This window comes from Giraffa tippelskirchi, chromosome 6 (genome assembly GCF_054371585.1).
Source record: "Giraffa tippelskirchi isolate mGirTip1 chromosome 6, T2T-mGirTip1v1.2.pri, whole genome shotgun sequence".
NCBI classification, from domain to species: domain Eukaryota; kingdom Metazoa; phylum Chordata; class Mammalia; order Artiodactyla; family Giraffidae; genus Giraffa; species Giraffa tippelskirchi.
This window is the reverse complement of record NC_137280.1, coordinates 53,092,990-53,237,168: the sequence shown is the minus strand read 5'-3', so window position 1 is coordinate 53,237,168 and position 144,179 is coordinate 53,092,990. Positions and strand designations below refer to the sequence as shown.

At 40.8% G+C, this 144,179-nt stretch overlaps 2 protein-coding genes and 1 non-coding gene across 9 annotated transcripts; 1 reads left to right on the top strand and 2 right to left on the bottom strand.

The window, feature by feature from the left end:
* Positions 1-66,467: 66,467 nt before the first annotated feature.
* UBXN2B (UBX domain protein 2B) lies at positions 66,468-137,332 on the top strand. Of its 7 annotated transcripts, none has more exons than XR_014057805.1 (16): positions 66,468-66,574; positions 73,315-73,418; positions 81,716-81,866; positions 82,665-82,748; positions 83,472-83,581; positions 89,038-89,175; positions 92,351-92,512; positions 93,632-93,828; positions 103,812-103,931; positions 114,215-114,406; positions 117,754-117,828; positions 123,130-123,195; positions 124,623-124,688; positions 128,569-128,747; positions 134,231-134,354; positions 136,303-137,332. XR_014057805.1 is itself a non-coding variant. In XM_081504374.1 (8 exons), the coding sequence occupies exons 1-8, from the start codon at positions 66,491-66,493 to the stop codon at positions 93,792-93,794; spliced, it is 996 nt and encodes a 331-aa protein (XP_081360500.1). In that variant the 5' UTR covers positions 66,468-66,490; the 3' UTR covers positions 93,795-97,513. The 7 variants fall into 7 exon arrangements, 3 of the variants coding, with proteins under 3 accessions (XP_081360500.1, XP_081360499.1, XP_081360501.1); XR_014057807.1 differs by lacking the exons at positions 103,812-103,931; positions 136,303-137,332 and adding exons at positions 113,425-113,636; positions 135,774-136,132; XR_014057806.1 differs by lacking the exons at positions 103,812-103,931; positions 123,130-123,195; positions 136,303-137,332 and adding exons at positions 129,794-129,908; positions 135,774-136,285 and having other exon boundaries at positions 113,425-114,406.
* On the bottom strand, positions 134,419-143,468 carry CYP7A1 (cytochrome P450 family 7 subfamily A member 1). The gene is made up of 6 exons (XM_081502979.1): positions 143,389-143,468; positions 141,042-141,282; positions 138,974-139,551; positions 137,181-137,311; positions 135,692-135,867; positions 134,419-134,718 (listed from the first exon to the last, which is right to left on the bottom strand). Exons 1-6 carry the CDS (start codon positions 143,466-143,468, stop codon positions 134,419-134,421), a joined length of 1,506 nt encoding a protein of 501 aa, XP_081359105.1.
* Positions 140,087-140,159, bottom strand: TRNAG-CCC (transfer RNA glycine (anticodon CCC)). The gene has a single exon. It is a non-coding gene; the product is annotated as a tRNA-Gly (tRNA).
* Positions 143,469-144,179: the final 711 nt, after the last annotated feature.

Sequence of the window (144,179 nt, the reverse complement as noted above, 5' to 3'; positions counted from 1 at the left end):
AAAATGAGGGCCATGGGATTCAAAGAGCTAATTGAGACCGGGGAACAGAGGTCAGCCAAGGCCAACTGACAAACTTTTGGATGACACTGTCATGTGCATATCAGATTGGAATTTACAACCCTGGAGGCTGGATCTTGCGTGGCTCTGGCCTATCCCCTTCCATTCTCTGTAGTAATAAATCACAGACTGCTCTCATGTCAGGATAGGGCAAAAACAATCTCTCTTATAAACACATCCCCTATTTGTAGTGTATTATTCATTTAAATTGAGTCACTTTTTTTTCAGTTTTTCCCCTCTAATTCACACCTTTATAATTACACATGCCCCTTATCAAAGACAGTCTACTAGAAATGGGCTTGGTGGCAGTGAGTCACGCCAGCAGCAGATGGGCACGTAAGGCTTATCAGAGCATAAAAGAAAGCATGCATGTGTACACGCTCAGCCATGTCCGACTCTTTTCGATCCCATGGACTATAGCCCGCCAGGTTCCTCTGCCCATGGGATTCTCCAGGCAAAAATACTGGAGTGGGTTGCCATTTCCTCCTCCAGCGGGTCTTCCTGATTGAACCCCTATCTCCTGAGTCTCCTGCAATGGCAGGCAGATTCTTTACCACTGAGCCACCTGGGAAGCCCAAAAGAAAGTATACAAGAGTATATTCAGAGATATAGTACATATATACAATGGAATATCACTCAGTCATTAAAAGGACTGAAACTGGGTCATTTGTAGTGATGTGAATGGATCCAGAGTCTGTCATAGAGTGAAATAAGTCAGAAAGAAAAACAAACATTGTATATTAACTCCTATATAAGAAATCTAAAAAGATATAGATGAGCCTGTTGGCAGGGCAGGAATAGAGATGCAGACATAGAGAATGGACATGCGGACAAAGGAGTTGAGGGGAAGTGGAGGATGGGATGAATTGGGATAGCAGCACTGACATACAAACACCATCATGTGTAACATGGGCTTCCCTCGTGGCTCAGTAGTGAAGAATCCGCCTGTCAATGCAGGAGACACAGGAGACCTGGTTCGATCCCTGGGTTGGGAAGATCCCCTAGAGAAGGAAATGGCTACCCACCTCAATATTCTTGTCTGGAGAATCCCATGGACCGAGGAGCCTGGTGGGCTACAGTCCATGGGGTTGCAAAGAGTCGAACATGACTGAGCACTCACATGAATGGACGGATGTATAAAACAGATAGCTAGTGAGAAGCTTCTGCACAGCACAGGGAGCTCAGCCTGGTGCTCTGTGATGACCTAGAGGGGTGAGATTGGGGGGTGGGATGGAGGTCCAAGAGGGAGGGGATATATGTATACACATAGCTGATTCACTTTGTTGTACAGCAGAAGCTAACAAAACACTGTAAAGCAATTGTACTACAATAAAAAATAATAAAAATAAAAACTTAAGTAGCAAAAACAAGAAAATATTCAGAAACATACAACTATCTGTTAATTCAATTTTTGAGGTGTGGTTTGCCCACCTGAACTTTGTTTTTCGCTTAAGTTCATTCATGGACTTTCAAGAGGCATTTAAGGCACTCTAAGTCCATCCTTGACCCAAGAGACAAGGTGAGTTTCCACTTCCAGGGCACCCAGTTCCCTTTGTGACTCAGAAGCACCTGGAGACCTTAGCTGGTCATGCGAGGGCATGATGAGGGGACATCTCTGCACATCCCAGAATGTTCCTGCCAGGAGGAGGGGTCACCGTGGGTCAGGCTCAGGCAGGGGTAGAGAATAGAATCTGAGCAACAGTGAAAAGTCGAGTCCTGGCTTTTGGCCAAAGACAAGAATGAGCCTGATTATATTACATATTTAAGATTCTCTTTCAAAATGAGGAGGCAAGAACTTCTCCTTGTCATAAGAAATCAATTTCTTACCCACCGTTTCATCTCAGCACAAATATTCCCCTGCTAGGTCCCTTAAAATGCCATTTGTTAGAGCGATTACAGAATGAATTCCAGTCCCTATTTAATTCTTTCAAAAATCATCTTTCGCTTTTAAAGGATATAAAAAAGCATATGGATGAGCATATTAATCACAGCTCCTATTTCCAGGGCCTGAGTGAATAGAAGCATTTATGTTAATGGTGTATGTGGCTGAGCATATAAGTCTGGGAATAGCCCCGATTACCAAAATTATCTCTTCTACTGCAACAAGAAGATGACTGAAAGAATAAATTACTGTCATAGCACACCCCATCCAGGCTACCTTGTGGAGGTTAAATTGCTACTCTTTGAATTGAGGTTACAGAATTTATATTCTGTAACACTGCCAGTCACAACACGTAAGCCATGACAGAGTCAGCCAAATGTTGAGCCACCTTCTTTGGCTCTGGTTCTGAATTAATTCAGAAAGTCCCAATTGCATCCACTGGGGCCCCCTGGAGAATCAAACCTTATAAAATTATCCCTTATTTACTTACACTGAAATCTCTTGCAATCAGTTCCTTAGTGGAAAATTGGCACCGGTTATTCACAGGACAACACACATCTCTCACAACATGGGCCACCAAGACACTGGATGTGAACACTGAGCAGATGTAAATATAACAAATCATGTTGGGGAGGGGGAGAGCTACTGCACACTTCAGTGGCCTGGGTCCTTGAAGACTATTTTAGAGCTAAAGGAGGGGAAGCCATCTTGGGACTGACAAACTAGTCAGTGTTATGTATCAATGTATCAAAGTCACATTCATCAGGACAAGAACAACTGTCTCCAATTTCTTGTCTACTGTTTTTCCTTCCATGAGGTAGGACAGACTCTTTCCATCATAAGCAAAAAGGATGCTCAGATCTGCATACCATTTCCAGAGAGGAAGAAAGTCCCATTCCAGAGAGGAAGAAACTCTGAACTACCACCACGAAAACAACCAATTTTTTTAAGCCAGTTTTAAAAACACTGTGAACAACTCATTTGTTTTTTCTACCAGTAAAAAAATAAACAAACTAATACCTGATTGGGCTTTCCTGGTGGCTCAGACAGTAAAGAAGCTGCCTGCAATGCAGGAGACCTGGGTTTGATCCCTGAGTTGGGAATACTCCCTGGAGAAGAGAATGGCGACTCACTCCAGTATTCCTCCCTGGAGAATCCCACAGACAGAGGAACCTGGCAGGCTACAGTCCATGGGATCACAAAAGTCAGACATGACTGAGCATGCACACACAAAATACCTAATCATCTATGGATGCCAGATCAGGACCATGAGAACCTAAAAGTGAACAGAACCTGGACAACAGTTTCTGCCAGGTTTTTATCTGAGGAACAAGAGTTAGGAAAGGCTTCTGAGATGAGAAGGGTAGCCTGTAACATGGGGAGCTGAGGTCTCACCACTTTATGGCATATTTCTTCAACTTATCAGAACAAAATGGTAGTAAGCACAGAGACCCCAATACAACATATTAAATTGCTAAATGGGGCTTTTTTTTATAATAGGAAATTCTTTTCTAAAATGTCTGGGATTTGGTAGCATACCATCGAAATAAGTTGTCTTTTTTTGCAACCTTGAGACAACACCCATCCCTTCTAATCTGCAGTAGATTGACTCTGCTCAGCACAGACACATGTTTAACCAGATGAGAAGAAAGAGAACCCGCTTCACATGAAAGGTTGAAGATGACAAGCAATGGGGACCTGTGTCCCTGAAAACTCCTTCATGACCCCAAGTTCATTCAGACTCGTGGAGAAAAGGAAAAGGGGTGATGATTTCATACATGAAGGTTTTCTCAGTTGAGAGACTCCACAGATTCTTCCCTTTCCCCTCAGGGTCTGAATACAAAGAAATGAGCTTGCATTAAAACCAGACAGATTTCCACTGAATATAAGGAAGAACTTTTCACCCATTATGATGATGAAACACTAGAATAAAGTTCTCTGTGAAGTGTTCAAGATAAATCTATTTCCCAGAAATATTAAAGAAGAAAATAAAAACTATCCATCATGAATGATTTAGACATCCCTCTGGATGAAAACAGTAATTTCTCAGAGCCCTTCCATGGCCCAAATCTCCTATGTGCCTTAGTCATCCTTCCCTCCTCCTAGCTACAGAGGGAAATGCCTTCCAAGGACAGTGGAAGTAACAAGGGCATTATTAACAAGTGTTCACATTTATGCCTTTTGTCTCTGCAACACTACAAGGTAAGCATCATTATTTCTAGTTTATAGGTTCTGAGGCTCAGGGAAGTCAAGAAGCTTATCAAAGATCACACAGAAAATAAATAACAGTCAGCATCCTAACCCAGGGGCTTCACTTACAGGCAAATCTCTTGCAATCAGTTCCTTGGTGGAAAATTGGCACCAGTTATTAATAAAACAATACACATCACACACTTGGGGTACCAAGGCACTAGATGCCGAATACTGAGCAGATGTAAATATAATAAGGGGCTTCCCAGGTGGCTCAGTGGTAAACAATCCACCTGCCGATGCAGGAGATACTAGAGACCTGGGTTCAATCCCTGGGTCTGGAAGATTCCCTGGAGTAGGGCATGGCAACCCACTCCAGTATTCTTGCCTGGAAAATTCCATAGACAGAAGAGCCTGGCAGGCTACAGTCCACAGGGCTGAAAAGAGTTGGACACAGCTGAGTGACTGAGCACACAGACACATCCTAACCCAGGGCTATCTATGAACAAGTCTGCATGACCCCATGGATAAGCCATGCCTTACTCTTCCAGCATGCTGCCTCATAGTAACCACTGGAGGCTGACCCCACCACCCATGAAAACTCTCCAGGACACCCTCCGAATGTGCCACTTCTAATCCATACAATATAACACAGCATGCCTGGAAAACTAGCAAACAAGTATAAGACCACAAATGAAAAGAGAAAGATAACTGATAAAGACAGATAAAAAAAAAAAAAAGAAGTGAAAGATCAATGAACACACACTATACCACATCCTCCACTACCCAAGATCTCATGAAGTCACAAAGAATTCACTAGGTTCACAAACTAATGTGAAAGGAGAAATAAATGGTACAGTCCTAGCAAAGCCTGAGAAAATTGCCCCGTGATTTCTGCAAGGGGAACGTGTGAAAACTGAACAACTGTGCTAGGGCATTGTTTTATTCCTTCCGCTCAAAGAGACAGGGCCCTCCAAAGATACAGTCCCATCTGTTTCTCTGAGACATTGGGTTACCGGGGCTTGATAACTCAAGATTCTTTCTCACTCCCTGTCGTTAACCATTTGCATTTGAGGCCACAGAAGGAGGGAGCAGATCCCTTTAACAAGGATGCCCCACAGGAATAATCCCACCTGTTGTGAGCATTAACTAAGCGTGGGCTTGGTAACTTTCCCAAGAAACATGGCTCCCTGACACCTCCCCAGATGCACCAGCTGGCCAGCCCCGAATCCCTACTTCTCCCTCTGGCCAGGTGGCCTCAGACTGGAAGTTACTTGTGAGAACTCTTCATGAAATGCATCCCCCAAACACTCTTTATTTGCCTTGGAAGATGTTTACAAAACACTCCTAAAATGCTCAGCCAGCAAAACACCATTTCTGTCCCATACCTCTTTCAACATTAAAGTGAACAATCATGTGTTGAGAATTTGATGCAAAGGCTAATGAAAGACTCACTCTGCCTTCCTGGAGTTCACAGAGTAAAATGGAAGATCAAAGTGACCATAACCACAGAATGATATGGGGCTCTGATGACAGGATCCAGAAGCTGCAGCGAGTGGAGGAAAGGCACCTAGCCCAGATCACACTCTCTGGGAATGAAGATGGAGCAGAGCTTTCCGTATCAGTCCACTCGGGCTGCCATAAAAATCACCATCAACCTCTGCTTACACAATAGACATTGATTTTCTCACAATTGTTGAGGCTGAAAGTCAGAGATCAGGGTGCCAATAGAAATGGTTTCTGGTGGGAGCTCTCTTCCTGGTTTTCAGATGGCTGCCTTCTCACTGCATCCCTGTCACAAAGCAGGGACAGAGGGAGAGCTCTCTGGGGTCTCTTCTTATAAGGACACTAATCCTATGGGATCAGGGCCCCAAACTTATGACCTCATTACTTCCTAAAGGCCCCACCTCCAAATATAGTCACATTGGCAGGTTATGCTTCAAAGTAGGAATTTGGGGAGGTCACAACAGGGCTTCCCAGGTGGCACTAGTGGTAAAGAATTCACCTGATAATACAGGACATGTGAGTTCAATCCCTGGATGTGGAAGATCCCCTGGAGTAGGAAATGGCAACCTACTCCAGTATTCTTGCCTGGAGAATCCCATGGACATGGCAGGCTACAGTCCGTAGGGTTGCAAAGAATCAGACACGACTGAGTGACTGAACAATTCAGTCTAGAGCACCTTCAGAATGATAGGAGAGTCCAGGTCATGGGCAGTCCAGGCAAGGAGAGCTTCCCAGGCAAATATGCCTGTGAGCACAGGCTGAAAGCCTCAGGTATCAACACACATAAAGGATGTTCACCCACCCAACATGGCTGACATAGAGGAGGATGTGGTGAGAGACAGCACAGAGAATATTCTCTAAGCAGTGTGCATTTTATCATGTGGGCAGTCAGGATTTTTGCAGGACTCCTCATTAAAAAGTTGAACAGATTTGTATTTTAGGAGAAAAACAGTTGATTCACATTTTAAGAATAAGCAGGAGGACAAAGAGAACTGGAATCATGGACCCAGGCCATGGACACTGCAACAATTCTGGGAAAGATACTAAAGGGTTTTGCCAATATAGTAGCAATAGACAGGAGGATAAAGTGAACATTTGAGAGTCATTAGGAAGAAGAATGGCAGGAATGGATGGCTAGTGGAGAGAGTATGGAAGGGAAGGGTAGAGAAGAATCCTAGGTCTCTGGAAGGGATGCCCGAGTGATATTCATGTCTTTATTTTATCATTATCATCAAGGTCAAACCACATCCTTTGCTTTTCTGTGGTTGCCGTTGTTCCATTCACGGGTGATAAACTTCATTTGACACACTAGTGGGTCTAGCATGTGGATCAAGGAGTAAAGATGATACAAATCACAATCAGTATAAAATTTGGGGTTTAATACTTAATGATAGTAGAAAATTTAATAAAAAAAAATAACAAGATCACAATTGGAAGCCCCATATGTGCAAATATTTTGTACATTACACTAAACAATGGGTAATTATAGGAGTTTATACTTACTAAATTAACCTGACATCCCCCAAATATTGTTTCCCACATAACTGAAGTGAACATTATTTAACATAAGTTAAGTGAAATTCGCTCAGTTGTGTCTGACTCTTTGCAACCCCATGGACTGTAGCCTACCAGGCTCCTTTGTCCATGGAATCCTCCAGGCCAGAATACTGGATAGCCATTCCCTTCTCCAGGGGATCTTCCCAACCCCTGGGATCAAACCCAGGTCTCCTGCATTGCAGGCGGATTCTTTATCATCTGAGCCACTAAATAAATGTATTAATCAAATATTTCACTTTTCAATTACTTTGTCATTGAAATCCAATTCATATTTTTTACCTATACCTCAACTCAACTGAGTTAAGTTACATTTCAAGTACTCAATAGTCATGCGTTGTTAGTGGGTTCCATATTGGACAACAGCATTCAAGAAAAGTTCTTGATGCAAGCATTAAATATCAATATTAAGCTATTAGTTGTTAATCAAAAAGTCAAAGTAATCGTTTATTGTACAAAATATGAAACACTGAGTGTTGTTTTAAAGAACAAATAATTATTTTGAATTCTAGCTTCCCAAATCTATGTAACAAGCCAAAGATTAATGCTTCTGATTTGTAAGTGAATTTTCTGATGCATTGCTTATAATGCCATCTGACAACATGTGAGTGCCCAATACTTGACTAGACTGTTTACCTTGTCGAAGAAAGAAACAAGACATCCTCTGCCTTCAGAGACTAGTGAGGACTTTAGGGGATAAGAAGACATCTACTATCATTACATGCATAATCTTGTTAATGAGAAGAGCACGGGAGAGTTGTAAAGCTCCGTGGATATCAGATGAGGCAGTGAATGTAAATTAGCTTCATTTACCAATATTTATTTGTCACAAGTATGATAAACTGGCTCAAAACAAATTTGACAGTAATCCTGGGATTATTACTAACACCACGTTAAATCTTTTTCAACTCAAATGATTTTAGGTAGAAGAGAGTTTTGAACAATGTTGACTTCATGATGAAACACATGATTAAATACGTGTTCAAATTTTTCTCTTGGTGTAAAGAAAGCAGTGAATTGCAATCTTCCAATCTTTTTTCTGGCCATTTGTCACTGCTCATGAGTCCTGGTATATATTATAACCTATACCTGTAAACCATCTAAAGAAAAGGCAGCTTCTCATTCCATGCAAAGCAGAAACCAGAGGCCTTACTGTATATTCATCCCAGGAGGATGTTTTCTCACCATGGCCTTTCAACGTCATTCCTGAGTACAGGTCAATACAGCCACCATCCATATTTACCTAACACCTACATCTTGACCCAATCCAACCAGGAACCAAGCTTGGACTTTTTCCTTCTCCATCATCTGCTCCTAAGGGATCCCTCATTGGACAGCAAATAGAGTCTAGGGAGCATGATGGTACAGCCAGCATTGATGACATGGCATCTGGGCTGCATGTTCAGCTTCCAGGAACACAGCCAATTGTAGTCCAAGGTCAAGTACTCTGTCTCAAACAGGGTCCAGTAGCTTCCCCGGAGCTGTTTATCAAAAGGTATGTATGGTCTGATTGCCATCTATATGTCTTCCTTGGAAATCAGATCTTATGCCTATTTTGTACAAAATTTGGGATTTTGCTATTGTATGCTTTCTTTATATATTTTGTATATTAGTCTCTTATTAGATAAATAATTTGAAAATATTTTCTCCCATGAAATGCCTTTTCATTTTGTTGATGGTTTCCTTTGCTGTGCAGAAATTTTTAGTTTAGTATGGTCCCACATGTTTATTTTTGCCTTAGTTGTGTTTGTTTTTGGGTTCAAGAAAATCATCACCAAGAGCTATGTTAAGAATATTATCACATATACTTTCTTCTAGGAGTTTTATGGTTTCAGGTCTTACATATAAATCTTTAATCCATTTTGAGTTAAATTTGTGTATGATGTAAGATAGTGGTCCAGTTTCATTCTTTACACATGGCTGCCCAGTTTACCCAACACCATTTACTAAAGAGACTGTTCTTTCCCCATTGTATGCTCTTGGCTCCTTTGTCATAAATAAATTGCTCACATACATGTGGGTTTATTTCTGGGCTCTCTATTCCATTCTATTGATCTATATGTCTGTTTTTATGCCAATAACATATTATTTTAATTGCTGTAGCTTTGTAATATAGTTGACATCAGGGAACATGTTGTCTCAACTTTTTTCTTCTTTCACAAGATTGTTTTTGCAATTCAGCATCTTATATGATTCTGTATAATTTTTAAGGTTTAAGAAGAATGGGTAGGATTGGCACTATCCTATCACTTATAAAGGGTTATTAAACATCTCTGATAACTAAGAGATCATAATACTGGTAGCAGAAAAAAAAAATACACAGGAGAAAACAGAAAGTTCTTCAAAACTGACACCCAAAACCAAAATTTAAATGTATAACTGACAGAAGATGGAGTCTAAAGCGAAGACCCGATGATTTTGATTACCTATTTCCCAGATAACAGTTTTAACATTAATAAAACAGGGAAAAGGCATGGAAAGCAGACAAAACCCCATTAGTAGTGGCAAACATTATTCAAGAGAAGAATTGAACAAAGAAAGGCTTCCTGTGATCTTGGAAAGGAGGAAATCAACTAAAGACATGAATTCTCTCTAAGGTCATGTGAACATTTAATGTGATATTGACAAGTTACTAAAAGATTTCTTCTTATTACATAAACTCATTCAGAAGTCCACATGAAGATATAAACAAGGGTTAATATCCATAGACTGGAAGATTATGAAAAAGAAAACTACAGAGGGGAAACTAGCCTTACTAAATATATTACATATGAATAGTGAGGTTAAGGTAAAAGAATAGCAAATCCAGTAATATAACTAAATTCACATGGCTATTTAGTACACAAACAAGGTTATATTTCACACTAATGGTGAAAAGATAAGCTAGTCAATAAAAGAAAAAAAAAATTAGACTGGTACCTAAAAACTTACTTGAATCTATAACTCACACATTATACCCCAAAAAAATTCAGATTAAAAATTCTTGTGAAAAAATTTAAGTTTATTCAAATATTAGAAAAATACTATGAAAGAAGATTTTTGTTTTTACTTGCTTGTTTGTGTATCTCTTTTGTTTTTGGCAACTTTAGAGTTAGGAAAGCCTGTCTAGATGACATGAAGGCCAGATGCCACAAAATCCACAATTAATTAAGTCAATTCTATAAAAAATTTTTAAAATGCGTTCAAAGGAAAGCCACTGCAAACTCAAAAGATAACAAACTGATAACAAACTTATTTACTATAAGAATTCAATTTTATCAAGAAGAAAAGTGTAAACCCCCCCCCAAATAATGAATTTATAGTAACATTTTTCTCTTAACAGACTGGCAGTAATCAAAGTGTTCACCTAGCATTTTGGTAATGATATGGGGAACATTCACATCCTCTCCCAGTGGAAATGGAAACTGGTACAACTTCTGTAGAAACTTGGTAACAGCCACTGAATTTTAAAATGTCAATGACCTCTGATCCAGAATTTTAACTCTGGAAAGTTGTTCTTCAGATACATAGGACATGTATAAAGTTGTTCAGTGATGAATTATCTGTGATAGTAGAGAGTTATTGAAATATTTTTATAGCAATAAAATAGACTAACAGCTTAAAAGAACAAAATCGCTGTACATATTTGGTAATGAAACCAGGCCCAAATCGTTAAGTAAAAAAACAAGTGCAGACCATTTGTGTAAGGTTGGAAGAATACATACGTAAATGCTTGTATAAGCATTAAATATCTCTGAATGATATAAAAGAAGCTGAGAACCATGAATGTATCAAGAGAGAGGTCCTAGTGGCTGGGGGTATGAGGAAGTCTTTCATTTTTACATTGTGAATGTTTAACGTTTGTACCATGAACATGTTGATAAGTGTGTTGGTGTAAGAAAAGACCACTTATCTCAGTGGTAATAACCACAGTTGCTATGGTAACTAGTCTTGGTTCATCCAAGTGGAAAACAGCTGAAAAAAAAATCACTTAAACTGTGGGAGATAAAATTAAACCTTCCATGGGACTAATTTTATGCAAATTTATAGTCATTTTTACTTTTTGAATATAGTTTTTGGACTCTCCTGCCAAATGTATGAAACAAAAATATATCAAGAAATCTAATATCCAAAATCATTGCAAATGTTATGGTGTTACCAAACAGTTAATATAATTTTTAAAAATGTTAAAGTAACTACTCAATATTCCACTGCTAATGCATACTAGGCTTCCCTTGTGGCTCAGCTGGTAAAGAACCCACCTGCAATGTGGGAGACCTGGGTTCGATCCCTGAGTTGGGAAGATCTCCTGGAGAAGGGAAAGGCTACCCATTCCAATATTCTGGCCTGGAGAATTCCATGGACTGCATAGTCCATGGGATCACAAAGAGTCGGACACGACTGAATGACTTTCACTTTCACTTAGGAAAACGCAATCTGTTTGAGTCTATGGCATAAAGTTAATGAGTCTGCATCATTACAATTTAGGCTTTTACTAAAATTTCACGTACCATCATCTTCTGCTCAGTTTGTGAAATTTACAGTGTCATGTGCTAGGTAAATGCTAACCCCCAAAACCTGGAGCCTCAGAGTGGAAAAAGTGAGATAGGAAGAAAAATAAATAATCAGACATGTTAATTATTAATATCTTGTTTGGGAAACAAGAGATGAATCACATATAAGAATATTCAGTTATAAAACTCGAACCGTGTGTAAACTACTTCTTCCCTGAGTCCTCCAACAGCAGTGTCTGTAACAGCACACCACTCACAGCTAGACCTTGGTGTTCTTCCTTTGAACATAAACAATTTCACAGAACATCAACATCAGACAAGGTCACTCTGTGAGCATGAGAAAGCAGTCAAAAAACAAGGCCACTTTATCATCTTATCTAAGGACAGACAACAGCAAGGTCACTGTGAAAACCACGAACTACTCAACACCCCCTCTTCCGACTGATGTCAGTGACTGATAATTCTTTACTAACTATAGCTTTGACTGCACTTACAGTCTTCCTATGAAGATTTATTAAGATAGCTAATTATCCCTGCTTCCAGAGATCTTCCACTCCAGAACAAAGATCTGGTTCCTGAAACTTCCCCCCAAATTATAGAACACCTTGCTGATAGACCCAGTGCTCCCCATACTGTACGGTCTCCCTCACTGTAATGAGCTACAAGCCCAACTTGCTCGACTAGAGTGTAATTCTGGTGGTTTTGGCTGGAAAGACAAAAGAGCCATCTACACTCAACAATGTACATTCTCCTTCAATGCATGTCAATCAGGCTCTCATCCATATTGAGCCCGTGAAACCCTCTTGTCAATGGCACCAGTGATTCTTATATGATATTCGAAGGTCAACTCCCAGTCCTCCAACACTTGACCAATCTGTTGTTGCTCAGTCGCTCAGTCATGTCCAACTCTTTGTGACCCCATGGACTGCTATATGCCAGGCTTCCCTATACTTCACTGTCTCCCCAATCTACTGATCTGCATTTGCTGCCAATCACACCCTCCTACAGACATTAGTTCGTCATTTGACTTTCACAACATGTAATTTTCCCCTTTCCCTGCCAGTCCCTCCCCAGTTCTTTTATGGATTCTGCCTTATCTCCCTAACTTCTAAACATTATGTACCCAAAGGCTTAAGTCTCTGACTAAGACATCCACCATCCCACCACGAGCATCTGTGAATGAGCTTACGGTAACATATTTTCTGGTTAAAACAGGGTGGATTTGATCCTTGCTGATGAAGAATGAGTTTTTAGTTGGGACATTCAGTAGATAACAAGCTGGTGGGCATTTTTTAATGTTTGAGAGGAACTGCCATTTTAGATAGCTTTGAAAAGTGTGCTGAGTGTTAGATTTATGTTTTTATAAGAAATTACATTTAGAAAGTAATTTTACTCCTAGCTAAAATATTTTATTTCCATAATATAGATATTTAGAATAAGCTTGGGGAATCATTCCAAATGAAATGATAAAAGTTTATTTCAACAGTTTAAAATATTGTCAACATGCTTAGTCTATCCTACTAAACTTGGGCCTGAGGCTTGCAAATCATTCGGTTGTCATCTGTCCAAAATAAAATCTTATCTTTTGAGACATCTGCGTAAGAAGTTAAGATGCTGAAGGACATACAATTATTCATTGTTATTGTTCTCAGTTTGAATAGAAAAGTAGAAGCAAAATAGCCTTATTTAAGATCATCAGGTAAAGGCTGATTATGTACTGTACAATTTATGCTAAGAGCTGGGGTTTTCTTTTTTTTCACATTTTCCGTGGATCACTCATTTTAACTTAGATTCTGACTCATTTAAGAGCAAAGATTATATTTTCATTTGAAAGTTTCACAGTAATTCCCTAGTTATACCAAGAATCCTAGTTTAAATTTATTGCCCAGCACTGCTCTTGAAAAACTCTTAACTACTAACGATTTTCATCTACCTGAAGCGAAAGTGAAAGTCACTCAGTTGTGTCCGACTCTTTGCGACCTCATGGTCTGTAGCCTGCCATGGGATTCTCCAGGCAAGAATACTGCAGGGGCTTGCCATTCCTTTCTCCAGGGGATCTTCCTGACCCAGGGATTGAACCTGGGTCTCATGCATTGCAAGTGGATTCTTTACCGTCTGAGCCACCAGGGAAGCCAAAATTATCTACCTACCAGTGTATATTTTGGAAAGCATTGATAATACCACTTCTCTGGGTTCCTCTGGGAATTTTCATACCTAATAAAAATGCCACGGATGAATTGTGAGAGACTCGAGACACTGGACCTTTCTAGACCGTGTATTTATGGGATAAGAGATGGAAAACCAAGAAAGGGCTAGTAGACCCGTCAGATACAACCTTTGCCTTCTAACTCTAGGAAGCTAAATGGGGCCACAGCACAGTGTCAGCATCCTCTGGTTTATATCACCCGCAACCTGGAAGCAGTACGGAAGCTATTTAAGATTCATAGGGAGAAACTGCAACACTCTATTTCTTCTTTCTATATTCCTGCTCTTGAGTGGGCAGGGCAATTCAGGGGAGTCGACTGATGTGACTGGCAGGAATGTGCTTTCCTCATTTCTTGTTTCTCCTTCCACAGGCTTGACACTGACGGGTGTGATAACCCTGGGGGCCACGTCCTGGAGATGGGGTTTCAATACCACCACCGACAAGGAATCAGCAACACCCATTTTGAAATCTGAGTAAGAAATTAACTTTTGTTGTGTTTGAGCCATTACACTTTTTCAAGCTATTTGTTATAGCTAATAATGCACCCTAATAATAGAAGTGTATAGGACTGTAACTGTAGTTCTATGACAGGCATCGCTACAAGAAAATGGTTACAGATATGCAAAAAAAATTCATGTGCAAGGACGTTATTACAGCATTATTTATGATGGTAAAGCAACCTGGAAACAAACTCAAGGTCAGACAGAAGGTGGTTAGGTAAGTAAACATTTATAAGAAAATAGTTCTAAGCATTTAAGATAGATTTTAAGTCAAAAGACGTAACAATAATTTTAAAAGCAGCTGATTAACACTTGCAAAGTAGTTGCCACATTGCAGGAAGTCTTCTTTCTAACCACTTTAATCTTCACAACAACCCTGTTACCTCAGTTTTATGGAAAGAAAACTGAAGCACAGAGGTTAAATAACTGACCTAAGGTCACACAGCCAATAAATGGCAGAGCTAAGAAATGAACAGGTAATAGATATGTGAACATATCTATTAGATATGAAGATTAAAAGGCAGAGAGCAAAGCACATTTACATTCTTATCTTTACTATTTTGTGTAAGTGGGTTGGGTCAATTGTGGGTCACTCACTCATTCAGAAATATTTACTGAGGGCTCACTACACGTGAGTGCTGCTTTGGAGCAGTAAACAAGACTGACTTCACAAGCTTCCCATACAAGCAAGAGGAACAAAAGAAATAAATAACATGTAATACAATGTCATTCGAGAAGTGCTATGAAGTAAAGCCAGATGAAGAGGTAGAAGCTGATGTGGGGGCAGGGGGCACCCCCTTAGGAAGGACCATCAGAGAAGCTCTCTAAGGGGGGATTGTTTGGACAGAGACAAGGAAGTGGGTCATGCAGAGGTTTGGGCGAGGATTCTGTTCTGGGCAGAGGGCAGTGCAAAATACCAGGAGGTGGGAACAAACCTGGAGTGTCTGAGGGATGGCAGGAGAACCAAGGTGGCTCTAATGAAACGCGTAGAGAAGAGAGGGAGGGACAGGAGGCTGGTGACAGGTAGGCCCAGTTTGCACAGGATCATAATAGAGAGGAGCTTGGCTTTGTTCTAAATGTGATGAGGGACTCCCCTGGTGGTCTAGGGGTTAAGCCCACTGCAGGGGGTGCAGGTTTGATCTCTGGTCAGGGAACAAGATGCTGCATGCAAAAAAAAAATTTTTTTTAATAAAATATATATGATGGGAGGTACTGCAGGTTGAGTTCCATAGGATAGACTCCAAGGTGGAAATGTATAGGCGGGAAGTTTTAGGAAAGTGGTTTCAGGCATCTATAGCTACAAAGGGTGGGGCTTTTCTGATGGCTCAGTGGGTAAAGAATCTGCATGCAATGCAAGAGACACAGGAGACTTGGGTTCAGTCCCTGGGCCGAGAAGATCCCCTGGAGGAGTAAATGGCAACTCACTCCAGTATTCTTGCCTGGGAAATCTCACTGACAGAGGAGCCTGACAGGCTACAGTCCATGGGGTCACAAAGAGTCAAACACGACTTAGTGACTAAGCACACACAGAGTGTGAAAGAAGCAGGATTTGGCAGATGGAAAAGGGGAACTGTGATGCAGTGCACCCCTCTGGGAGCTCTGGAGTTAAAACAGCCAATACAACTCAGTCTTTATACCCCCACACCAACCATCAGGGGATTCAGGCTGCCATGAAGGTGACCTTGGCTGAGGTGACTCTCTTCAACAGAGCAATTCCTAAAGAGTGACTCGGCTGAGGGCTGTTAGCTGCCAACTGTCCCACCATCTGGGGAAATCAGTGCTTCAGTCCTGGAGTGGGGTATCTGGGCAACACACCAGAGCATCCACTACAGGAAGCCATTGGAGGGTTTTGAGTGAGGAGTGACATGTTTTTAAGGATCACTGGCTGCTGTGTTGAGAAATGGTTGAATAATCAAAAGTAGAAGCAAGGAGACCAGTGAGAAGGTGAGTGGCTTGGCAAGTATCCAAACAACTTCTTGGCTAGTGATAGCAGAGAATCAGAACATCCATTGGAGAATTACATTTATTCTTTTAACATGAGCAAGAATGTCTGCAGAAAGTTATACAGATCCCTGAAGGCATCATCAATCCCCATTCAGACAGAGACAATGCCAGGATCGCATACTGCAATTATAATAAAAATTGGTCCAGAAAACTGAAAATCTTAAAAAGAAGGACCTGAACCATAAGGATGACTTTGCTGTATCCCATTAAGGAAGTTAAGAAATGATATAGCTGTTCACTGAAATTAATGACACAGACAAAAGAGGAAGTGCCAATTTTTCCACATTGAGAAGAAACCATGTTTGGTCCAGGCTACAGAAAACTTTTCTACAATAAGCACAGCAACAAGCATCAATGCAAAATCCTAGACCAAAAATTTAACACTAAGTCATCTAGTGCATGAACTCGTTGGGCTTCACTGGTGGCTCAGTGGTAAGAACCTGTTTGCCAATGCAGGGGATGTGTGTTCCATCCCTGAGTCAGGGAAGATCCCCTGAAGAAGGAAATGGCAACACACTCCAGTATTCTTGTCTGACGGGCTACAGTCCATGGGGTTGCAAAGAGTTGGACAAGCCTTGGCCACTAAACAACAACAACAACATGAATTCATCATAGATTAAATCAGTAAATATTTTGCCAGTTTGGATCTTAAAATAGCTCCCCTCAAGAAAGTGGTTCTGAAACTTTTCTGTGTGTGAGACCCACCCTGGATGCTTGTTGAAAGAAGTTCCAGGCTTCATCCTCAGACATGACACAGGTCTGCGTGTGGTTCAAGCAACCAGTATGATTACGAGGGAGAGGGCTGATAGACAATCCTTGAGAAACACCATCTCAGGAAACAGTCACCACTGCCAGGAGGCAACCTGCATTCTAATGTGGCCGACCAGTTATCTTGGCAAGTAGAGCCATGACGTGCAATTGTGAATGAATCTGTGGTTGCTGTCACCATAGACAGCCTCTGCCCAAAACAGCTGCATGTCATCCTTCAACATGCCTGGTTTAAAGTACCCCTCAGTCACAAAGTCCAGCCCCCAGTTCATCACATGAGCGCCAGAAAAGAACTCAGCTGAAAGTGACTAGCTGAAGGAAGTGCTGCAGATGAAATCACAGGAAGACAGGTAATCACTTGGACTTATCGCCACATCTGTTACACTGTATAAGAAAGTTTGGTTTCACACCCAAAGTGAAAGAAAAACTTGAAATCCCATAAATAATACATTGGAGAGAGAAAAATTGTTCTAATGCAGTGTCCAGAGAGGCCCTGCTAAGACAAAAGATTCTGTTCAGTGTTTATCTTGCTGGAGAGAACAAGCTAGCCAGTGAGGCAGAGTTGTAATTGACCCAAAAGCACATCTGAGAAATGAACCAAGGAAACCATGGATTTAAAAGTCTCAAAAGAGAGTTAGGTAGCAGCAGGGTAAAAGTCCAGCCAATCTGCAATTCAAGTGACATGAAAACATGTTTGATTCAATATACTGCTGTACTGAATTTGTACCACATTCAACCTTTTGGTCCAGTGTATTTGGCAAGGCGCAAAAATAAATTTGAGGTTAAAGCTTTAGCATCTTGTCTCTCTAAGACACACAAAAGGATACAGTTAAACACAACAGCTGGTTAAAAGCTTTATTGGAACCTCTAGGAAGCCAATAAATTCTACCACTAAGACCAGAAGCTGAAATCTACACTAAATATTGAATTTGTAATCCAAGATTCCTATTAATTCTGTTCAACTTCAAGTCCAGTCTTCTTATAGGACTATACAACTAATGTTAGAACATCTGTTTGATGGTTATGTGAGCAGACATTTAACACTGCCTTCTGTCCGAAGTTCTATTATGAACATAAAAAGAAGAGAGAAAAAGACTGTCATTAGACAAAAGGCTAGTCTAGAAAATTATATTTAGTATAAGATAGTCAACTCTTAATCATCTATAAGAATCAAGAAATAAGGCAGAAGAAAAATAGTTGATATTTGACTTTGATATAATATTGGTTTATCTTACAAACTATTTTCCCTTAAAAAGTACATTTAAGCTATTTTTGACTCATTTATCCTAAGCACAACTATAAGGAATAGAGATTGGCCCAGAAAAGATGGTGTCAGGATAAATCATGTTGGGAATTACTGCTTACCCTTGATAACTGGATAAGAAAATGAAAGTTGAATATAGACCCTCCACTTCACTTCTATCCTTGATAGACCAATTCGGAGATTTGCCTACTCACCACAAACAACCACGTGTGTGCATGCTCAATTGTGTCTGACTCTTTATGGCCCCATGGACTATAGCCCAGCAGGCCCCTCCTCTGACCATGGGATTTCCCAGGCAAGAATACCCTCTCAAAAGCAGAGAAGAAAATGTATAAGGCAACTGCTTTCACCCATTGGAAAAAAAAAAAAACAAAAACACAGAACTGAGTTCTAGACTTCTAATAAGGCCTCTTCTGCCAAACTCAGCCACAAGTGACCACCCAAAGGATGCAGAATTACAATCCTTAAGAAAAAGAAGCCACACAAAATAAGCTCCACAATAACCCCGATTTCTGCCTTCTGTGACTAGGAGGGGAAGCCCATTGGACACAGCAGTCTCAATGAATTTAGATGAACAGAACCAAGTTCTAGACTGCTGAGGCAGCTGGAATTTGCAGAGCAAGATATTAGAGAAGTGGGAAAAGCACAGAGGCTCCCTACAAATCTGCATGTGGATTTCCCATGTGGTCCAGTAGATAAGAATCCACCTGCCAATATGGGGGACACGGGTTCAATCTTCAATCTCCGGTCTGGGAAGATCTCACATACCATGGGGCAACTAAGCCAGTGCACCACAACTAGAGAGTAGCTCCCACTTGCCACAACTAGAACAAGCCTGTGTGCAGCAATGAAGACCCAATGCAGCCAAACATTAATAAATAAGTAAATAATAAATCTGCACACACTTTGAGTCCTAGGTCAAGGACTGTGCTAGGCATCTGCAGGGTGTATCTGCAAGTGTGCTAACTCTTTGCAGCCCATAGACTGTAGCCCTCCAGGCTTCTCTGTCCATGGAATTTCCCAGGCAAGAATACTGGAGTGGGTTGCCATTTCCTTCTCCAGGGGATCTTCCCATCTAGGGATCAAACCCACGTCTCTTTCGTCTCCTGCATTGGCAGGCAGATTCTTTATCATTAGTGCCACCTGGGAAGCCCGGAAAAAACTCTAAAAAGCCAACAAAGATTGTGAGCCTTATCGCTGAGACCTTCATGGTGATACCAGAGGTTACAGGGTACTGAGAGATATTGGACGTCCCGTTTAATTGGTATCATCTGCTCATTAAGAAGCCGCATCCTGGAGTAAGAGCCATGCCCTAGGACCAAGTTCATTATAGTACATTATACTTTCTTACTTTCCCTCACTTCCCTCTTTCCTCTTTGGATGGGGTTCCTATGAATATGACCAGCCAAAACAAGCAGACTGTGAAACTAACCAGTTAGGTTTCAGTGAAAAGGGAAACGACCTTCACTTGGTGATTGAAATCAGGCTAAACAGTAGACTATGGAAGCGCCTGTGCATCCTTCTAGTAAGGCTTCTTCTGCCAAACTCAGCCACAAGTGACCACCCAAAAGGAGGCAGAAATAGAATCTGTGAAGCTACAGAACACCAGTTTTGGCACTTTGACCTCTAATGTGAGCTCTGTGTATCAAAAGAGTGAATTCACTGTAACAGAAGTGTTTTCTGTCACTTGTGTGCTGGTTGAGAGTCCATCAATCCCGCTTGCCGACAGAAAGCCTCTGACAAGGTCATCAAGAAAGTCGCCCTTAAGTGACCGGCTGCAGATGATTATTATGTAAGCACTTGGGGCTGGCTGTGAAGTGCTGAAGGCCGGTGGACACTAAACAGTCCTAGAGATGGGAATTTCATACTTAGAAATGGAAAATAATACTGCATTTGTCCTTTTGAACAATCATTTGCCAACAGAATACAGTTTATCACCAGCAGAATGCAGAATCTGCTTGCAGAAGACAAGGACTGCATTATAATTTCTTGCTACTGACTAGACTTTGATGTTTCTGTCCTAGGGACTCAAACGAATGATCACACAACTGTGCTCTGAATTAATTCAGGTACAAAATAATCACATTTCCTTTAGAGTTACATGATCACTATGCAGGCAACTAAAGCAAAGATACGCCATGTAATTAGTTTGTAAATGTGTGACTCAAGTCTAAGAATGTTATTTGCTCATCATAAGATAATTTAAACTCTCTGAACAAAAATAATCACTTGAATTATATCACTACTCACATTGCAAGTTGGAGAGGTACAATGACATGGAAGTTTCCTATTATTTCATCAGAGTGGACTGTGAGTAACTTGTAGGAAAAACTTAGCTATGTGACAAATACCAGCTTTGAAAGTTCACTTTAGGGGAGAGAAATGATCTTTTGGGATGCATCAGGTGCCATTTTCCCAGCTTACTGACTTCTGTTACTCAAGAGAATCCAGTGTCTATTTATTCTTGGAGAGATTTAAGAGGAGTCTCAGAGTAAATAACTTATGTTTTTCTTCTTCCTATTGTTCTCCAAATCTGGCTTTCCTAAAAAAGCCGGGTGAAACACTGGTGATTACTTATTAAACTGGCACTATAAGAAAACATTTCCAAAAAAGAATTATTATTGGACTTTCACAGCTTCATTGGGGAAATAATTTACATACCACAAAATTCATTCATTGTTAAGTGTATAATTCAATTATTTTTAGTAAATGTGAAGAACTGTGCAACCGTCACCACAACCCAATTTTAGAACATTTCTATTGCACCAAAAACTTCCCTCCTTCTCATTTATAATCTCCACTCCCACCCCCTCAGTCCCATGCAACCACTGATGTGCTTTCTCTGTATTCTCTTATCTCCTCTGGGAAATTCATAAAAATGAGGTCAACACTGTATAGTCTTCTGTGTCTAGATTCTTTTACCTGGTATAATGTTTTTGACATTCATTCATGTCGCAGCATGGGTAAGTAGCTCTTTCCATCTTATTGGTAAATAATATTCCACTGGAAGAAGATACTACATTTTGGTTATCTAGTGAGTGACAGATATCTGGATTGTTTCCAGCTTGAGGCTATTATGAATAGTGGTGTTATGAACACTGGCACAAGTCTTTACGTGGACACCAGTCTTTAATTCTGTTCAGTAGACACCTAGAAATGGAATCAGTTGTTGGGTTGTGTCATAAATTTATGTTTAATTTTTGAGGAATATGCCGAACAGTTTTCCAGTGTGGTTCTACAATTTTCCATGCCCATCAACAATGTACGAAAGTTCTATATGTTCACATTTTCATCAGTTGTTGGCCTTGTTGGTCTTTTTTTATTATAGCCATGTGCATGGGTATGTGGTAGCATCACACTGTGCTTTAAAAGTGCATCTTCCCTAATGATGACAGTGAGCATCTCCTCCTGTGCTTTTCTGCCATTCCTATCCTCTGTTGGAAAGTATCTATTCACATATTTTTTCCCTTTTTAAAATTAGGTTCTATTTTTGAAATGGTGAGCATGAATATATTTTTCTCTATATATCTGGATACAAATCCTTTATCCGAAAATCAGAGGATGAGATGGTTAGACAGCATCACCCACTCAATGGACATGAAAGAAAAGTGAAGTCGCTCAGTCGTGTCCGACTCTTTGCGATCCCATCGACTGTAGTCTACCAGGCTTCTCTGTCCATGGGATTTTCCAGGCAAGAGTACTGGAGTGGGTTGCCGTTTCCTTCTCCAGGGGATCTTCCTGACCCAGGGATCGAACCCAGGTCTCCTACATTGCAGGCAGACGCTTTACCCTCTGAATCAATTTGAGCAAACTCTGGGAGATAGTGGAGGACAGAGGAGCCTGGGGAGCTGCAGTCAATGAAGTCACAAAGAGTCGGACACAACTTAGCAACTGAAAAACATTTATCCAAAATATGATAGGCAAATATTTTCTCCCCATCTGAGGCTTGTCTTTTCATTTTCTTCATGAACCCTTTATTCTTGTTTTTAAAAAATCTTATTGAAGTATAACAGACCTACAACACTACATTAGTTCCAGGTACACAACATAGTAGTTCAACATTTCTTTTTTTTTTTTAATTAGTTTATTTTCTATTTTTTAACTTTACAATATTGTATTTTTTTTGCCATACATTGACATGAATCCACCATGGGTGCACATGTTTTCCCCTTCCAGAACCCCTCTTCCAACTCCCTCCCCATCCCATCCCTCCGGGTCATCCCGGTGCACCAGCCCCGAGCACCCTGTATCATGTGTCGAACCTGGACTGGCAATTCCTTTCACACATGACAATTTCCATGCTTCAGTGACATTCTCCCATATCATCCCACCCTTGACCTCTCCCATAGAGTCCATAATACTGTTCTATTTATCTGTGTCTCTTTTGATGTCTCGCATACAGGGTTATCTTTTACCAACTGACTAACTACCAGATATATGTGTTAGTATACTGTACTGGTGTTTTTCTTTTTGGCTTACTTCACTCTGTATAATAGGCTCCCGTTTCATTCACCTCATTAGAACTGATTCGAATGTATTCTTTTCAATGGCTGAGTAATATTCCATTGTGTATATGTACCACAGCTTCCTTATCCATTCATCTGCTGATGGGCATCTAGGCTGCTTCCATGTCCTGGCTATTGTAAACAGTGCTGCGATGTCAACATCTCTATACATTTCAAAATGATCATCACAATAAGTCAAGGTATCATCTGTCACCATGCAAAGTTATTACAATATTATTGTGTATATTTTCCTTACTGTATTCATGGGGCTTTTTAAAGAGCAAAAGTTTTTACTGTTGCTGAAGTCCGAAAACTATTTTCTTACTTATGAACTGTGCCTTTCATACCATAAGCTGGATGTCTTTGTCTAGCCTAAAGCCACAAAGATTTTCTCTTATACTTTGTCTGGAAGTTTCTTTGTGTTGGGTCTTCCATTTAGACCTGGATTTCATTTTGAGTTAATTTTTGCATACAATGACCAGAGTCTAAGTTCATTTTTTCTGCATATATATATGTATCTAATTGTCCCAGATTAGGTTGCTGAAAATGCTATATTTAACTCATTGAAACGTCTTTGCATATTTCTCAAAAATCAGTGGACCAGTCCTAGAATAGCTAAAAGAAACTTGAAAATAAAAAAAAAAGAATGAAATGGGAGGAATAAAACTATTCGTCATTAGGACAATATACAGGCTATAGTAATTAAAACAATGTATATTAGAAGAGCTACTAAAGAAATGGAAAACAAAACAATGAGATATCACTACATACTTTCAGAGTGGATACATAAAAAAATGATGACAACACACTGGAAAGGATGAAGAGAAATTGGATAATTTGTACTTTGCTGTTGGGTCTGTAAAATGGTACAGCAACTCTGGAAAAGTTTACTGGTTTCTTAAAAAATTAAACATGTAACAACCATAAACCCATCAATTTCACTTGGGCATTCATCCCAAGAAATGAAAACATGTTCACTCAAAAAACCTGTACACAACTGTTCTTAGCAAACCTTTTTGTAATAATCAAAAAATGAAAACGACCAAAGTGTCCTTCAATAGGTGACTGGCTAAACAAATTGTTGGTACATTCATTCCATTGAATGCTACTCAGCAATACAAAGGAAAAACTCTTGATACATTTAGCAACTTGGATGAACCTCCACAGAATTATGCTGAGTGAAAAAATCCAATTCCAAAATGTCACCTGCATATGACTTCATGTATTATTTATACAATGTATGTATGTAACATTCTTGAAAAGACAAAATCATACAAATGGAGAACAGATTGGTCATTGCCAGAGGTCAAGAATGGAGAGAAGACAAGTGGATGTAGCTATAAAAGGGCAAAAAGAGGGATCTTTGTGGTGATGGATGTGCTGTACATATTGACTGTATCAATGCCAGTATCCTAGCCGTGACATTCTGCTGAGTTCCCATAAGATGTCACCTTTGGGGAAAACTGAGTGAAGGCTGCCCAGCATCTCCCTGTATTACTCATTACAACTACATGTGAATCTATAATTATCCCAAAGCAAAAATTTTTAATTTTAAATAATTAACTATTAGTGTATTGTTTAAGAACTCTGAATTCTGCCTTGTTGATTTACATATTTATCTTCATGCAAATTTCACTCTTGATTATTGTGTCTTTATAAGAAGTTTTAAAATTTAACAGTATAACTGCTCTGACTTTGCTCTTACCCTTTAAAATTGTTGTTACAATACTAGTTCCTTTGCATTTCCATGTAAATTTTAGGATCATCTTATCAATTTCTACAAAAAAGGTCTCCTGGCATTTTTGATAAGAGATTCTGAATCTACAATTTGAGGAGAATTGAAATCTTAACTCTCTCTTCCAGTCCATAAACATGGGATATTGTTTTATTTATTTACCTCTTTTAAAATTTCTCTCAGTAATATTTTTTAGCTTCCATTGTGAAAGTCATATTCTTTTTATTGTTTATCCTTAAATACTTATTCCTTTGGATGCTTTTTTGAATGAAATTGATTTCTTTATGTTTGCAATGTTCTCTGCTAGTATTTCAAATCTGATTTTGGTATATTAATTTTGTATCTTACAAACTTGCTATACTTATTTATTAGTTTTTCTTGTCTTTGTTGCTTCCTTAGGATTCTCTACATACAAGATAGTTTCATCTCATCTGAAATTTAAAAATGAAACGAGTTCTTTCAAATCTAGATGCCCTTCTTTCCAACCTCTCCTCCCCTCCTTCTCGTCCCTTTCTTTCCTCTTTCCTTCCATCTTTCCCCCTCCCTCTTTTCCTTCTCTTTCTCTCTTTTCTTTCTCTTCTTTTCTCCTGCTGTTCTTCCTTTCTTTTTCATTACTACATGTCCTAAAGCCTCCAAAACTACTGAATAAAAACACCAACAGTTGAAATCAATGTCTTGGGTCCTGATCCTTGGAGAAAAACAGTAATTTCATAATGAAATGTAATGTTAGTTACAGGGTTTTCATAGATGCCATCTATCAAGTTAAGGAAGTTCACTTCTGTTCCTACTATTTGTTGAACTCTTTGCTGCTGCTGCTGCTGCTAAGTCACTTCAGTCGTGTCCGACCCTGTGCAACCCTACAGACGGCAGCCCACCAGGCTCCCCTGTCCCTGGGATTCTCCAGGCAAGAACACTGGAGTGGGTTGCCATTTCCCTCTCCAATGCATGAAGTGAAAAGTGAAAGTGAAGTCGCTCAGTCGTGTTCGACTCTTTGTGACCCCATGGACTGCAGCCTACCATGCTCCTCCGTCCATGGGATTTTCCAGGCAAAAGTATTGGAGTGGGGTATTATTGCCTTCTCCGTGAATTTGTCACCAAATTTGGGATGTTTTGGCCATTATTTCTTCAAATATTTTCTCTGTCTCTTTCTCCCCTCCCTCTGAGACTCCCATTATGCATATTTTAGTAAACTGGATGTTGTCCTGCATATCACTGAAAGTTTGTTCATTTCTCTTAGGCCTTTTTCTCTGTGTTATTTAAATTGGATAAATTTGATTAGCGTATCAAAAGACTGATGATCCTTTCTCCTGCCATTTTAATTTTATTGTTGAATATATTTAGTGCATTTTTCACTTCAATTAATATCTTTTAATTATAGAATTTCTATGTGTTTCTTTTCTAAAGTTTCTATTTTTATTGCTATTTTCTATTTGTTGAGTCAATGTCATATTTTCCTTTATTTCTTTAAATATGGTTTCCTTTAGTTCTTTGAACTTATTTATAATAGCTGCTTTGACATCTTGGTCTGCTAAATACAACATCTGGGGTTACTCACAGATAATTTATAATGTTGGCTTTCTTCCCTGAGTGTGGGTTATATTTTCCTGCTTCTCTGCATGACTCGGCATAATATTTTGTTGAATATGAGCATTTTGGCAGTATATTGTATTAGATCTGGGTTCTGATTTGTGTGTGTGAGAGGGAACTGTAGTTGCTGGATTTTTTTGTTGGTTTGGTTTTAGCAGTTTTCTCAGTACTAAATTTGCCATCTCTCTCTCCCCCCAGGCAGATGAAAAAGCAGAAGTCTAAGGAATAAGATGAAAAAGATTCAGACTCTAGATACAGACCAAAGATTGGATCATGAAGCAGGGGCCTTCATAATTGGGTGGTCTCTTAACTGGTCTCTCTGGAAGAGAAAGGAAAGGAGAGAACAGCAAGGATTGGGCCAGTGTGATGTAAGTTGTGCCACATAAGGTAAAGGGGCTGGATGGGGAAATATCAGAGTTGCAAGTCATGTAGCCCAGTGCTACCTAACTGGCCTGATGTTAGGAGTCATCTATATAGCTAAGTGAAATTACAGATTCCCTGACCCAGCCATCTTCTACCAAAAACTTCCAAAGACGGACTCAGAAACGAACACTGTACCAAGTTCCTCTTTTGAGTCTCATGATCAGGTGACTTTCATCAAAAAACATCTAAAGCTGAATCTACTAAGGTTCCAAAAATCACAGAAGGGGAAATGAGTGAGCAGATAGGAAGAAAAAGAAGAGGGAACTGGGGAGTAGCTAATGGGGCATCAGGGAAAGATTTAAGGGAGAGGAGAAGGAGCTAAAAAGGTAGTAGCAATGGAAATGCTGGAGATGGGGGTGTTACAATGGGGACACAAGCAAGGCCAGGAGCTCGATGAGGACAGGGACCAATCTGCCTGTTCACGTCGGTCCTCAGCTCTCTAACAGATGCCTGGCACATCTTAGGCTCTTGATTAATAATTCATGCATAAATAATTTAGGTGTGGGATCCAGCTAAAAGTGAGATAGATTAACATTAAAAAGGAAGATGATGGTATCTTACTCTGGAGATACAGGGCAGGATGAAAGGATGTATATATAGTTTAAGGGCCTGGAACAAAGAGAAGATGATATTCAATTGAAAAGACTTTCAGTTCAGTTCAGTTCAGTCACTCAGTCTTGTCTGACTCTTTGCGACCCCATGAGCTGCAGCACACCAGGCCTTCCTGTCCATCACCAACTCCCGGAGTTTACCCAAACCCATGTCCATCGAGTTGGTGATGCCATCCAACCATCTCATCCTCTGTCGTCCCCTTCTCCTCCTGCCCTCAATCTTACCCAGCATCACGGTCTTTTCCAATGAGTCAACTCTTCTCATCAGGTGGCCAAAGTATTGGAGTTTCAACTTCAACATCAGACCTTCCAATGAACACTCAGGACTGATATTCTTTAGGATGGACTGGTTGAATCACTTTGCAATCCAAGGGACTCTCAAGAGTCTTCTCCAACACCACAATTCAAAAGCATCAGTTCTTTGGTGCTCAGTTTTCTTTATAGTCCAACTCTTACATCCATACACGATTACTGGAAAAACCATAGCCTTGACTAGACGGACCTTTGTCAGCAAAGTAATATCTCTGCTTTTCAATATGCTGTCTAGGTTGGTCATAACTTTCCTTCCAAGGAGTAAGTGTCTTTTAATTTCATTGCTGCAGTCACCAACTCCAGTGATTTTGGAGCCCCCCAAAATAAAGTCTGTCACTGTTTCCACTGTTTCCCATCTATTTCCCATGAAGTGATGGGACCAGATGCCATGATCTTAGTTTTCTGAATGTTGAGCTTTAAGCCAACTTTTTCACTCTCCTCTTTCACTTTCATCAAGAGGCTCTTTAGTTCATCTTCACTTTCAGCCATAAGAGTGGTGTCATCTGCATATCTGAGGGTATTGATATTTCTCCCGGCAATTTTGACTCCTGCTTTTGCTTCCTCCAGCCCAGCATTTCTCATGATGTACTCTGCATATAAGTTAAATAAGCAAGGTGACAATATACAGCCTTGACGTACTCCTTTTCCTATTTGGAACCAGTCTGTTGTTCCATGTCCAGTTCTAACTGTTGCTTCCTGACCTGCATACAGGTTTTTCAAGAGGCAGGTCAAGCGGTCTGGTATTCCCATCTCCTTCAGAATTTTCCACAGTTTATTGTGATCCACACAGTCAAAGGCTTTGGCATAGTCAATGAAGCAGAAATAGATGTTTTTCTGGAACTCTCTTGCTTTTTCGATGATCCAGCAGATGTTGGCAATTTGATCTCTAGTTCCCCTGCCTTTTCTAAAACCAGCTTGAACACCTGGAAATTCATGGTTCACATACTGCTGAAGCCTGGCTTGGAGAATTTTGAGCATTACTTTTCTAGCGTGTGAGATGAGTGCAATTGTGTGGTAGTTTGAGCATTCTTTGGCATTGCCTTTCTTTGGGATTGGAATGAAAACTGACCTTTTCCAGTCCTGTGGCCACTGCTGAGTTTTCCAAATTTGCTGGCATATTGAGTGTAGCACTTTCACAGCATCATCTTTTAGGATTTGAAACAGCTCAACTGGAATTCCATCACCTCCACTAGCTTTGTTCGTAGTGATGCTTCCTAAGGACCACTTGACTTCACATTCCAGGATGTCTGGCTCTAGGTGAGTGATCACACCATCGTGATTATCTGGGTCATGAAGATCTTTTTTGTACATTTCTTCTGTGTATTCTTGCCACCTCTTCTTAATATCTTCTGTTTCTGTTAGGTCCATACCATTTCTGTCCTTTATTGAGCCCATCTTTGCATGAAATGTTCCCTTGGTATCTCTAATTTTCTTGAAGAGGTCTCTAGTCTTTCCCATTCTATTTTTTTCCTCTATTTCTCTGCATTGATCACTGAGAAAGGCTTTCTTATCTCTCCTTGCTATTCTTTGGAACTCTGCATCCAAATGGGAATATCTTTCCTTTTCTCCTTTGCTTTTCGCTTCTCATATTTTCACAGATATTTGTAAGGTCTCTTCAGACAGCCATTTTGCTTTTTTGCATTTATTTTTCCTGGGGATGGTCTTGATCCATCTCCTGTACAACGTCACAAACCTCTGTCCATAGTTCATCAGGCACTCTGTCTATCAGGTCTAGTCCCTTAAATCTATTTCTCACTTCCACTGTATAATCATAAGGGATGTGATTTAGGTCATACGTGAATGGTTTAGTGGTTTTCCCCACTTTCTTCAATTTAAGTTTAAATTTGGCAAATAAGGAGTTCATGATCTGAGCCACAGTCAGCTCCCAGTCTTGTTTTTGCTGCCTGTATAGAGCTTCTCCGTCTTTGGCTGCAAAGAAAAGACTTTACAGTTAGCTAAAAAGGAGGTTCAGGCATTGAGAGAGACTTGTAGAGAAATCGTGATGATACAACTGTACAGAAATGTATACACTTAAACTCTTTTAAAGGTAGCTGCGCCCTCTTGTTGTTGCTGTTCAGTTGTTAAGTCATGTCCAACTCTTTGCGACCCCATGGACTATAGCACGCCAGGCTTCCCTGTCCTTTATCTCCAGAGTTTGCTGAAACTCATGTCCACTGTGTCAATGTTGCCATCCAATCATCTCATCTTCTGTTGCCCGCTTCTCCTCTTGCCCTCAATCTTTCCCAGCATCAAGGTCTTTTCCAGTGAGTCAGCTCTTCACATCAGGTAGACAAAGCATTGGAGTTTCAGCTTCAGCATCAGTCCTTCCAATGAATATTCATTACTGATATCCTTTAGGATTGACTGGTTTGATCTCCTTGCAGTCCAAGGGACTCTCAAGAGTCTTTTCCAACACCACAGTTTGAAAGCATCAATTCTTCAGTGCTCAGCCTTCTTTATGGTCCAACTCTCTCATCCATACACGACTACTGGAAAAATCACAGCTTTGACTATACAGACCTTTGTCGGCAAAGTGATGTCTCTGCTTTTTAATACACTGTCTAGGTTATATTTATAAATGGTAACTCTATATTTTAAGTGGTAACTCTTGTACAAACAAAAGCTTTGTCCAATCAGTAAAGGATTTAAAAGTTACAAATCAAAGATCAAGACATTCTAACCAATGGTTTCCCTTGAAAGAGGGAAGGAGTAACACCAATTTGACTGAAAGCAATAGCATCAGCTGAGTCCTACAGAAACAGAAGTAAATTCTGGCAGTGATTAGGGGAAATTGTTATGGAGTTAGATCAGGTTCGCCACATCCCCTTTGCTTAGTAAAAAGGAAAACCTAAAGGAAATTCCCCTGGTCTTCACCAGCTATAGGACGAACAGAAGGTGATACTGATATAGTAGCTATCTAATGACAGGCTGGAGGTGGCACTTGACTCAAGATGTGATGCCCACTGGGAATAGGAACAACTGCAGGGTTTCATGAGAGATTGAGCAAATCTAGAAGGAGAGTAGTGCTAACAACTCAGGCTTCTAGAAGTAAGTTACACAGCTAGAGGACACCTACTGGCTCAGCTGTGAATATACCTGTGGCTACCACGACACCAAAGTGTACACCCGGAAGTGGTCAGTGCTCAGACTCTAGGTCCTTGCCCCAGCTTTACTATCTCACAGGGCTGGCCCAATCTGGGAGAAGAGAGACAGGAAAAATCAGAGCACACTGGGAAGTACTGATACATTAGAAATTCAGCCTCAAGGGTAGATAGGCTGCAATGTGAGACAGGTGCTTTCTGTACCTAGATTACACATTTATTACCAGGTCAAACATTAATAGATAATGCACCTGATGTTAGCTTATATGGCTATATTCTGCCATCAAATCCTTTTATTTACTTATGAATACATCAGAGTCCCTTTCCTGAGATGAGAAACGAGTCACTATTGACTCACCTTCCGAGAAAGAACACCAGGGATTCCAGAAAACTGAAAAGGCTCAAGAGAAAAACAGTAATGTGCATTCTAAATATGTCATTCATAAGCACTTCCAGATAGTGTCAGACAATACTACATTTTAGTTGTGTGGTGATTAAGAATCTTCTGGGAGAGTGTACACCCATGACATCACCAAAGGATAGTCAACCATTTTGCCAGAATATAATAAAAGAAGACAAGTTTGGCAAAAACAGTGGACTGATCAGTATAGACCTTCCCCTGTTGCTCTGTAAACAGCAAAGAATATGCTATTTTGATTGTGGATCATCTTTTTATAGGTAAAGACAGTTTATTCTAATTATTTATCCCCAAACTTTTAAACTACTGGATATAATTTTCCACTTCATCCCAGAAGTTTCCATTTGAGATGAGAGAGAAGAAAACTCAGTTATTCTACAATAAAAAATAGCCAAACATTCTATTTAGTGTAATATAGATTTAGCTACACTCTATATGGCAAAGCAGACATCATTTACCACTGAACCTAAATAATAACAATAATACTTTTTGAAGAATGCTATAATAGAAATGTACTGTTTCATTTATGAAGGGTGATCCCTAGAAAAAGAACTTGAAGTGAGAGGTATGGGAAAGTGGTGAATATATAGTTAAGACACTTCAGAACAAATAATTGTCAACTACAGGGATGTGAGAATCTCACAACACAAATCTATTATCTTCAGAAAGTCATACAGGTACTAAAAACAATTAAAAAGAGGAATAAGATTGTGAATGGAGTAGGGATAACTTGGAGTGAATTGGCAGATTTCAAAATCCAAATATGCTTGTCATGGATTTTCCCCAAACAGGAAGAAGTTCTTCCTTTCTGCTCTAGTGGGCAAGTCAGTCCTAGGCAGGTCCTGAAACAAGTCAGTGCCCGGCCCCAGCCATCTTGAGAGGAGAGGAGGCTGCCTCAGGGTTCTTCTCGTTTCTGGAGGACTCAGCCACTGGGGGCCTTGCTCCCACCCTGTTCCTACACCTTAGGGCCACAGTGCCTGCTCCTACAGCTCACCCCTCACTTAGACCCTTTTCCTGTGGTTACATTACTAACATGTAATATTTTCTGACACTATCTTGAAAGTGCTTATGAGTGACATATTTAGAATATACATTACTATTTTTCTCCTGAGTCTTTTCAGTTTTCTGGAATCCCTGGTGTTCTGGCTTCCTTGGAAGGTGAGTCGACAGTGACTCACTTCTCCTCTCAGGACTGGGACTCTGGTGCACTCATAGGCAGACAAAAGGATTTGATGGTAAAATATAGCTATACAAGCTAACTTCTAGTGCATTACCCTCTGGACAGGTAGGGGCTTAGGACCCAGTTACCACTGGGACAGCCACTCAGCTTGGCATGTACTTGGTGCTCAACAAACTTCTGAGAAATGAATGAGTTCTATCAATGTCTGGGTGGGTTTCTCCTAGTAGGATTCTTTTCTCCATGCCTTCTTTCAAAAGTTCAAAAGACTTTCTGTTTGTTCTATCAATTTTTTTTTTCAAATATAAGGAAAAGATCAAACAGAACAAGAATAAAAGCACTTTATTCTAGCAGAGTTAGAAGATGACATCATGGGAAGCAATCAATAGTCATTTATTTTAATGGGACTTACTACACTGTTGACTTTACATTGGAACCAAAGATCCAACAGTGGACAGACAAGCTCGAGGTGGGGGTGGGGGGCACTTGAAGAGATACGATGGAGGACAAGGTTTGAAGTTTTCTTGCTTCCTGATAGAAAATAGGCAAAGTTTTCCAAATGTAATTCCACAAGCAAAATGGCCAAACTCCTTAAACTATTCCATGCTTTCTAAAGCAGAAAGAGGAGGTTGGTGGCAGAAACACAATCCAATCTCTGTATAGAGCTCACTGCCACTGAGGCTCGACTTCTGGGGACCTTGACATCTGGGAACAAATGTCTACATCAACATATGTCCTTTCCTCCTCACACCATCATGTGAGGATGAGAGGCTACTAAATGTGTATTATTTATAAGCTAGTGTGATGCTTTTCTTACAAAATACACTAATTTGGTTATTTTATTATGGTTACCAGCTGGTTGGATGGCATCACCGACTCAGTGGACATGAATCTGAGAAAACTCCAGAAGAGGGCGAAGGACAGGGAAGCCTGGCGTGCTGGAGTCCGTGGGGTTGCAAAGGGTTGGACACGACTGAGCGACTGAACAAAAACAAATAACCGAAATTGAGAAATGAAACACAGTTTATCTCTTCTAGTTTTTCCAACCCTGCCTCCAAATTAAAGTCAACAGAGTCTTCTTAAAAACCACATGTGCCAGGGCTCTGTTCCAGGGATTCTTGTTAACTATTCAGGGGTAGGGCTTCCCAAAGTTTCATGGTTTTCAGACCTTTAATAAACCATTTAGTTGGTGTTTTTTTTAAAAAAATAAAATTAAAAAAGAAAAACATGATCCCATTGCTGAAATCCTTCTTAAAATGTAATGATCAGAATTGGATGCAGTGCAACACACAAGGGGTGATCTTACGCGACCCTCCTGAGGGTGCAGCAGTTAAGACTTTGCCTTCCAAGGCAGGGGGTAGGGGTTTGATCCCTACTCAGGGAGCTAAGATTCCACATGCCTCGTGGCCAAAACCAAAAAAAAACATAAAAGAGAAGCAATACTGCAACAAATTCAATAAAGACTTTAAGAATGGTCCCACATTAAAAAAAAAGATGTGATCTTACAGGGCAGACCACGGCAGAAATAGTCCCTCTATTGCTGTCTAGAATCATCTCACACAGGAAACTTCGGGTAAAGCTACCTCTTATTTTTTACTAACTAATCATCATCACAGTGAATCTGCAGTTATCTAAACCCCCAAAGTGGTAACCAGAACTGCAGTGCTGGAGAACTCTTGAGAGTCCCTTGGACAGCAAGGAGATGAAACCAATCAATCCTAGAGGAAATCAGCCCTGAATATTTATTGGAAGGACAGATGCTGAAGCTGAAGCTCCAACACTTTGGGCAGTTGATGCAAACAGCTGACTCGCTGGAAAAGACCCTGATGCTGGGAAAGACGGAGGGCAGGAGGAGAAGCACGGACAGAGGATGAGATGGTTGCATGGCATCACCAGTTCAATGGACATGAACTTGGGCAAACTCCGGGGGAGAGTGAGGGACAGGGAAGCCTAGTGGGCTACAGTCCATTGGGTCGCAAAGAGTCAGACACAACTTAGCAACTGAATGACAACAACAAACCCCTCCCAGAGTAAATCTCACTTGTGCTGATACTTAGCCTTATCTGCCACGACCACTGTTTTGGCAGAGTTTTCACTTCCATGAAGGTGAAAATAGCTAGTTTTTTTTTTAATGGTCAGAAGTACATTAAGATCCTGACTGCATAACCCCAAACATGCAGGTACTCACTATCTTCTATTCACCAACCATATGTCCTCAACCCTTCAAGTCTCTGCTGCTCCCAGAGAACTACAAAGGCCCTCAACACATCTACCTGCCTTCCCAGCCTTGAATTCTTGACCATGGCCTTGGTCGTGACAAAGTGCTTCTCATATTAAACGACCCTATTCACCTATCAGCTTCTCCCCGAAACTCTGAAGGCTCCCCAAAACTCTCCCTCCCAAGGCTCTGCTGAGGTCTGCAAAGTCCTCTGTCACTGCACCAGCCACAGCTGTCATCAATTGCAAGTATTTTAATTGTGTGTATTCCCTCCTACTTATCAAAGACTCAAACTAAATATGTCTCTAAACCCCTCAGCTTAGTTCTGTAGATACTTGGCACTCAGTGAATGTTTTATGAACAAATGCATAAAACGTGAATTCTCACAGCTTTCCAAAAGTGCAAAAGTAAATTGAAAATAGCGTATTGTGTGAGTAATTTCCATCTTGTGTCTTCTAAAATGACCTAGTATTGGCTAGGAGGGTGGGGGGAGAGTTGTTTGTTTTTTTCCTGTATTAGAATACAAAGCTGTCAGTTAACATAATATACTAATCCCTAGTAAGGTTTAAGATTATTTAACAAAAGAAAGACTTGAAAGACAAGATGTAAAAGAAGAAAGAGCAGTGACAGACTGGCACGGCAATACTGTCTTCTCATAATGGTGTCTGCTTTCTCCTGTCATTTGGACACAGAGAATGTCATGATTAGATCTTTATGCACAGCAGGTCCACCCTGAATGTGTGTAACTTTCTTTGACAACATCCAGTTCCCAGTGGCTTCAAACACAAACAGCATCTCTCTGAAAGGATGGAGTGGATGTGATAACACATGGTAACAGTGTATCAAGGAATGGCTTCTGTGGAGCAGCAAGTACACTTTCAACTGCATAAAAATGCTACAATTTTGTAGAGAAGACATGGCAGTGACATATAATGAAGATTAAATAAATCTTCCATCCTGTCAGCAACTTCAGATACTCCTTTGGAGTTTTAGTCAGTCAGTTCAGTCAGTTCGATTAGTTCAGTCGCTCAGTCATGTCCGACTCTTTGCGACCCCTTGGACTGCAGCACACCGGGCTTCCCTGTCCATCACTAACTCCTGGAGTTTGCTCAAACTCATGTCCATTGAGTTGGTGATACCCTTCATCTCATTGTCTGTCATCCCCTGCTCCTCCCACCTTCAATCTTTCCCAGCATCAGGATCTTTCCCAATGAGTCAGTTCTTCACATCAAGCAGTCAAAGTATTGGAGTTTCAGCTTCAGCATTAGTCCTTCCAATGAGTATTCAGGACTGATTTCCTTTAGGATTGACTGGTTTGATCTCCTTGCAGTCCAAGGGATTCTCAAGAGTCTTCTCCAACACCACAGTTGAAAAGCATCAATTCTTCAGTGCTCAGCTTTCTGTATGGTCCAACTCTCACATCCATACATGTCTAATGGAAAAATCATAGGTTTGACTAGACAGACCTTTGTTGGCAAAGTAATGTCTCTGCTTTTTAATATGCTGTCTAGCTTGGTCACAGCTTTTCTTCCAAGAAGCAAGCGTCCTTTAATTTCATGTCTGCGGTCACTATCTGCAGTGATTCTGGAGCCCAAGAAAATTGTCTGTCACTGTTTCCATTGTTTCTCTATCTATTTGCCATGAAGTGATGGGACTGCATGCCATGATCTTAGTTTTCTGAATATTGAGTTTTAAGCCAGCTTTCTTTTTCACTCTCCTCTCTCACTTTCAGCAAGAGGCTCTTTAGCTCCTCTTTGCTTTCTGCATAAGGGTGATATCATCTGCATATCTGAGATAATCGATATTTCTCCCGGCAATCTTGATACCAGCTTGTGCTTCATCCATCCCAGCATTTCCCATGATGTACACTACATATAAGTTAAATAAGCAAGATGACAATATACCTCCTTGACGTACTCCTTTCCCAATTTGGAAACGGTCCATTGATCCATGTCTGGTTCTAACTGTTGCTTCTTGACCTGCATACAGATTTCTCAGAAGGCAGGTAAGGTGGTTTGGTATTCCCATCTCTTGAAGAATTTTCAGAAGTTTGTTGTGATCCACACAATCAAAGGCTTTGGAGTAGTCAATAAAGCAGAAGTAGATGTTTCTCTGGAACTCTCTTGCTTTTCCTATGATCCAATGGATGTTGGCAACCTCTGGAGTTTCAATTGCTATCTTAAACATTTCTAATGTGGGGACTTCCCTGGTGGTCAGTGGTTAAGACTCTGCACAATGCAGAGGGCCCACGTTTGACCCCTGGTCCAGGAACTAGATTCCACATGCAGCAAATAAGAGTTCACATGCACAACTAAAGATCCCACGTGCTGCAACTAAGACCTGGGAGAGCAAAATAAATATGTTTAAAATTTTTTTTAAGTTAAAATATTACTAAAGTGGACACAATTTGCCATAACCAGCAGGAACCTAGCATTAGAAAAGAAGTGTTTAAATGACAAATGAGATGTGCTGATATAAATGTACAGAGAAAACATATATAGAGATTCTCTGTGTCTAGTTTTCTAGTTTCAGTTTTATAACTGATCAAACTTATCTCAATTTTGAAAAAACTTATCTTTATCCATCAACCCTAACTTGCAGATGAGTTCTTAAGAATATGCATTTGCAACAACACGTATGGACCTTGAAGGTGTTATGTTGCTGCTGCTGTTGCTGCTAAGTCGCTTTAGTCGTGTCCGACTCTGTGCGATCCCATAGACGGCAGCCCACCAGGCTCCGCCGTCCCTGGGATTCTCCAGGCAAGAATACTAGAGTGGATGCCAGTGCATCCCTTTCTCCAGTGCATGAAAGGGAAAAGTGAAAGTGAAGTCGTTCAGTCGTATCCGATTCTTAGCGATCCCATGGACTGTAGCCTACCAGGCTCCTCCGTCCATGGGATTTTCCAGGCAAGAGTACTGGAGTGGGATGCCATTGCCTTCTCCGGGTGTTAGGTTAAGTGAAGTAAATTCAGACAGAAAAAGAAAAATACTGTATACTCTCACTTACATGTGAAATCTAAAACAAATACAAAACAAAAAACAATTGAGAAACCATGCCAATTCTGAAAGAGATGGGAATACCAGACCATCTGACCTGTCTCTTGAGAAACCTGTATGCAGGTCAGGAAGCAACAGTTAGAACTGGACATGGAACAACAGACTGGTTCCAAATAGGAAAAGGAGTACGTCAAGGCTGTATATTGTCACCCTGCTTATTTAATTTATATGCAGAGTACGTCATGAGAAACGCTGGGCTGGAAGAAACACAAGCTGGAATCAAGATTGCCGGGAGAAATATCAATAACTTCAGATATGCGGATGACACCACCCTTATGGCAGAAAGTGAAGAAGAACTAAAGAGCCTCTTGATGAAAGTGAAAGAGGAGAGTGAAAAAGTTGGCTTAAAGCTCAACATTCAGAAAACTAAGATCATGGCATCTGGTCCCATCACTTCATGGGAAATAGATGGGGAAACAGTGGAAACAGTGTCAGACTTTATTTTTGGGGGCTCCAAAATCATTGCTGATGGTGACTGCAGCCATGAAATTAAAAGACACTTACTCCTTGGGAGGAAGGTTATGGCCAACCTAGACAGTATATTTAAAAGCAGAGACATTACTTTGCCAACAAAAGTCCATCTAGTCAAGGCTATGGTTTTTCCAGTGGTCATGTATGGATGTGAGAGTTGGACAGTGAAGAAAGCTGAGCGCTGAAGAATTGATGCTTTTGAACTGTGGTGTTGGAGAAGACTCTTGAGAGTCCCTTGGACTGCAAGGAGATCCAATCAATCCATCCTAAAAGAGATCAATCCTGAGTGTTCATTGGAAGGTCTGATGTTGAAGCTGAAACTCCAATACTTTGGCCACCCCATGCGAAGGGTTGACTCATTGGAAAAGACCCTAATGCTGGGTAGGATTGGGGGCGGGAGGAGAAGGGGACAACAGAGGATGAGATGGTTGGATGGCATCACCGACTCGATGGACATGGGTTTGGGTAGACTCCGGGAGTTGGTGATGGACAGAGAGGCCTGGCGTGCTGCAATTCATGGGGTCGCAAAGAGTCGGACACAACTGAGCAACTGAACTGAACTGAGGAGAAAAGGAATTGGATAAAGTGTTCAAAAGGGACAAACTTCCAGTTATAAGACAACTAAGTTCTAAGGATGTAATGTACAGCATTAACAGTGTTGTATGGTATATATAAAGCTGTTAAAAGAGGAGAGCCTAAGAGTTCTCATCACAGGGAAAAAATTTTTTTCTTTTCTTTTTATTGTATCTATACAAAATGATGACTGTTAACTAAACCTACTGTAATCATTTCACAATATATGTCAATTAAGCCATTACGCTGTATACCTTAAACATATACAGTAATGTATGTCAATTACTTCTCAATAAAACTAGGAAAAAAGAAGAAAACAAGGAAAAAACTAGAAAAAAAAAGGAATATGAATTGATATCTACTACCATTAAGAGAAAGCACACACCAAACCAGAACTTTCAGCCCTTCTGCAGAGGCCTGGTGTTATTAGGACAAGAAAGGGGGGTTAAGGGTTTCAGCGCCTCGAACCTTTCAGTATAGCAAGCCTGGTTTTACCTGTTTTACACATTGATCATCTATAAAACAGGCTTCCCTGGTGGCTCAGTGGTAGAGAACCTGCCCTCCAATGCTGGAGACATGCGTATGATCCCTGAGTCAGGAAGATCCCTTGGAGAAGGAAACAGCAACCCACTACAGTATTCTTGCCTGGGAAATCCCATGGACAGCGGAGCCTGGCAGGCTACAGTCCATGCGGGTCACAAAGAGTCAAACACATCTTAGTGACTAAACAGCAACAACATCCATAAAACAGATTTAATGACTTCAGAAAGCTTGAAAATCATGATACCAAAGAAGTTAGAAGTCCCAGGGCAGCAGAATCCTATGGAACAGATTAGGCCACCCAGCATCCAACCTGGACTCAGCACCAACCAGACATGTAATGTGGAACGAGCCACAGAAACCTTCTGGGCCTCAATTTCCTCATCTGAAAACTGAAGCATTTAATGGATAGGAATCCATAGTCCGTTCCACCCCCAAATCCAGAAATGAAAATAAAATCTTTTGAACAATATTAATAATCATTCCTGTATAGGGAAGCGCAATCTCTGCTTCAGATGTTGTGAAGGGAATTTTGTTTCTTAATGAGATGACATTCTGTATAACGAATGTAATGTGTGGGAGTCATCTGTCTTTACATCATGCTTCTCATTATTGGTGCCTCATCTCAACACTTTCCTTGGAATTCTGTCCCTGTAGTTTTGGGTTCCCTGATTGGAAGCAGCAAAGGTTTGAACCAGAGTGCCTATTCAGTTTTCCTCAAATTATTAATTATTTAAATTATGTGGTTCGATTAAACTAAAATGGGGATACCTAGTGTCCCAAAGTGATTAAGAGAATATAAGCCCTAATCTATAATTCAAAAATTATAAAGATATAGATGAAATATGCTTGCTCAGAACCTCAAGGCTCTTCCACAAGTCAAGTGAGTCTTCATGCCACTAATATCAAGCACACATGCCACTAAAATCTCGAGCACACTGCTAAGTAATAATATACTTGACTTTCTTGGCTATGTTATACATAAGTCAGATAAGCAAATATTCAAAACCAATATACACAAAATTTTCAGACACAGTATCTAATTTTCACAGTTCTGTGAAATGGGTGGGTGTGTTTGTGTGTGTGCATGTATAGGCATGTGTGTGTGTGCATAATCAGGAAATTATCAAAAACGTTAATTACACTGCCCAAGGTCACATGTAATAGTGGTCAGAGACCTAGAATTAATGGGAAAATCCCCTGGAGAAGGAAATGCAACCTACTCCAGGATTCTTGCCTGGGAAATCCCACGGACAGAGGAGCTTCGTGGGCTACAGTCAATGGGGTCACAAAGAGTCCAAACATATCTGAGCGACTGAGCACTCATGCACACAAGATGAAAATCATTTGGAAAAAAAGTAGCAGCTTCAAAAAATGTAGCATCACTTGTTTAGAAAATGCCTCCTTCTCAGAAGGACTTAGGACAGCACAGAAAATGTATAAACTCTCTTTTAAATATATCAATGTCTCATTTCCCTAGCATTTTCAAAGAGTGTTCCACATGAAGCCAAGACTTTAAAAAATATGCCTGAATCTTGCATGTCTGAGCATATTGAAAAAAAAAAAAAAAGTTTGTGCATTTTCTTGATGATTCCAGGGCAACATTAAAAATACTGGTTATTGTACTCTGTTCCACCAAACTAGCAAACAAGAAACAAATGCACTGCACTAAACATGTTTATGCTTTTGAGAGCTCCTAGGGCCATTGCAACACAGAGAATGGCTTGCCTTGTCTTAAGTGACCCCAGCTGCTGGGCCGCTGTCATTTATTATCGAGACTTCGGACCATGATGTTCCACACCTCCAGTAGTTTACATGCAATTTTACTGCAAAAGGCACGTATCTTATGACAAAGCACCAGGGATTTTGCCACTCAGAGGCATGTTTCTTTACTTTTGCACTGCAGCCTATGTTCCAAATCGTTAAGAATGTTAGGTTCTTAGGGCTCTGTTAAATACCTTCATGTCATTCACAAATCCTGTGTACATACAATACATTTAAGAATCACAGATATTTATTTCAAATGGTGGTTACTATACTTCCAGATACATTAAAAACTACTGTACTATTTTATAAACCCGATATCTATTATCAAAAAGTAATGAAATTTTATGTCTGACTGCTGCTAAACCATCCCAGTCAGCTAAATTATCATATTCCTTCATCCTGAGTGCACCTGAATAAACATTTTAATGTTTCTGAAGAAAAGCTGTGACAAACCTAGACAGCGTATTAAAAAGCAGAGACATCAACTTGCCAACAAAGGTCTGTCTAGTCAAAGCTATGGTTTTTCCAGTAGTCATGTACAGATGTGAGAGTTGGACCATAAAGAAGGCTGAGTGCCAAAGAATTGATGCTTTTGAACTGTGGTGTTGGAGAAGACTCTTGAGAGTCCCTTGACAGCAAGAAGATCAAACCAGTCAATCCTAAAGGAAATCAACTCTGAATATTCATTGGAAGGACTGATGCTGAAGCCGAAGCTCTAATACTTTGGCCACTTGATGCAAAGAGCTGATGGTGGAGAAAGACCCTGATGCTGGGAAAGACCGAGAGCAGGAGAAGGGGGCAGCAGAGGATGAGGTGATAGATGGCATCACTGACACAATGGACATGAGCTTGAGCAAGCTCCAGGAGATAAAGGACAGGGAAGCCTGGAGTGCTGCGATCCATCGGGTCGTAAAGAGTCGGACATGACTGAGTGACTGAACAACAGCATGGTGCAGACGTATGCTGGTTCGTGTGTAAGCACCAAAATGATGCTTTCCACTACTCCCACCCCTTCTGGCTCCTAAACAGTCATTTCGGCTTGACAAAATAAATGGATGTAGTTTTTACATATGTACAAAGTGACTCCATTTCAACAAAGTCCAGACCTTTTGCTTCTTTTGTGCAAGATTTCCACTGGTGCCAATGAGAGCTTAGTAAGAGAAAGCATGAAGGCATTGGTCCATTGTTGGAGGATGGAGAGGAAGGGGCATTTTAGGAAAGTGGGATCATTTTGTAAAGTCACCCTCCAAACATGGTCTTGAAAGAATCTATTTCTTTGCGACATTGTGGTAAGTTCTTCCAGAATGTCAAAAACCTTGCTGAATAATTCAATAGATTTTTTTTTAAAAGCAAACAGATCTTCATCTTTAAATAACAGTGGCTAAAAACTCCCTAGAAATATAACCCTACCCTGAATGCTTATGGGGCTGTGCAGTGACCCTGTAAAGTTTTCCTCTGTTGTGAAGTTACTTGTTCAATCATAACCCTGGTTTATCATCTTAACTGTGTATTTTTGCTGCTATCACTGGACTGAGCAGTTTCCGTCAGTCAGTGCAACAAAAGCCAAATTTGTCTTTTGTTCCTGAAGTTTCATTTATGCTGCAACCTCAAAAACCAAACAACGAATTTCACTTTACCCCTGTTACTGAGCTAGTGGTTGGCAATTTCTAACAACTTAAAAAGAGCTTGAAACCCATGGTTTCAAATTCAGATTAATATATGGTTATTTAAGCCACAAAGGAAATAACGCCATCTAATCAGGATATTCTTGCAGTCAGGAGAGAGCTTGCTTCCAATCAGTGATCCTGCACGCCAAAACACTTTCTGAGAAGTACATTTATAGATGTATTTTTGAACTTCCTGTGTGTCTTGCTATGAGAAGAAAACCATCCCTAAAAGTATAATTCTGCAAAACAGAGAAAGACAAGAGAGCTGTAAAGCTGACACATGCTGTGCAAGACCCTCTGAGACCCTCTTCTAGGTAGAAGTGAGCAATACTGTGTCACACCTGATCTGGCAAACTGGGAGTCACAAAATCTGATGTGTCGGCAAAGATCCCTGATGAGAAAACAAAAAAGATGTGTCTGTGTGTGTGAACATAATGAAAGAAACTACAGCTTTCTAATGGGCTTCCCAGGTGGCGCTAGTGGTAAAGAACCTGCCTGCCAATGCAGGAGACATAAGAGATGTGGGTTCGATCCCTGGGTCAGGAAGATCACCTGGAGAAGGGCATGGCAACCCACTCCAGTATTCTTGCCTGAAGAATCCCATGAACAGAGGAGTCTGCAGGCAACAGTCCATAGGGTCACAAAGACTCAGACACAACTGAAGCAACTTAACACACACACACACACACACACACATACACATACATATGGAAAAGTTTAACCCTACAATTCACCACTTCCATTTTTCTTTTTTAAAATTTATTTTATGCCTTGTATGCATATTATTTGCTTCTTAATGTTTACTGCCATTAAAGTTCAGTTCAGTTCAGTTCAGTTGCTCAGTCGTGTCCGACTCTTTGCGACTCCATGAATTGCAGCACGCCAGGCCTCTCTGTCCTCATAGTAAAAAAGAAAAATAATCTTATCATACTAATTGAATGCTTCTTCCATCTTAACCAAGCACTCCTCCACACTGTGGCCGTAACTTCTGCAGCAGGAGGCACGACAGCAAAACTAGCACAAATTCCTTTCTCCTTCTTCACGATTTCATGGATAGATCTATTCTTATCATAGATCTTAGCCATCTCAGTATACAATTTTTTTTCTTTTCTTATAAGTCGAGAACTTTCACCTTTTCACTCAAAGGAAGCACTTTACAGCATCTCTTTGTCGTATTTGAACCGCCAGCCTCAATGCTCTTGCACTGTGTGGCCATTATTAAGTAAAATCAGGGTCACTAGAACACAAGCCCTGAGGCACTTCGACCGTCGATCTGATAACCCCAACAGCGGGCAGGAGACACCCGACAAAGGGATGACGCAGGACCGTGGTGGCACGAAATTTCATCAAGCTACTCAGAACGGCATGTGATTTCAAGCTTATGAATTGTTTATATCTGGAATCTTCCATTTAATATTTCTGGATCGTGGTTGGCCGTGTGCAACTGAAACTATGGAAAATGAAACTCCAGATGAGGGGGGAGAACTGTAAGCACAACCAACTTGACTGCCAGATGATGACTTGAGCAGATGGTGGCAGACAGAGAGAGGAAAATGAGGGCAATTCAGTTGCTACATAATGGAGATACTGGGGGAAACGGAGTCACCAGCACGAAAACAGTACTCCAGGAAGAAAAGTTCAACTGTGTAGAAAGAGAATCCCAGGATAGATATTATTGACAAACCACCAATTCTACGAGAATAGTGCAGGCTTTGAGAGGACAAATGACATGACCAATTAACTGGACATAATTCTAAAAATGAACAAATAAAACAAGGCCAATGAGGGGAAAATTACTGGCAACGAAATGTCTGGAGTACTGGATGTCGGTACAAAGAAAGAATAAATTAGATCCAAATGTCACATCATACACCATAATAAACTCTAAATGAGTTAAAGTGTAAAACACACATTAAAACTGTCAGAAAAAATAGAAAGATACACGTGTAAAATGACACAGATAAATGTTTTAAAAAGAAAGCAATGAAATTCCCAAACTGACAACATAACTAATAAAAGTTTAACGTTCTGAATATATAAAGAACTGATACAAATAATGTCAGTGCTCACATTTTCTTGGAGGCAGGAAAGAAACACAAATCAAATAAATTTCAGTTACCATGGACACAGCTGTAAAACCAAGCACAGTAAACACAAATAACAAGAATCAAAGTTAAAGACAAAAACTCTACAGGAAAGGAAAGATATTCACAGTAAACCACTTGACTTAATGTCAGACAATATTTACAAAGTCATGATAACACGTAGTGTCTACCCACACGACCACTGGTGAATGTGGAGGCGGTTGTGAGAGGTGGGAAAAGATTAAGTGAGTGCAGTAGTAAAATTTACTACTAGGGACTTTCCTGGAAGTTCAGTGGTTAAGACTTCACCTTCCAATACAGGGGGTTTGGGTGTGATCCTTTGTCACAGAGCTAAGATCCCACATACATCACAGCCAAAAAAATCAGAACATAAAACAGAAGCAATATTGTAACAAATTCATTAAAACTTTAAAATTGTTGTTGTTTAGTTGCTAAGTCATGTCTGACTCTTTGCAACCCCATGGACTGAAGCCCGCCATGCCCCTCTGTCCATGGGATTTCCCAGGCAAGAATACTGGAGTGGGTTGCCATTTCCTCTTCCAGGGGCTCTTCCCAATCCAGGGATCAAACCCGCATCTCCTGCATAGCAGGTGGATTCTTTACCACTGAGTCACCAGAGAAGCCTACATCAAAAAATCTGAAAATTTACTACTGAAGAAATAGCAATTTAAGCACTTTGAAAAAAATAAAATAGACCTAATTACCTAAAGAAAGAGACAAAAAGTGTGGAAAGTCATGGTTCTGGAGGCTGGACTTAAGAGAGTGGACAGGGTAGAACAGAAGAATGCTGTTTTCTATAAGTCTTCTAATACTACAGCTCCTTTGGTTAAATGCTAGCTTTGAAAATCACATTTTTTCTAGCACAATTAGTTATTTAACTTGTGAACAGTTTGAGCATAATTGAGATTTCCCATTTCCTTATGTGTGATTTTGTCTGCAGGAAGCACTAGAAATACTGCATCAGATAAACTGAGTGGTCATTTTTCTTTAGTCAGTAAGTCTTGTTTGACTCTTTGCAGCCCCATAAACTGTAACCCACCAGGCTCCTCTTGTCCATGGGATTTCCCAGGCAAGAATACTGGAGTGGGTTGACATTTCCTTCTCCAGGGTATCTTCCCTGACCTAGGGATTGAACCTGTATCTCCTGCATTGGCAGGTGGATTCTTTACCACGGAGCCACCAAGGAAGCCCATTAAATTTGGTAGGAAAACACAAAACACACACACTCTCATCAGTTATCTACCAACTACCTCTATGCATCAAGTGTACAAGCCACACCCACCCACATCTCTAATTATGAATATACATTAGTCATGGAGATGAACAGCAATAAATAAGTACAGCTGTTTGTAACACCAACATTGATAATTTAGTATTTTGAATATTTTGCTCTTAACAAAAAGATTTTTAAAATATTATTTCTTTTTCTCTGGTTAATCACTAGTAGTTTGTGTTTTATTCTTTTATAAATAACAGCATTATTTTTTCTATAGTAAGCTATAAAAACAATACTTCAATGATCTATAACACTATTACTCAGATTTTTAAAAATATAATAAATGTAAAATATTGAAATACAATAAATATTAATAGAGTACTCATATTGGGATTCCCAGGTGGCTCAGTGGTAAAGAATCTGCCTGCCAATGCAGAAGATGCAAGAGACATGGGTTTCATCACTGGGTAGGGAAGATCCCCTAGAGAAGGAAATGTCAATTCACTCCAGTATTGTTGCCTGGAAAATAATATGGACAGAAAAGCCTGGCAGGCTATTGTCCACGGGTCACAAAAGAGTCAGACACAACTGAGCAGCTGAGCACAAACACACAGACACACAGGAGAGGTAAAACAATGCCTGGAATTGGCTTTTAATATTATTTTAAAATTATTAGCTGTCAAAGTCATGTATGTCATTCATAAAATATTTGAGTATCATGCCCCTAATCCCATTTTTGCCCTGTGGTATTTATTTGTTGTTTTGTTTGCTCATTTTTTTAATTGATTCGACTTTACTTTTTAGAGCAATTTTACATTTACAGAAAAACTGAGCAAAAAGCACAGCGTTCCCAAACACATAGCTGCCCTATTATTAGCACCTTGCATTAAGTGTGGTACCTCATTACATCTGATGAGCCAGCACTGGTACATTATTGTTATTATTAACTGAAATCCACAGTTCACTCTGTGTGTTGTACATTCTCTGGGTTCTGACAAGTGTATAATGACATATATTCACCATCATAGTGTCATTCAGAGTAGTTTCATTGCTCCAAAAATCCCCTGTGCTCCGCTGATTCATCCTGGCCTCCCCCTGAGCCCTTAGCAACCACTAATCCCTTTACTGTCTCCAGAGCTTTGCCATTTACAGAAAGCTACACAGTTGGATTCACACAGTGTGTGGCTTTTTCAGACTGTATACTTTCACTTAGCATATAAGATTCTGCCATGTATTTCTGTGGCTTGAGAGCTCATTTCATTTCATTGCTGAATGATATTCCATGGCATGAATGTACCACAGTTTGATACAATCACTTACTGAAGGACACTCTTGATGGCTTTCAAGTTAGGGTAGTTATGAGAAAACCTGCTATAAACATTTGCATGCAGGTTTTTAAGTTTTAATTTAAATTTTTTTAGTTGGAGTATAATTACTTTACTATGTTGTATTAGTTTCTGCTGTATAGCAGCGTGAATCACCTATGCTGTGCTTAGTTGCTCAGTCGTGTCTGATTCTTAACCACTCCATGGACTGTAACCTTCCAGGCTCCTCTGTCCATGAGGATTCTCCAGGCAGGAATACTGGAGTGGGTTGCCATGTCTTCCTCCAAGGGATCTTCCTGACCCAGGAATTGAACCAGGGTCTTCTGCATTGCAGGCGGATTCTGTACCAGCTGAGCTACCAGGGAAGCCTGAATCACCTATATGTATATATAAATCCCCTCCCTGTTGAGTGTGTGCAGGTTTTTCTGTGCATGGACATAAGTTTTCAATTCATTTGAGTGCAATTAAGTTTTCAACTCAACGCACACGCCTGCTGGATCACATGGTAAGAGCACATTTAGTTTTGTAAGAAATGGCCAGACTGTCTTCCAAAGTGGCTATAACACTTTGCTTTCCCATAAGAAGTAAAGGAGAGTTCGTGTTGCTCCACACTTTCACCCACAATGGGTGCGATCAGTGTTTTGGATTTTAGGCATCTAATTGATATGTAGCAGTAGCTTGTTATAATTCAAATTCTCTAATAATATATGATGATGAGCATCTTCTCATACACTCATTTGCCATCTGTGTATTTTCTTTGGTGAGGGATCTGTTCACACCTTTTGCCCATTTTTTAAACTGGGTTGCTTCGTATCGTTGAGCTTTAAGAACTCTTTATATATTTTTGCAAAATCTGACTTATCTTTCCATTCTTTAAACAGAATCTTTCACAGAGTAGAAGTTTTAGTCAAGTTCAACTTATTATTTTTTTCCTTAGTGGGTCATGTTTTTTATCACTCAGTTTTGCACAATGCAGTAATTTTTTAGGAACTCACAGAGTGTGTGATAGCCACTGACCACGTTTATCCTTTCCAACCATTCATTTATTTGACCACATCACTCATTTTGAATAAAGCCCCAAAATAATTGGTATAGAAGTACTGAGAAGCATAACTTATGGTGAAAAATTGGAAACTTAATGACAAACAGTTGAGTTTGAAAAGTAATACAAGAGAATATTACCAATATGAAATAGGAATATGGTGTTAAAGATGGTTAGCATGTTAACATTGTTTACATATGAAAGTGTTGTTGTTATTGCTGTTGTTCAGTCACTAAGTCGTATCCAACTCTTTGCAACCCCACAGATTGCAGCCTACCAGCCTCATCTGTCCTCCACTATCTCCCAGAGTTCATTCAAATTCATGCCTACTGAGTCAGTGATGCGATCTAACCATCTCATCCTCTGCCACCACCTTCTCCTTTTGCCTTCAATCTTTCCTAGCCTCAGGGTCTTTTCCAATGAGTCAGCTCTTCACATCAGGTGGCCAAAATATTGGAGCTCCAGATTCAGCAATAGACCTTCCAATATATATTTAGGGTTGATTTCCTTTAGGATTTATTGACTGGTTTGATCTCCTTGCCATCCAAGGGACTCTCAAGAGTCTTCTCCAGCACCACAATTCGAAAGAATCAATTCTTTAGCACTCAACCTTTTTTATGGCCCAACTCTCACATCTGTACACGACTACCAGAAAAACCATAGCGTTGATTACACAGATCTTTGTCAGCAAAATGATGTCTCTGCTTTTTAATACACTGTCTAGGTTTGTCATAGCTTTTTTCCAAGGACCAAGCGTCTTTTAATTTCATGGCTGCATTCACCATCCACGGTGATTTTGGAGCTCAAGGAAAATATAATCTGTCACTGCTTCACTTCTTCCCCTTCTGTAGTGATGAGACCAGATGCCATGATTTTAGATTTTTTTTTAATGTTGAGTTTCAAGCCAGCTTTTTCATTCTCCTCTTTCACCTTCATCAAAAGGCTCTTTAGTTCTTCTTTACTTTCTACCATTAGAGTAGTATCATCTGCATATTTGAGACTATTGATATTTCTCCAGACAATCTTGATTTCAGCTTATAATTCATCCAGCCTGGCATTTCACATGATGTACTCTGCATAGAAGTTAAATAAGCAATGTGACAATATACAGCCTTGTTGTACTCCTTTCCCAATTTTGAACCAGTCCATTGTTCCATGCCTGGTTCTGCTTGTTGATTCACATACAGGTGGTCTGGTACTCCTAACTCTTTAAAGAATTTTCCAAATATGCCAACGCTTGAATCATGGATTTCTAGCCTCTAGAGTTGTGAGAAAATAAATTTCTGTTGTTTAAACCACAAAAAAAATTTTCCACAGTTTGTTGTGATCCACAGAGTCAAAGGCTTTAGCATAGTCAAAGAAGCAGAAGTAGATGTTTTTCTGAAACTCCCTTGCTTTCTCCATGATCCAACAAATGTTGGCAATTAGACCTGTGGTTCCACTGCCTCTTTGAAACCCAGCTTGTACATCTGCAAGTTCTCGTTTCACAAACTGCTGAAGCCTGGCTTGAAGGATTTTAAGCATAACCTTGCCTGCATGTGAAATGAGTGCAATTGTATGGTAGTTTGAACATTCTTTGGCATTTCCCTTCTTTGGGATTGGAATGAAAACTGACCTTTATCAGTCCTATGGCCACTGTTGAGTTTTCCAAATTTGCTGGCATATTGAGAGCAGCACCTTAACAGCATCATCTTTTAGGATTTTAAATAGTTCAGCTCGAATTCTGTCACCTCCACTAGTATGTCAACATTCTTTACATATGAAGGTAAGTTCATGGAAATTTCTTAAGTGAAGAAAATAACATGTAAAATATCAATCATATATTAATTTCAACTAAAAAATGTAATCTGACAGAAATAAAAATTCAGTAACATATATTAGTTAGAATAAGTAGCACTCGTTGTAAAACGAATTCCAAACTTTCACAAGAAAAGTTCGTTTTTCATTTGTGCAAAGTTGAACACAAATATTCCAGGTAAGCATCAGCTAAATGACCAGTCTCCTTCCAATTATGGCTTTACCATCCCCTAGGTTACAGCACCCTTGGCCAATTACTTGGCCGATGGGTGGAGAAAGCAGGTGAGGATCATACAGGAGGTTTTTTCAGGCTGGCTTGAAAGGTTGAACTCACTCACACCCACGTGACCCTCAAAGCAGGTTAGGAGGAGTGGCCCAACTTTGTGCTCAGGACAGAGGATCACCTTTGTGCCTGCATGCACCTCTCTGCATTTAACAAAATTAGACTTTGGTTTTCTTAGGCTCCTTTCTCCTTTCAATTTTGCCCAAATCTGTAATAGTATGTAAGTATCCCTTATTATCTTTATCTATTTAGTTCCAGATTATGAGGATTTAAACACATTTATCCAAATCTGTTAGGCTCCTTTGTTCAAATAGGAAGGGTTTTGATAGCTAGGATTTATTCATTCTTTAAAAAAGAAAACCTAAATTTACAGCCTCTCTAGCCCTTATTTCAGATAATAATCACCTAAATCAACTAAGAGCACTGTCCAACCTACTTAAAAACTTTACAGTAAGATTATGTCTTGCTAAAGAAACATCATGCAACAATTTATTCCCTGATTCCTTATTCTCAACCCAAGTCTCTCTCTTTTTTTAAGACAAAGCAAAGTTTCAAAGATTTCTTTCCCAAGTAGCACAAAATGACTCTAGGTCTTCTAACCTACATATTAAGAATTAGTGTTGGTTATACATCAGTGGCATTCATCAGGGTCAATCTTTGTAGAAGTGTCTTGTATTAAGACAGATATTTTTATATGATATAAGGAGCTGTGCGTGCATGCCTACTAAGTCACTTCAATCATGTCTGACTCTGTGTAACCCTATGGATTGCAGCATGCCAGGCTTCCCTGTCCATCACCAACTCCCGAAGTTTGCTCAAACTCATGTCCATCGACCATCTCATCCATCTTGTCCTCTGTTATCCCCTTCTCCTCCTGCCTTCAATCTTTCCCAGGTTATGTCTTTTCCAATGAGTCAGTTTCTCGCATCAGGTGGCCCAAGTAATGAAGTTTCAGCCTCAGTATCGGTTGTTCCAATGGATATTCAGGACTGATCTCCTTTAGGATGGGCTGATTTGATCTCTTTGCAGTCCAACGGACTCTCAAGAGTCTTCTCCAACACCACAATTCAAAAGCATCAATCCTTCGGCACTTAGCTTTCTTTATGGTCCAACTCTCACATTCATACGTGACTACTGAAAAACCCATAGCTTTGACTAGATGGACCTTTGTCGGCAAAGCAATGTCTCTGCTTTTTAATATGCTGTCTAGCTTGGTCATTGGAGAAGGAAATGGCAACCCACTCCAGTATTCTTGCTTTGAGAATCCCATGGACAGAAGAGCCTGGCAGGCTACAGTCCATGGGATCACAAGAGTCGGACACAACTTAGTGACTAAACCACCACCACCAGGTTAGTCATAGCTTTTCTTCCAAGGAGCAATCGTCTTTTAATTTCATGGCTGCAGTCACCATTTACAGTGATTTTGGAGCCCAAGAAAATAAAGTCTGTCACTGTTTCCATTGTTTCCCCATCTATTTTATGAAGTCTTATTACTATGATCTTTAAAAAATTATTTTATGCACTTGCTTGATGATTTTTCTGAAAGATTTTTACTGCTAACTTGTCAAGTTGTATAAAATGTTCCATACAGGCTCTTAATAAATATTTACATTTAGTTTACCTTAAATGGTACTTTCATGTTTACTACTTTTAATCTCTGAAATTATGAGTGTCTTCCTTTATTTTTCCTAATAAGACTTTATTATAGTTTTTTAATATGTCATACGTTAAAAGATAAATGACTATCCATTTATGCAAAGCTTTTCTTTCTATGTTATTAAATGACATTTTATTTTCTAACTGTCATTACTGCATATATGAAATTTATTTTTTGAAAATTACACAACTTAAAGTTAAAATCTTGTAACTTCGGTGAACTTTCAATGTCCTTGGTTTTCTGTATACAGTTAGTAAAAGATGACTTTCTAAAAAGATATCCAAGGACCTTATTTGAGGCTCTCCTTCAAATAACTTCCTATACAGATTTTTACAGTTTTAGTAGGATAAACAAAGTTCAATCTGTATTCAGTCTTAGTCTTCTAATTCAACAAGTTGATTAATTAAAACTGAAAATATTTATAAAATTAATTGAATTAAAGAAATTATAACAGATTGGAAATCATGTCTGAAGTAATTAGATTTGGAGTCTGATTTTATAGACATTAAAAGAACAAATTAACTATCAATTGATATCATAGGTGAATATATTGGGCTTCCCAGGTGGCTCAGTGGTAAAGAATCTACCTGCAATGCAGGACACTTGGGTTTAATCCCTGGGTCAGGAAGATCCCCTGGAGAAGGAAACAGCAACCCACTCCAGTAATCTTGCCTGGGAAATCCCATGGATAGAGGGGCCTGACAGAGCTACAGTCCATGGGGTCGTAAAAGAGTCAGACAGGACTAAACAACTAAAGTGAATATATTAAATGCAACATAATAAATTTAAAAATGCACTCTTTGTATATAACATTAAAATTTTACTACAATGGCAAAGAATATTTCTAAATATGAAATATTGACTCCTACGGGGAGAACGGCAGTTACTAGGTTAGCAACTATTTTGAATGTTATAATATCACCACCTACTGGCAAATTAAGGTAGGAACAATTTCTCATCTTGGAAATCCTCATCAATAACAATATTTACTGAATTTAGACGTTTCTAAATTCACATTTTTTAAGGTGTTGAGGTCCTAACCCTGTACATTATACTCATGAGGAAAGAGACACATAGTTTAATGATTTGCCCCAATAACACTACTAATTTTACAAAAGATGATGATATGAGGTCAAATTTTTATATATATGTAACTATTCTCCAGGTCTCCTAGTTCTCAGTTCCATGATCTGAGTTCTGTTACTTGCTCTTGCAGTGATAGACACCATGTTCATTGTCAGCGTCCATTACAATAATGGCTAAAACACCCCTGAAGTGAAAGCAAAGTTGGTTTTCCTATCAAACGTATTTATAATTCCCCCCTCTCCCCATTTTTTACTGACTTATAGAACAATTAAGAGCTAAATCTCTAAAACGTTCTTACGTTATCTCCAATGGGTGACTGTTTACTGAATTATTTATTATGAGCAATCTAATTTCTCATTTCTCCCTTTTATTTTCTCACCTATAATTAAAGAAAGAAAGGAGATAGCACTTTTCATCTCTTGGATCAACAATTTGAAAGGCTGCTGGAAACTGGGTGGTAAAACAGGCTCCCTCTTAACTGTGAGAGAATAAACTGATGCCAAAGTTTACTGGTTATTTCATAGTGCAGCCAACCCTCGCCTCCCCCCCATCTGTGCTTTCTCTTTCCAGTTGAACTGCAGTCCAAAATTACTAAATGGAAAATTCCAGAAATAAACAATTTATTAGATTTAAACTGAAAACTGTTTTGAGCAACATGATGAAATCTCATGCTCAGTCCCACCCAGGAGACCCAATGATCAATACTGTCTACACCTGACATCCGACCACCGGCATTACCACGGGTCAGCAATCCAGGATCAACCCAAGCAGCTGATCCTCTTGATGTATCATTATCAGAAGGTCAGCAGTGGTCCAACACTGTGTCACAATACCCACGTCATCCATGTCACCTCACCATGTAGGCATTTTATGATCTCATATCACCTCAAGAAGAAGGATGAGTACAATACAAGATATTTTGAGAGAAACCACATTCACATAATTTTTATTACAATATATTGTTATAATTGTTCTACTTACTGTTGTGCTAAGTGCTAATTTGCTTCAGTCGAGTCCAACTGTTTGTGACCCTAGGGACTGTAGCCCTCCAGGCTCCTCTGCCCATGGGGTTTTCCAGGCAAGAATACTGGAGTGGGTCGCCAGGCCCTTCTCCAGGGGATCTTCTCGACACAAGTATAGAACCCGAGTCTCTATGTCTCCTGCATTGGCAGACGGGTTCTTTACCACTAGCGCCACTTGGGAAGCCCTACTTATTATTACTTACGTTAATCCTTTACTGTGCCTAATTTATAAACTAAACTTTATCATCAGGGTGTATGTATAGGAAAAAACATAGTATATCCAGGGATCTGTATTATCTGTGGTTTCAGAACGTCTTGCAACACATCCGCTGTGTATACCTGTACACAGGACTGTAAGGGGGACTCCTGTATCCATAAAAAATTTAAGCCACATATACTTTGATGCCACAATTCCAATCTTATGAATTTATTCTACTGAGATTTCTACATAAATAATTATTGAAGCATTATTGGTAATAGCAAAAGTGAAATAAATTTGGAAATAACCTAAGTGTTATTAATAGGAGACTGATAAAACATAGGGCATTTATGACAGCTATACCATATGGAACACTGTGCAGTCGTTTTTCAAAATAACAGAGTTTTAAGCATACTTATAAGAAAAGAACTAAACTTTCTGTTTAAAGAAAAAGGACCAGTTTTTGCATTATATGTGTACTATCAATCCACTTGCATAAACATATAGACTTTTATAAATGCTTACAATTTAAAAAACATTAATGTATGGTTTTACATAAATATAATCTTATAAATATATGTGATAAATGTGTGTATATATGTATGTGTGTGCTAAGTATATATATGTGTATATATACATATATATACATTAATAAATACATGCATTTGCTTAGGCATAGAAACTTCTTAGGTGATTTGTTACATTATTACATCTTTTTCACGTTCTGACTCACATAGCAAAAACAGTGTCCTATACTCTAAGAAAAACAAGAGAGGATTTAGAAGCATCTATGTGGAACTTGATTTTAAAAATTCATGATTTTTTTTATAGTACAAAATTATTATAAAATCCATATAGTATATGGAACACTTTTAAATACTAAATTTAAGCTTCAAATATAATTTTTGAGTATTTAATGTATTTCTAAGTTTTTTCTAATATAACTTTTTAAAATATGACTTTATACTTGAAATGTCTACATGCAATCCCTGATCAAGACCTTTAAAAATGACTAAAGCTACTTCTTGATGACCACCATTGATGAAAAACTTATTTGCCCTAATATACAACAAAAAAATTTTATTACAACTGTGCAAAAATTTTAACATAAATGAAAGTCTATTTTCAATTTTAATGTCTTTTCTTTCATTGATAAGTGTGATGAAAAAATTTCTTTAGTGACATGAATGGATTTCCAACGATCAAACATTTCTATAACAAGTATTTCACCACCTAAATCTCGAATTTGCAAAAAGGTGTGTGTCTTGTTAAAGCAAGGATCCTCAAAGTGATCTGGATGCCCCTAAGAGGGCATATCAACCCCAAGCACACAGAATTATTGTGCATGAGGTATACTGGGTGAATAATGTCCCCCCAAAATTTACATCCACCCAGAACCCCAGAATATGACTTTATTAGGAATAAGGGTCTTTGCAGATGTAGTTAACATGAGGTTCAAATCACCTTGGATTCGAGTGGTCCCGAAATCCAGTGAAAGTATCCTCAGAAGAGACAGAAGAGGAGAGACACTGGGACTCGGAGAAGAAGGTGATGCGAGTTCAGTGGCAGGGACTGGAGTGATAGGATCTACAAGCCCAGAAGGACCGAGGGCCCTGCAGGATGCTGGGAGCGAGGCAGGGAGTGCATTCTCCATCAGGACCAATGGAAGGAATCACTCTGGGGACACTGATGTCAGACTTCCAGCCTCCAGAATGACGAGAATACATTTCTGTTACTGTAGGCCATTCCATTTGCAGAAACTTGTCATGGCAACCCTGGGCGTGGATGTACATGGACGCCCACCCAGCACCCCCACTGGGGTGGGATGGCGCCTGGCCAGGCTGCTCCCAGCTCTCTGCGCTCTGGGGGTGATGGGATGCAGAGAGCAGCAGCCTGGATGAGAGACAGCTGGACTCCCCATGGGCTGGGGCTGTGGAGCAGGAAGCTCCCTTTCCTTGAGGTGAGCCTCAAGACTGCAAACCATGATGGAAGGTCTATGGCACCTAGGTGTGACTCAGCACCACACAACCCTAAGCCGATCCACTGGCCCCACACCAGGAGTTCAGAAGACACGCTGCCACCACATTGGAAATCAACTACACTCCAGCAACATGCATAAATAATAAATAAGTGAACAGGGAAAAGAGAAAACACCATGTGAGTGAACACCATGAGGACCACTGAGGAAAACAAGGTCAGCCCTTCATTCCAGCTACAGTGGGGTAAAACGTCTTAGCCTCAAGAGGGAAGAAAACAATCAGACCTTTTCAGAGAAATCAGTATCTTCAACAGAGAAAAGTGTGAATTTCAGGAAAATGTTAAGCACAGTGCATTTGAAGAATGGACATATTTGAAAAATACCTTCAAGCGTATCAGTGCATGAGGATCTCAGTCACTTCAAACTGGGTCAGGCTGCAGTCTCCAATACTTGTGTGAGAATCTTCCCCAGCGAGGACTAATTCATGAAGAAGTGGAGATGCTGGTACATCATGAGTTGCAGTCGAGTATTCTGAGAAAGTAAGAAACTCAGCCTTTCCTACCTGATAGACCCTTTCAGGTTAGATGATAAACTGCTACATTATAGCAGAAATGAAAATGGAGGTATAGGTGCTTAACTCATAATTTTTTCTCAAGAAGACCTTTGACAAAGGCAATTTGATTTAAAGATACTTATATATTTTATGGAACTTCCCTGTCAGTCCAGTGGTTAAGACTTCACTTTCAAATGCAAGGGGTATAGGTTTGATCCCTGGTTGGGGAGCTAAGAACTGGCATGCCTCGTAGCCAAAAAACCAAAACATAAAACAACAGAAGTAATATTATAACAAATTCAATGAAGACTTTTGAAATGGTCCACATCAAAAAAGATCTAAAAAAATAAAGATACTTACAGATTTTAAATGGAAGATATAAACCTGGGGCTTAGAAAAAAGTATCAGTAAAGGGCACTCTTATATAACTAGGTTATAAAGTGAAATTTTGGTATTTGGAGTGAATTTGAAAGTGAAGTGAAAGTGTTAGTCACTCAGCTGTGTCTGACTTTTTGTGAGTCCATGGACTGTAGCTCTGGAGAAGGCAATGGCAACCCACTCTAGTACTCTTGCCTGGAAAATCCCATGGACGGAGGAGCCTGGTGGGCTGCAGTCCATGGGGTGGCTCAGAGTCGGACACGACTGAGCGACTTCACTCTCACTTTTCACTTTCATGCATTGGAGAAGGAAATGGCAACTCACTCCAGTGTTCTTGCCTGGAGAATCCCAGGGACGGGGGAGCCTGGTGGGCTGCCATCTATGGGGTCGCAGAGTCGGACACGACTGAAGTGACTTAGCGTCGGGACTGCAGCCCGCCAGTCTTCTCTGTCCATGGAATTCTCCAGACAAGAATACTGGAGTGGGTGGCCATTCCCTTCTCTAGGGGATCTCTCCAACCCAGGGATCGAACCCAGGTTTCCCACATTGCAGGCAGACTTTTTACCATCTTGTCTCCCTCAAAATTGATAAAGAAATGTAGGGGGAAATTATGTGTTAAAAAATAATTTGGAAAACTCTGGAAGTCATTTTTCATAGGTTGTTTTGTTCTTGCAATAAAAAGTTGTATGTTAAATGTTAAAAAATAGTCCAATCTGGTGAATATCTAAACCTAAACTGGTCCACACGAGTCTGCCTTTCTCCTATTTCCATCTGGATGGTTTAGCAGGTAAATAAACTTCTCTGTCCAAAACTATAGTAGTTGTAGTAGAAGTAGTAGTAACAGTAATAATAATCTACATGGAGACTAAATTTGGGGCCACAGCACCAGCCAGAGGCCTTCCCCACCCCTGCTCTCCACCCTGCCGTCTTGCATCATCTCCTTTAGAAACAACGGTTGCAAATTTCACATCAACAGTTCTCCTTTTCTTTTACTAAATTCAATTTTACACTCTACATAAAAAATAACCACAAAAATATGTTTAACCCTCTCTCAGTGTGTGTTTTATGTAACACTAATCCTGAGAATTTCACCTTCTTTTGTTCAATAAAAATGGAGAGGAAGCTGGAGCCAGAAATCGCAATTTAGAGCTGAAATCTGTGGGCTGGTGCTCCCTCTGATGGACGTTTTTCACATTACACATGCTTTTTTATTGTTTGGGGTATTTTTGTTGTTTTGTTTTTTAAACGCAGGAGCACTTCATTCACAGGAAAGAAACATCTCCTAAAGCCAAGAACAATCAAGAAGTCATCTCAAATGACGTCTGAATGATCCAAAATGCATGAGTCTTATTTAGCTGATTGTCTTCACCAGAATTCTTGTCAGGGAACTTGTTTAAAAGGGGTGGCTTGGGACTTTCCCTTCCAATTTAAGGGACATGGGTTCGATCCCTGGTTGAGGAACTAAGATCCCACATGTTGCTCGGTTGGGCCAAAAAAATACATAAATACAATTTTTAAAAAATGAGGTGGCTTGATAACAGCTCAGAGTGGCAGCTAAAACTGCAAAGGACTGATCAGCAGTAATTGATTTTTTTTATTTTTTAATGTTTGTCCTGCTTGATAAAGGATGGGGAGCTTGCCTCTGGGAATTGGAAAGAGAGAAATTTCACCCTCACCCTGGGGACAGGGTAGCATGGAAGAACAGAGGCCACAGAAAATATGTGCTAAATAAAGAGAGTTCACTTTGAACAACCTAAGATGCTAAGCCCTTCTCGGGACCCTTCAAATCTTCAGCATAGAGGAATCTGTCCATCTGTTGTCAAAAACAGTAAAGAAGCTGAATTCTGTGACCTGGGTGATCTGGGGGGGCTTAGGGGGGCAAAGGGCTGTGAAACACAGATGCAGAATCTGAAGGGACAGCTGAATGCAGAAGCCCAGTGTTATTAGGAGAGGCACCGTGGTCCTTCACTGGAGCAATGTGTCAATTCGTAAAGCCCGGACACCTCTGAGTCAACACCACAGCACACAGTTGAAAAGAGACCAAAGCAGAGCTATAGGCCAGCACCTCCCAGCCAGGCGAGCATGTAAGTGATGACGTGGATGCTGCTTGCTGAGGGGCCGGGCTGGGTCACGGCAGACCTTGTGCTGTTTCCCACAACCTCAGAGGTACAGCATCTCCGCACCTGTGCAGCCTCCTGAGGGCACATAGGGAAGGTGTGCTGTAGGGAGACTGCCTATGGGCCAATGGAGCAGCCAGGACCTGCCCTTCAGCCTGAGTGACAACTACCCCCAAACAAGGCTGAGGTCTCAGGCCTGCACCTGGTCTTTCACCAGAGCCAAAATTGATCCCTCTGGTCCTGCTGTCCAACAGGTCATACTGGAATCTGGTCCTTTATTGAACACTCCCTGGCTGGCCTCCACAGAGCTGCTAAATTCTGTGCATTTACTCAGCCGCCCCATTTTCAGGCACAGGTGAACAGATCTTCACTGCTGCAGTTCCAGTGGCTTTTATTCTTCCTTTATTCTTCTCCTTGCTCTACCTGGGGATGCTCTCTTGTCTGAACACTTCACTAACAACACAAACAGTTACACATGACACAGCTGAGAACCAGGAAGGAAGCATGAAGGGAGAAATGCCTGTGGAGAGCAGTGCTCGTGTGTAAGAGTGATGCCATGTCCTCGTAATTCTTTTCTATTATTTTGGTTGCACTGTGCAATATGCAGGATCTTAGTTCCCCGACCAGGGGCCCACGCCCCCTGCACTGAAAGCTCAGAGTCTTAACCACTGGACCTGCAGGGAAGTCCTTGTGTCATGCATGCATGATTAGTTGCTCAGTCATGTCTTTGCAAGTCCATGGACTATAGCCCCCCAGGCTCCTCAGTCCATGGAATTCTCCAGGGAAGAATACTGGAGTGGGTTGCCTTTCCTCCTCCAGGGGATCTTCTTGATCCAAGGGTCCAACCCAAATCTGTTTCATCTCCTGTATTGGTGGGCGGATTCTTTACCACTGTGCCACCTGGGAAGCCTTGCGTAATTCTGAAGCCACTATCTAAGAACAATTCTAACTTTTCTAGCTGCGATGACAGAAGAAAAACCTAGGTAGCTTCAGGTATTAAAAGAGCAGCTTTCTGGGCATCATGTAGTGATTATTACAACACTATATTTTCTTAGTTACAGCTCCTAGTACACTGTACAGTATCTCTGTCACAATTTCAGAACAAGATCCAAGGGACTGTTTACTCCAGGACCAGAGATTCAGAGCCAGTGCAGGAAAGACTTGAATGCTCCCTGCTCTTAACCTGTGAATCACACTGAAATAGTCACTCCTGATGTCCCATCTCCAGCTGCCGTCCTCAGACCACTTAGTGGGACTGCAGTCACTCAAGGCCTGGACAGTCAGGCGGGATCGCTGGATTCACTTTGGCCAAGGACATATGAGTGGGAACATCACGTGCCAGATCCAGGCAACAGCTTTAAGATCTGAGCATGATTTGCTGAATTTTCTCCCCCTTCTGTGACAGCAGAGATTGTTCCAAAGGGTAGAGGTGGTGACGTCAGTCGGGGTCTCTAAGCAAGGCTAACATGAGACAGAGACCGTCGCCATTGACTCACCCTCACCCCATGGTCTATAAACACCACGGAGACCTCTGGACTATTTGTTACCAGAATATCACCTTTCCTGACTAGCGTGTACACATACACTAATTGTACATTTAGAAGAATTCCCATATCAACGGGTATTTTATCTCACACATGGTCATAAGAAATTAGATTATCTAATACTCAGGATTACAATAAAATAAAAGGTTGTTACTTCTGTAGGTAGATCTAATGATTGTCTTTAAAAGGAACAGCTCGGGAGAAAAAATAAACAGTTGGTAGATAAAGAGAATACAGCTAACCCTTGAACAACATGGGCTTGACCTGCACAGGACTGAACTTAGACGTGAATTTTTTCAGTAAATACATACTACAGGTAACTACATGATCTATGGGTTGATGCTCAGATCCAGAACCACCGATACAGAGAGCTGACTGTAAAGTTATAGCACATTTTTGACTATGCAGGCTATGCCCCCACGTTGTTCAAGCATCATTTACACATATCAACTAGAAAAAGCAGAGGGGAGGCAATGATGCGATCAAGAGTTATTCTCAGTGGGCAGAATTCAGGGCTGGAAATTAAGAGGAGGAAACCTAGCAAGTATTAGTTGCTCAGTTGTGTCCAACTCTTTGCAACCCCATGGACTGTAGCCCGCTAGGCTCCTCTGACCATGGGATTTTCCAGGCAAGAATACAGGAGTGAGTTGCCATTCCTTTCTCCAAGGGATCTTCTCGACCCAGAAATCGAACCCAGGTATCCTGCATTGTGGGCAGATTCTTTTCTGTCTGAGTTACCAGGAAGCCCAATGCTACCAAAGAGGTTGCCAAAGAAAGGGAACCTCAAGTCGTCTGCAAAACTCTTCTGCAATCCCAGTGCCTTAGCTGTGGGAACCTAAGGAAAAGTCCAAGAAACTGAGCAGAGGCCAGAAAGCAGCCTGAAGAAGTTGGTCACATACCAAAAGAATGTCTCTCTCTCTTTTTTTTTTACCCCCTGTGCTATTCACAGTTACAGATACAGCACAATTTAAGTCTTAACTGCCTTGTAAACATTTTCTCCACTGTATTCGTAAATTTAAACAATGAACAAAACAATAAATCAATGTCTGATGTGCGGCATTTGTCAACTTCTGAGATGTAGATATTCCCACCTTGGTGAGTTTCAAGCTACCAACATGCTGTCACCACAGCAGATCATTACATGGTATTTCATCATGTAAATACAACAGATGTATGGATAATAATAAAGTGTTTTTAAATAATTTGGAAATAATCTCTTGAGTATTGATTACATTGGTTTTTAATATGATTTCATTGTGTTTATGTAATTTACTTGTTTTCTTTTACTTTTTTAATTGAAGCATAGTTGATTTACAAGGTTGTGTTAGTTTCAGGTGTACAGCAAAGTGATTCAGTTATACATATATACATTTATATATCTTTTTTCAAGTCTTTTCCATCATAGGTTATTAAAAGATACTGAATATGGTTCCCTATGCTATATTGTAAAATTCCTGTTGTTTGTATACTTTATATATGGCAGTGTGTATCTAGGGCTTCTGTGAGCTTCCCATGTGGTGCTAGTGGTAAAGAATCCATCTGTCAATGCAGGAGACACAAGAGAAGCAGGTTCAATCCCTGGATCGGAAGATTCCCTGGAGAAGGGAATGGCAACCCACTCCAGTATTGTTGTCTGAGAAATCCCATGGACAGATGAGCCTGGCAGGCGACACTATCTGTTAGTTCCCATACTCCTGATTTATCCCTCCCCCTTTGCCCTTAATTTTTAATAATGGCTGTGTTTGACAACTGCTTTTAAAATTCCTGAAAAATTAACCACAGGCTCTCCTGAGCCAGGATAAGCTGCCTCCTGCACATCCCTGACTTTAAGTACCTCAAAAACACAGCTTCACTGTCCCAGCTGTCATTCTCAAACTGCTAAAATGTGGGTTTTCCTCTCTATGAAATTCATAGTGAACTTGGTACTACAACCTCTTATCTTAATCCAGTGGACACATTCCAATTCTAATTTTTTTTTTTTTTTTGGCCTTACTGCAAGACTCATGGTATCTTAATCACTCGATCCAGGATTGAACTCAGGCCAAGGCAGTGAAAGCGCCAAATCCTAACCACTAGCCCACCAGGGAACTGCTCCAATCCTAATCTTGATTATCTGTAGGAAGTGGCACTGTTGGTCTCCTTGAAACTGCCTTCTCACTAGTCTGTCCAGCCTCTTGTCTTCGTCCTTCCTCTCTGACTACTTCCAGTGTCTACTCTGAATATTCTCCTTTTACCTGCTGAGCCTTTCAGGGTTGTTTTTTTCCGAGTATTTTTGGTCCTCGAATCTTACCACATCTCACACTTTTCAGAAGCCTCACCTACCCTGCTATCACTCATGGGCAGTCAACACCAGTTCTCTATCTTCAGACCAGAATCCTCTCCTCGCCTCCTAGTATCTAGACCCACATTTGCAGTTGCTCTATGAGGTATTTTTCCCGTGTCCCACAAAAAGTTCACGTTCAAAATGTCTATAACACTCTCTTCCCTTGTGATTTTATGACTATGTTAGTGTGATGTTTGGAGTCCTCCCTCTGTGTGTGTGGGTATGTGTGTATCTATTCCAAATTTTAGGTCCTATGAGATTTACATACAGCAACCTATTATATAAATTAGATGGGATGATTTTAGCTGATGATCTCCAAAGTGACCTTTTCTATTGTATTTTATATCTATGCAATTTGATAGATGTTCACTAAACCTACTGGGGTAAACATTTCATGATGTATCTAAGTCAAATCATTATGCTATACCCCTTAAAGTTACACAGCAATAGGTGTCAGTCATATCTCAATAAAACTGGAAGAAAACAAAGCAAAACAAAGCCACAGTGTGTCCATAACAAACTCGTTTCTTTCTTTTGAAGTCTGCTTCTCCTTTTCAACTCAAAGATTTATAGGAGGCACTGTGTGCCAAATCACCTAGCCAAAACCCTGAGTGTCATTCTTTACCCCTCCTTCTTTCCTATATTTCCCATGAAAGACTCTAGCACCAATTGGCTCAGGTCCTAAAATCTCTACCAATTATTGCTTCTCTCTTTACTCACTGCCACTGATAAAACTTTAATCTTGGGAATCCCCTCACTGCCTTGGGCCCAGGTTTGATCCCTGATCAGGGAACTAAGATCACACAAGCTCCATAGCCGCAAAAAAAAAAGTTCTTTAATCCTGCTCATCCCTCACTGTTGTAATAACCTGCTAATTTCGTGATTCTTATTCATCTTACACACTGAGGCTTCTGTTATCTTTTTAAATCACAAATCACTTAATGGCTCCCAGTTGCCTTAGACCAGTGGTTCTCAACCATGGCTGTGCAACAGAATTATCTGGGGTGGGGGTTCAACCAATTGTATAAATGTATGATTTAAATATCATAAGGTACACTCATTTTAAGTATATAGTTCAATATGTTTTTGACAAATACACACATATATATATGTAACTATCACTACCAATAAAGATATAAAATATTTTCATCACCTCAAATAGTTCCCACATATCTTTTGTCGGTCAAATTCCCCAAGTTTATCATTTCCCAAAGAGTTGACCCCAAGCAATTTACTGCCAGCTTTCTGTCAGTAAAGATAAGTTTTGCCTGCTCTAGAATCTTACACACATTAAATCTGACAATATTTACTTTTTTGGATCTGACTTCTTTTACTCAAGATCATGGCTTTGAGATTCAGTCATGGTGTGTGAATCAGTAGTTTCTTCCTTTTTATTGTTGAGTAGTACTCTGTGCTATGAAATTTCTCAAAATGTTATCCATTCATCTGTTGATGGACATTTGGATAGTTTACAGTTTGGAGCTATTATGAGTAAGACTTCTATGAACATTTGGGTACAAATATTTTTGTCAACATATGTTTTCATTCCTCTTGGGTCAACACTTGGGAGAGTCAATGCTGGGTCTTAAGATAACTGAATATTTAACTTTAGAAGAAACTATTTTCCAAAGTAGCTGCACCATTCTCCATTTTCACCAGTATTGTAGGAGAGTTCCAGGCAGAAAGCCAGGACAAACATAGCTCATCTCGCTTGTTTCCCTTCTCTGGCACAGCACAGATCTGTACTGCCTGTAGTTCGGTGTCTGAAAATAATTGTTTCATACATTTTGTCTAGTGTTTTCATTGTTGGGAGGGAAAATCCAGTATCAGGAACACTGTCATGGTGAGAAACTAAGTCCACTTGGGGAGCATCTTAAAAAATATGCCTGACTGGAATCCCACACTAATTAAATCTGAGTTCCTACATTGGGAATGGGAGGGGAGTTCTTTGTGCCTGAGCCTTGAGACTCATTGGCCCTGTCCTACATCTCCAGGCTAGATGGCAATCACGCACCCCAACAGCAATCTTTTATCATTTCTCCTAAGGTTCGGCCATGTGGTATTTTACCAGCATGAACATGGTATTTCAAACCTATGCCTTTCCCTGTGGTCCTTTTAGGTTCAAAGTTTATCAGGAGTACTTAACTTCAAGACTGGGGCAAAATGCCATTGGCTTTATGGGATATAAGGAAGATCCAAGGATTTCTAGGGCAGAATGTTGTACTAATTGAACAAGACGGTTATACTAATTGGACAAGATGTTGGACGAGATGGTTGGATGGCATCACCGACTCAACGGACATGAGTTTGAGCAAACTCCTGGAGACGGTCAAGGACAGGGAAGGCTGGCGTGCTGCAGTCCATGGGGTTGCAGAGTGCGACATGACCGAGCGGCTGAACAACAAATACTGTACTAAAAAGAACATTGGGATAAGCAGCAAGTGCAAGGCTTAGTATCCGCTAGCGCCATTCCTAACAGGGTGAATTTAGTGGTTACTTGTCATCAGTTTTCCTCAGGTATAACACAGTAATAACAATACTCACCTCCTAGAGCAGTAGACAGGAGAACACAGAGAACGCACCCAGCACGGTGCACGCAGCAGGTGCCAACAGAATATTTCCCTTCACACCCATATTCCATTCCTAACATTTCCTGCAAAGTTCTACTGCAAATGGCATTTACTCTGTTTATATCGCTCTTCCTCAGCTAGACTGTGAGGTTTATAATGACCAGGACTACTTTCTTGTTACCTTTGCGTCCGGGGTGATAAAAAAATCTGGGATAAGGAGTCTGAACAAATCTCAGATGAATGAAGAGAATTTAAGAGTCTCTAGCTCTAATCGCAGAGAGTTTACGGGGTTCTTCCTCAACATCATTTCACGCTTTGGAGACGACGCACCACCCAGTTCTTGGCAGGGAAACGAGAGAATGTGACCGAGATTGGAAAAGTAAGGTAGCACTTTCCATCAGATGAACTCTCTAGAAGACATTGTCACCATGGGGCAAAGAAATCCGCAAGTCCATGCTGCCCTCCTGGGGGGGGCGGGCGGAACCTCCGAGTTTAGGCAAAAACTTCTCGGAAGCGAATCTCTGAGCCAACTTCCTTTAAGGAAAGGAGCGGGACCGGACAGGTGGGCGGGCGCCGGAAGAGGGGCGCGCGGGGTCGGGGGCGGGGGAGGGGGGGCGCTCAGGGACCGCCCCGCCCCGCCGTTGCCAGGTAACCGGCCCCGGAAGTCGCGGGAGGCGCGTCGGCGGCGGCGGCGCCGGGAGCGGTGAAAGATGGCGGAGGGCGGCGGCGGAGAGGCGGGCGAGGAGGAGCCGAGGGCGACGGGGCCGCGGCCCCCAAGCGCGCGGGATTTGCAGGTGCGGCGGGCGATGCGGCGGGGAATGTGTGGGGCCGTCCGGGTCGCGGCCGAGCTTCCTCAGACCCGCTAGGGGACCGAACTCGGACTCCGTGGGTCTCCCCCAAGCGGCACGCCGGGCAGGGGCGTCGGGAGAAACGAGTGTCGGCGCCCCGCGCTCTCGGGTGTCCCGGCGGCGTTTCCCCTCCACCCCCCTTGCCGTTTAAGAAGCAGCTGTTGATTCCGAATGGCTTCTTTGGGGGGTCAGTTGCTTCACTGGTTGACGCTCCGGTCGGACTTCTGCAGAAGGAAGCTCTGAGGTGACCGTGGGGAAGTCGAGTCACAAGGAAGCCGGTTTGGTCTTGTTTCTCTCGGATGCTGTTTCTGGCTTATTTAAATGTAAAAATGGTTCCTTTTTATCAGAGAGCTTTTCCTTGTCAGAGGGAACTAAAAAAGTATTTCATCTTACGGCTCGCATCCTAATCGTAACTGCTATAGTCTAGAAAACATTGCATATAAGAAACGGGGATGTAAAACTTTGTAATGTTACAGGACATTGACATTAATTGCCTCAATACCAGCGCACCGAATCTTGCTCTGGCTGGTGCTTCACGCTACTCTTTTTAGAGTGTTTTTTTGACTATCCCTTTGTAAGATGATTGATAAAATTCAAAAAGTAAAGATCTGTGTGTGCTTGCGACCCCATGGACTGTAGTCCGCCAGGCTCCTCCGTCCATGGAATTCTCCAGGCAAGAATACTGGAGTGGATTGCCATTTCCTTCTCCAGTGGATCTTCCCACCCCAACCACCATCTCCTTCATTGGCACGTGGATTCTTTACCACTGAGCCACCTGGGAAACACCAAACGTCTATAGGGACTATAATTAAACAAGAATGTCACTCTACCTACAAGGCTTGGTAGAAAAGGTCTATTATAATTCTTTATTGTCACACCTTCATTCTGCTTCTTTAAACCAATGTATATTGACCACCTGCCCTGTAACATACTACTAAGCTCTGAGAATGCAGAGATAAATAGTATATCAAATCCACAGTTGGTGCTGAGACACTATGGAAGGGCCTAGAAGCCTGAAAGGCATTTCTACCCATTGTTTGCCTAAATAAGATACACATGTATTTAACATAACTTTTTAAGATGGAGGATGATTGAATGCCAGGATAAGCAATGCATACAGTGATGAATTTGGAGAATGGAGTGATCAGTGTCAGCTTAGGAAATGAACTCAATGTATTGATAAAACGTTTGCAGTGTTTATGACTCAATTTAGTAGTAGTAAGCAGAATCGAGGAGTAGGAAGGTTTCATCTACCTCATCTTGTCTATTGAAGACCATCATCACTAAGAGGCAACATGTGCTGTTGGGGGAAAAATGGTGTTTCTGGTCAGAACAACTTCAGCTTTCTTCTTGACCTTACTGCTTAGTAGTTAATGTGAGTAAAGGAGAAATGGCCTAACTTCTCTGATCCTGTGTTTTTATTCATAAACTCAGGGTTATGTTGATCACAGGTGTCAAGGATGAAATAAAGGAATGTCTATAAAGTGACTCTTCAGTCCGGTAATACCCTGGCTCAGACTTGTTTACTAAATATTTGCTTCTTTTTCCCTTAAAGGAGAAAAATAACTTTCACTGGTTAGTCCATCTAATGCTATTAAGCTAAAACTATGTGACCTAATATCCTTTGTCTAATTTAAATCTATTTCTTCTTACTACGTGAAAAATGAGAACAGCTTGGTTAATGATCACCTGATACTTGTCAAATTTATACTGAGTCCACCGGATTAAGATCTGATTAATCGTTGGAGATATTGTTGTAGATGTCGCTAATTGTGAGAATGCCTTCCTTTCCACCATCAACTAGAAAATAAACTTTTTTTTTCCAGTCTCCTATCTACTTTTTGGTAGGTAGATAACTGATTTTTTTATGAATGTGATTTGGTATTTCAGATACATTAAGTATTGATAATGTTTCTTTTAGAATTTAATAAGAATGTGAAGAATTTGCAGAGAAACCCCAGAACAACCAAAGTAATGACATATGAGGAAGTAGAGTGTGTATCAAAGGTTTAAAAGAATTGGATAATGTTCTTCTCCCCAGCTGGTTTCTTGGATAGTGAATATTTTTGAATTATCTTTTTATTGTTTAATCTAGCTGTGCTTATTTTAAGCATTACCCAGATAGTTCAGTTTTCAGTAGATACTACTTACTTTCCTGACAACTTGCTCTAAGAGTCTCTCACAGTATTATTGAGGAGAAGGGTGATGTGTTACTAATTGGAACAAGCAGAAGTATCACTCACTGCCTATTTCTTAGCTGCCGTGCAGTGTAGGGTTTGTCAGCCTCTAAATTACGAGAGATTTCCTCATTTACCACACCAGGAAAGATGGATGGTCGTCCCCCAAAAGCCTCCCAGCACAGTGAGCCTCTGACTCTCTAACGGCAGAAATTTCCTGTGGGTCCCAGTTGAGAGTAGATTTTGTCTCCCTTCCTCCTCCAGAATTGGAAACATTCAATGGGGAAGCTTGGGACAGGATTGATGGTGACAGTATGTGGGTACTCAGTCGTGTCTGACTCTTTGTGACCCCATAGACTGCAGCCCACCAGGCTTCTCTGTCCATGGGATTCTCCAGGCGAGAATACGGAGTGTGTTGCCGTTTCCTACTCCAGGGGATCTTCCCTACCCAGAGATCTAACCCACGTCCCTTTTATCTCCTGCACTGGCAGGTGGGTTCTTTTCCTCTGCACCACCTGGGAAGCCCCTGTTAAGTGACACTTGTTCAGTCACTCAATTGTGTCCCAACTCTTTGTGACCCCATGGACCACAGCACGCCCGGCTTCCTTGTCCTTCACCAACTCCTGGAGCTTGCTCAAGCTCATGTGCATTGAGTCGGTGATGCCATACAACCATCTCATCCTCTGTTGTCCCCTTCTCCTCCTGCCTTCCGTCTTTCTCAGCATCAGGGTCTTTTCCAGTGAGTCGGCTCTTTGCATCAGGTGGTCAAAGTATTGGAGTTTCAGCTTCAGCATCAGTCCTTCCAATGAGTATTCAGGGTTGATTTCCTTTAGGATTAACTGGTTTGATCTCCTTGCAGTCCAGGGGACTCTCAAGAGTCTTCTCTAACACCCCAGTTCAAAAGCATCAATTCTTTGGTGCTCAGCCTTCTTTATGGTCCATCTCTCACATCCATACATGACTACTGGAAAAACCATAGCTTTGACTATTCAGATCTTTGTTGGCAAAGTAATGACAAAGTAAGTGACAGTACTCGCCCCCAAAACCTCAGTGTTCATTAGTAGTTCTGAACATCTTCAGAGCCCTTTGTCTCTTTCATGCCCTTCCCTCTATCCACACACATGGAGTTAACAGATTAGGTATTTAATCATACATACACTCTGTTCCAGGTTTCCTCCAGAATAATATCAAAAGAAAAAGATTTCTGTTTTTATTTCTTTATTTCCATATAGGTTGACGTTGGGGAAAAATTGGGGCTAACTTAAGTACTTACCAGGGTTTGGAATAGGCTTTGGGTGGGGCAGAGAGGGGAGTTGCGTCAGTGAGAAAAGAGTAGGACTATCTGGGACCTTCATCCTCTTGGTGTCAGTGTCCCTTATCCTTGGTTCTCAGTTTTAATGTGCATCAGAGTCACCTGAAAGGTTTGCCCAAGCACGGGTTCCTGAGCCCCACCCTGAGTTTCTGATTCTTTTGGTCCAGGGCGGGGCTTGAGCACCTGCAGTTTTAAAGGGCCCCCAGGTGATGCTGATGTTGCTCTTCTAGATTTAAGTCTGTATCATACCTTCTGGGCTTCCCAGGTGGCTCAGGGGTAAAGAATCCGCCTACCAGTGCAGGAGATGCTGGTTCAGTCCCTGGATTGGGAAGATCCCCTGGAGGAGGGCATGGCAACCCAATCCAGTATTCTTGCCTGGAAAATCCCATGAACAGAGGAGCCTGGCAGGCTAAGGTCCACTGGGTCACAAAGAACAGGACTGAGCAACTAAACAATAACATTATACCTTCTGGCAGTTGTCTCTGTAAGACTGGGAGTTCCAGTACTTTCAATCTTTTGCTATGTTGTTGATATTCTTACCCACAGTTTCAGGTTCTTTTCACACATTTGTCACATTTCTAGTTCTAGGGAAAAAATTATCAGTGCTTGCATACTTTATTCTCTCTGTGTACTTGAAATATCGCATAATTTAGTTGTTTAGCTCATGGAAATCTGTCCTGATAATTCACAGTGCATAATTATTTCACAATGCATGTATTTTTATCTCTTTATTTGACTGAGATTTTTCTGTTGTTTTCTACTGGTTTTAACCGGTACATCAGTTTATTTTCTCTTCAGATTTGATGTCATTTGCTATGTCAAATAATATTAATTAGCTAATGAATTTATGCCATATGATGCTATAGGGACATCATGGCTCCTGGCATTAATTCCCTTTAAATATCATTCATTTTCTTCTAAGTTAATAATGTGCCAATAATAACTAGGACCTTTCAGCTAGTTGGACTCCCTGGTCTGATGTAATTTTCTCCATATTTCTATTTTATTAATATATGTTCCACATTTCATGGAGTCAGAAGGCATTGTTTGCATTATTCATTTATTTTATAGAAGATTGTTTGATTGACAGGGTTTGTTCAAATCTTCTTCAAGCAAAAAACAAGGTACAAAACGGTAGGAAATTTTGAGTTTGCCAAAAAGTTCATTCAGATTTTTCCATAACAGCCTATGAAAAAAAACCCAAACAAACTTTTGGCCAATTCAGTATCTCAGTTTTTAAATCTGTAGCATAATTTATCTACTCATGTCTCTCTATGATTCCTGTTGTGTTGTAGTCTACATAATTTAACAAGAATTTTTTTGGGTGCCTGTCCAGTTCTGCATTAGAAACAATTTGGGAAGCCTAAATTACAGTCGAGGGGATGAAATAGTAAGAAAAGTACCCAAGTGATGATAATGTAATATTTAATATATGTCAATAATAGAATGCCATATGCTATAAGGATTTTAAAAAGATGTATCACTTTAGTTAAGCAAACTAGAAAAAGCTTTGTAAAGGATGGCTATAATGGGGCTTTAACATACAGGTACCATTTCCATTGATGGAGGAATAGCATAAAAATAATTCATAGAACAATATTATCATCTCATGAGGAAATCCAGGAATATGGTTTTGAAGAAAAATTATGAAGGTAAAAATTTCTGAAAACCTTGGGTCCAGGTAATTAGAGTGTCTGTCTCTGTCCATCTCATTTATTTTTTGTGCACGGTGGGGGTGGTTTGTTTGTTTCTCCCTTTTGGAGAAGATAAGGCAGGAAAATATCATAGAAGATGTATAGATAATACTGCAGGAAGAAAAATCTTGGGGAAAATGAGACCGTGATAAAAATCATTGTTGAGCAGTTTTTAATACTGCCTTCCGGTAATGGAGCATTTGCCTTGTGCTTCTATAGTCCATGGGGTTGCGAAGAGTCGGACACGACTGAGCGACTTCACTTTCACTTTCACTTTCACATACATTATGTAATCCCTTTATTGTAGACATTAGAAGATGAGGGAACTAAAGCTCAGAGAAGTTAAGTAATTTGCTAAAGCTCACACAGTAAGAACCTAAGTTAGGATTTTAATAAGATTCTTTTAGGCTATACTACACTTTTATAATTAAGGTTTCCTGCAAAATTAACATGATAGAAATATGAAAGTTGACATATGTGTATGGAGTGGTGGTCAAAAGTTAGGTGGGAAAAATAAAGCCTTTCAGTTTTGTTTTTCTTGTTTCTTGCATATTTTAAAGGTTGATTAATAGAATCTTCAGAAAATTAACTTTGCCCCAGTTCCGTGTTTTTCTTTTCCTACTGAGGACAGAATCCCTGGAGATAGTTTCCTATTTCTTATGTGTCTAGGAGTACTTCATCTGAGTTTTGCGGGAGAGTTGTTTCTTGGTTTTTTTAATTTTCCAAAGAGTAAGGTCATGCCAGTTTTAATTGAATAGCCACAAGGGCCATTAAGGAAAGTCTTTGACTTGTCCAAGATGTCAAAAGTGGGAACAATATAACTTACACAATAATGAAACATTTTGATAATTTCTTAAAATTCCAGTTTCAAAAAGTATGCTTTGTTGATTTCATTTTGAAGAAGATATCCAGCCATACATCTATAAAGCATAATTTGGTAATACTGCTTTCTAACAGTTATATAAACTATATATATATACACACACACATATATATATATTTCATTGTCTTTTATTTTTTTTAGAAGCTAATTTTCGTAAACTTGAGAAGTTTATATGTCTGGTAAACTTTTAAATAGAATAATTTTGAAATTGTTTTATGTACGCAGATTTTGAAAAGTTGAAGAACTAAATAAAATATTTTTATGGGATCTAATGAGAGCAAGCTGACATTAGTGTAAAGCATCTTCAAGTATTTTTAAAAGAATTATAGGTCCAACTTTGAAAATAATCCTTTACCAAATTGTTTTTGAAACTGTTGAATAGTTCATTGAAAATAATTAAGCTATTATTGTAACTTTAATTTATGCTACTATGTGTGACATTTTAGTGAGAGTTGCAGTGGTTTTATTTTGGAGGGAGTCATCTTCTGAAATAGCAGCCTTCATTTTTCATTAAAAATCTTGACTACTCAATTACAAGTTAATTTTCTACTCCTAACTTTTTGTACAGAGAGTTTATTTCTAGTGTTTTTATACTTTATAACAAATCTGTTACTCTGTAGTTGGCCTTGGCAGAATTATATGAAGATGAAGTGAAATGCAAAGCTTCCAAATCTGATAGACCTAAAGCTACAGCCTTTAAAAGCCCACAGACAGCACCTCAAAGGTAAGTTTTGTTTTGTTTTTTAAACTTGTATCCCTTTTTAGTTCACTAATCCCACATTATTTTAAATGACCTTGGGAATTTTTTAACTATAATTTCTTAAATATTTTTAGATACTATTTCTGAAACTATAATAGAAAGCGAGAAGAAAATTGTGGGAACATTATCTTAAATACTTAATATTTTGATAGACATCACATAGCATAATAGACTGAGTAGTATTTTTCTTGGGCACTGTGGTTCTATTTTGAGTCATAGGACTCATTGAGGATCTGGTAAAAGCTACACCCTCTTTCCCCTCGAACAACGTTTATGTATAGCTTTGTCAGTCATTTTTAAAGGTTTGTGCGTTTCTTAAAGCCCATCCATGGAACCCCTCTGTGTGTTTTGTTCTCCATTTAAGAATCTGTGACTTCAGGAGTCTGTCTTTCCTTCCATTGGATGATGACACATCTAATGGTGATAGATAGTATTTGCTGTTGTTAAAATCCCTGAGCTATAAAAAGAACCAACAGTGAAGATTTAAGAGATGGAAAGCAGGTATATTTTATTGTCACGGGTTTTCTTATTTCCATGTATATGTTCATTAATGTCTTTTTAGTACACATATCTCATTACTAGGGAGAAACTTGAATTTCCCCATTACATCTCATTCTCAGAAAGTCTTTTATTTTTCCAGAAGTTGAAAAATTCACTGGAAATTACTTCCTGTGTTTGTCACTGTTCTGCCCTCTTTCTTCCTGTAGGGGAGATAAAATGACTTATCCTTCCTTCCAGACCTGAATGACAGGTCTGGAATAACACTTATAATTTATAATTTTCACCCCAACTTTTTATTTTACAATTTTTCAGATACATAGAAAATCAAAAGATTAGGGCAATGAATATATGCTGTGTCTGCTCTGATATTCATCAGTTGTTTATATGCTATAGCAGTTCATTGGTGCATACGCTCTCTGTTACGCAACCATTTGAAAGTAAATTGCAGCCGTGATAGCACTTCATCCCTAGAGGCTGCAGTCCGCACCCAATAAGACGCAAACACTCCTTGATAACGTCTCAGACCTTAGAAAATGAGCACTAACTGCATGTCATTTAATACATAGTCCATAATAGATACTCTTAGAGGCTTTGAGGATTTAGAAGCCATACATTTCACTGATGATGCCTGTTTTAAATCTGAATCCAGAGCATTCTCCCACCTTTCCATTGTCTGCTTTTAGCTCATCTGTTTAAAGCTTATTACATTGACATTGAAGAGCTGGGCTCAGATGTCTTGTAAAATGTCCACATTCAAGGTCACTGTTTCCTCACAATTAGATTCTCATTAAACATGCTTGTCAAGAGTTTCTTGTTAAACGTGCTTGTCAAGAGTACTACTTAGTGATATTTTCTGCTGTGTATTATATTACACCGGGAGCCATATGGTTTCAGGTTCCCCCACTCTTGGTGCCCTGTTCACTCGGTTAGGGTGCTGACCACCACCATCACTCCACCAGAAGGTACAGTCTTTTCTTTATTGTCTGCAGATCGGTCATCTTGGCATAGTCTGAATATCCTTCCCTTTCATTTAAGTTTATCTTATATATATATATATACACACACAGATAATATGTATAATATATGTATTACATATGTATGTGTGTGTATATATATGTATAATATATATTACATATACACATTTATATAATATGTATATATTATATATACACAGATATTTATATAATATGTATCTATTATATATGTAGACATTTATATAATACATATGTATTATATATACACAGACATATATATATTTTAGCTGCTTCCTTAATTTGTAAGTCTCCGAAACTTTGAAAGTGCTTAAAATATTAATGTACCAAAGTTTTACTCATAAGTTATTTGACTGCTGCTGCTAAGTCACTTCAGTCGTGTCCGACTCTGTGTGACCCCATAGACGGCAGCTCACCAGGCTCCGCTGTCCCTAGGATTCTCCAGGCAAGAACACTGGAGTGGGTTGCCATTTCCTTCTCCAGTGCATGAAAGGGAAAAGTGAAAATGAAGTCGTTCAGTCGTGTCCGACTCTTAGCGACCCCATGGACTGTAGCCTACCAGGCTCCTCTGTCCATGGGATTTTCCAGGCAAGAGTACTGGAGTGGGGTGCCATTGCCTTCTCCGGTTATTTGACTATCCTTCCCCAATTTGAACCAGTTTTTGAATGACTTGATTTGCTGGTATAAAAAATCAAAATATTTGACTTCTTAAAATAAGATTAGTACATTAATATTTTCCTTAAGGATTCAAATATAATCCTTAAAATATTTCAGTGATTTGTTTTCTCTTTTATTTTATACTGACACAGTGTTGCCATTAATGTTTACAATTTGATAATGCAACTTTTAAGGACTTAGTGCCTCAGATATGATTTCTAGAATTACTTACATGTCCAAAAGGAGGAGCTGCGTTAAATATATTGAGGCTTATGCTATGTTTGATCTGCTTAAAATAAAATTGCGAACCAAATTATTGCCATCTTTTCTTTTTGCTAAGTGTGATATTTTCGAATAGAAAGTATGCAGTTCTGTTGGCTTCATATTTGGCATTGACATCTGCCTGATTTCATTGCATGTCTGCTGCTTTGTCTGGTATAGAAAGCAGCCTTATTTCATGGTCCACCTTCTTGGGCAACTTTAAATATCAAAACATTGATCTGTTCATTGTTGTTTTAAGCCAGTATATTTTCAGTGTGAACATCATGTGAAGTTTCAGTAGTCTAGACGTAACTTGATCTGTTTTAAACAAAAGGAGGGACAGGATCTAGAGAAAAGCTCACAGAAGACAGCCTGACACCTGCTTTTACATATTCATCCACAAAAGGTTCTCTGTCACAAATAGGACTTTAAAAATGTAACTCTTCTTCAGAAATATGAGAACTTAAAAAAATGTTCCCTACAAGTCATTAGATCCTAGTATGGTTTTGTGAATTTAGTAGATAAGTATCCACTGTATCTGGCACAGTGCGGGTACCTGGCTGGGCCTTTAAAGATGACTAGAAGACAAGGGACAGAATAGGCCTAGAAGAAAAAAGTAATAAAAATGACAGGAGGGAGCTGAAGAGCAGCAGAACTTGGGTAGCCTCGTGGCAGGTGAGGATGGAGACTCCTTCAAGGACGTGGGGCCTCTGTGCGCACCCAGAGAGCCTCACTGGGAAGGGCCTCAAGCTTGCTTTAATGCTTTGCTCTTCAGTTCAGTTCAGTCGCTCAGTCATGTCCAACTGTTTGCAACCCCATGTACTGCAGCATGCCAGGCTTCCCTGTCCATCACCAACTCCCAGAGCTTGCTCAAACTCATATCCATAGAGTCGGTGATGCCATCCAACCATCTCATCCTCTGTCGTACCCTTCTCCTCCTGCCTTCAGTCTTTCCCAGCATCAGGGTCTTTTCCAGTGAGTCAGTTCTTCGCATCAGGTGGCCAAAGTATTGGAGTTTCAACTTCAGCATCAGTCCTTCCAATGAATATTCAGAACTGATTTCCTTTAGGATTGACTGGTTTGATCTCGCTGTCCAGGAGACTCTCAAGAGTCTTCTCCAACACCACAGTTCAAAAGCATCTATTCTTTGGCACTCAGCTTTGTTTATGGTCCAACTCTCACATCCATACGTGACTACTGGAAAAACCACAGCCTTGAGTATACGGGCCTTTGTCAGTAATGTCTCTGCTTTTTAAATATGCTGTCTAGGTTGGTCATAGCTTTTCTTCCAAGGAGCAAGCGTCTTTTAATTTCATGGCTGCAGTCACCAGAGGAACCTGCTAGGCTGCAGTCCGTGGGGTTGCTAAGAGTCGGACACGACTGAGCGACTTCACTTTCACTTTTCACTTTCATGCATTGGAGAAGGACATGGCAACCCACTCCAGTGTTCTTGCCTGGAGAATCTCAGGGATGGGGGAGCCTGGTGGGCCCCCGTCTATGGAGTCGCACAGAGTCAGATGCAACTGAAGCAACTTAGCAGCAGCAGTAGTCACCATCTGCAGTGATTTTGGAGTGCAAGAAAATAGTCTGTCACTGTTTTCACTGTTGCCCCATCTATTTGCTATGAAGTGATGGGAGCAGATGCCATGATCTTAGTTTTTTGAATGTTAAATTTTAAGCCAGCTTTTTCACACTCCTCTTTCAATTTCATCAAGAGACTCTTTAGTTCTTCTTTGCTTTCTGCCATAAGAATGGTGTCATCTCATATCTGAGGTTATTGATGTTTCTCCCGGCAATCTTGATTCCAGCTTGTGCTTCATCCAGCCAAGCATTTTGCTTGATGTACTCTGCATATAAGTTAAATAAGCAAGGTGACAATATACAACATTGACGTACTCCTTTCCCAATTTGGAACCAGTCCGTTGTTCCATGTCCAGTTTTAACTGGTGTTTCTTGACCTGCATACAGATTTCTCAAGAGGCAGGTAAGGGTGATCTGTTGTTCCCATCTCTTGAAGAATTTTCCACAGTTTGTTGTGATCCACACAGTTAAAGGCTTTAGTGTAGTCAGGGAAGCAGAAGTAGATGTTTTTCTGAAATTCTCTTGCTTTTTCTATGATCCATTGGATTTGGCAGTTTGATCTCTGGTTCCTCTGCCTTTTCTAAATCCAACTTGAAGATCTGGAAGTTCTTGGTTCACATACTATTGAAGCCTCGCTTGGAGAATTTTGAGCATTACTTTGCTAGCATGTGCTGCTGCGCTAAGTCGCTTCAGTCGTGTCCAACTCTTTGCGACCCCATAGACGGCAGCCTACCAGGCTCCCCCGTCCTTGGGATTCTCCAGGCAAGAGTACTGGAGTGGGGTGCCATCGCCTTCTCCGTGCATGTGAGATGAGTACAATTGTGTGGTAATTTGAACATTCTTTGGTGTTGGCCTTTCTTTGGGATTGGAATGATAACTGACCTTTTCTGGTTTTCATTTGCTGGAAAACTTTGCTCTTACTGTCTTGAAATTCTTAACACATTTCGAACAAGGAGACTCCCACTTTCATTTTGGTGCTGGGCCCACAAATTACATGTCCAGTCCTAGATGCAGCCATAGCACAGCCAGCCTGGAAGGCCAAGGAAAGCTGTGCTTATGTGGAAAGGGGAAAGCCAGTGTATGGTTTTACTGTAAATTTTACAATAAAAATTATAGTGATAAAAACTTGTTTCTAGTCATAGACACACCTCAATTGTTTTTCTCCTCTGTTCTAATAAGATTTTGGCAGTGGACAAGTCTTTTAATTCCCTAAACTTCAGTATTTCTTATTTGTAAAGTGGAGTTAATGCCATTTTTATGAGGATTAAATGAGCACTTGATAAATGTTAGTTATTATTATAATACCTTTAGAAAAATAGGACTGGCTACATAGTACCTTATAAAATAAAGAGTAATGGGGAAAACAGGATAAGAAGACAAATCAAGGAAAAACTGCAGTAATCCAAACAGTATGCTTGTAAAATTTAGGATTAGGGTGGTATCAGTGGAATGGAGGAGAAAGGGTGACATTAGTGTGGATACTTTGAAAAGAATTTATTGTAGAAACATCATGATGTGGAATAGAAATGTGGTGACATGGAAAAGAGAGTAAGAGAATGGGAGAGAACTCTGAAAAGTTCTTAATCTAGTACCTAAGGAAAATGTGATCATTCATGGGAAGAGATGAACTGGATTCAAGTAGGTGCTTTTCAATTCAGCACTGGACCATAAGTAAGAGGCTCTAAAAACCTATATTTGAGAGTCATCTCTATGGAGGAAGTTGTTATCTCTGTGCAGGGACAAACGATGATCAGATGAGTTGAAATCGAGCAAGAGAGAAATAAGTATATGGGCATACTTATGAAAGAGGCAAAAGATGGATTGTGGATCTAAATATAAAAGGAAAACAAGAAAATTTCTAGAAGAAAATAGACCTCGAGGTAGGCAGAGATTTCTTACACCAGTAATAAAAATTCAGAGACTGTAAGTTCAGTTCAGTCGCTCAGTTGTGTCCGACTCTTTGCGACCCCATGAATTGCAGCACGCCAGGCCTCCCTCTCCATCACCAACTCCCGGAGTCCATCCAAACCCATGTCCATCGAGTCGGTGATGCCATCCAACCATCTCATCCTCTGTTGTCTTCTTCTCCTCCTGCCCCCAATCCTTCCCAGCATTAGGGTCTTTTCCAATGAGTCAACTCTTCTCATGAGGTGGCCAAAGTATTGGAGTTTCAGCTTCAACATCAGTCCTTCCAATGAACACCCAGGACTGATGTCCTTTAGGATGGACTGGTTGGATCTCCTTGCAGTCCAAGGGACTCTCAAGAGTCTTCTCCAACACCACAGTTCAAAAGCATTAAAGAAGTTAGTAAATCTTTTCCTGTGCTCAGTTTTTCCTATAAGGTCTTTCTCACTGAGACTGAGAGGAAGGAGCTTTGTAACTAGACTCTTGAGATTAGGGACCCAGGACAGCAGGGAGAGCCTGCAGCAGAAGCTCTCCGCTCCCTTCCCCTTCTGATACTGCCATTTAAGGCATCAGCTGTCAGGCTCTTTCTTGCCTTGTTGTTCAGTCACCGTGGCCGACTCTTTGCAACCCCATCAGCTGCAGCATGCCAGACCTCCCTGACCTTCACCGTCTACCAGAGTTTGCTCAAACTCATGTCCGTTGAGTTGGTGATGCCATTCAACCATCTCATCCTCTGTCACCCCCTTCTCCTCCTGCCTTCAGTCTTTCCCAGCATTTTCCACTGAATCGGCTGTTCACATCAGGTGGCCAAAGTATTTGAGCTTCAGCATCAGTCCTTCCAATGAATATTCAGGGTTGATTTCCTTTAGGGTTGACTGGTTTCATCTCCTTGTTGTCCAGGGAACTCTCAAGAGTCTTCTCCAGCACCATAGTTTGAAAGTATCAATTCTTTGGCACTCAGTGTTCTTTATAGCTCTCACATCCCTACATGACTACTGGCTTCTTGCACTGACCCTGGTCTTAAAGCCAGCCATGGCAGTGCCTGGCCTTGCTTTGTTGCATAGGGCCCTCTGAGGATCACATTGGCAGGAGGGCTTCTGCTGGCTCCTGTTCTGGGTAAACTTGGGCCTCAGGTCCCTCCCCGGGGCACTAGGAGCTTGGAGTCCACCCAGCCACCCCCAGCTGTGAACCAGCCTTGATAGTGGGGTTCTGCTGGTGTCTACTGTTCTCCTCTTGGATCTTTCCTCCACGGACAGTGAGTTGAGAGCAGAGCTTCCCTTCCCTTTCCTGTTTGGTTTTGCATGTACTCATTTGGAGAAAGCCTTGAAGGTGACTCTATCGCTGGTCTTCAGTGCTGATAGAATTTTCCCCCTCTGTTTTATTTTCTGAGTCAGTTCAGTGTAGATTGGGAACTGGACTGGAGGGTATGGGTAGTTCAGGAAATGAGCTTTGATTTTCATCTTATTCTGAAAGACTCCATGTTTATATTTCATTGGTTTTATTTTCTGACATTCTTGATTGGAAAAAATCTTGAAAGATAAAATAGTGTACTAATTTATGTGAAGGAAGCTTTTATGAGGAAATAGAAAAGAGAGGAGAAATTATTCACTGCCTAGTTAACACATTGAGAAAATTGTGGTCTGAATGATTTACCTTTAACACAGTGAAAAAGTGTGAAAGTGTTAGTCACTCAGTCGTGTCCGACTCTTTGTGATCCCATAGAGTGTAGCTCACCAGGCTCCTCTGCCCATGGGATTCTCCAGGCAAGAATACTGGAGTGGGTTGCCATTCCCTTCTTCAGGGATCTAACCCAGGCTTCCTGCATTGCAAGCAGATTCTTTATCATCTGAGCCACCAAGGAAGCCCTTTAACACAGGGGGATTACAACCTTTAACACAGAGGGGGTTTAATTTTTCAGTCAGAGCTCTCTGAGGAATAAACTCCATGTGTAGGCCTGTGGATTTAGATGTTCACGTCATCTAAATCTAGAGGACTCTTAACTAACCAAGTCCTATGAAATGTGGGTTCCTCTGGGGAAGAGACTTAGCTTCTGGCTGTCAGCAGTGCTTTCCCAGGATCACGCCGATAGATCAGCAGTCACAGAGGAGGAGGAAGAAGCAAGCTAGTTCTCAGGTGGGATGCTGAGCCTGCTACCAACATTTCCAAAAACTCCATGAAAAAGTAGATGAATGAACTCTTCACTTACTAATTCCTTGATCCCGACTTTAAAATTAAGTACTTCCACAAAAGCCATAGAAATGGCTCTCTTTAAATAAGTCATTTTGTAATACTGTGTAGTCTTTTGCTTTAAAGTAGTTTATGCTTACATTCTGTTTTTATTCATGAACTTTACAATGTTTAAAGGTTCTATTCAAGTGAACATGAATGCAGTGGATTACAGATAGTTCAACCTTCAACTGGGAAAATTGTGAATGAACTTTTCAGAGAGGCAAGGGAGCATGGGGCCGTCCCTCTGAATGAAGCCACAAGAGCCTCAGGTGATGACAAATCTAAGGTAAGGGCTGAAGTTTTAAAACTAAATATGCTATCAGTATACTTGATCTGCTGTAGATTTTTATATTGTTTGCAAACACTATTTCTCTAACTGTATATTTCTGTTTCAGATATTTCTGTTATTTTTCCAAGTCTGTAATCTTTCTATTAATCAAAAGTTAAAGCAGTTTCTTAACATTTCTATGAATGTGATGATTAAAAACCCATATATGATATGAATAATAATTAAAAGGAATGGCGTTTTTACTTCATAAGCTACCTCACCTGAAAAATAGAAGAGCTTGTGATTAGTGTAACAAAATAAAAAGTGCAGTCCAGTTAATTCGTTATAATTGAATCAAAGCTGCTTATAAAATAAGTATGGAGCTTTTCTTCAGGGTAATTTATACTCACTTTGTTAAATTCTTCCTTTCTCTATGAAGCTCTTAATGCTTTGTCAAATATGATTCAAGAATTATAATTTTATTATAAGACTTGTTATAAAATATTAATTATGGATTTTAAAAGTCTGTTTCTACTTAAAAATATTATTTCAGTGTATGAATGTATTTCCTAATTTAAGATTGGCATAAGTTATTTCAGCTTCTGAGTCACTAATGTTTTTATGGGAAGAAAACAATTTACTAGAGTATATATCTCTGCAACATAAGACCTTTATTTTAATGTAAAAATTTCCTGGAAAGTATAAACCAGTATGGCTAATTATAATTGATCTAGTTTTAAAATATATATCATACATTATCATAACATTGTGCTTTAATAAGACTGAATTTTTAACCCACTTGCTGTATGTTTTTAGTCTTTTACAGGTGGAGGATACAGATTGGGTAATTCCTTTTGTAAGCAGTCCGAATACATCTATGGAGAAAGTCAGTTGCAAGATGTAGGTACAGTAATAAAAATGAGAAATTGTTCATTTTTGCCACTAGTTACTACTGTTTGTTATAAAATTAAAAATTGAAAATCTCTTTTTCTGTTATTTTTTGAAGTATTGATTAAAAAGACTAATGTGTACGTTTTCAGATTCAAATTTTGTGTTTTATATCTCAGCTGTGCCTTGCACTTAGAGATATATAACTGTTTGTGAAAGAATGTATCATTCACTGTCAAAATGAGTTACATAGATGTTATAATAATTATTATAAATGGCATACCATCATGGTATAGAATTAGCTGAGTTATATACATAGAAACATTGGGCTTCGCAGTGGCCCAGGTTGTAAACAATCACCTGCCAATACAGGAGACACAAGAGACGTGGGTTTGATCCCTGGATTGGGAAGATCCCCTGGAGAAGGAAATGGCAGTCCACTCCAGTGTTTTTGCCTGGAGAATCCCAGGTTCTCTTGTTGTGGAGCATGGGCTTTAGAGCTTGGACTCGGTAGTTGTGGCACATGGACTTAATTGCCCCACAGCACGTGGGATCTTAGCTCCCCAACCCGGGATCGAACCTGTTTTCCTCGGCTTTGGCAGGCAGATTCTTAACTGCTGGACCACCAGGGAAGTGTGTGCTTCATACTGTAAATAAGTAGTAAATAACTTGTTTGAAAATTAAAATTGTTTAATACAGACTCATTCTTGTATTTCTTTTTTCTATGCTCGAAAGGTTCAAATTTTGCTTAAACTGTGGAGCAATGGTTTCAGCTTGGATGATGGAGAATTGAGACCTTACAATGACCCAACAAATGCCCAGTTTCTGGAGTCTGTTAAGAGAGGGTAAGATATGTTACTTAGATTTTGTTTGGTACTGAGGGTGGAAGTTTTTTGTTTGTTTTTTTTTAAACAGACCACCAGTCAGTAGTGCTCCACTGGTTTTTAAGAGTGAAATACTGGAATATATTCTATAAGTGGTTGCTGCGGGGAAGGGTATTTTCAAGTGTATAAAAGACACATTGCTATCTCCAAGTCACTGGTTCTTAACTTGGTGGGGGGAGCAGTAGATATTGGTCCCTTTTAAAATCTGATGAAACTGTGGTCCCAGTTCTGAGAAGCAGTGGCGTAGTGTCATAAACTTGTGAGTTGATCAGTAGGTGTCTGCCCATCTGCTAAGCCACTGTCCTGCTTACTGTTGACAGGGTGACTCACTGCATGTATGCCTGAAAGCTGCTTATATTAGAAATCTTTTTAAATGGCATTACTGCTGGCAGAAGAATTCAGAAGGTTAGTTTGAAGTTACAATTTTTGAAACCAGATTTACAGTGCCTTGACCCATCTAAAGAATGTTGTAATTCACCTGCCCTTGCGGCTGAAGGACAAGGACTTGAGTGATTTTGCTACAATTACAAGAGCTGTTATTTTCACTAGCTGATAAGTGATCATCCCTAAGTAGGAATACCGCGAAAGAAAGACTTAAGGCTGGTTATGAGCTGGGAAATGTGAGTAGCAGTGAAGGGCCCAGAGCAGGAGGCTACTGTTCATCCAGGAGTTGAAGGTGGGGCTTTTCCAGTTGGTGAAATTTATCCTAGCAGAGTGGCAAGAGGGGAGTAGAGGTGGAACTCTGAAGGAGAGGCATTTTAGGACATTAATTAGCTTGGATTTTGAAGTTGAATTCTCCCAGATAATGTCAGAATACCGAAGAAAGTTTTGTAAGACATGCTATAACTGGGAAGGAAGTCATTGAGAAAGGTGGGAGGCTGTCCCGGCAGGCGGTGTGTGCTGGTGGTAAATGCAAGGTCAAGAAGTGAGGTCAGGGCCGTGGACTTGGGAGCTTGCAGAGTCACTGGGCAGACTGGGAGCACCTGGGGCCGGGGGGAGTGCTCTTCTGCCTGGTGAAGATCAACAGAACTGTTGAAATAATGCTTACTTCAGGATGGGAGAAGGAAAGACCATGTCGAAGGTCTATCATAAAGATCCAAACTAATTTATTATTAAGTGAAAATACTCCATGAACATTGTAGGCTAACGTTCAGTCTTAGAATACCAAGGGAATGTTTTAATTTGAGCCACACTGTATCCTTAAGTTCAAATTATGATCAAGAACAATTTTAGAAAAGGCGCCTTGAAAAAAATGATTGATGGTCAGGTAGTGGTTGTCAGCTGTATATAATCACTGCCCCCTGCTTTATGACATATTTTGTAACACCATCTTCACTATCCTCAAGGAAGTGTTTATAGATAAAATAATCAGTCTATGCATATTATGTCTAAAATTTTCATGTAGCATCTTAAATATGGTGAAGAAGTAAAAGGAGGTAATTTATCATGAAATTACACATATTTCAATATATAACATAACTAAAATCTAACAAAGTAGATAGCTTGGTTCCCAGGTAGCTCAAGTGGTGAAGAATCCACCTGCCAATGCAGGAGACTCAGGTTAGATCCCTGGGTTGGGAAGATCCCCTGGAGGAGGAAATGGCCACGCACTCTAGTATTTTTGCCTGGAAAATCCCATGGGCAGAGGAGCCAGGTGACCTACAGTCGATGGGGTTTCAAAGAGTTGGACACGACTGAGGAACTGAGCACACATACACACAGACTGCACGCGTGTGTGCAGTCTAGTACTTATCATATAGATATGACAAACATAAATCAGAATAATGGAATAGTGAGGTGTGTGAAGTTGGCGACTTAATCACTATATGTGGTATTGCAGTCAGAGATTTGATTAGTTGAGTTCAGTTCAGTTGCTCAGTCGTGTCCAACTCTTTGCAACCCCATGAATTGCAGCACGCCAGGCCTCCCTGTCCATCACCAACTCCCAGAGTTTACCAAAACCCATGTCCATCGAGTCAGTGATGCCATCCAGCCGTCTCATCCTCTGTCGTCCCCTTCTCCTGCCCCCAATCCTTCCCAGCATTAGAGTCTTTTCCAATGAGTCAACCCTTCGCATGAGGTGGCCAAAGTATTGGAGTTTCAGCTTCAACATCAGTCCTTCAATGAACACCCAGGACTGATCTCCTTTAGGATGGACTGGTTGGATCTCCTTGCAGTCCAAGGGACTCTCAAGAGTCTTCTCCAACACCACAATTCAAAAGCATCAATTTTTCGGCGCTCCGCTTTCTTCACCGTCCAACTCGCACAGCCATACATGACCGCTGGAAAAACCATAGCCTTGACTAGTCGGACCTTTGTTGGCAAAGTAATCTCTCTGCTTTTAAATATGCTATCTAACCTTCCTTCCAAGGAGTAAGTGTCTTTTAATTTCATGGCTGCAGTCACCATCAGCAGTGATTTTGGAGCCCAAAAAAATAAAGTCTGACACTGTTCCCACTGTTTCCCCATCTATTTGCCATGAAATGATGGGACCAGATGCCATGATCTTAGTTTTCTGAATGTTGAGCTTTAAGCCAACTTTTTCACTCTCCTCTTTCACTTTCATCAAGAGGCTCTTTAGTTCATCTTCACTTTCTGCCATAAGGGTGGTGTCATCTGCATATCTGAGGTTATTGATATTTTTCCCGGCAATCTTGATTCCAGCTTGTGTTTCTTCCAGCCCAGCATTTCTCATGATGTACTCTGCATAGAAGTTAAACAAGCAGGGTGACAATATACAGCCTTGACATACTCCTTTTCCTATTTGGAACCAGTCTGTTGTTCCATGTCCAGTTCTAACTGTTGCTTCTTGACCTGCATACAGGTTTCTCAAGAGACAGGTCAGATGGTCTGATATTCCCATCTCTTTCAGAATTTCCCACAGTTTATTGTGATCCACACAGTCAAAGGCTTTGGCATAGTCAATAAAGCAGAAATAGATGTTTTTCTGGAACTCTCTTGCTTTTTCGATGATTCATCGGATGTTGGCAATTTCATCTCTGGTTCCTCTGTCTTTTCTAAAACCAGCTTGAACATCTGGAAGTCACAGTTCACGTATTGCTGAAGCCTGGCTTGGAGAATTTTGAGCATTACTTTACTAGCATGTGAGATGAGTGCAATTGTGTGGTAGTTCAAGCATTCTTTGACATTGCCTTTCTTTGGGATTGGAATGAAAGCTGACCTTTTCCAGTCCTGTGGCCACTGCTGAGTTTTCCAGATTTGCTGGCATATTGAGTGCAGCACTTTCACAGCATCATCTTTCAGGGTTTGAAATAGCTCACCTGGAATTCCATCACCTCCACTAGCTTTGTTCGTAGTGATGCTTTCTAAGGCCCCCTTGACTTCACATTCCAGGATGTCTGGCTCTAGGTGAGTGATCACACCATCGTGATTATCTGGGTCATGAAGATCTTTTTTGTACAGTTCTTCTGTGTATTCTTGCCACCTCTTCTTTTTTTTTTTTTTTTTTAACATTTAGGAATATTCTTTTTTTTTTTTTAATTTTTTTAATAAATTTATTTATTTTAGTTGGGGGCTAATTACTTTACAATATTGTAATAGTTTTTGCCATACATTGACATGAATCAGCCATGAGTTTACATGTGTTCCCCTTCCTGGACCCCCCACCCACCTCCCTCCCCATCCCATCCCTCTGGGTCATCCCATTGCCCCGGCCCTGAGCCCTTGTCTCATACACTTTATTCAGTCCTGGCGTAAGTCCTGCTGTGGGTGCCAGTGCCCCAGATCAGAGGGACTCCTCCCCTCAGCTACGAGACCACCTCTTCTTAATATCTTCTGCTTCTGTTAGGTCCATTACTATTTCTGTCCTTTATCGAGCCCATCTTTGCATGAAATGTTCCCTTGGTATCTCTAATTTTCTTGATGAGATCTCTAGTCTTTTCCATTCTGTTGTTTTCCTCTATTTCTTTGCATTGATCGCTGAGGAAGGCTTTCTTATCTCTCCTTGCTATTCTTTGGAACTCTGCATTCAGATGGGAATATCTTTCCTTTTCTCCTTTGCTTTTTGCTTCTCTTTTTTTCCCAGCTATTTGTAAGGCCTCCTCAGACAGCCATTTTGCTTTTTTGCATTTCTTTTCCATGGGATTGTCTTGATCCCTGTCTTCTGTACAATGTCACGAACTTCTGTCCATAGTTCATCAGGCACTCTGTCTATCAGATCTAGTCCCTTAAATTTATTTGTCACTTCCACTGTATAATCATCAGGGATTTGATTTAGGTCATACCTGAATGGTGTAGTGGTTTTCCCTACTTTCTTCAGTTTAAGTCTGAATTGGGCAATAAGGAGTTCATGATCTGAGCCACAGTCCGCTCCCGGTCTTGTTTATGCTGACTGTATAGAGCTTCTCCATCTTTGGCTGCAAAGAATATAATCGATCTGATTTCAGTGTTGACCATCTGGTGATGTCCATGTGTAGAGTCTTCTCTTGTGTTTTTGGAAGAGGGTGTTTGCTATGACCAGTGCATTCTCTTGGCAAAACTCTATTAGCCTTTGCCCTGCTTCATTCTGTACTCCAAGGCCAAATTTGCCTGTTACTCTGGGTGTTTCCTGACTTCCTACTTTTGCATTCGAGTCCCATGTAATGAAAAGGACATCTTTTTGGGGTGTTAGTTCGAAAATGTCTTGTAGGTCTTCACAGAACCATTCAAGTTCAGCTTCTTCAGCATTACTGGTTGGGGCATAGACTTGGATTACCGTAATATTGAATGGTTTGCCTTGGAAACGAACAGAGATCATTCTGTCGTTTTTAAGATTGCATCCAAGTACTGCATTTTGGACTCTTTTGTTGACCATGATGGCTACTCCATTTCTTGTAAGGGATTCCTGCCCACAGTAGTAGATATAATGGTCATCTGAGTTAAATTCACGCATTCCGGTCCATCTTAGTTCACTGATTCCTAGAATGTCGACGTTCACTCTTGCCATCTCCTGTTTGCCTACTTCCAATTTGCCTTGAATCAAGAGATTTGATTAAGTTCCAGATAAAACAAAGTGCAGTCTTTCTTTGGTTTATATGGCAGGTGAGTTCCTGAAAAGCTCAAAGCATATTAATACGATACACACAAAAAAAACACAACAGTTGCCTGGAGGAGGGTGGCACATACGAATCAGACGATAATCAAAACCACCCCTGTGAAACTTCCAGCCTTCTGCCAGGGTGCTTAGAAAGAAATACCTCATTACCTGTTAGGTCCTCTTGGGGATTTTCTAATGCTGACTGAGGTATAAATACCATCCCACAGTTTGGCGCTCTAGCTGTCAGAAGCACTCCTGCCACCAGGATACAGATTCTCTTTTCTGTACATCTTTGCCAACACTTGTTATTTATGCTCTATTTGATGAACGCCGTTCTGACAGATGTGCGGTCGTATCTCATTGTGGGTTGTCTTTTTTTAAGAGAGATTCCCCTGGAGCTTCAGCGACTGGTTCATGGAGGCCACTTGAATTTGGACATGGAGGACCATCAGGATCAAGAATACGTAAAGCCTAGGTTGAGGTTCAAGGCTTTTAGTGGAGAAGGACAGAAACTTGGAAGGTAAAATCCTAAAGTGAGAAAAATACTTGTCTTTGTTCAACATGAATTTTATTTGAGAATGAGAGCAAAATAACCTAGAAAGTAAAAACTAAGACACGAATTGTGAAGACCTTGCTGATGGAATCAGATGTGCAATTCTGGTGATAGTATTAGTAGGTAATGTTATACTTAGACACCAATTATAACCGTGTCCCTGACTCTTGTCGGCACCTTTACAGACATGAACCCGTTTCATCTTCATAGCAACTCCTTGACACAGCCCCTGTCACCACTCCATTTGCAGGTGCGGTAGTTCTTCCAGGGTAGTTGAGCTAGGAAGTGGTTAGAATGTGAGGTTCAAACCAGGTACTCTGTCTCCAGAGTGCATGCTTTTTACCACTGTGCCACTCTGCCTGTTTCTTATTATGATTATGTGGATTCAGAGGCGGAAAATATTGATTAGATAAAACAGTAAATATCTTAGATCATAGCTTTAAGCATCTCTCTGCTGTAAGTAATTGCTAAGCTCTTACAGCCAAAGCAGTGTCCTTAAGTTGGTTATTTTCAATATATTTTAAGCAGCCAAACTCTTTCTTCAGGTTATGTAAACATATATAGAACTCTGATTGCAGAAAGAGGGGATAGTCTTAGATATCTCCAGACAGTGAACACCAGAACTTTGCTGAGCACAATTTAGAAACCAGTAAGTGTAGCATGATGTATGATGGACTCCTTTATAGTAGTCATGACTGGACTCTTTGTAAACTTAATAATGTGTGCTGGTAAATGTGACCCTCCATGGAGGTCCACGTGTCACTGCAGGTGGTGTGTTGAATTGGGCCTTGGCTGTGTCGCCACTATGCCCTCTAGGGTGCCCTGTGTTCCTGTTCATGTGACTCCTTCCTTTCCAAGTTCTCAGTTGCCTTGTGCACAGCGGTTCTCTCTTCCCCTCTCGTTTCTCAGCATAGGGAAGAATTCAGTGTCAGTTCCTTGTACCTGTCTTTCATTGTTATTCCATGTAATTTCACTTTGACATACACACTCATCATACAAAGAAATGCATGAAAGCTTTTCTTCTTGGAGTTTCCACCCTGCACTTTATTTTCATGTTTTGAGAAGTAGCTTAGCTGGTCTGAATCTTTTTTTAAACAGAAAGCATTAAAGCACAGAAGGAGCAGTGTGAGGCAACTTGACGTCATGGAAAGAACCCCAGAACCCCATCTGCCAGTGGGGTGATGGGTAACTTTTCCTCCCCTGGTTGTTGTTAGGACAACAGTTAAAACATTAATAGCCAACTATATAGAAGCACTCACGTGCTTACAGATCTAATTAATTTAATGTTTGCAATCGTGCAGCTGTTGTCTCTGTTTTACAACTGAGGGAACTTGGGCACAGAGAGGCGAAGTGACCTGCCTCCGGTCACATGTCTGACAAGTGGCAAAATCAGCCCTGGAGTCAGGCTCCTGGATCCATGCTGTTAGCCACAGTGCCTCCCTCGCTCCAGAACTTGAATGTGCTGCTGCTATGATGACAGCATGGAGACCTGGGAATAGGGACGCAGAAGGAGAGGGAAGAGGCCCCTTGGTTCATTGCCTCCCGTCCTCCTGTCAGCACAGTAACCCACCTTGGCGGTACAGCTCTTTCAACCCTGAAGTACAAACTTGACAGGAAATTCCTTAATACTACCTGAGCATTGACTGCAGATCATCATGTTCTCCTTTTCCATGTCTTTACCATATACATTCTGAAATTGGTTCTGTAATATGTGTCAGGAGGTAGCTAAGGAAAGGCAAAGTGTAGCAGGAAGTGCCAGTTACTTTTCCCACTTGGCTGTATAGGTTGAGAAAGCTTTTGGGTGGGAATAAGAGCCATAATGACCTTGGTTTGTACTAGAATAAAGCACAAATGCTCATGGGGCCTCTACACTAACAGATAATGCTTTTTTTTTTTTCCAAAAGTAAGATAGGGACCCATCTAAGTCTCAATATTTGAAAGAATAAACATCAAGATTGTCAAAAGATCCCTTAAAAGATAACTGAGAGAAGACTAAGATGTGATGTCTTTAAAGAACTTGGCTGCATTTGTTTTAACTGCTTAACCAAAAAAGCACTCTGTTTTTGATGTTCACTCTCAGCTCACAGTTACGGGTCATCCTGCTAGCATTAGAAGGCACTGTGGTCACTAGTAACCACAGTCCACTGGTGAGAGATCATATCACACAAGGTTCATTATATACTCATCATCATACATTAAGTTGATTAGGTAAGATCTTTAGTTAGAGTTTCAATGTCAAACTCTCAAAAATTAATAGAAAGAATATACAGAGAAAGAGAATTATATAGTAGACCTGAAAAGCACTATGAACTAACTCAATGTAATTAAGATTTATACAGTTTTTATATAACAGTAGAATACAAATTTTATTCAGATTCCCCGTAGACTGTAAACTAGGAGACACTGGAACATATCCAGGGGTATAAAACAAGATGCAAAAATTTCATGGTCTAAAGGTATTGAAACCATAGAGTCTGTTTATTTATCACTGTCATCACCATATATTAAATTTCTCATTACTTCTTTTTTGTAAAACAGTAACTACAGATACCACTTAGTAAGTGGTATCAACTAAGTTTAAATTAATAGCTTAGTATTGATGATATGTACAAATATAGCTGATACCTCTTGAAACACTGTTTCAAGCACTGTATTACTATAACAGACTTTCATAACATTATTATTTCCATTTTATAAATGATAGAACTGGGATTCAAAGAGATTAATTTACATACTTGAGTTCACACAAATTAACAAAGCTGGGATCTGAAATTGGTCTGTGCTCATGGTCAGTCTTGGACATAAACTCCAAGTTGCTCGGGTTTCTGACTGAAGACCATTGTGTCCAACAGGCTCATGAAATTTCAAAGGGATAAGGAAGGAAGAAATCCAGAGTTAGGCTTTCAAAAGAAGTTGGATAAACTAAATCAGAATCATAGGACCCAGAATAATTTTAATATAATCAAAGAGTTTGCGAGAAAAATAGGATATCCCAAAGGAAGCCGTGTTCTCCCTGGTGCAGATGTGATGGCAGGACGGCTGGAGAGTCAGCTGTAGGTCTGAGTGGTGCTTCTACTGTCTGCAGTGTGTCATGCATCTTATGTGTTCATATTTACGTTCTGATTCTTTAATTCTTTCTTAGCCTCACACCTGAAATAGTCAGTACACCTTCCTCCCCAGAAGAGGAGGAGAAGTCACTATTCAATGCAGTGGTTCTTATTGATGATTCCATGCCAACCACCAAAATCCAGATCAGGTTAGCAGACGGGAGCCGTTTGATACAGAGATTCAACAGTACACACAGGTAAGCTCAGGGTGACTTACCTTTGTAAATCTTGGTACAGCTTGAGTCAGGAAAAATATGAAATTGCATAGGTTTACTTTTGAAGTAAGTTTTTGACAAAAACTTGAAATAAGAAGTCAAACAATTAGTACTTAAACATCCTCTGCAAACTGTCCAAATACTAATGCAAATGCAGATACCACTTAGAAATAAAGAAAATTGTTATAAGCTGTCATTTTGCATGTTGTTAAAACCAGGAAAAGTTGAATCAGATTTGATTTACTTTAGTAAAACCTTATTTGGACTTTACACCTTTAAAAATTTATGATAACCCTAATTGAAAGTGAAAGTCACAGTCGTGTCCGATTCTTTGTGACCCATTGATTATACAGAAGTCCATGGACTTCTCCAGGCCAGAATGCTGGAGTGGATAGCCTTTCCCTTCTCCAGGGGATCTTGCCAACCCAGGGATGGAATCCAGGTCTCCTGCATTGCAGGCGGATTCTTTACCAACTGAGCTATCAGGGAAGCCCTAACCATGTAGGATTAATAATCTACAAAGAGATTTGTAGTGTAAATAAAGTTTAATTGTACTGTTATCAAGTATTTCAAATAAACAGTTTTAAATGTCATTTTAGCATTCATTGTTATACTAATAAGATACTATTTTTATTGTTCACTGTGTCCCACTAAGAGATACATTTATGATCTTAGTTGAGTTACTGTGTCTATACGAAAGTAATTTTTTTTAACACTTTTGTAGGTACAGGCTCACATTGACATAGGCTCATCTGAGGTACCTTTTTCTGGATCAGGTGCTACTAAGATATTTTATACTCTGAAAAAAATCAGGCCTGTAGTTCAGTGTAGTAGCATTGTTGATGTTTCTTTGATAGAACGACTCATCTGGAGATTGTGTCTATTTACAGTGAAAGTAACTGTTAGGTACTCTCCAGAGTTAATCCTCACGTTTTACCTGAAAGCCAAGATAAATCCATCCATTGAAATTAAAGAAGGTTATAGCACATTTAAATAAGGATTAGAACTGTGTGATTTATTTTAATTATCATCTAATTTTAGCTAAAAAGCTTAAATGACAATAAAACTTGCATATCACAAATTATTTCCATGTTATTTCAGGATCCTGGATGTCAGGGACTTTATCGTGCAGTCTCGTCCTGAATTTGCAACTCTTGACTTTATTCTCGTGACTTCATTTCCAAACAAAGTGCTAACAGATGAAAGCCTGACACTACAAGAAGCAGATATTCTTAACACTGTGATACTCCAGCAGCTAAAATGATACTGTCCTACCCATGCAGTAGCATGTAGGAACGGTAATGTGCCATATTAGGAAAATACTTAAGAGCGTAAAAAATTATTTTTATTATTTATACAGATAAATTTTGGTTTAATTCTTCAATCTTCCAGCTTTAGGATAGACAAATTTGGACTAGGAATAGATCTTAAGGTAACATATGTTTGAAGTTTTAGCCAAAAGGGCTGGCTTCCATTGATAGCTTTTAAATATTCAGGCAAACCAATTTGATACATCCTCAGAGTTAATGTAACAGCACTTGTTTGCAGAGAAAATGAACAAAATGCCATTTTTGACAAATGCATTTGGTAAAATTTGCACTAAAGTTTCTTGATGCTGCATTGATCAGCAGCCATTAGGAAATCTTCTGATCAAACACTTCGAAATTTTTTCTGTAATGTATACTGGGAAGTGTGTCTGTATTTTGATATTTAAATACTTGGATCATATGATAGTTATTTCTCCTATTAAGATAAATAACTCCTTTTTACTTGCTGATTTAGCTATTTTACTCATGTCAGAAAATACAGTTTCACCTTGTGTTTTATGACCATCATAAACCAGAAACAAAGACATAAAGGTCAGCAGTTCTTGAGGAGTGTGTTTAGCTGCACTTTAAAGGAGAGTAACTACAGTCCCTGGCAGCGCCTGTCTTGATCACCCCCATTTATTCATTCAGCAAGTGTTTCTGGGGGACCCACTATGTATACTAAACACTGTTCTAAGTGCTCAACCCAGAGTGTATTGTACTGCAAGACCAAAACGAGGGTAGAAACAGAAGAATGAATTCCATCAAAGAGACTGAACCTGAAGAGTCACCAGCGTAAATGTCCGCATTTCTGCTGGACCCAGATGTTTGCTGAGTGAGGGAGGGTGCAGCAGGAGTGAGAGAAAAGCTTATTCTTCTTTCCCAACACCATTTCATCTTTGGTCACCTCTCCTGGCTCATCTTTTATTGCTGCTGTAACAAATCACTACAGACAGAGTGGCTTACAATAGCCCAGGTTTCTTGTACTTCTCTGGGTCTCACGTGGGCCTCACTAGGCTACAGTCAGGTGTCAGCAGGGCACCGTTCCTCTTTGGAGGTTCTCAGGGAGATGTGTGTCCTTGCCTTACCAGCTTCAAGAGGCCACCTGCATCCCTGGGCCTGTGGCCCCCTCTCTCCATCTCCAAAACCAGCAACACTATTCCTCTGACTCCTCTGTCATCACATCTCTTGGGAAACAGCCAGGAAAGATTCTGTGTTTTGGGTCTACCAGGTGATCCTGGATGCTCTCCCCACGTAAGCTCCATAGTAACTGGATCTTTGAGGTCCCTTTGATCGTGAAAGGTGATGGATCACAGGTTCTTTCCAGTGCACCAGGGCTCATCTCTTGTCTCTTCAGCTGGCATCCATCCCTTCACTGTAGCCAAGCCCCTCACCTTGGCTTCTATCCTTACGGCCTTTGACTCCAGCTTTGATTCTCCTTTCTTCTTCTAAGGGCCCTGGCAATCACTTTTGCTTCACCTGGGTACTCTAGGATAATCTCCTCGCCTCAGATGTGTGACTTAACCCCATCTGCAGAATCTCTTCTACCGCATAGGCTGACAAATTCACTGGCTTGGGGATTAGAACATGAACATTTTAGGAGGCCATTCTGTCTATTTCAGTCCACTCCTGTCCCGAAGATCCACATTCCACCCTGAAAGGTGCTCAAGAGCTTCAACCCACTGCAGCACCAGCTTAAAAGTGCAAAGTTTTACCTGGATCTCATGAACTCAGATGTCCCGAATCTCATTTAAATCATGTAAACCAAGTATGAGTGAACATCTGGTATGAGTGATTCCTGAGACACAGTTTCTCTCCATCTGTGAACCTAGAAAACCAGTTATATAATGGCAACAGGCATAGAATAACTGTTATAGACATTCCTGTTTAAAAAAAGAAAATGGGGTGGAAACAGGAGCTGCCAGTGCCAAGCACTTTATAAGTTCAGCCAGCTGCACTCGGCTTGAAGGCCTGGAAACAACCTTCTGTGACTCACAGCAGCCTTTCTAGGTGTGTGACTCTCTGAGGCCTCTTTTTTTTCTTTTTCCTTTTTCATGAAAGGTAGCAGGTGTTTGCAGCCGAGTAGTTCTATCAGCTTGTAATGTCTGTGTAATTGTAGGAGGCTCAGCCATCTTTTTTTGTTTCATGTTGTCTCTGTCCCCTTTAAGAAAGCAGTGTCTGCTGATGTAACATTCTTGAGACACGTGTGGATCTTCTGTATATGTTACAGAGATACACTCTATTAGACCACAGGCTCCTTCCAGAGCTTTCCTAGGTAACCAAGCTGTTTCTGGCTGTCTATGACCTTTTCTATCTTTCTCAGGTATAAGCAAAAGGTCGTAGGCCACACCTCTTTCCTTAGAGCAGGCCTACCTGAAAGTAAATCTTTGAATTTTAATGTCTTTGCCATCAGCTAAGCATTTCCAAGTCATGAAGTCCTGTTCCCTTTTTTTTTTTAGCAGTCCTTCCCTCAACTTATCTATTTTTTCTCACCTTAGACTATAATCAGTAAGAAGAAAGCAGGCTGCCCCTGCCACACCACTTAGAAATCTCTTCAACTGAGAGTCTTGAGTTTCTCTCAGGCCCCTTTCTTTCCACACAGCTGTGATCACAATGCTAAGCTTCCTGCCGCTGATTCACTGGAATCTCTCTTCCTTCACTTTCCCGCAGCACAGGCCTCATTTCCTCCTGAACTTTTTAAAAGGTCCTTTTTTCCAGTAACCATGTCCTCACGGCCACATAGCTGTTCTCTGCCACACCCCTTACCTCCTCGGAGCCCTCGCTGCCATTCCCATCCATGGCCCTGCTCCTTTGGCTCTCTGCCACAGTCCTTTGAATTCTTCCACCCTCTTCCCACTGCCCAGTTCCAAGGCTACTCCTGCACTTCTGTGTCTTTGTTAGCGGCAACACCCACTTCTTGGTCTCTGGAAAGCTCCACTCTGCCAGTTGACCTGAGTGTGCTGGTAGGAGCTTTGGATGTCACGTTTCACTGGGGGCTCTCGTCACTTCAAGGAGCTGAACTTACTGTGTGAGGTGGACTGTAGGAGGGCGCCCAGGCCCACCCGCCTGCAAGCATTGGCCTCACCATTGCAGAGAAAACTTGTGCTCAGTGTCATACAAGAAGCAGAATAGGAAGCTCTGTTCCTTCCCACGTGACAGTTCAAAAAGTCAGTCTCCGTACAGAAGGATTACCAGGTATAAGCTACGTTTTCAAGAGTCATATCTGTATGGAAATAATCTGAAACAGGTGAACATTTTAAATAAGGGCATTGCCCTGTTTGGGATTAACAAAATGGAGAAAACCTGTAAAGTTACTTGAAGTTTTATTCTTGTAGTTTCTTTTTTTTAATCAGGTGGAGTGCCTATAGATGCACATACATGAATGACTGCCGTTCTTGTATATAACAGTTTTCCAAAATAGATTCTCGTTGGGAGGGAGAATTAAACAGCCAGAGAGATGAACATTACTTTCACATGTTCTACAAAGTGTTTGCTTCCTTCAGAATTCTCCTGAATTCTTTTTACTGTTGTGGTCACTGTAACTTTTTAAAATTTATAATCCCGTCAGAAGAGATTGTTACAATAAACAACCATGTGTGACGTCAGTTTTGCATGATGTGGGTAATCAAGAAAGTTTTACGTGTGTGCTTACCAATAAAGAATGTTTTCACTGGAAGTCATTGAGAAGCTTTTTCACAATTTCCTTGATGTACAGTTTTATTCAGGTAACTTAATGGAGTATTTTAAATGTCAGTAACATTTCCCACGTGCATCATTTTGATGAGCATGAGGATCTGAGTTGTAGCAGTGTTATCTCTGTGTCCCATCACTGATTCAGTTGTCATTCCACCAAAAGAAAGTGCATATTTTTCTTCACTTTCGCCACAGTGGCCCTCTGAAAACATTGTCATGATATGTGTTGTTGATAAAGTGCCTCAGGATTTCCCCTTAAGAGTTTTTGTCCCTGGCCAGTGATGCAAACAAATGTGTGCAATGTTGTCATAAAGGCTAAGAAACATTTTCTGTAATCCTCTTATTTTAAATTAAAGTATCTTTTAACTCCAAGTAAGTGTTACATAAAAGGAGGCCTGTTGCATACATGTGTGCGTGTGTACAGCACGTATAAATTACTCATGTGGCCCATAACTAACAACTAGCTATAATTTACTTAGTTTAATACTTAACAGTTGGGCCTCTTTAGAATTTATAGCTGTGATTTAAGTCTCTGAAGAAAAGGGGAGGATGGCTTTTTTTAGAAAGTTTGAACTTGATGGTTTATTTTCTTCTAGACAAATATTTCTATATTGTTAAAAACAAGAGTATAGTCCATAATGGAACCCCTCAATGCTAAGGCCCCTGTCACCAAATGTTGACTTGACTTAATTACAGCAGAGGCCCTCCGAGAAATGGAATCTTAAATCAGTCTTTCTATAATCTGATCAACGCTAAACAGGTCATCTGTCTGATAAACCCTGCTGGCCCCTCAAGAAAGTGACCTTGCCATAACTTTTTTGCCTAGTGTTAGCTTCCTGTTCCCTCCCTCTTGCCTAAAAAATGTCTTGTCAGTTTCAACAGCTTCTAGGAGCTCCTTTCTGTTTGCTAGATTAAATGGTGCCCGTTCGTGAATTGTTCAGTAAAACCCACAAGATTTTTGAAATGTATTCATTTGAATTTTGTTTTTTCACAAAATGTGTAGTGGAGACCTGCAGAGTCATTCTGAAGAGTTACAACCTTAAAATTTCCTGAGTCCTGACTAGGTGGTTTCAGATGACTTCTTAGGCTTCTCAGAGGAGAGCTACAGGAAAGATGGAAGTACATGCGGATCACAGCATTTCTTGCTTTCTTTGGAAATATTACCAACTTATTAGCATGGACTTAGAGACATCACAGGGGCTTCCCTGATGGCTCAGTAAGTAAAGAATCAGCCTGCAATGCAGAAGACGCAGGAGATGCAGGTTCAATCCCTGGATGGGGAAGAACCCCTGGAGGAGGAAATGGTAACCCGCTCCAGTAATTTTGCTTGGAGAATCCCATGAACAGAGGAGCCTGATGGGCTACTGTCCGTGGGGTTGCAAAAGTCAGACATGACTGAGCACACACACAAGAGACATCACACCGTCAGCCATGTGACAGATTTTCAGTTGACTTCTGTCACGACGTGAGAGTTACATACTTAGGGCAAAATGACTATAGCTGGGAGGCAGCACCTCAGCTCTGAGGAATGTGTATATGATTTTGGTGTATATGTGGTGTATATATATGGTATATATGTAAGGTCAGTATATATGTGATTTTGGTGAAGGGGGTTAAGGTCTGTATATGGTTTTGGTGGAGAGGGTTGAGGTCACTGTGTGTATGCACTGTGTGTTTAGCAGAGGGGCTTAAGGTCAGTGTATGTATGGTTCTAGGGGGTTACGTACAGTGAAGCATGCATTTTGGCAGAGGCTTGCTGCTAGTCATGGGCAGGTATCACTGTTGATTTTAGTGCTTTTCCAGATAGGAAGAGATGCAAGCCTTTGGGCTTCTAAAATGTTATTTTGAAAATAACTATCCGAAGGCCTTTCTGTGAGTTTTTCCTGGACTGCAGTTGCCTCACTCCTGATCTCCACCCTAACTCCTTTCAGTGGCTGTTGAGGGTCAGTGGCTGCAGTGGCCACTGACTTTATCCTTGTAAAGCCAGGTAGCCAGCGACAATTTTTAGTTGGCACTTCTCTTGAGTGAAGGTACGTGTGTTAGTTAGGCAACAATAAAAGAGGCGCATGAGATTAAAGATGTGGGGCAACTGGTTCTTTTTCCTCCAGAAATTCTCTTCTGCCTGTTCCTTCCTTGGGTGTAAATTTCCTCAGCCCTGCTGTTTATTTGTGTAGATGTCAACACAGTTGTATCTACAACAGTGACTTTCCTTACTTGAACGTTGGGGATAAAAGAGTTCTTAAAATGAGTGAATGTCCTTTGACTTTATGCCTTCATGTCTGCTTTTTATTTTCTTTGTCCGCACAGGGCACCTTTCAATGTCCTTTTCAGAACTTTGTTAATTATAAAAGTTCCTACTTGGTAGTTTGTGTATTTAATGTCTTTCTTGCTTTGTTTTTCATTTTTTCATCTGTGGGAAAGGCTAGTTTCTTATATTGTTAACAGATTTTATCATTTTTAATCATAGGATCAAGAATGGTAGGAAGTATGTTTTAGTTTCCTATCAGAGTCTATGTTGATTAGGAAGTAGCAACTATGAATACTACAAATATTCACAACATCGGTAGGCTTGGAAGTGAAAGCATGAACATAGTTAAATACAAGTGGGGGTCCTACCCCCAGCCTGGAATTTTTAACTGAGTCTGGGCTTTTGAACCCAGGAGGGAGCAGGGTGAAGTAACATCCTTTAGAAAGAAATGTTCATCCTTCCTATGAATGTCAGATTTAACATTCCCTGAGGTGAAGTGGTCACTTTTATTCATGTAGTGAAATTATATGCAAATGAAAGTTTTATATTGGTACGTTGTAAATACATGATAAAAACACCAAGGCTGAGAGGTTTTTTTCCTTTGAAGACCTATCAAATGTTGATAATATCGGTAAATCAGTAAATGTTACTGTTACCCCCACCTTCTAAGATTCAGACAATCTTTTCTGTTCGTTCCCTCTGTCAGATTATAAAACCAAAACAACTTAGTGATGAGTGTGATGTCTTGTTATCCAAGAGAAAACGATCCATGTTGGGGAATACAGGGCCCCACAAGCAGTGAGGGGAAATTGGGAGCAAGCGAGAGTTTACCGAGTTTAAGAGATGCCACCCAGAAGCAGGGCCTGGCTGGTTAGGAGCTGGGGGTTTCCTTACAAGGCTGGCAGATCCCATTTTCTAGGGTGAGATGACCTCATTGAAGCTGAATTGAGGATTGTGGTTGGTGTACGTCAAGATTCCTTCTCAAGTGTTTCCCATAAAAGCAAGCTGGTTGAGGTTTAGATTTGTGACACTGGCTATCCCTGGGGTGGCCTCCATTTCATGGATCTCCCTAAATGAGTTAACTTTATCACCCTGGTTTCTCAGAATGTGAGCTTGTGAGCAGCAGGGGTTTTTCTTATCTACTGCTGCTGCTGCTAAGTCACTTCAGTCGTGTCCGACTCTGTGCGACCCCATAGACGGCAGCCCACCAGGTTCCGCCGTCCCTGGGATTCTCCAGGCAAGAATACTGGAGTGGGCTGCCATTTCCTTCTCCACTACATGAAAGGGAAAAGTGAAAGTGAAGTTGCTCAGTCATGTCCGACTCCTAGCGACCCCATGGACTGTAGCCTACCAGGCTCCTCCGTCCATGGGATTTTCCAGGCAAGAGTACTGGAGTGGGGTGCCACTGCCTGCTGTGTCCTTAAAACCTAGAGCAGTAACTTAAATGTAGGAGTCACACAAGAGGTAGTTCATAAGTAATAAATCAGTGAATTAAGAATGAGACTCTGAACATGGGAAAAGCATGCATTCGTGTTTTAAAAAGGAGAAATTCCTAATAGTGCTAATAGAGTTGATACTGGTGATAGAAAACATTTGTACATTTTGTTTGGGTTTAAAGGAAGAAGAAAGTGTTAGTTGCTTTGTCGTGTCCAACTGTGCGATATCATGGGCTATAGCCCGCCAGGCTCCTCTGTCCATGGGATTCTCCAGGCAAGAATACTGGAGTGGGTTGCCGTTTTCTGAAATGGTGGCCTTAACTCATACCTTGGCCCTAGTCATACCAGAGTGGGAGCACCTATACCTGTGAGTGAGTGGTCCAGGCGGTTCCCTAGGTTGAACTGGGCTGAAGAATTCACTTCTGAGAATCCTGCAGGAGGTGAGGTGCCCGGAGTTGTCTGAATCTAAGTAGCAGGCTGCGATTCTAGATGTCTTGAGATAAGGAAAAACACTGTTCTATAAACACTTGGTGGGACTCCCTCAACAGGCTCAGTTCTGTTTGCTTACTCACAGCTGCGCTGGTCACTCTTCATGTCAATTAAAATGTTGCTAGCCTTATAATAGCTATTCATTTTACTAACATCACATAATTTATTTAAAATGTTTAGCCATTGACATTTTATTTTGGATGTAATACCCCATCCTCATGTGTTACTTTAATACTGATACCCCCAAAACATGAAAGTTGTTGTAATGAAATTTAATCACAATAAATTAGGAGTGGGCTAAAATACGTGGCAACACTCAAATTAACTGAAAAGCTGCCAAAAATCAGATGACACCAGAGGCCTTAAGCACACATCACCTGTGCCTTTGAAATCAGCCTGGTTTGAGGAGCTGTTGACTTTGGCTATGCTCTCAGTTTGGCTGAACTTACAAAGAAAACTCACTAGTCATTATACATCGTGCTTGTTCTCCAAATTAACCCCATTACCCAATCTTCCACGCAAGCAGAGAAGGCAGAAATGACCCAGAGTTACAGATTTCCAAATTACCTTTATAAACAGACAAGGTGATCTCTGCAAACATGTATGAATTTCAGTGTTCTTGAAACTGTTTCTCAGAAAGAATGTTATAAAAGTCTCTTAATATTCCTAAATAGCAGCCTTTTATGCAAGTTGAAATGCTCAACAAGTGCTTATTTAATTTGCCTAAGTTTCTCTTTTTTTAACCTAAATACAAAATCTTAAGTATATTTGACATGAGAAATGGCAGTAAAGCTTATAATGGTAAGGCAAGTGGGTTCTTTGTGTGCAGTTTTAGCAATAAGAAATGACTTAACACAACAGTATCCATAGGCATCTTAATCCTTTGGTTTCAGATGTAATGAAAACATTAAAAAGGCTATATTTGATTTCAAGTCACAGCCATGCCGGAGAAGGCAATGGCAACCCACTCCAGTACTCTTGCCTGGAAAATCCCATGGATGGAGGAACCTGGTAGGCTGCAGTCCATGGGGTCGCTAAGAGTTGGACACGACTGAGCGACTTCACTTTCACTTTTCATTTTCACGCATTGGAGAAGGAAATGGCAACCCACTCCAGTGTTCTTGCCTGGAGAATCCCAGGGACGGCAGAGCCTTGGTGGGCTTCTGTCTATGGGATCGCACAGAGTCGGACACGACTGAAGCGACTTAGCAGCAGCAGCAGCAGCAGCACAGCCATGCCTTGGTGGATGAGTATGTGGCACATAATTCATTTGGTTTCATCTCCCCAGGTGCAAAGGACCACTGGGTGGTTCACAAACTAATTTTTCTTCCTCTTAAGTTATTTTTTAAAATAAGATCTCCCTTAATCTATTAATGAAAGTAAAATCACAAGTGATGTTTACATTTCTAGAGATTTTTATATTTTATGAAAAGCCTATTGTTTCATACTTAACAAATAACTCCTAACTCCACTTTTAAGTGGATGGTTGTCCAATCAAGGCTAAGATTTTACCTAAATAATTGCATTTCAGTGTATGCAAAAGTGCGAGTACTTAGCACTTAATCCTCAGCATATGAAGTAATATTCTAAAGAATATTCAGCTAACATGATAACTCGTATTTAGTTTTACCACCAGAAACATCCTCAGGTGAAATGTTAATTTATGACAATTTGGTAATTTTGATTCCATTTAATTTCTTGCGTGAAGTATTCTAATGAAGTTCAGTGCTTTATTTTCTTCAGTGTTTGCCATCTTCCTAGCAGTTTTATTACATCAAGAATAATGTATCAGAAAAAGCAGCCAATTTAAAAGGGTCTGACACTATTTCTAGAAAAATATTATGTTGTGTTTTAAACTGTAGATATAAATATCAAATTCTTTTTTACATTCATCTAGTACAAGAATCTAGTATTCTTATACAACTATAAGCCAGACTATCTTGAAAGAGCCAAAAAGATGACCAAATATAGAACTCTGAAAAGTTCTTGATGCAGCCTTTTAAAAATCTAGTGTATTAGAACATGGGGCCAAGACACAGTGTTTGCTACAGTAGGTATCAATGCCTGACAGCATTCAACAATATCAAAAATGCTCTTGTTAATTCCAGTTTTAACTTCTTTCACGAGATGACTCCAGTCTTAAAATTAGCAGCCCTGGATGTCAGAGGAGGAAGCCCGGCATTTCTTCCTCTGTGTATGTACAGAGAGAAGCCACAAGGGGTCAAACAGTGAGTGAAGAAAAAATTTTTTTCATATGTCATCATCTGGCATAAATATCTAAGGCCACAGGCCCTGTTAATCTTTACTTGCTGATAGTAAAATCTCCTAGTTACCTTTGACAAGGTAACATTAGGACATCTGTGTGGGAATTTGGTTACTTACTATTATCTTCACCAGGGGGCATGTGGGCCCTGGGAAAGAATCATTGTTATCTTTGCCTTAGCTGGTTGGTTCTTGGTTTATTTATTGAAGTATAGTTGACTTAAAACAGATACTAGTTTCAGGTGTATAACATAGTGATTTGACTTTTTAATAAAGAGAGGATAAAAGTTAGTTGTTTAAGAACTAGAAATTACCCAAACATCAATATCATTTAGCGCTGCTTTTTTCTGACTTGCACGTTATAGATGAGGAGTGTGTGCTAATCGCTCAGTCGTGTCCAACTCTTTGAGATCCCATGGACTATAGCCCGCCAGGCTCCTTTGTCCACAGAATTTTCCAGGCAAGAATACTAGAGTGGGTTGCCATTCCTTTCTCCAGGGGATCTTCCTGATCCACGGATCGAACATGGGTCTCCCACATTGTGGGCAGATTCTTTACCATCTGAGCCACCAGGGAAGCCCCATAGGTCAAGAATACTTGGCTAGAGATAACTAGTGTTTTTAGAGAAGTAACAATGTTAAATCATAAAAATGCTGCTAGTATCAAAATGTATTGGGCCTTGGGGCTTTTCAGTGCAATATTACCCATTAAACATGACCTAGATGTCCATTTCTGGCATCTTGCCCACCGACTGTTCTCCCTGGAAAGCATTTAAAATGCCCCACTAAGCGTCTCAACATTCAGTAAACTAAGATCATGGCATCCGGTTGTATCACTTCATGGCAAATAGATGGGGAAACAATGGAAACAGTGAGAGGCTTCATTTTATTTGGGCTCCCAAATCACTGCAAATGGTGACTACAGCCATGAAATTAAAAAACGCTTGCTCCTTGGAAGAAAAGCTATGACCAACCTAGACAGCATATTAAAAAGCAAAGACATTACTTTGCTGACAAAGGTCCATCTAGTCAAAGCTATGGTTTTTCCAGTAATCAGGTAGGGATGTGAGAGTTGGACTATAAAGAAAACTGAGCACCGAAGAATTGATGCTTTTGAACTATGGTGTTGGAGAAGACTCTTGAGAGTCCCTTGGACTGCAAGGAGATCCAACCAGTCAATCCTAAAAGAAATCAGTCCTGAATATTCATTGAAAGGACTGATGCTGAAGCTGAAACTCCAATACTCTGGCCACCTGATACGAAGAACTGACTCATTGGAAAAGACCCTGATGCTGGGAAAGATTGAAGGCAGGAGGAGAAAGGGACAACAGAGGATAAGATGGTTGGATGGTATTGCCAACTGGATCGACATGAGTCTGAGTAAGCTCTGGGAGTTGGTGATGGACGGGGAAGCCTGGCATGCTGCAGTGCATGGGGTTGCAAAGACTCAGACAAGACTGAGCAACTGAACTGAACTGAAGGGTCTCAACTCTCCCACCAAGACATTCTCTGTTGTGGTGCACTGCCATAAACTTTCTTAACTCTTTTTCCTGTTGTTGTTTTTTTTTAATTACTTTATTTTCTATTTTTTAACTTTACAATATTGTATTTGTTTTGCCATACATTGACATGAATCCACCATGGGTGTGTACATGTTTTCCCCTTCCAGAACCCCCCTTCCACCTCCCTCCCCGTCCCATCCCTCTGGGTCATCCCGGTGCACCAGCCCCGAGCACCCTGTATCATGCATTGAACCTGGACTGGTGATTCGTTTCACATATGATAATTTACATGCTTCCATGCCACTCTCCCATATCATCCTGCCCTCGCCCTCTCCCATAGAGTCCATAATACTGTACTATTTATCTGTGTCTCTTTTGATGCCTCACATACAGGGTTATCTTTACCGATTGACTAAATACCATATATATGTGTTAGTATACTGTATTGGTGTTTTTCTTTCTGGCTTACTTCACTCTGTATAATAGGCTCCAGTTTCATCCACCTCATTAGAACTGATTCAAATGTATTCTTTTTAATGGCTGAGTAATATTCCATTGTGTATATGTACCACAGCTTCCTTATCCATTCACCTGCTGATGGGCATCTAGGCTGCTTCCATGTCCTGGCTATTATAAACAGTGCTGCAATGAACATTGGGGTACACGCGTCTCTTTCAATTCTGGTTTCCTCGGTGTATATGCCCAGCAGTGGGATTGCTGGGTCATATGGCAGTTCTATTTCCAGTTTCTTGAGGAATCTCCACACTGTTCTCCATAGTGGCTGTACTAGTTTGCATTCTCACCAACAGTGTAAGAGGGTTCCCTTTTCTCCACACCCTCTCCAGCATTTGTTGCTTGTAGTCTTTTGGATAGCAGCCATTCTGACGGGCATGAAATGGTACCTCATTGTGGTTTTGATTTGCATTTCTCTGATAATGAGTGATGTTGAGCATCTTTTCATGTGTTTGTTAACCATCTGTATGTCTTCTTTGGAGAAGTGTGTGTTTAGTTCTTTGGCCCACTTTTTGATTGTGTCATTTATTTTTCTGGAATTGAGCTGCAGGAGTTGCTTGTATATTTTTGAGATTAATTGTTTGTCTGTTGCTTCATTTGCTATTATTTTCTCCCATTCCGAAGGCTGTCTTTTCACCTTGCTTATAGTTTTTGTTGTTGTTTTTTAACCCATGCCATCTCCCCTCCTGTTTTCTGTGGCTAAATTCTGATTACTCGAATTTCAGTTCTTGATTCTTTTCTATCTGCAGTCACCAGCTCTCACCATGGTGAATTCTATTTTGATCTTTCCCGCTTACAAAACTGTGCATGCCCCTTTACAAAACATAAGGCCGCTAACAGAGACATGAGTGGCAGAATCGTAAATAATGATGTGAAAAAATTTATGATAAAAGGTCAAGTTAGAAAAGATTTGCCCTAGGATTACAGTTTAGTTAGGAAGGGCAAAACTGCTCACTATTTCTAGCCCAAATTTTGATCTCACTTATTATTCCAGAGCCCCTTGAAGAAACGACTGCCTCCAGTTGAAGCAAAGGAAGTACAAGATGAGCCCAGTTTATCTGGGGGCAAAAAGTGAAGAAGCTTTAAAAGACTGACGGCATCCTGTCAAAAGGGCACAAAAGCCAGGTTGCTGTAGTTCTCTCCAGCCTAATTTGCCCCCATTTGAGCGAAATTATTAAGATTATAGTTAACTGAAAAACACTGAGTTCATGAAAATCCATAAATCTTTTTTTTTTTTTTTTTTTTAGTTCTACCAGTTTATTGCTACCAACCCATCTCCCTCCACCCTCATGCACGCATGCTCAGTCATGTAACCCCATGGACTTGGGGTGGACCCCAGCCCACCAGGTTCCTCTGTCCATGGACTTTTCCAGGCAAGAATACTGGAGTGGGTTGCCATTTCCTTCTCCACCATAAATCTTTTGCAGTTATCAAATGAGTCACTAAAATCCCTTTGTCACCATTTGATATAGCCATTAAACCAACCCCTTCCTTTGAAATCTTTACACATTTATTCTGCATTTCCAGGAAGACCATTATATCTCAAAACCAGTAGCCCTAGTTGATAGTGAAAGCTTTACCTAAAGAAGAATATCAGCTAACAGTGGTCAGTGGTGACAAATAGAAAAGTAAAATCATCATTTCACAGTCCCCTATGAAATCACTGACTCAGACAAGGATTATCAATTAGTATTAAAATTATTAGATGATGGGTGGATGGCGAAGTGAATTTTGTGTGTGCTTTGCCCAAGTAACATCAAAAAAGATTACATTCATCAAAGGAGGAGATCTTCACTGTACAACAGAGAAAAAGGAGTGAGGCTAAAATCATACAATATGAAGAATAAGGTCAGGACTTCCCTGGTGGTCCAGTGGTTGGGAATCTGCCTGCCAATGCAAGGGACACTGGTTTGATCCCTGGTCTGGGAAGATGCCACATGCCATGAGGCAACTAAGTCCATGCACCACAGCTGCTAAGCCCATGTGGCAAGAGCCTGTGCTCCATAACAAGAGAAGCCACCACAGTTGAGAAGGTCATGCACCGCAATGAAGAGTGACCCCTGCTTGCCGCAACTAGGTAAAGCCCGGCCCAGTAACAAAGACCCAGCACAGTAAAAAAAATAAGATTTAAAATACTAATAATAAAATAATGAAAATTTAAAAAGAATACAGCAATCTGTATGCTAATTCAGTGGCCAGACTTGGCACCTGTTATGGTGGATAGCCAGGTACCGTGCATCCCCTGGTAGACTGCCTGCAGTCTGCACATCTCCTGGTATGTATTCTCAACTGAAAGATTTACCTTGAATCTATCAAGCCTTCAGATGTAACTTTCAGTCTACAGGAAGTACATAGAAGAAGTTAAAACCTACCACAGAGAAGTAATCAGACAAGCCCAGATGAAACATTTTATAGGACAAAAAAAAAAAAGACTCTTCTAGATTATAGGAGAGGAAAGGAATACAGCTAGGCTGGTGTAACTCAGACTGGATCCTGATTTGGATAGACCAGACCTATCATATTTTGAGGGCAACTTGTGAAATATGGACTGGGTGTGTTGATAATTTTGTGATATGAGATCATGTTTTTAGCTATGTAAAATATATTTAATGTGTGCTGAAGTTGTCCAAAAATGTTCATGCTCATTAATACAAAAAAGCTAAGGGTGGTGAAGTTCAGGTTTGGAGATAGGCCTGGGTATGACCCCTGACCTCAGCATTCACCAGCTGGCCAAGGCATTCAGACTCCATGCCTTGGTTACCTTGTATGCTATACCTACCTTTGATGGGTAACAGGAATTATGTGGGATCATGCACCATTTAACATGAATTTGAGCAGACTCCAGGAGATAGTGAAGGACAGAGGAGCCTGGCATGCTGCAGCCCATGGGGGTCACAAAGTGGTGGACACAACTTACCAATTGAACAACAACAACAGTTTAACAACGAGCTACTATGCCACCTCCTTCCCAATGCTCGACCTATTTTTTTTTTCTATTTTACGTTTTTAAAAAATCTCTTCATTGTTCCTTGCTATTTTTAGCTTTCACTTGATTTCATCATTTTCACTCATTATTCTTTCATTTTCTCTGTACTAGGAACACTCAGTGTGAAATTATCCCTTGTCATCTCTCTCTGTGCCACTGAGTACTTCGATTACATAATGATCCACTTCTCTTAGCTTTTTTGTCACAAAAAAATTCTATAACCCCTGCCACTTGGTCACTTTGTGACTCTTAGGTTAGTATCATTTTATTATTGACAATTCATAACCTTCTTCAGCTGTTTATTTCCTAAGATAATCCATCCATCCTTCCTTCTTTCTTTCTTTCTTTCTGTTCTTTCTTCTCTTTCCTTCCTTCCACCCTTTCCTCCCACTCTCCCCCTCTTTGCCTCTCTCTTGCTCTCTCATCAAAGAGATAAAAGGGAGGCCACTTTCTCCTCAGTGTCCCCTCACCTCTATCTCCATACCTGCTGTATCTCACTCCTCCGTGGAATCTGAGCCCGCTTTGCTCCTGATGTACTCTGCTGACCCCTGAGTTGTTTCTGTGTCCACCCTCCAGTTCTCCAATTCCAGCTCTGACTTTGTCACCCCCAGGTGTCAGAAACAGCTGTGATAAGGTCTTCTTTAACCTCCTCTTTCTAAACCCAAAATCCTCCTTGTGATCGCCAGTGCTCACATTCTTCAGCTGCCCATGCTTAGCATCTGGTCTCACCTGTAAAAATTTACATTCAACTGGCTTTCTTAGTTTTCCAGTAACTTACTGAACTCCCTCATTTGATCACAACCTTGTTGTTTAGTCGCTCAGTCATGTCCAACTCTGCAACCCCATGGATTGTATCCCACCAGGCTCCTCTGCCCATGGGATTCTCCAGGCCAGAATACTAAGAGTGGGTTGCCATTTCCTTCTCTAGGGGATCTTCCCAACCCAGGGATCAAACCCCCATCTCCTGCATTGCAAGTGGATTCTTTACCACTGAGCCACCTGGGAAGCCCTTGATCACAGCCTGCTTTCCCTTATTTGCACATAATGAATTATTTTCCATGTTTTCATCATACTCGCTTTCCAATTCCTACAATTTCTATTTAAAGAACCAGAAGCATTCTATTTTCTGGAGGCAATTCACCCAAGAAGACTGACTCTTGTTGACAGATAAAATGAAAATGACAACAGGGCAAAGGTCATTCGTTCCTTTTAAATCGCCTACCTATTTCCTTAGGGATCCAAATATACAGATCAACACATGGAGTCACTAATACATGGCAGACCAAGCTTTTTAGAGTGTAAGTCAGCAGAGATTCTCCCCGCCCCCAGTGTGAGTAAGCATGCTTTACAGCAGTTCTGGGGGTCCATGTTACCTGCATGAGCCTGGTGGAATAAACATCACTCTGGAACCAGATCTCAGTTTAACCCCTAAGTGGCTAGTATTCTTGCCTGGAAAATGCCATGGACAAAGGAGCCTGGTGGGTTACAGTCCATGGGGTCACAAAGAGTCTGACACTGAGCATGCACACATGGCCCTGGAAAAGTGACTCAGTTTAACCCCTAAGTGGCCCTGGAAAAGTGACTGAGCTCTTGTGTATTCATCTATAAATTTAAATATAAACTGATAACATCTCCCAAGGGTGAGAAAATTAAAAGTTGTGTCAAGATCATTTGTCATTGTTCTTGGCAGTCACTAAGTTGTGTCCAATTCTCTGGGACCCCATGAACAGCACACCAGGCTTCCTTGTCTCTGCACTATCTTCACAAGCAGTTTGCTCAAACTCATGTTCATTAAGTCAGTGATGCCATCCAACCATCTCATCCTCTGTTGCCCCCTTTCCTCCTGCCCTCAATCTTTTCCAGCATCAGTGTCTTTTCCCATGAGTCAGCTCTTTGTCCACATCAGATGGACAAAGTATTGGAGCTTCAGCTTCAGCATCAGTCCTTCTAGTGAATATTCACAGTTGATTTCCTTTAGGATTGACTGGTTTGATCTACTTGCAGTCCAAGGGACTCTCAAGAGTCTTCTTACTTTCACTCAACTGGTTGGATTGATGAACAGACACCCTGCCGCCCCATGCTTGAGGTTTCTGTCCCATACTGCATTGACACAGATGTCAGATTAGACAGTGGTTTCCTCACCCACCCAAGCCTCCCAGAAAATCAAAGCTCAGCAAAAACAAAACTCCCCACACAAGGTCTTCTTTCTGCAGCAGCCGGCACCAGTAAAAGGAGAATGCAGCGAAAGGAGAATGAAATCTTACAGCCACATAAACAACCTCAGTCAAACATTGAACAACTATTTTCAAAGCTCTTTCCCCATCCATCCCTAGGGGTTTTTCTTTGGCCACCTCTCTCCATGTCGCACTTTCCAGCTCAGACCATCAGGTCAGCTCTGTGCTCCCTGTTTGGAGGTCAGTGCTCCCTGGAACTCCAAATTCTCTCTCTAGTAAGTGGAGCAAATCACCTCTTTTCTGTCTCTAATCCTAAACTTAGCTCCTCAGCTGGACCTGTGGAAGCCCTCAGTGGAAATCGGTAGACAGTTAATTCAGTTAGATTTGCCTTCCTTAGAGGTCATGAAAAGCATGCTGCCCATCATTACATAATGATTTGGATGATCATGAAAGTGTGGTCATAGTATCTCAGTTAATTTTTAATGGCACTTACCCAGAGTTCATAGACCTAAGAATAGAGGACTCCCTCAGCACAAACATAAGAAGAGGAGCACACACAGGGTCAAGGCTACATGCAAATGCAGTTTGGCTTTGGTGTTCCCAAATAGCTGTAGTGCTTTAAAAAAGGGGGGGCCTTAATAAATACTGTTCAAGGTCTCTTATCAGTAAATGGCCTTGATCTTGGCTATTGGGTTCAGAGTTAAATGGGTTCTGTCTGTAACCTCTTGTGGCTCCTGTTGATTTTGGAGGTTTTACGATTCTTTGGGACCAGTTCTTGCCATTTCTGAGCTTTCTAAAATACACACAAGTGCACACTTCACCTCTACTGAGGTTTCTTTGTCCTTCATAGATACAGTTAGTTTACCTCTTTGTGTCAGCCTATTATTTGTAGGCTTTGAAAAGTGTGCCATGTCAAAGTGAACCAAGTCAAAGAGAATAAAATAATACTAAATCAATGAACATAATCTCAATAGAAATAACTTTGGATCCTCCTGTCTTATTTTAGAGAGGTGTTTTTTAACCACCTATAGAACCTAGTATGTGTCCCATATAAGATGAACTGGATGTGAACCGGAGGCTGGCACGTGGAGAAAGTTCTTGCTTTCTCTGCACTTCAGCTAAGCAGCCAACAAAAACAGTATCCCCCATGATTTCAGATGCTACAGTCAGCTTTCCAGTTAAGTTCTGTAGGTCAATGTGTGGCAGTGGGCTCACTGGATTACATGTTTGATGTGGTATATTTCTCAAATGTACATGTCTCCTGTGTGTTTCCATAGGAGTTGTGTGGTCTACAGTTTTATGACTATAAATCCTGAATCCTAGTCTTTATTCGCCACTTAGCATCTTTATTCACCACTAAGAGACCTTAGACAAACCACCCAATCCTGTAAAATGTTATACACCTAATAAATTATAGTGCATCTACCATCTGTTTATTTAAGGTAGCCTTGCTTTGCTCACTACTATCTATGCAGTAGGGATTATTCCTTTTCATTTTGCTAAAATTTGTTTACATCTTAAGGAGTCTGTACTTTTTAAATGATTTGGAATTTGATGAAAAATAAAGTCACCCTCTTGGTTACTATCATGATCTTATAGTCATCCCCCAATACTCCTCTTATCATTTGATCATAATAACCACAAGCAGACTTAAAAGCCTACTTATTTCTCCCAAAACAGGAAATCAGTGTTGATCAGGTCTTTGAAGAGTCTTTCAACTTTCAAATGCTTTGGAGATTTCTTGAGGGCTATGACCAGAATGGAAAGAAATAAAATATAAACATAAGGTATTAATCATTTATGCCCTCAGTTAGGTATTATTTGAACTTTCTTTGGATGAATTGTTTCACATTTAGCTCAGATTAACTCCATCTGTGCTATTCTCCCTATTTGCCTAGCTTTTACAGAAATATCTGAATGGGTTTTTTTTTGGTTTTAATTTTGAACTAGACAAAATTGTCCAAGCTCACAGATAGACTTAACTTACTGTATGCAGAAAGCAAGATTTCTATGTGAGAAAAGCTTCTTCGAACCAAGCCTTCTATAATGAGCATCACTTCCAATCAAACAAATCCCAGAGTCCACACCGGCCAAAGGGAGGGAGAATCAACCCTACTTCTCAAAGATCAATTATCACCTTTAGTCTGCCACAATGTCACTTTCCAGAAAAACCATCTCAAACATTTTTACCTAAAGTGTCACTTCATAAAGCCAAGATGCATTCTAAGAGTGACAGAGGCAACATTTGGTTTAAGATACAGAGAACTTTTTCTTCGTTTGTTTAGGAATTAAGTGGTAAAGAGCCCACCTGCAATGCCAGACACACAGGGGATACAGGTTCGATCCCTGGTCCGGGAAGTTCCTGTGGAGGAGGACATGGCAACCCATTCCAGTATTCTTGCCTGGAAAATCCCATGCGCAGAGGAGCCTGGAGGGCTATAGCCCGTGGGGTCGGAAAGAGTCGGACACGACTGAACGACTGAGCACACACACAAATGTAATGTAATATGTAATGGTGTATAGCACAATGCCCGGAGAAGGCAATGGCACCCCATTCCAGTACTCTTGCTTGGAAAATCCCATGGACGGAGGAGCCTGGTAGGCTACAGTCCATGGGGTCGCTAAGAGTCAGACAGGACTGAGCGACTTCACTTTCACTTTCCCTTTCATGCACTGGAGAAGGAAATGGCAACCCACTCCAGTATTCTTGCCTGGAGAATCCCAGGGATGGCGGAGCCTGGTGGGCTGCCGTCTATGGGGTCGCACAGGGTCGGACACGACTGAAGCGACTTAGCAGCAGCAGCAGCATAGCACAATGCCAGTGCCCTACTGGGAGCACCCATTTTCCTTGTTATTACGGCTTCAGAAAATACTCACTCCAGGCTAGAATAAGTTATTTCAATGGAATCTGTGGCTGGTTGGATAGGGAGAAGAAATGATTTTTCTGAAATCAACTAATATTTATATTTATATCCCAAAGTAATAGTGAATCCTAAAACTAATGTCTCAGGGCCTGGTAGTTGTGCTTTATCTACTTTAGTAAACAACTAACACTTGTTCTTATTTTCAATCTAGTCTCTCCACTAACATCTGAGGACCCTCTAATAGCAGCTAGTCACTGCTATGAAGTACTCATCGTGTGGTCTTCAAGGCTTTGCAGGTAAAAGTCAGCTACAAAACAACAACCCAAGCAAAACTGCTCCATGTTTTCAGACTGCAGGTTACGCCACTTGCTTTGTCAGCTTTGGAATCAAGCCACTGACTGAGGTAACAATCATGTGAACAGACCTGGCAGGTATGGGCTCCCCAGTAGGTGGGTGTGAACAGGTGACTGGAGGGCAGAGAGGGCCAGCACTTGGTGAGCTGGTTGGGTTCTGGGACCCTGGGAACCCCTAGACCAACCACCCTCAGCTCCAAGCAGGCCCTTCCAGTTGCCCTCATGTGTACTGTGCTCACTCACCCTGTTATGTCTGACTCTGTGACCCTCCCTCCCCCCGCCCAGGCTCCTCTGTCCATGGGATTTTTGAGGCAAGAATACTGGAGTGGGTTACCGTTTCCTTCTCCAGGGGATCTTGCTGACCCAGGGATTGAACGGGAGTATCTTGCACTGGCAGGTGGATTCTTTACCACTGTGGCACATGGGAAGCCCACCCCCATATGCCAAAATAGAATGATTTTCCATGTGTACCATGGATGGGAGAAAAATAGTGGATAATAGCTATCATCAAATTTTTAAGCATCTGGGGTGAAAGGTCATCTAGTGTAACATCTAACTTACCAACAATTAGATTTGTTTTCTAACAGCAAGGTCCCATAGCATTCATTTTACCAGTTGATTTTTTTGTGTTGTTGTGGTGGCAAATGCACAAAAAATTTACCATCCTAACCATTTTTATGTGCACAGGTCAGTGGTATTAAGTACATTCGCGTTGTTGTGCAGTCAATCTCCAGCACTCTTCATGTGACAAAACTGAAATTCTGTACTCCTTAAACAACAATTTCCCAACCTCCTGTCCCAAGTCCCTGGCAACCACCAGTCTCCTTTCTATCTCTACAAATTTGACTACTCTGAGTACCTCATGTGTGTGCATGCTAAGTTGCTTCAGTTCTGTCCGACTCTTTGCGAGCCCGTGGACTGTAGCCCACCTGTCTCCTCTGTCCATGGGATTTTCCAGGCAAGAATACTGGAGTGGGTTGCCATTTCCTTCTTCAGGGGATCTTCCTGATCCAGGGATCGAACCCATGTCTCTTATGTCTCCTGCATTGGCAGACAGGTTCTTTACCACTAGCTCCACTTGGGAAGCCCAAGTACCCCATGTAAGTGGGATCATACAGTATTTGTCTTTCTGTGACAGGCTCATTCACTTAGCAGTGTCCTCAAGGTGCACATGTGCTGTAGCAGGTGTCAGAGTTTCCTTCCTTTTCAAGACTGAATAGGGGAATTTCCTGTTGCTCCAGTGGTTTAGATTTCACCTTCCAACGCAGAGGGAACAGGTTTGATCTCTGATCGGGGAGCTAAGATTGCACCTGCCTCATGGCCAAAAAACAAAACATAAAACAGAAGCAATATTGTCACAAATTCAGTAAATACTTTAAAAATGGTCCACTTCAAAAAACAAATCTTGAAAAAAAACACCTGACTAACATCCCACTGGGTGCATTTACCACATTTTGTTTAACCTATTGATGATTCTAGATGTTTTTATCATTGATACAAACTTACTTGACCTTCTGGAGCAAGATCAGGGTATCTAGAAGCCACTCATGATCCATTTTCATTTACATCCCTCTTAGTTAAATGTAGGCTTCCCAGGTGGCCCACTGGTAAAGAATCTGCCTGCCAATGCAGGAGACATGGGTTCAATCCCTGGGTCGGGAAGATCCCCTGGAGCAGGAAATGGTAACCCACTCCAGTATTCTTGCCTTGAAAATCCCATGGACAGAGGAGCCTGACAGGCTACAGTCAGTCCATGGGGTTGAAAAGAATCGGACACAACCGAGCGACTAAGCACAGCACAGCACTACATGATTTACATATCCTTTCTCTTGATGGATTGGGGGATGGAGAAGGATCATAAAAATCTAGAATTCTCACCCTGCCATGACCTGAAGAAGACATGTTTTGGGGACTGGCCCCTGTGCCTTATGTGTGACCCTCCCAGGGTCTGAAGGCTGGCCTCTGATCTGCCATCTCCCTGCCCCCTCCAGCCTGGCAGGTGCCTCCTGAGTGCCCTTCACATTTTCTACACTGACAGTGGCGTGTTTTCAGGCCTGGTAGGGAGGTATAGCCATGCTCAAAGGTCGGTAGTGATTGGCAGAGATATGTTTACTTTTACTTTAGTTTTATTGGAATCCTGTAATCTTGGGCTCAAATGGACAGTTCTCAAGTATATCTTTTCTGAAGGGCAAACTCAAGAGGTTCCCCCATCTCCTCTTTTCTCCAGGAATAGAGCTAAAAGGGACCATTAGAAGCAGCTCAAAGATGCCGCTCTTCGGGTTCTGTCTTCTAGGACTTTTCATGATGAGATGTTGGCTTCTCCAGTCCAGCACTGCCTTTCATCTGAGGCCCTTCCCACATCATTCTTGATGTTGAACTATGTTATCTTTCGCTTAGTCCCATCTCATCCCTCATCCCAATACATTTCATGCACTTAAATGTATTGTCTACTATGTAAACTAATACAGAAAGTTCTCATTTTTACCCCCCAGAGCATTCTGAAACCAAAGGCAATAAGCAAACCTTTGTAATAATAACTAGAACTTATGTAAAGCTTCCTGAGTGCCATGCAGTGTTTTAGGCACTCATTTATTCCTCATAACAGCTCTATGAGGCTGGTGCTTTATAGTCCCCTTTTTAAAGTAATTCCGTAGACGGAGGAGCCTGGTGGGCTACAGTCCATGGAGAAGCAGTGTCAGACACGACGGAGTGACTGACACTTTCACCTTCACTTTTCACAGCTTGGGACATTCAGGAAGGTCCATGTCATTTAGTTGTTGCTGTTCAGTTGCTCAGGTGTGTCTAACTCTTTGTAACCCCATGGACTGCAGCACACCAGGCTTCCTGGTCCTTCACAATCACCTGGAGTTTGCTCAAACTTGAGTCCATTGAGTCAGTGATGCCATTCAACCATCTCGCCCTCTGTCACCCCCTTCTCCTCCTGCCCTCAATCTTTCCCAACATCAGGGTCTTTTCCAGTGAGTCAATTCTTCACATCAGGTGGCCAAAGAATTGGACCGTTAACATCAGTCCTTCCAATGAATATTCAGGGTTGATTTCTTTAGGATTGACTGGTTTGATCTCCTTGCAATCCACGGGACTCTCAAGAGTCTTCTCCAACACTACAGCTCGAAAGCGTCAATTCTTCAGCACTCAGCCTTCTTTATGGTCCAACTCTCACGTCCATACATGACTACTGGAAAAACCATAGCATTGACTATATGAACCTTTGTCAGCAAAGTAATGTCTCTGCTTTTTAATATGCTATCTAGGTTTGTCATAGCTTTTCTTTCAAGGAGCAAGCATCCTTTAATTTCATGGCTGCAGTCACCATCCTCAGTGACTTTTGAGCCCAAGAAAATAAGTCTATCATTGTTTCCCCCATTCCCTTTTACAGGGGATCTTCCTGACCCAGGGATCAAAGCTGTGTCTCCTGCATTGAAGGCAAATTCTTTACCACCCGAGCCATTGGGTAAGACCTTATGTCATTTAGTAACTTGTGGTTTTGCCAGCTGATATTTATGTACAGGAGTGAGGCGCTTACCTCATGAGTAGACACCTGATCATCAAACCAGCATCACCGTCTTAACTTAATTCTTTGTGGAAGGTATGTTTTATGGAGGAATTATATGTCACAATTGTATTTGTAAATTTGAAAGAAAGTATTAGTGAAAGTGTTAGTTTCTCATTTGTGTCCAACTCTTTGTGACCCCCATGAACTGTAACCTCTGTCTATGGGATTTCCTAGGCAAGAATACTGGAGTGGGTTGCTATTCCCTTCTGCAGGTTATCTTCCCAACCTGGGGATCAAACCCAGGTCTGCTGCATTGCAGGCAGATTCTTTACTGTCTGATATACCAAGGAAGCCTGGTTTTGTAAATTTGTTAAGTTTAAGTTGTCTTAAAAGTACATCTCTAAATGCCAAGGAAGCACTTAATCTGTTTATTGTTATTCTTTCTTCTCAGAGTTCCTTGCCTTGCTTCATTTTCAGTTTACCATCTAATTTCAAGATATTTCATTATTTAATAATATTTTTTCCTACCCTTATTTTATATGGATGCAAAGCATTAGTTAATTGCATGTGTGAGTGTGTGTGTACATGTGTGAGTATGTGTGTGTGTTCGTTTCAACCAGGCCATATTTGGGCAAGAGTTGGGTTTTCTACATTTACCCATCAGCCCTGCCACTGCCCTTAAATGACTTTAGAGTTAAAGGATACCTGATTTACCAGAGATACAGCAATGTTTACATCATTTCACCAGAGGTAACCAAAGCAAGTACTTTGCAAACAACTACTGACCCCAGGTCCCTTGCCAAATGAGACAGCATTGGAAGAGAGCCAGTGAGAGTTCTCAGTTTGGAGTACTGAGCCTCAGAGTTGTTTTGCAGGATTTATACATCAGAATTCTGATGAATAAAGCAAACAGCTTCCCAGAAAACAACCCTTGGTGTTTTGTAAGTGAGCATTCAGACAGAAGAAGCAGCCATCTTGTCCCTGAGACTGGACCAGTGCCAAAGAGCGTTTGTTTCCAGGCCGGACAGCACCCTTCTAGAACAGTCTCACCCTTCTGTGCCTGCAGGTCCTCTCACCTAGGATGAAGTCTGTTCATTCTGAAAGTAGAGGTGACACATTAAATACCTCCCTGCCCTGGAAAAAAAGGATCATGTCATTCATAGCAACACCGTCTTCCAACAACACAAGAGAAGACTCTACACATGGACATCACCAGATGGTCAACAACGAAATCAGATTGATTATATTCTTTGCAGCCAAAGATGGAGAAGCTCTATACAGTCAGCAAAAACAAGACTGGGAGCTGACTGTGGCTCAGATCATGAAATCCTTATTGCCAAATTCAGACTTAAATTAAAGAAAGTAGGGAAAACACTACACCATTCAGGTATGACCTAAATCAAATCCCTGATGATTATACAGTGGAAGTGACAAATAGATTTAAGGGACTAGATCTGACAGAGTGCCTGATGAAGTATAGACAGAGGTTCATGAAATTGTACAGAAGACAGGGATCAAGACCATCCCCATGGAAAAGAAATGCAAAAAAGCAAAATGGCTGTCTGAGGAGGCCTTACAAATAGCTGGGAAAAGAAGAGAAGCAAAAAGCAAAGGAGAAAAGGAAAGATATTCCCATCTGAATGCAGAGTTCCAAAGAATAGCAAGGAGAGATAAGAAAGCCTTCCTCCGCGATCAGTGCAAAGAAATAGAGGAAAACAACAGAATGGGAAAGACTGGAGATCTCTTCAAGAAAATTAGAGATACCAAGGGAACATTTCATGCAAAGGTGGGCTCGATAAAGGACAGAAATGGTATGGACCTAACAGAAGCAGACGATATTAAGAAGAGGTGGCAAGAATACACAGAAAAGCTGTACAAAAAAGATCTTCACAACCCAGATAATCACAATGGTGTGATCACTCACCTAGAGCCAGACATCCTGGAATGTGAAGTCAAGGGGGCCTTAGAAATCATCACTATGAACAAAGCTAGAGGAGGTGATGGAATTCCAGTTGAGCTATTTCAAATCCTGAAAGATGATGCTGTGAAAGTGCTGCACTCAATATGCCAGCAAATCTGGAAAACTCAGCAGTGTCCACAGGACTGGAAAAGGTCAGTTTTCATTCCAATCCCAAAGAAAGGCAATGCCAAAGAATGCTCAAACTACCGCACAATTGCACTCATCTCACACGGTAGTAAAGTAATGCTCAAAAATCTCCAAGCCAGGCTTCAGCAATACATGAACCATGAATTTCCAGATGTTCAAGCTGGTTTTAGAAAAGGCAGAGGAACCAGAGATCAAATTGCCAACATCTGATGGATCATCAAAAAAGCAAGAGAGTTCCAGAAAAACATCTATTTCTGCTTTATTGACTATGCCAAAGCCTTTGACTGTGTGGATCACAATAAACTGTGGAAAATTCTGAAAGAGATGGGAATACCAGACCATCTCACCTGTCCCTTGAGAAACCTGTATGCAGGTCAGGAAGCAACAGTTAGAACTGGACATGGAACAACAGACTGGTTCCAAATAGGAAAAGGAGTACTTCAAGCCTGTATATTGTCACCCTGCTTATTTAACTTATATGCAGAGTACATCATGAGAAATGCTGGGCTGGAAGAAACACAAGCTGGAATCAAGGTTGCTGAGAGAAATATCAATAACCTCAGATATGCAGATGACACCACCCTTATGGCAGAAAGTGAAGAAGAACTAAAGAGCCTCTTGATGAAAGTGAAAGGGGAGAGTGAAAAAGTTGGCTTAAAGCTCAACATTCAGAAAACTAAGATCATGGCATCTGGTCCCATCACTTCATGGGAAATAGATGGGGAAACAGTGGAAACAGTGTCAGACTTTATTTTTCTGGGCTCCAAAATCACTGCAGATGGTGATTGCAGCCATGAAATTAAAAGACGCTTGCTCCTTGGAAGGAAGGTTATGACCAACCTAGATAGCATATTTAAAAGCACAGACATTACTTTGCCAACAAAGGTCTGTCTAGTCAAGGCTATGGTTTTTCCAGTAGTCATGTATGGATGTGAGAGTTGGATGGTAAAGAAAGCTGAGCACTGAAGAATTGATGCTTTTGAATTGTAGTGTTGGAGAAGACTCTTGAGAGTCTCTTGGACTGCAAGAAGATCCAACCACTCCATCCTAAAGGAGATCAGTCCTGGGTGTTCATTGGAAAGACTGATGTTGAAGCTGAAACTCCAATACTTTGGCCACCTCATGTGATGAGTTGACTCACTGGAAAAGACCCTAATGCTGGGAAGGATTGGAGGCAGGAGGAGAAGGGGATGACAGAGGATGAGGTGGTTGGATGGCATCACCGACTCGATGGACATGGGTTTTGGTAGACTCTGGGAGTTGGTGATGGACAGGGAGGCCTGGTGTGCTGCAGTTCATGGGGTCGCAAAGAGTCGGACACGACTGAGTGACTGAACTGAACTGAACTTAGGTTTGTGGGTGTTGTAATTAGACCCACTAGGGCTTCTGACATGATTGGACTAGACTCCAAGCTCCTTGCAGGCAGGAACTGAATCTTTTCCTTCCTATAAATCACCATTCCTGACCCCAGCAGCTGTTCATTCTCTCATGCATTAAAGAGGGATGCCATGAGATGAGCAAGGGGCCACCAAAGATACACCTCGCTCCATACTTTCGCTTTGCCTTGTTTTCAGGCATCAGACTCAAATAACACTGGGTTTGTCCAGAAGTTCAGTGGGGTGTCATTCTTGCCATAGTCCAAGCGCAGTTTGGAAAGGAATTTCCAGACACAGAGTATTTCAGAAAGAAGTGAGTCCATTACGAACAAAAAGCAGAGGTATTGAGGGCATTGCAAGCACAGTGGGCCAACCTCCTGACAGACGAGGGAGAGCTGATCCCCTTTCATGGGTTATCAGCCAATTTTTATAGCCTCAAACCAAAATTCCTATTGGAAAGTTGGCATGAGGTGATTGGTTAGGGTGGGTATTTTTACCTAATATGGGGTCAGGTTGCTTCCTGATTTAGATCAGGGGGGCTCATGGCAATAGTCGCTATGGGGCTCAGTCATTTCTGAGATGACCTTGGTGTAGAGCTCTGCATCTGTAGCCTTGGTTGAAGGCCTTGCACCTGTGACCCTGGTCTAGGTCTCCATAGTTCCAGTTACATGAATGCTGTAGGCTCCGGGTAGTTGCAGTATTTGTTATCTACTAGCTCCTAAGGGACCCACTGCCTGCAGGTAATACAAGATACAGGTGAGGCTGAGGCTTGCTTGCTCTGTGGTCCCTGTAGTCCTGCAATCACCTGCCTACCCAGTAGAACCTGGAGCGAGGAGAGGTTTATGCATGCATAGATGTTTATGCTTTGTTTCTGACCCTTGGGTTGAGGTAAATGAGTGGTAAGTTGACCACACGGTAACAAAGATCTGTGTATATTAGTTGCTCAGTCATGTCTGACTCTTTGTAACCCTTCGGACTTTAGCCCACCAGACTCCTCTGTCCTTGGGATTCTCCAGGCAAGAATACTGTTGCCATGCCCTTCTCCAGGCAGGAATACTGGAGTGGGTTGCCATGCCCTCCTCCAGGGGATCTTCCCAACCCATGGCGAGAACCCAGGTCTCCTGCACTGCAGGCAGATTCTTTACCGTCTGAGCCACCAAGAAAGCCCCAACAAGGATCAGGATCAGACCAAATCCATGTTCTCATCAAAGCCCTAAGCTCCAAGTGGGAGAAAGGGATTCTCAGCCTCTCCTTCTTCATCGGGATTCTGAGTTCCTTTCCCTAGAAAGCAACAGAGCAAGTGCCAGCCAGTTCTGGAATGCACCCCTCCTCAATGGTATCACCCCACCCTCATCACAGCGGCTCATCAGTGCCTTCTGGAGAGGAGTTTTGGCAAATACTTGGTTCATTGTGACCCTCGGGGGTCAGCTGCTCAGCTGATCTGCCACTGGTCTGACTTTGATTCTGATGCTAGATGCACACAGGAAAGTGGGCTGAGATCTGGGAAGTGAACCTCGGATCTGCTGCCTGAGAAGTTGTTCCAGGCTTTGAAGAGCAAGCTGTGGGGGGAATTGTGAGGACTGAGTTATAGCACATGTGATGGGCTGGACTTTCAAACACAAAATGTCTGTGAAAGTAAATACGGAGGAAGATCTGAAGGGAAGTAACAAGGGAAGAAACAAGAAAACAGTGAGGCAGCCTTGGTGTCAGAAAGGCTGGGAGGTGCTGGCATTCCAGTAACTGATCACAATGCCGATTTCCTTCTCATTGATGCAGCCTCCAGGTGGCTTCTCCCCATCGTGTGCTTGTCTCTCACCATCACCTGAGGTCACCATGGCAGAGGTGAGAGCAGCTGCAGATCTTGGAGGGGGTTTTTCAAGGCCAGGTTGGGAGTGTCCACAGCGCTGGGGCCTTGTTCTGTTAGCCAGACCAGACGAGTGGCCCCAGCCTAACTGTGCGAGAGCCAAGAGTTGATGGTTAAGAGGATGATGAACAGAAGCTGATGAGCCCATGTCATTATCCGCAATTATCCACCTTTCTGATCAATTCAGAGCAGCTCCCTTCTTCTTGGGCTAAAAAGGGGCTTCCCTGGTGGCTCAGACAGTAAAGAATCTGCCTGCAATGCAGGAGACCAGGGTTTGATCTCTGGGTCTGGAAGATCCCCTGAAGAGGGGAATGGCTACCCACTCCAGTATTCTTGCCTGGAGAATTTAGGAACCAGGCTGGGGCAGGAGCTAGGTAAGTGCAAGGAACCAGTCCCATTCAGCTTGGGGAAGAGTAGGATGCAGATAGTGGTTCCCAAATGCCCTGGGGACATCCTGAAACTCCCGTGAGATGCAGTGAAGATCTTTCAACACAGGGTGGGGGCTTCTTGGCTGTCTGTGTATCTGAAATGGGAGCTGGGAAGGGCATCCTCCTTGGGAGCTGCACAGTCATCTCAGCCAGCCTCCCATTCAAGACTTTGAACATGGGATAAGAGTGCCCTTGATGGAGGCTATATGTGATGGCATAGACATTTACGGACCTGAAGGCAAAAGTAAAATTCAAGGTGGTGAGACTCAAGGCTTCTTAGTCAACCGCCCCATACATACCCATATACACCAAACACACACAGAAGGAAGGATGGTTGAGGCTGACCCAGGAGCCCAGACCCCATGTTCAATTCCCCCACCCTCCCCGACCCCTTGTGACACACCCTGCTCTGTCTGTGCCAGCACAGCTCTGTGGGCCCTGCCCCAGCCCCTTGACCATGGGCAGCACTATGGCCTCCCTAACTTTCTTCTTGCTTCCTCTCCTTTCTCTGCTCATATGAGCTGAACCATGTCCTCCCAAAATTCATACATGGAGGCCCTAACCCCCAGCACCTCAGATTGAAACTGTATTTGGAAAGACAGAATTTAAAGAAGTGATTAAGGTTAATGAGGCCGTAAGAGGTGGAGGGGGACCTAATCCAACATCACTGGTTCCTTGTAGGAAGAGGAGGAGATACCAGGGATGTGACTGCACAGAAAAAAAGACCTTGAGGTCTGCAGACCAAGGAGAGGCCTGAGGGGAGCCAGACCTGCCTATGTCTGGATCTTGGATGTCCAGCCTCCAGAACCGTTGAGGCCACCCAGCCTGGTCCATTGCATTTTCTCAAATTCTTCCTCATGTTCTGTTAGCCGTGTCCCCCATCTCCCCACCATTACTGACACAGCTAAGCAGAAAGAAAAGAAAATGGTTAAGCTTCACAGTAAGATAAGTAACCTTCTGCATCTTCTTTCCCTCAGCTACAAAGTGAGTGTCCATAATCTGGAGACGCCATGATGTTGACCACCTGCTATAGAAGTACCCAGGTAACCCCTTTAGAGACATCATGTCCCATCTCCCGTCCTCTTTTGAGACCTCTGTTTTCAGGGTAAATTAATACTATTTCTTAGTTGATTTGAGCATTTTCTCCTCTTTTTCCTTGCATTGCAGAATCATTCAGAACAGAATGACCGGCAGATGTGACAGAATAAATTAGATTTTGCATTTCTCTGGAAATTTAAGTCCCTCTTCTAACATAGTTTCTTCCATAAAATATGCTCAGAGTTCCACACCTTCTAGTCACAAGTGAATCTTTGGAACATACTCCTTATACATTGTACTGTATTGTGCTTAGTCGCTTAGGCATGTCCGACTCTTCATGACCCCATGGAATGTAGCCCACCAGGCTCCTCTGCCCATGGGGATTCCCCAGGCAAGAATACTGGAGTGGGTTGCCATGCCCTCCTCCAGGGGATCTTCCCAACCCAGGGATCGAACCCAGGTCTCCTGCATTGCCGGCAGATTCTTAACTGTCTGAGCCACCAGGGAAGCCCACTCCTTATACATTGGGACTGTGTAAACATAGTTGAATGAAAGAAGTCATAAATCTTGACTTTTTTTTTTGGCAGTACACTTTTATCATGATGAAATAATCAGCTTGACCTAATTATAATAAGAACAGTCATCTAAGAGGTGACTGTTATTATAGCTTCATCCTCCAGTCTAGAAAAGTGTACAATGAGTGGGTTCCCTCACCAGGCCATGAGCAAAGGCCTGATTAAAACCAAAACTAGGCCCAGCTGCTCAGCTGCTGCTGCTGCTGCTAAGTCGCTTCAGTCGTGTCCGACTCTGTGCGACCCCGTAGATGGCAGCCCACCAGGCTCCGCTGTCCTTGGGATTCTCCAAGCAAGAATACTAGAGTGGGTTGCCATTTCCTTCTCCAGTGCATGAAAGGGAAAAGTGAAAGTGAAGTCGCTCAGTCCTATCCGACTCTTAGCAACCCCATGGGCTGCAGCCTACCAGGCTCCTCCGTCCATGGGATTTTCCAGGCAAGAGTACTGGAATGGGATGCCATTGCCTTCTCCAAGCCGCTCAGCAGGCCGCACATTTCTGCAACTTCACTGAGTAACAAAACAGAGTATAAACTTGGGGTATTCGGTAAACTAATGACTGAATAGGAGCCTGTGAAGTTCTGTGTGATTCCTGCTAGCCTCTGCTCCACTTCTGCCTCCAAGACCATACACCTGATTTTGGCAGAGAACAAACCTGCCTTATCACGCAGCGTGGGCCTGAGCACACGACGGCTATGTTCTCAGTTCTGTGTGTAACTCTTTCCCAATATTTCAGTAGATGGGAGATCAATAGAGAGAAGCAGAAAGGTCTGCCCACAAAGCAGCCAAGTAAATTGTTTGCAACTTTTTGGCTCCCAGGCTCAGAAAAACAGAGACCTCAGGGTGCACCCTGCCTCCTCACAAAAGTCATTCCTTCCCTTCATCGCTGTTTTCAAATGTGGGTGCTCCTACTAAGGGCAAGGTGCCAGCTAGATGCTTCCCTGAACTGTAGACCTGAGTACAATAGAGAACTGCTCTTCATGTAGGGCTGGCATTCCTGGAATCACTGCCCAAAAGTGATGAAGCAAAGGCCCTTACTGCCAAGTTTCTGAGAAACTGCTGACTGCTTGATGGTCAAGTTTCTGTGGCCAGAGCGCTCTCAGGGACACCTGCGCTCACTCCTCAGGGCATACCCTGGTCCCTTGCCCCAGGGACAGCCCTTGACAACAGGCCATGTTACCTGAGCACTGAATACTCAAAGGAACACCATCACCAAGCTCCCTGCTCCTCCTCCTTAACCACATTCTCCCCAACAGGCGAAGAAAATCTCTGGAGAAAAATTGTTCCCTGTATATATATATATATATATATATATATTTTGAGCTATAGAAACCATTTATTAGAAAACAATGGTACAATGATAATTGAGTGCTATGTGAGCTTATTTACCAGATTCCCACTTTGAGCTAATGACAGTCATCTTGAATTTGCCCGATTTGGGGAAAGGAGGGACCAGATCTAGTTACGGCTCTGCCAACACTTAACTGTGGCAATGATCTTGGGAGTGTCAGAACCTCTAGGAACCTCTGTTGGTTTATAAAGCAAAAGGAGGAAATTAGGATATTGCTATGGTGTGGCTCAGCTGGTAAAGAATCCACCTGCAATGTGGGAGACCTGGGTTTGATCCCTGGGTTGGGAAGATCCCCTGGAGAAGGGAAAGGCTACCCACTCCAGTATTCTGGCCTGGAGAATTCCATCGATTGTATAGTCCATGGGATCGCAAAGAGTCAGACACGACTGATTGACTTTCACTTTCACTTTCCTAGTTTTATTACTAATTATGGAGAGATTGATGATCTCCACTCTAACGGCAGAGAGGAGGAACTAAAGAGCCTCTTGATGAAAGTGAAAGAGGAAAGTGAAAAAATTGGCTTAAAACTCAGCATTCAGAAAACTAAGATCATGGCATCCAATCCCATCACTTCATGGCAAATAGATGAGGGAAAAGTGGAAACAACAGGTTTTATTTCCTTGGACTCTGAAATCACTGCAGACAGTGGCTGCAACCATGAAATTAGAAGACGCTTGCTCCTTGGAAGGAAAGCTATGACAAACCAAGACATCATATTAAAAATCAGAGACATCACTTTGCTGACAAAGATCCATACAGTCAAAGCTGTGCTTTTTCCAGTAGTCATGTACAGATGTGAGAGTTGGACCATAAAGAAGGCTGAGCACCGGAGAATTGATCCTTTTGAACTGTGATGCTAGAGAAGACTCTTGAGAGTCCCTTGGACTGCAAGGAGATCAAACCAGTCAATCCTAAAGGAAATCAATCCTGAGTATTCATTGGAAGGATTGTTGTTGAAGCTGAAGCTCCAATACTTTGGGCACCTGATGCAGAGTCAACTCATTGGAAAAGACCCTGGGAAAGATTGAGGGCAAAAGAAGAAGGGGGCAGCAGAGGATGAGATGGTTAGATAGCTTCACTGACTCAACGGACATGAGTTTGAGCAAATTCTGGGAGATAGGGAAGAACAGGGAAGCCTGGTGTGCTGCAGTCCATGGAGTCGCAAAGAGTCAGACACGACTTAGCAACTGAATAGCAACAACAACAATGGAGAGATTGAGTTAAACAAGCGGTCAAAAAGAATGGTTAGACTGTCAACACGGATATCAACTGTCAGTTTGGAGAATTGGGCTCTGTGTAAAGTCAGGGCAGGAATATGACAGGCCTGCTGTCCGTTCAGGAGGAAAAGATAGAAGATATCCTAGTACAGAGTAAGAACCTAAGTGTAAATGATCAGCTGACCCCTGAGCTGACCTATAAAAGTCACTGACTCCATGGTCTCTGACTCTGGGGTCTCTGACTCCGTGATCTCTCTTATTTTGATTTAGAGGGTGGGTTCCTTAATATTAGGCTTCCCAGGTGGCACGGGTGATAAAGAACCCACCCGCCAGTGCAAGAGATATAAGAGATGCAGGTTTGATCCCTGGGTGGGGAAGATATCCTAGAGAAAGGAATGGAAACCCACTCCAGTATTTTTGCCTAGAGAATCCCATGGACAGAGGAGCCTAGTGGGCTACATGCCATAGGGTCGCAAAGAGTCAGACATGACTGAAGTGACTTAGCATGCATAGCATGAAATCCTTAATATTAAATGTATACAGGTTAATTTCATGGATGTGGTATTTGCTGGCAAATAGGTTTCAGGCCCAAGCCTGCCGCTTTAACTTGCTGAGCAGGCTTCTTCACAAAATCACTTCTCCTTCACCAGAGATCAGTTTCTGACTAAAACGAGAGCTTAGACAGGTGACTTTGAATCTGCAGTTCTCTATGAAGCATCAGTGTCCCTGTCTTGGTGTCACTTTCTAGGTTTGAGCCTCTGACTTGGTATCAGCCCAGGCAGATGGAGAAGGGGGCTGGTGACTATGGTGTTGGCATTTCATCTTCTATTAATGAGACCAAGGCTTTGATCCTAACTGCACTGAAAATGACTCAGACTTATCCTGAAAGCAATGTGAGATTCCACAGTTAACAAGTCCAAGCTGTTGGTGAGTTGGGGGAAAGCTTTCCTGTGTGGAGGGGTGGGACATAGTTTAACACTGCAGTACTGTATGGGGTCATGGTTAGAGTCATAATAAAAATCTCTTGGCTAAATGGGAAATTTTAGCCTTTAAGAAAGTTCTAAATTAAGGTCATTTACAAGAAATTTATACCTGGTTTTTGTTTTAATGTAGCCCTCTCACATACTTTCTTTTTAAAATGAAAAAACAAAAATCTCATATAGTAGTACACTTTTTAGAAGTTAGTAAAAATTATAGAATGAAATAACCTTTGGGATTGCTCTATAGCAGGAGTTGGCAAACATTTTCCATAAAGGCCCAGATAGTAAATATTGTTGGTTCTGCAATCATGTGATCTCTGTTGCAACTACACAGCTTTGTGATTGCATTATAAGAGCAGCCCTAGATGAGAGCACTAATAAAGGGCAATAAAACTTCACTTTGGGGGCTTCCCTGGTGGTCCAGTGGTTAAGAATCTGCCTGCCAGTGCAGGGGACATGGGTTCAATCCCTTGTCCTCGAAGATTCCACATGCTGCAGAGCAACTAAGCCCATGCACCACAATTCCTGAGCCCGCACTATAGAGCCTGCGAGCTGCAACTTTTGATGTCCGCATGCCCTAGAGCACATGCTCCACAAGAGAAGCCACCACAATGAGAAGCCTGCATACTACAACTAGAGAGCAGCCCCTGCTCGCCGCAACTAGAGAAAAACCCTGCATAGCAACAAAGACCCAGCGTAGCCAAAATAAATTAAAAAAAAAAAAAGTTTACTTATGGAAGTGGAAATCTGAGCTTTGTGTAATTTCCATATGTCATAAAATATTATTATTCTCTTGATTTTGTCCAACCAATAAAAAACATAAAAACCACTCAGGTTTCAATCTGTATACAAACAGGACACCTTTGGCCCACAGTACTATGGACTGGCAACCCCTATTGTATAAGAATAAAGATGTGGAAAGATGTGTGGACACATTCAGCAAGGGACAGGCATGCCTCATTCTATTGTACTTCCCTTTATTCTGCTTCACAGATGCTCCTTTTTTTTTTTTACAAACTGAAGGTTTGTGGCAACCCTGCATCAAGCAAGTGTGTTAGCCCCATTTTCCAACAGCATTTGCTCACTCTGGTCTCTGTGTCACATTTTGGTAAGTCTTGAAATATTTCAAACATTTTCATTATTATTATATTTGCTATGGTGTGATCTGTGATCTTGGATGTTACTGTTGTAACCATTTGAAGGCACCGTAAACCATGTTCATATAAGAGGATGAACTTAATCAATGCTGTGTGTGTTCTAATCGCTTCATCTGCTGACTGTTCTCCTGTCTCCCTCCCTCTCCCCAGGCCTCCCTATCTCCTGAGACACCACAGTATTGAAATTAGGCCAATTAATAACCCTACAATGGCCTCTAAGTGTTCAAGTGAAAGGAAGAGTCCCTTGTCTCTCATAAATCAAAAGGTAGAAATGATAATGTTTGGTGAGGAAGGCATGTCCAAGTTGAGAAAGACTGAAAGCTAGGACTCTTATACCAGTTCAGTTCAGTTCAGTCACTCAGTTGTGTCTGACTCTTTGCGACCCCATGGACTGCAGCACACCAGGCCTCCCTGTCCATCACCAGCTCCCAGAGTTTACTCAAACTCATGTCCATTGAGTTGGTGATGCCATCCAACCATCTCATTCTCTGTCATACCCTTCTCCTCCTGCCTTCAATCTTTCCCAGCATCAGGGTCTTTTCCAATGAGTTAGTTCTTCGCATCAAGTGGCCAAAGTATTGGAGTTTCAGCTTCAACATCAGTCCTTCCAATGAACACCCAGGACTAATCTCCTTTAGGATGGACTGGTTGGATCTCCTTGCAGTCCAAGGGACTCTCAAGAGTCTTCTCCAACACTACAATTCAAAAGCATCAATTCTTCGGCGCTCAGCTTTCTTTATAGTCCAACTCTCACATCCATACGTGACTACTGGAAAAACCATAGCTTTGACTAGATGGACCACTGTTGGCAAAGTAATGTCTCTGCTTTTTTAATATGCTGTCTATATTGGTCATAACTTTTCTTTCAAGGAGCAAGAGTCTTTTAATTTCATGGCTGCAGTCACCATCTCCAGTGATTTCGGAGCCCCCAAAATAAAAATCTGTCACTGTATCCACTGTTTCTCCATCTATTTGCCATGAAGTGATATGACTGGATGCCATGACCTTAGTTTTCTGAATGTTGAGCTTTAAGCCAACTTTTTCACCCTCCTCTTTCACTTTCATCAAGAGGCTCTTTAGTTCTTCTTCACTTTCTGCCATAAGGGTGTTATCATCTGCATATCTGAGGGTATTGATATTTCTCCCGGCAATCTTGATTCCAGCTTGTGCTTCCTCCAACCCAGCATTTCTCATGATGTACTCTGCATATAAGTTAAATAAGCAGGGTGACAATATACAGCCTTGATGTACTCCTTTTCCTATTTGGAACCAGTCTGTTGTTCCATGTCCAGTTCTAACTGTTGCTTCCTGACCTGCATACAGATTTATACCAGTTAGTCAAGATGTAAATGCAAAGGGGAAGTTCTTGAAGGAAATGAAAAGTGCTGTTCCAGGAACAATGAGAGAATGAAACAGCCTATTGCTGATATGGAGAAGGTTTTAGTGGCCTGGATAGAAGGTCAAACCAGCTACAACATTTCCTTAATCAGAGCCTAATCCAGAGCAAGATCCTAACCCTTTCCATTTCTGTGAAGGTTGAGAGAGGTGTGGAAGCTACAGAAGAAAAGTTTGAAGCCAGCAGAGGTTGGTTCATGAGATTTAAGGAAAGAAGTCATCTGTATAACATCAAAGTGCAAAATAAAGCAGAAATTGCTGATGTAGAAACTGCAGTAAGTTACCCAGAAGATCAGCTAATCATAATAATCATAAAGGTGGCTACACTAAGCAACAGGTTTTCAGTGTAGAAGAAACAGCCTTATGTTGGAAGAAGATGCCATCTCAGAGTTTCCTGGTTAGAAGGGAGAAGTCAATGCATGACTTCAAAACGTCAAAGGACAGCCTGACTCTCTCATCAGGGGTTAACGCAGCTGGTGACTTTAAGTTGAAGCCAATGCTCATTTACCATTTTGAAAATCCCAAGGCACGTAAGAATTATGCTCAACTTACTCTGGCTGAGCTCCATAGATGGGACAGAAAAGCCTGGATGACTGCACATATGTTTACGACATGGTTTACTGACTATCCTAAGCCCACTGTTGAGACCTACCACGCTGAAAAAAAGATCTCTTTCAAATATTACTGCTCTTTGACAATGCACCTGGTCACCCAAGAGCTCTGCTGGAGATGAACTATTAGGTTAATTGCTGTTCCCGTGCCTGCTAATACAACACTATTCGGCAACCCATGGATCAAGGAGTAATTTTGACTTTCAAGTGTTATTCTTTAAGAAATATGTATTTCATAAGAAATATATATTACCATAGACAGTAATTCCTCTGCTAGATCCAGGCAAAGTGATTCGAAAATCTTAGGGAAAGGATTCATTACTCAAGATGCCATTAAGAACATTCACAGTTCATTAGAAGAGGTTGAAAATATCAATATTAACAGGAGTTTGGAGAAAGTTGATTCCAAACCCTGATAGACAACTTTGAGGAGTTCAAGACTTCAGTGGAGGAAATAACTGCAGATGTGGTGGAAATAGTGGGGGGAATTAGAAATGGAGTCTGGAGATGTGATTGAGTTGCTGCCTCCCAAGGATAAAACTTTAACATATGATGAGTTCTTCTGATAAGTGAAGAAAGTGGTATCTGGAGATGAAATCTACTCCTGGTGGAGATGCCATGAAAGTAGCTGAAGTGACAACAAAGAACTGAGAATATGTAAACTTAGTTGCTAAAGCAGTGGCAGGATTTGAGAGGACTCACTCCAATTCTGAAAGAAGTTCAAACCATCAGATGATGATTAGCACTTTTTAGCAATTAAGTATTTGTAATTAAGGTATGTACATTGTTTGTTCAGATATAATGCTATTGCACATTTAATAGACTAAAATATAGTGTAAAAACATAACTTTTATATATACTCAGAAACCAAAAAATTCATGTAACTTGCATTATTGGGTTGGTCTGGAACCAAACCCATTATATCTCCAGGATGTGTCTATATGAAATATATTAGGGAACCATATTAGAAATTTAGTCTAAAACAAATTTTTTGTAAAAGAGTATTTTGTTAATCTTGGGCCACATATAAATGAGTTTAATTTTCTTGATATGAAAAATAACTTACATAGGAGATAATCCTATGATTATATTATTAATAAATTCAATTACTAATAAATTAAATAAATAGAAAGATTTAAAATCTTTAATGAATTTTATAAAGTATAGAGGAGATTTTTGAGTGAATAATTATTTTGCTTTTGCTATGAGATGAAAAATGAGCAAAATTGTTGTAAGTTAGTAGGTGATCGCTTTAAACATTTGGAATACTTAAACATTTAAAACAAAAATTAACACTTTTATTTCTGAAAAGTGAATCATTTCAACATTAGCAAACATTATAGTATATTCTTAGTATTTGTAGTGCAAAGAAAAAGTTAAATATAATTTACAATATATACATAGAGAAATATCAATAAAGTATTACAGTTCATAACTCCAGTACTTAAAATATTTCATTAAAGCACTGTTGTACACAGTAGCTGAACACTGTCCTATAGCCTAAACTATATTTCCTTTAATTGCAACTTGTTTAAAGATAAAAAGTTTTCAAATAAAACACAATGCCAATTTAATGAATTCTTTGCGTTTTCACATCCCAAATTTTCAGATGGTCATTTTCATCCAATTTTAATTTTAAAATATATCACATGAGAGCTACATTCTTTTTATAGATGCATGTTAATAATATCAAAAAAACCCCTGCCTTTTCTGGAAAAAAATCTTCCAATTAATATGAAATCTAATAAAAGTGTGGGTAAAATTATTGAAATCTGACACAGATATTAGAGTTTTCAGCAAAAATAAATATAAAGAGAATGTAGTAAAACCATCTTTAATGTTCTCAAGACATCAAGAGAGTCATTTTAAAAGCCATGAATACTAGATATAAGGAAAGCTGAAAAAATTTTTTATTAAAAGGCATGATATAATCCTTTAAAATATCCTCTGTAATATACATCTACACCCAAAGAGCCCCGTATCTGGTCAGAAAGTCATGCATTTTCACTAAAACGTGAATGTATATCTTTTGCATAACCATTGGGAGGTTTATATAAAAATAAAGCAGTTTCCTTAGGAAAACAAAAAAAGAAGAACTTTTGCCAAATATTCTGGGAAAAAACAAGCAAACAAAAAAGAGACTTTTTCCTCTGAAAATAATGAAGTTCAGTCCCTGGCAATGTGAACACTCACAGACTTACTCAAATGAAAACAAATTATTGTGCTTCTAGAAACTGTGTTTTTTTGTTTTTTTTTTTCACTTGCAGAGTCTGAAACAGCATCTGGAAACCATCACCAAAATGTTAAGATTCACAAGCAAGCCCTGGTGAGCAGAATGGAACCTGCTGCACCGTTCCACTGCCACTAAACACGTCTGTCCACAGGACACTGGTGAGTGATGGTGCTCTGCAGCCTTGTAACAGCATCAGGGGGGCCTCTTTCTCCAAGCCTATGTTCACGGATGTTTGAATTTGTATCTAAACTCAATGTCATATAATGGTGGTAAAATGCCCAAGCCTGCCCGGGACTGGTCCAAAGGCGGGCATTTGACGCAGCTCTCCACAAGCTCCAGTTCGAAATAGGAAAGCATCAGGATCAAAAACTGCTTGATTTCCTGGACAGCGAATAATCTTCCAGGACATATAGTGACTCCTGACCCAAAGGGCATGTAGTAATACTTTAACTTGAGTCCATTACTGTAGAAGGTGGTCTTTGTCTTCCCATTTTCATCAAGATAGCGATCGTATTTAAAAGTCTGCAATAAAGATACAAAGGAAACAAATGCATAAGCTAGTTTAAGAAGAATCTATCTTTTTCTTAACCTGGAAATTGCAATGCGTAATTTTCTTTTTTAATCCAATCTATGAGTAACACAGCAAATACCCTACCTTGAATCAGAAAGTAATAAGAAATAGGAATTTAAAGAAAACTGAGGGGAATGGGAGAGCTTTATGCCTCCCATCCCACCTGGGTGACTAGTTCCTCCCTACCTTAGGCAGAACGAGAAAGAAGGATTTAGATCAGAAATTAGAGGAGTCACACATGTACACCCATGGCAGATTCATGTCAACGTATGGCAAAACCAATACAATATTGTAAAGTAAAAAATAGATAAATAAATAAATTTAAATTTAAAAATAAATAAGTAAATAAATCTTAGGGGGAAAAAAAGAAAGAGAGGAGGAGTCAGTGTATTAGCCTCTAATTTCCTAGTCTTGGGAAGAGGCACTTTTTAAGGAAGGAAGAAGGCAGCTTTATTATTGCAGCTGCAGAAATAATCTATCAGAAATTGTTGTTGTTGATATTTAGTCACTAAGTCATGTCTCACTCTTCTGCAACACCACACCATGGATTGTAGCCCAAAAGGTTTCTCTTCCCATGGGATTTCCCAGGCACGAATACTGGAGTGGGTTGCCATTTCCTCCTCCAGGGGATCTTCCTGACCCAGGGACTGAACCTGCATCTCCTGCATTGGCAGGTGGATTCTTTACTGCTGAGCCACCAAGGAAGCCTCTAGTAGAGATGTGATGGCAAATACCAGGAATAAAAATTAAAATTTCAGCCATCATCCAAATTCTCTAAAATATAATATGAATATTTGACATTAATAAAAGAGACAATCCCTATGGTTTCAATGATCCAATGAATTCTGCAGTGGTAAATTTCCTCTTTATTTCAGTCTGGGTACACATCACCCAGACACTGAGCTTTGATGAACAGTCACTTACCAGAGGGTCTGGGTAGATTTCTGGATCTAAATGCATTAACTGTGGATAAAGAGCTATGATGTCATCTTTGCGGATATTATAGGAACCGTCCTGGAGGTGCAAAGTGAAGTCCTCTTTAGCAGTACGGATGTTGAGGGAAGCGCTGGAAAGTCTCAGAGACTCCTTGATGATACTGTCTAAAGATTTTAAGAGGAATAAAGGAGGAGAGAAAAGGAAGAAGGAAGAACAAAGTATTTATAAAAGCCATGTAATGTAGAGTCTGATGTACCCCTAGCAGCCAATAACACAAACCTAAACAGACTAAGGGAAGCTGGCCAGATCCAAATTTCTCAAACTTTTTTATGTGCTGTGATCAATGATTCAGTTGTGCCTAATGTATTTTTAATCTGATAATCTGAGTTAATAATCTCTTGATAAAGATATAATCTTCTCGATCATCAATGGGAACTAGACTTTCATAATTTTATGGAAAAGTAATCTTATTTATACATGATACTAGACGTCTAATAATTGCAAAAAATCAAGAAATAACTTTTATGTGAATTAGTCAATGTTTATCACTTTTTGAGATTTAATATACTAACACTTTTATATGGAAATATTTGTTCCAGATGCAGCTTCACTTCGGTGTTTTTAAGAACCTGTATTTATCATTACACTGCCTGGGGTTGTGTGAGTACACTCTGCATTCTTGTAGGGACATAAAGGGACACAAAGAACATGCTGATAATAGCTGAAATATATGATGAGACCTTCCAGTCTCTGTCCTTTTAATTGTCATGCTTTAAGTGCTCATCACACAATTGTGCATAAAATCATAGCACGTTAGCACTTGATTTCACAAATGAGAAAATAAGGCCCCCAAATTGAAATGACATGTCCAAGGTCTCCACAGCAAGTCAGAGCCCCCCATGGGGCCCGTGCTTCTTGCCTCCCTGTCCCTTCCGCTAAGACACACTGCCCCTGAAAGCATACACTGGTTTCTTTCCTCTAAAGAAACATAACAAAAGCAAGAGAAAACTTTTTTGTTACTTAAAAACATAGTACTTCTGTATTTCAATAAAACCCAGAGAATCAAACATTTTTCAGTGAAATAACCTTCCATCTCATCTCCCAACCCATGCAGCTAATTGTGGTTTCATGGTGGTACATTTTCCCCTTTCGTTTCATGCACACGAATAATGTGCTAACTATAAGAGGAGTGGTAAGAGCAGTAACAAGGGAGGAAGTGCAGAGAAGAGCTTGAGAGTATGGGGTCAAGCGCTCCATGTCAGGCTGTCACTGGTTTCTCCATCCCATCCCAGGCTGTGACTTAACCTCTAAATGCCCGTCTCCTCACTTGTTATATAGAAACAGTACTAGTCCCCAGGCATAGGGTTGCTGGAGGGTCAGATGGGACATAACACCTGCAACAAGTAAGTATGTGATGTGAGCTGACGATCGCTGGTAGGAGGACACAGAAAATAACACATAACACACACAAGCGCACCTAGCACGGGCATGTTGTCCAGCTGTATCTGATTCAAATGAATAGGACTGTCTTCAAAGCTAACTTTTTGACCAGCGTTCTGTAGTGTTTTATTTACTTCTTCAGTGGCCGCTTTCATTGCCTCTGGGTTTCTATGAAAAGTTAAGAGAAAAGGAAAGATGTACAGAGCATAAGTTTTTTCTCTACTAAGAAGTCTGTAAATAGGCATTTCCCCCTTCTTTTAATCAGGTGGTCAAGATACAGAGAAGGTGATAAAGGGACATTCCCATTTATTTTTTACTCTGTTCTATAGTTGTGCTTTTTAAATATTTTTATAGTTACACCAGGTCTTAGCTGGGGCATGTGAACTCTTAGTTGCAGCATGTGGGATCTAGTTCCCCGGCCAGGGATCGAATCTGGGGCACATGCACTGGGGAGCATGGAGTCTTAGCCCTGAACCACCAGGGAAGTCCCTATAGTTGTTTTTTAAGTCCTTGGATATCAGCAAGAACTGATGAAAGGGTCTTGCTACAAAAAAGTAAAACTTTGGCCAGACTTTTAAATAAGTGATTCTAATAAGGATTAAATGGTCAAAGTAGTCATTCATGGCAAGTGAGAGAGAAACTTGCATCCAAGATAACAATTCTAAAGTACAAGCTAAACTGCCAAAGGAAATTTAAATTTACTCTTAAAATCCCTATGATTCCATATAAAACAGCTTTTCCACTTGTATGATAATTTATTCCTCTGGCACTTGGACCTGTGAAATGAATGCGACTTCATTTTAGAGCACTGACATTCACTTGATCCTCAGCGCATGGTGAGGTGTCCATGGAACAGGATCACAGTTAACTAAGTCTCAGAAACATCTGATTGATGTCTTTGCATGACTATCAGGAAATGGCTACAATTACCTACAGGATATAAAATTGCTGTTGTAACCTTGCTGTTAATATGTGAATTTACTCCAGACAGAGCTTTCCGAAGTAAACATTTTAGAAGACATTTAATCTTTGAGACAGATGAGTTTTTTATCTGAAATTTAAAAAAAAATATTTTAAAGACATAAAAATTAGCAGCCCTCAACAGAACTTTGGCACTTCCAATCCAATTGAATAGTAATTTTGTGTCTGTGCAACATCCAGTTTGACTGGAATAATTCAATAAAACATTTGAATGTCAAATTCCCAAAAGACTAAACCTTTGGGAAAGAAATCACATTATGCAAAGTTTATGTTGCATACAAGTTTTTTGTTACATACAGTGTTTAAAAGGCAAAATCTAGCTAAATTCCATAAATACCAATATATTATGATTGATTCATAGGTATTAGAGTTGGTCAAATAGTATAACAGCAACCACTAACTGGGTGAAAAAACAGCTAATGTAGGCAGGCTGAAGTGACTTAGCAAGCATGCACTCACTGTCCCATTTGCTGACATCAGCAATCACATAAGGCTATTTTTATGATTATAAAGACCAAATTCATGCACTTAAAGAGGCGTTGTGAAGAACAACCTGGCCTTAAGGAGAAGGGCTCTAGGTGCAGACAGTCTCATTGACCCTGTACCAGTATGTTCCTTTCCCCAGGACGGTCAGTCTCTGCTTCTACAAGATGCTTTTACCAGTCACAGCTGTTTTTAGAGAATCGGATGAGCCGATGTAAATGTTAAACATTTACAAGGGTAAATGCCACATTCATGACTGACAGCATGAGAAGGTACCATGAGTCTTTTTTTTTTTTTTTTAGTTGCAATGGTTGAATTTCTGCTTTCAATTAAAATAAAGAAATAAATGGATAATCTGCTAATTACCTAATCATTTGAAACAAGCTCCAGAAAGTGGCTGGAATGGTGTTTGCTTGCGATGCCCAGAGGACTGCGAGGAGTGACTTGGCTCTCTCTGTGTCATCCAAGGTGGCGAATGTATCATTTAGAAACCTGACCAGTTCTGAGATGTGGTCTCTTTCTCTGAGCTTCTGGAGCCTCAAGCCCTCTGTCAGCTTCTCCCGGGCATAGTGTCCTGTCTTGAACACATGGATGGGGAAGCCAGCCACCAGGGCTGGAAAGATTTTGTCAAATTGCTTGAAGTTGTCCAGGCTGTTTAGAATGAGCGCCTTTTGGGCATCTTGCCCTACGAGATCACGGCCAAAGAGCGTCAAGTAGCCAGCTTCAAACATGACCCGGTAGCAGAAGGAGTACATCCCCTCGGTCACCCAGGCAGGTGTGGGGGGCTGTGGTGGCCCCTGAGGTCTCAGGACAAGCTGGAGGTTTCCCATCATGGCTTCTGTGAGGGAGCTCAAGGCGTCGCCCTGCAGTGTCTTGATGATAGTTTTGCTTATGTTATCAGTGGTGTTTCCATCACTCGGGTCAATGCTTCTGTGTCCAAATGCCTGATGGAAAATGAAATGTGGGGAAAAAAAGAAATTAAGCCTGACCCAGGACTAGTAAATGAGGAGGGCATGGAAACCCACTCCAGTACTCTTGCCTGGAGAATCCCGTGGACAGAGGAGTCTGGCGGGCTACGGTCCATAGGGTCACAAAGAGTCAGACACGACTGAAATGACTTAGCAGCAGGACCAGTAAATAGTGTGATTCTTTCATGATTCTCTACTTGTTAAAAAAAGGGAGGAGAGGGGGAACCAGCCTTCCCACCTGCAATTTCATAGCAGTTGTATTTGAAATGCCACTTCAAATAAATGGCCAAATCACATCCTTCAAGGCCAACTTTAAGTCCCAGATTATCAGTGAAACTTCCTTCACAAACACTCTGCTCTTCTCTTATTTTTCTATGCTTCTGCATTTATTTGCACATTAATTTGGTGTTAATCAAGAGTGTTTCTTTAAAAATGTGTATTTATTTATTTGGCTGCACTGGGTCTTAGTTAGGGTACTCAGGAACTCTTAGCTGAGGTATCTGTGATCTAGTTCCCTGACTAGGGATCGAACCTAGGCCCTCTGCATTGGGAGCACAGAGTCTTAGCCACTGGACCACCAGGGAAGTCCAAAGAATTTTTTTCTTTAATCATTGGTTCTCTTTCATATTCTTTGTAGATATATCTTAACCAGATTTTAAGTTACTTAGGAGTAGAGACCAGGTCTAATATTTCTCTGCAGAAACTCAGTTAATATTGATTCATTTTTCTCTGTAAAAGAGCCTTTTAAAGTGATGCCAAAATATCTGGACAATTCCTTAACAAAATTAAACAATTGTGTGGCATGAGTGTGGTAAAACAACTATTGAATGTTAAGTTCCCACGTGCACTCTGGGTGTTGTGTAGAAATTATTGACATGAATGAGTTTTTATCTGTCTTATACAGTACAATCTAGTCCAGTAAAACATTTAGTTTTTATTTCACCCTCGTAAACTGGTTGCTGCTGCTACTGCTAAGTCGCTTCAGTCGTGTCCGACTCTGTGCGACCCCATAGACGGCAGCCCACCAGGCTCCACCGTCCCTGGGATTCTCCAGGCAAGAACACTGGAGTGGGTTACCATTTCCTTCTCCAATGCATGAAAGTGAAAAGTGAAAGTGAAGTCGCTCAGTCGTGTCCAACTCTTCGCGACCCCATGGACTGCAGCCCACCAGGCTCCTCTGTCCATGGGATTTTCCAGGCAAGAGTACTGGAGTGGGGTGCCATTGTCTTCTCCCGTAAACTGGTTAGGAAATGACAAATCTATACCTATTTCAACTTTTTAAATGGTTAGTACCAAGAGATTATGTCCAGCTTGGTTTATTGTGTTTCTGAGAATCTTCATGTAAGGGTAGCTCTCTTCAACATCTCTGTCTTTAAATTGGAGTACATCAGAATGGTTAAATAGATTGACATAGAAAAGGTAAAAAATAAACAAGCCTAATGTTATGTAAATGCAAATCTGGTTACCTTTGCAGAAGCAGTAAAGTGAAATTTTTTCCAATCAAAGTATTTTCCATGGCACAGTACTTTATGATATGACAAGGGATTGGTGATGAAGTGGACATAGTTTCCCATCAGTCTGCAGGTGAAAACATGACCATGTTTCCTTTGATTCGCTCTGAGGAACTCGAGAGGGTTGGCACCAAATTGCAGAGCACAACCCAGATACGGAATCAGCCCATTCTCCAGAGGTGGTTCGCCCATCTGCCTGTAAGAAACAGAGATGGTAAACATGGAAAACTGTACATAGTTCTTTGTTTATGTTTATTTATATTAAATTTACTTCCACTGATGTGAAATTTCAAGCTCTACAGTTTATTGATATTTTTTTGGTTGGTGGGGCCCTGCTCCTTTACTAAAATAATGAGTCATCTTAACTGAGTAACATGATATGTTGGTAAAAATGATAGCTAAATCCATCTATCCATCCTGTGTGTGTGCACACAGGTGTAAGTGTACAGTATGCTCAATCATGTTCAACTCTTTTGCAACCCCATGGACTATAGTCCACCAGGCTCCTCTGTCCATGAAGTTTCCCAGGCAAGAATACTAGAGTGGGTTGCCATTTCCATCTCCAGGGCATCATCCTGACCCAGGGATCAAACCCGCATCTCTTGCATCTCCTGCATTGGCAGGAGGATTCTTTACCCCTGCACCACCTGAGAAGCCCTTACTGAATGTCTAATATATACTGCTCATTCTTCCCAATCATGAGGATAAAAGGGTCAACCAGGCCAACAAGATTTTTGCTCTCAATGTAGAAATGAAATTACATTGTAGTGCTTATGTTTGTTTCTAAGCATTGTTTGCCTAAGTATCTCAAAATGTTTTATTTTATTGTCTTCTCTAAAGGTATAGCATATTGAATGACAGAAAGGATTGCAGAATTGAAGTTTTAAAAATCTTCATAGTTTAAATATTTTATTATTCTGTAATGATAGTTGAAGAGGGGAATCTGAGAAATTAGCACATTATAGAATAAAGTTGAATAAAATAGGTATTGACATGGATATTAATTATAATTTAATGCTCTTTCATGCTATTTTAAATGTTTTCCTTTAATAAAATAAACATTTATTTTCCAATAGAAACCACTCTCCCTCTTTGTAGAATAACATAGCATAAAATAATGATTTTTATTTTCATAGTTTGCAGGTAAGTAGTTTAATTAAAAATAGAAATTACCAGGCCTGAATTAAAATATCGAAAAGGGCAAAAAAATAAAACCTGTTAAAAGGTGGACAACCCATAGCAGCCTACGTAGTTGAAGATATGCAGTGGATAATTCTGTTTTGGAGACTGACATAGTTGAGAATATTTATATGGCCTCCCCCAAATGCTCTTTGAACCAATCAGAAGTTAAATAATTATGGTGGGTGTATCTGACTTTATTTCTTCAACCAGTTGTAAGTGATGCACACAAATAAGTGATGTCTCATGTGTTTAGCAGTTTCCCAATTCACCATGACTGATTATCATTAGTAAGAGTAATAGATTCTTAACCCTGATGTTGAGGGGACATGGGTTTGATCCCTGGTCTGGGAAGATCCCACATACCACGGAGCAACTAAGTCCATGTGCCACATCTACTGAGCTTGTACTCTAGCGCCAGCGAGTTACAATCACTGAGTCCACACATCACAACTCCTGAAGCCCACGCATTTTGAGCACCTAGAGCCTGTGCTCCACAACAAGAGGAACCACTGCAATGAGAAGCCCGAGCACTGCAACAAAGAGTAGCCCCCGCTCACCACAACTAGGGAAGCCCTCACAGCAACAAAGACCAAGTGCAGCTAAAAATGAGTGAATAAATAAAGCTTAAAAAAAAGAATAACAGGATGATCACTGCAGGCTCTATGCTCTTGTCCAGCTTAGACTGAGTGTATACAGTGCACAAGAACTAGCTGAAAAGAGAACAATTATTTAGTCAGAGCAGCTATTTAATCTACAAGATAGGAACTGCGGATCCCACTTACCACGTCTATCCTTACTAATCCACGCTTTATATGCACACATGGACACACAGACATACGCACACACACAGATCTTACAAAGTTTCTGTCAGTGATGTTTAACAAGTTTGTCCATTTTTACATTATGACTAATATATTTCAATACTAAAAAGTAGACATTGCCATTATACCTCTTATGAGATATAATAAAAAAAGATACTTAAATTTTTTTTTAATTTAAAAATATTAAGGAAGAAAATGCTAGCATTTCTAAGTACAGAAAACCAACTGCATGGTATAACAATGAAGGTTAAATAACTTTAAATGAATGAACAAAAATGCAATTTAAAGATAAAACTTACCTTCTTCTCATTCCAAGAAGTAGGTATAAACAACAGCTCACTGCTATAACAATCCCCCAGATCAAAGAGAGGCTCATCATTTTGCAAATACAATGTGAAACCTCTGAGGAGGAGTGTCTGCGATGAGAAAGGTAAGGATGTAACAACAGACTCCAGCTAGACTTTTTATACACGGTAAGATGCTTCACCTGAGTGATCAAAGCAAACAATTAACCATCCCTATTAGGTAAAAAAAATAAAATAACTGGCCTTGAACTAAGTCCACAAGTATCAGAAGAGGTTCCAAAACAATCAGAGGCCTGCCATACTTGAAAAGTTTAAGGTCACTCAAACATATGTTGACTTAACATTCAGACCTGGGAATGACAGCCAGTATTACAAATTTAGTATGCTTTTGAAAAAAACAAACAAACCTGTTCAAGATGAACATATCAAATAGAGATTTAAAATATAATAAGGTAAAGAAAAGTAAGTGCAAGTTATCATTAAGCTAATGATTTGATCTTGTTACCTTTAAAAAGAAATCAATTTAAATGATTCATGAGAGAGAGAGAGCTGTAAAATTCAAAGGAAAGAGAACTGAGTGAAACGTTTCTGCTGCTTCACGTTTCAGTGCTTTTACAAAATCATAGGTATTTTACTATATATAGTAACATGTTACTTACCTATAACCCTCAAGAAAGAAAGTATCCCACACAAACTCATCTTCCAACTAAACACAGTCCAGTTTTTTAAGTCTTTATTAAATTTATGATAATATTACTTCTGCTTTATGTTCTAGCTTTTTGGCA

Bases quoted from the DNA above. Each gene is read 5' to 3' on its own strand.
- UBXN2B (XM_081504373.1), top strand. From the start codon at position 66,491: ATGGCGGAGGGCGGCGGCGGAGAGGCGGGCGAGGAGGAGCCGAGGGCG. The intron at 82,749-83,471 runs GTAGGTACAGTA...TATGCTCGAAAG, and splicing joins GAGAAAGTCAGTTGCAAGAT to GTTCAAATTTTGCTTAAACT. The intron at 92,513-93,631 runs GTAAGCTCAGGG...ATGTTATTTCAG, and splicing joins AGATTCAACAGTACACACAG to GATCCTGGATGTCAGGGACT.
- CYP7A1 (XM_081502979.1), bottom strand. From the start codon at position 143,468: ATGATGAGCCTCTCTTTGATCTGGGGGATTGTTATAGCAGTGAGCTGT. The intron at 139,552-141,041 runs GTAACCAGATTT...ATTTTCCATCAG, and splicing joins ACTTTACTGCTTCTGCAAAG to GCATTTGGACACAGAAGCAT. The intron at 134,719-135,691 runs GTAAGTGACTGT...TCTTTATTGCAG, and splicing joins AAATCTACCCAGACCCTCTG to ACTTTTAAATACGATCGCTA.